Source organism: Triturus cristatus, chromosome 5_1, assembly GCF_964204655.1.
Source record: "Triturus cristatus chromosome 5_1, aTriCri1.1, whole genome shotgun sequence".
NCBI classification, from domain to species: Eukaryota; Metazoa; Chordata; class Amphibia; order Caudata; family Salamandridae; genus Triturus; species Triturus cristatus.
Window position 1 is genome coordinate 624355483 of NC_140587.1, and position 144179 is coordinate 624499661.

Sequence of the window (144179 nt, forward strand, 5' to 3'; positions counted from 1 at the left end):
AAAAAGTGTGAGGAGTTTGTATAAAGTAAAAACCCACTAAAATGTCTACTGTCACTACTATAATCCAGAACACACGAACATGGAACCTGCCTCCCATGCACGGGGCACGCTGAAGATGCTCAATGTGTGAGCTATAGTATATGCATAGTGCAAGGTGAGAGGCAACTAACCAAGGGGCATATCAACAACAACCGGCGATAATTATCTCTGAGCGCACTTAGCGCTCGGATGATTATCGCCGGCTAGCGCCGATTTTTATCGCTGACATAGCGTGCTATTAGCAACGCTTATCTCATCAGCGATAAAAATCCTAGCGCTAACTGGCTAACGTGAGATTATCGCTGGAAACCCAGCGATAATCTCACGTTAGCTAGTTGATAGGGACTCACAAACTTAGCCATGGTATCCAGCCTCCATAGGATATCATGGCTAAGTCAGTCCTGAAGCAGGCGTAAGGAAAGTAGCGATAACAGGGGTTATCGCTACTTTTCCTGACGCTATGCTTCATACCGTGGGGCTTGATGATAGCAGAAATGTCGCTTAGCGACATTTCTCCTGTCATGCCAGGTCAGGACCGCCCACTTTGCATCTCATTAGAGATGCAAAGCTGGGCGTTAGGAATCCTGACGCTAAAGCAAGGTTTCAAGCGTTAGCGTGACCTTGCTGATTAGGCGAGAAAATTATCGTCGCTTTTCGGCCGAAAACGGCCGCAAAAGCGGCAATAATTTTTTATCGCCTGCTTGTTGATATGCCCCCAAGTAGTCTGTCACACATCATGTGCATTACTCAAACCAAAAACTACATTTCATGGAGAACAAACACCGCAAGGCCTTTTGAGTGAGTCTCATATTTGTCCAGCTGTTAGGGAGAATAATGTTGATGCTGCATCTGAACTGAGTAAATTGAGGACTGTAATTTAAGACCCCTAATACATCAAAGCATCATTAACTAAAATCTTTGCTCAGTAAATGGCAAACATCCCTAGTACTATCTAAATACGTCATATGTGGGTAAAATTCGTTGATATAGACTAAAGGAAAACATTTACAACTTGGTGCAAATTGGGACTTTTCTCATCAGTAAACGGGAAGAATTTTTATAATTGTCCATGACTTTGCTCATAAAGTTTCCCCACCTCTAAAAAATACAACAAGGCTGCCTATCAGCCTCAAAATGACCTTTTTTTGCAAGGCAGAATGTCCTGCAGGTTGAAAACAACCAGTAACCGAAGAGTATGGTAGAGTAGATAGCAGGGGAGCTTGAGGTCCAGAGCAGTTTCCAGGGAACTGGAAGGCAAAGTTGGCAGGTGATGATGTGACCTGAGGGACTGGGTATGGGATGTGGTAGGGGATGTATGAAAGCCCGGATGTCAAGTGTCACTGCTCCACCTGCTGTCTTTTGCAGCATTCGTAAAGTTTTCCAGCTGCTGCAATGGCTGCTGAAGGTATTTGCAAGCTTCACACATGTCGAAGCTTGTGAAGTTTAAAAAAAAGCTGTGAATCCTCTACTTTACCGTGTCAGACTGTACAACTCTGTGGCATCAACGTAGGAAGAAAGTGAGGGAAATAATTCATTAAAATGTGAATCTAATAACATCTATATATGTAATATCGTTTGTAAAAATATCGTTGTTAATAATATCGATATTTATATTAGTGTTCTGTATTTTAGTATGTGTGTTAAAGGTATGTGATGTAAATATTTTGTATAAGTATAGCTTTTTTTAATGTATGTGTTAAATTTTTAGCAGTAATTTATCTTATGTTAATTAATTTGTGCGTATTTTAGTGCTGTAGTGGGTTGTGGGTTTATAGGGTAATAGGGTGGGAAGTAATGTAATTATAACAAAGTAATTATTAATCATTATTTATTGGTATTTATAAGTAATTTATAATTCATAATCATTAATTGGTTATTAATTTTTATTAATTAATTAATTGATAATTATATTAATTGTGTTTTCTTTACTAGCAGGTTGTGAGTTTATAGGGAATAGGGTAGGAAGTAATTTAATTATAATAAAGTCATTATTAATGATTATTAGTATTTATAATTAATGTATTGTTATTTAATTATTAATTTGGTTATTAATTTGTATCCATTCATTCATTGATTATTATATTAATTGTGTTCATTTTTTAGGAGCGGGTTGTTTGTTTATAGGGGAATGGGATGGAAGTAATTTAATTATAATGAAGTAATTATCAATATTTATTTTTTAGTATTTATAATTAATTTATTATTAATTAATTAATTGATAATTATATTAATTGTGTTATTTTTTTTAGGGGTGGGTTGTGGGTTATATGGGAATAGGGTTGGAAGTAATTCAATCAAAATAAAATAATTAATATTTTTTATTTATTAGTATTTATATATATTTCAATTTTATAGTGTTGTTTGTGGTCATTTATTTATTGATAATTAATTATTAATTGTTTGTGATTGATAAATAATACATTGGCAAATATATGAATAGTGTCAAATCTGTAGAAGTTGTTTGTGCGTTTATAGGGGAATATAGTGTGAAGTAATTTTTTTTAAATCATTAAAAAATATTGTAATTATAATAAATTTATAGTTATTTGTTCGTAAAATGTTTTTAAACTTTTATAAATGTATGTTTGTAGTTCATTTTTTGTATTTTTTAACATTAAAATATTTTTCTATCTTTTGGAGTGTATTTATATTTTTATTTTTGTTTTATTAACAATTTCTGTATTGTAGTTGTTATTTTGTTTAATTTTTATTTATTTTTTATTTTTTGGAAATATTAATTTTAACGCTCTGCTATCCAACACTTTCCCTACTGTTGCACTCACTGGAGTGGGAATACCAATTGTTACCCCTTTGCTATCCAACACTTTCTCTACTGTTGCACTCTCTGGAGTGGGAATAGTAATTTTTACATTTTTACCCTCTCCGCTATCCAACACTTTCCCTACTGTTGCACTCACTGGAGTGGGAATAGTAATTCTTACCCCTATGCTATCCAACACTTTCCCTACTGTTGCACTCACCGGAGTGGGAATAGTAATTTTAGCCCCTCCGCTATCTAAATGTTTCCCTACTGTTACACTCACTGGAGTGGGAATTGTATTTTTTACCCCTTCGCTATCCAACACTTTCCCTACTGTTGCACTCTCTGGAGTGGGAATAGTAATTTTTACCCCTACGCTATCCAGCGCTTTCCCTAGTGTTGCACTCACTGGAGTGGGAATAGTAATTGTTTACCCTTCGCTATCCAACAGTTTCCCTACTGTTGCACTATCTAGAGTGAGAATAGTAATTTTTTCCCTACGCTATCCAACACTTTCCCTACTGTTGCACTCACTGGAGTGGGAATAGTAATTTTTACCCCCCCCCTCCCGCTATCCAACACTTTCCCTACTGTTGCACTCACTGGAGTGGGAATAGTAATTTTTATCCCTAAGCTATCCAACACTTTCCCTACTCTTGCAATTTCTTGAGTAGGAATAGTCATTTTAACCCCTGCGCTATCCAACACTTTCCCTACTGTTGCACTTGTGGGAGTGGGAATAGTAATTTTATTCCCTCCGCTATCCAACACTTTCCGGAGTGGGAATAGTTATTTTATCCCCTCTGCTATCCAACATTTTCTCTACTGTTTCAGTTAATGTAGTGTAAAATTTATTTTAAAAAGATTACAAATATTTTAATATTTTAATTTATTATATATATTATTTGTATTTTTATGTTATTGGTGTATGTGTATATATGTATGTATGATTTTTAAAATGTTTTTAACAATTGTATACTTTATTAAAATAATTATTTATCAATATTATTAAGTAAATATATATATTATATTTTTGTATATGTATGTTTATTTTATTTTTACATTATATATATTACGTATAAATGTATACATTTTCTGATAATTCTAACTATGTTTTATTTAATTATATGTATTATTTCCTTTATTTTACATTATTTTTTAAACATTAAAATAACGATATATTTAACAACGATATTTTTACCAACGATATTTTATTTTCGATATCTTTGTGCTTACCATTATGTAGATAGGACTTCGATATTCTGGACAACGAAATGTTTGCATCGATATTTTTGTAGCTAGACATTTTTTATGTCGATATTCTGTCAGTGAACCGTGATAACAAGTCTTCCTATTTTCTCATACACCACAGGTAATGCTTTGAATAGAATAGTTGTTCATTTAAAAAACATTATTTATTTTTTGCACTAATTAAATGCATTGCTAAACAATATATTGCAAGCTGATATTTCTTCTTTAAGATAGTTTATTGTGAACACAATGATGTCCAGAACATTAGAAGGTTAGAATGTGATCACTGCCTGTGGGAAAGGAGGTTTATGAATCAAAAAGTGACAAACGTAAAATGTCTGTAACAACCTTCATGATAAAACTTTGCAAGCTTCATGTTATTTCGCGTGAAAGGAAGCAGCTTAAATACCTCCCAGATGAATGCTGCTGACTGATTGGATCCGCAGTGGAGAAGCCTACTACACTTTTGCAACATCCTGTGTTTGCCTTTTCATATTAGTGTGTGTTCCTAGTGTAGGGAACTCTCTCCTTTAACACTTTACTCCCAGACACCCATTCTGTTCTCTTGCCCTTGACCGATAGCTGTGGCCATTGCTACTGCTGCTCATCTCGATATTACTAGTGATATTGGTTTTTAAATAAAGTTTGCTACAGAAACGGTATGCTTATTTCCTACAAGCCGAGATTCTTTTGAGTTTTATGAAGTACTCTTTATGAGATGTTCTTCTGCTCTGATTTGAATTTTGAGCTTTTTGCTGTCTTTATCTCACTCTTTCTTTTCCTTTACATTTGAACTCATCATGAGTTCTGCTGACTCCAATTCTGGTCCTGTTCTTTAGAATAGGGTATTTGTCTTTTATGGAATGCGATTGATGCGCTTGATAAATTTGTCAAACCATACTTTTATGATATTTCTGCAAACTTACACGAGCACAACAACTAATTTGAATAAAAAGAATGAAAATATTTGTATTACTCTCTTAATGGAAAATAAAGCTTTTAAAACTAAACTCTTATCATTGACTGAACTTAGAAAAGTATTTTGTGATTTAAGCTATTATGATCCAATAGCTCCTATGGCAAAGGTCCGTCGCCTGAAGACAGAATATGCCAAACCCAGCACAGAACGGGGCTTAACCCTTCAGAGGACGATAATGAACATGTTGAACCATATTATTTAAATTTTACCCCAACTCCACGCTATCAAAAGCTAAATGGAAATCACTATTTTCAGTTGTCTCTTATCCTAGAGATTAAGTGGAGAAAAATGCAGGCACTGGAAAAGTATTACCTGTAGCTTTTCACGTCTGCACACCATGGTACCTCTATGAAGCACAAGCCAAAATTAATCATCTTATCCTAGCAGGCCAGCTATGAGTGCAGAGCTAAGAGTGGCAAATATATGTATATTTTTTAATTGAGGGAATTTTATATAGCACGAACTTGACCCGAAGGTATCGAGTATCAGGGAACTTTACATGAGTACCAGTTGTGTTACATGAGGACACATTCATTAGGCACGGGGAGATTAAGTGATTTGCCAAGAACAGGATGTTGCGCAAGACTCGAACCCCGTTCCTCAGATTTGAGGTCGACCGCCCTAGCCGTATGGCCAACTCCTCTCACTTTGCGTGAAGCTTTGAATAGTTTAGAGTGGATGAGTGGCATCGTTTTCACACAGACTACAGAATCTGAGACCCTATGAGCCTGTTAGAAACCACAGAGGAGCTCAAAATCTTGAGCATACAATACAGAAAACAATCTAAGAGAACATCATGAGCACAGGAAACTCCTGTCAAGCAAAACTACAGGAGGTATTAGGCACCACTCTTGCATAATGTTGAAGGTCTTCCTTTTATCCCAGTGGAGTGTGCTCAGAATTACTTATAGGGGCATTCCAGCACTCCTTGAATTTCTTCAACGAATCTAGCATGGACCCTCCCATATCTGTCCTAATTCTGTAGTAGCAGAACCAGGGAGTAGCTTCAGAGTAACAAGTCCCTTGCACGTGTAGACTTTGGGTTGCATCCATATTGTTTTGAAAGTGCAACAGTATGTACTGGATGGTACACGTCTCTATTGAAGTGCATAGCACACTTTTTATGACAACTTATTCCTTGTTTTCTAAATATAAAGGTCTGTGCACAGTCTTAATATTGGTCACACCTTAAGCATAATCAGTGGCTGAGACTCAGTACATCATTGTTTAAGTCTATTTTTATGGATCCATCCTAAGTTGTAATGAACCCCTGTATAGGTGACTCTCCGGGGGTCAGTGTCTAGAGCTCATTATGCTCATCTTTTTCTTTTTTTAATGAAGCCTTGACAGCAAACTAATCTCAAAGAACCAATGGGTTTGCATGTATTAGTGCAGAGCCAAAAGTATTTCTTGAACGTAGACTCCGGGGCCTATTAACAAGGGAATTGCGCCACCAGAGTGTCACTTTTTAGGACGTTCTGGTAGCTCAATGCCATGCTCCATATTTAGAAAGTCACGTTAAGGTATCTGCATGAAAGGGGCATGCAATGGGTGTTGTTGTGGGCATTCCACCGTACACCCATTGCTTGTTTATGCTGACCCAGATTTAGAAGGATATGTAAATCTGAGGCAGCACCAAAAACTAATTCCACTGAATAGCAGGTGTAAGATTAGTGCAACGAGAAAAAAACATTTTTTTCTCCTAGTTTTTTGCTCTTTCTATGTGTGCTGCGGAACACATAGAAGGAGCAAATTGCTTTTAAAGTTTGTTTATGTGCAGGAAGGTAATCATCCCTGTTGCACAATGTGCAAGGGCCCCTGTGTTGCAGGGATGATTCCCTGCAACTCAGGCACCCTTGTACCATGGTGCAAGAGTGTCTGTCTTGGCACTAGGCAGCTTTTTTTAGTGACAACACAAGGGAAAACACAGGGGCGTGCCGTATTCTTGTAAATACGGTGCATTCCTTCATTTTTAAATGGCGCAGTGAAGCTAAATTACTCGCAACGCTGCACCGTTTCTTTGTAAATATACCCATCAGTGTGGTGGTCGTCAGGGGAAGACCTGCTATTTACTGCATCCACCATCCGTTTATATCGCTGAAAGCTGCCATTCAACAACTGTACAGTACATCATTGGTGATAAGGGTTACATTTATATGACTGCAAACTAGCAAACATATAATAGGAAAAGTTAAGCCGCAAGACCTACAGAACTAGGAGGCTTTGATTAAAAATTAAATTATTGATAAAAATATTGATTTAGGGCCCATGACGCCATTACTACGCATATGGTCAGGTGATGTGGTACGAGCAGAAGGACATATGCGCCATTTTGGGGTAAACAGTGGGTGTGAGTACAAAAGGAGTGCGTTATCTATTGGCTGGACCAACCAGAGTGACAAAAGAAGCAACAGTTTCAGACTGACAACAAACCGTGGCACACTGGGGATTCATTACTAGCCTGCATTGATTAAACGTTTTTTAAACATACTTTTATGGTTGTTATTGTAAATACATGAAAAACGAATTTGAATAGATAAACATGCGATCTTTTAAATTACATTGGAAGTTAGCAAGAATAGCAGGTTGTTGATTGTACACTGTGAGCGTGTTTGACAAAACCGAATGTAGGGAGAGACATTATCGGAATGGCCCCCCGCTGTCATGTGTCACTCGTAATCACACATTTTGTCAAACTGTGAATGTGTTCCATTCTGAAACAAGGGCCTGCCAAAACAAAAGCAGGGAAATGATTACTGTGGCTCTCAAATTCAATCTTCTTCCAAACATATGCTGCTCCGAGAAACGTAATTAGTGATTATGGCTGGTAGAGAGTTGAAAAAAAACTATTGAGTGCTAATTTGCATAGTAAACAAATACCTTTGTGAATTGTCCATACAAAGGTAATTGCATATTTAAACTGAGCTGAATCTTTAGCTTGATGTGTCTCTAAAAACATATTTATGGACTCATTAAATTCTTGTTCTTACATTTATTATGTTGCTGGAATTTTCTCCATTATGTGTGCATACTGCCCACATTCCTAATTATCTTGTTTTAAAGAGAAAAAAATCTTCAGTCACAATTCAATCATTAAACAAAGCAACAAAGCCTCACTCCATTAACTGCAGTTTGAAATAGAGCATCTCAATTGATTAGAATGTAGCATTTTTTTATAGGTCCTGTTTTATAAATTGTGCCTAGTCAAGTAAACATAACATTTGGTAATAGTCCTCATAGCAACTGTCAAAATGACTTATTGTTTTCTCCACTGCCGCATTCCTTCAGAATTAATAATACCTCTGTGCCCTTTATAACAGTTATTATTAATGCTATAAAAGTTCTCTATATTTAATGAGGGAATGTTTCATTACATTATGTAGTTCTGTTGACAGTCTGAAGAATGTTCTAATCTGCTTCTCTTTGCCTCTTGATTGAAGGATTGTAAATATGCAATTAGCAGCTGGAATGGAAGTAAAAACAGGAAAATGTCAACTGTCAAGGAGCTCAGCTGAAAGACATGCACTTCTTCCTACTAATGCATTCAAAAACATCCGAACCAAAGAGAATGGATGGTGACGCATCTTCTCTGCCAGCCTTTTATTTATTTTGTTTCTGCAACACAACGAGATATCCAGCACTTGCCTTTGGTTCTGCCTAGATATATTTATGTCAGGGTGTGTAAGGTTTTGGCATGTAGCTACTGCGGTAGAGGGATTATTTCAGGCTTGGGTTATTTAGGAATGCAATATATAAAAGGAAAATAAAGAACTCGAGAGAGCTAAAAGGTTCCAGAATAGACGGTGTATAGACCCCGTGAGTGCATGAGTGCTGTATACACTGACACAACAGTGGGGTACTACCTGACACCTCACAATTAATTGGCTGTGTTTATTTCATGACTCCCTCTGTTCGGTACATTATCTAAGGCAGAAGATGTATGAATTTGCAAACAGCGTTGCAATGCAATTCTGGCTTACGGTGCCTTTATTTCGTGTTTTGACATCTATTTTGTGTGGAAGCAAAAACCCCGCAGGCTTGCAGGCGAACTCGAAATGTGTGGCCACCGATATTGCACGCCCTCTGTAGTGCTCAAGGGTCAGTGTTCTCTATTTAGATGCCGACCTCCGTTAAAAATATAGAAGGCACTAGGCCAACCCTCAGCTCCTCAGAACAAGAGGAGCCTAGAACATCCAAGCTGGCTTTAAAGCAGTGGAACTATCCAGGAGAGGAGAGAGGAGTTGGCGTAACGGCTAGGGCGGTCGACCTCGAATCTGGGGAACCGGCCTTGAGTCTCGGCAATGACTCTGAACATCCTGTGATTATGGGCAAATCACTACGGGCCATATTATCAAGGACGGCGTTAAAAATTATCGCCGGTTTAGTGGCAGAAAACTATGGACTTGATAATATGCCCTGGAGAATTCCAATAGAAGCCCATGTTCACTATTGGAATTCTCAAGGGCATATTATCAAGCCCATTATCGCCGCTTTAGCGACAGTTTTCTGCCGCTAAACCGGCGATAATTTTTAACGCCGTCCTTGATAATATGCCCCCAAATCTCCCCGTGCCTAACAAAAATTAATGTGTCCTCATGTAACGCAACTGGTGCTATGTAAAGCGCTCCGGTACTGGGTCGAGTTTGCGCTATATAACACTCTGAAAAAAAAATACAAAGGCATGCCTGGAACGAGGTAAAGGGGTGGGACCTTCGCAGACCCTGTACTTATATTTCTAGTAGCGCATTTTTGGGGTAGACGAAGGCAGTTTTATCCTGGGTATATTAAAAATGCTGCTGAGAGTTTAAGGATAAATGAGGAACAATAGTTGTCCCATGCCTGCTTGCAGTTTATAGTAAACGTGGGGTCCACATTGTTAAGAGAGGTACATTAGAAATATATCTGGCGCCCATCTCTGTCAATGCAAATGTGAATGCTCAGTAGCAATTAGAAGGAATGCAATAAGCGAAGGGAAATGTGAGCAAGGAGGCAAATGTGCAAGAGATCTTGAATTATCCTATTTTTGACTTCTCCAAACATATCCTCAAGAAAGACTGGGTTGATTTTTCATCTAAAGGCTTATTATTATATCCTGGTGTTTTTCAGCGAGAGACACGTTCTCCAACAGAATGAAATATCAGAACTTCTCAAAAAGTCTACATTTGTACCACCAACATAAGAAAGCTCAGTAAAGTCCAAACCTTGAGTAAGTAAGTAAGTAAAATCTTTATTTGCATGATTGCTTAAAACCATTGCACAGCGAAACAGCAGTATTAAATTATCTCCAAATTCATAAAACCATAATTTACATCTAAAAAGAGGCCCTTATGTATATAATAGAGGAATATAAAAATGTTCTATATTGAAACCTTTAGTGTGTGTCAGTGAAAACAATTCATTTTGGCCATTGTGTCTATAAAACACCAATATACAAATAATCCGTATTAAAACCTTTAGCCATGTGCCAGTGTTTGCAGTTCATTTTGGCCAAACTTTTTGTCCAGTAGGTAAGCTAAGTGCTGGTGTTTAGCTTTGTTCCTACAGCGTTTTTGAGTAAGCTGTTCCACCAGCCATCAACCAAGAAACTTACGATACTTTAAAACCAATCCCCTAATCTCACAATAGCTGTTAGACTCACCGGTTTCCGGCTGGCTGAGACGCATTGAAGCCAGTCAGAATCCACCGCTCTGGATAGGATGAGTATGATACATGTGTCCGATAACCTGTGGTAATCCTTGGGAATCTGGGCACGAAGTAGTCAGGTTCATCTTCAGGGCCCAAGTGTAAAGTATTGGCACAACACCTCCCTCACAACACACTGAGTACAGCTCAAAACGACTCCACACTGTATGTATAAAACACTCACATTTGTGCTACACACACATTGAAATCAAAATAGGGTACTCATTGTATATACACTTTACACCTATGTGCAATTGTCGAACTTTCCCATTAGCAGCAGAACGGCGTGAACATATATGCCCTAATCAAAGGTATTCATCCAACATGACATTTCCCCATAAAGCATACAGCCAACATTTGAAATGGTCAAGCAAGCACAGGTCTTTGACTATGCCTCATGACGCAGCCCCTCGATCACTCAACTACACCAGCCAAAGATACATGCTGCCCCTGCTGACACCACGTTGATTAGATTGTCAGAACCACCTAAAACAAAAAGGAACAGTTACTTAGTTTCGTCCATCCATAGTAGACTTCCAGGCACCCAGAGGAACCTGCATGAGGGCAGGATCCCTGCCCTCCTGTGGACAAAAGGTTGTGACCCAGGAAGCTTCGCATTTCCAAGCTTGGAGAAATGTTCCCCCTCAAGCCGAGGTGAGAGCTGCTGTAGCTCCCGACAGCTAGCCGTAGGTGACTACAAGGCACAACAAAACCCCTTGGGACCTGTCACGATGTTCTCCACAAACAAGGTACTTTGTGGCATGGTGTGGGTCCAGGGAGAGGGAGCCAGCAACCTCAGATGGAGGCCGCAATGTCAGGATCTTACGTTCTCCAGATCTGTAAGTTGAAGACAGTCCCAGCTCCCAGCTCAGGTCACTCAACACCCCTCGAACACCACATGCTCCAGAGTGCAAGCTAGCACGGGTCCCCTGGTTGCAAGCACGAGTCCCTCAGACTCTGCAAGCTTCTCCTTCACACCTCAAACTCATCATGTCCCAGCACCTCAGGTGGGCCGCTGATCTTTTACAAGCACACTTCTCTGCACAGTTTGATGACAGTCTACAGCAGGACGGTCCTTGTCCCAACTGACGATCACTTTCACTCTTTTTTGACGCATTCTGTGCAGTCCTTACAATCACAGGGATATCCTTTGTGTCCCTGGGTTCTCATGGACAGAAGGCTAGACAACCCCCCCTTGGAGAAAACTCAGGAACCCGGGCCACAACAGTTGCCACTTATCTGCAGGCTAGCAACATCCAGGCAAAATCCACCAAGTGATAGTCCCCTTCCTGAAGCACGCCAAGCTCCAGGCCAGCACAAGTCTGCTGGTAATCCAGTTGCAGTCCCTCCTGCCTTAATGATTCCTCTTGTCGATGTCCCAGCATTGAACCAGAGCAATATGGTTCCAAATCCAAAAGTGTCTATTACTTCTGAGGCCAAAGTCCCAGTAGTTATACCCTCAATGCCCTTTGAAGATTCGATCAGTTCAAAAGGCCACCTATGAAATGCACAGGCCCTCTCTACATTTTGTCCTGTCTGCCATCCTACCTTGGGAGGTTTGATCACTATCTTTAGTGTGGCCAAGAGCCTGCCCCTTGGAATGCAGGTCCCATTTCCACCCCCATGTATCCGTCCCAGAAAGGCCCCTCAGAGTCAGAGGTCTGCAGTTTCCCTTGAGTCCCTTGTTTATGGCCTTCTATCAGGAATGCACAAATGTAGCTGTCCCCTCAGCACCCAGATGTTAATTAGAGACAAGCCGACAAGCATCACAATGCCCACTTTCCCAAAGTGCCATTTCCATCCAAAGTAATGTTGGATCCACTCGCACTAACGGAGAGGATTCGCCATTACGAACTCATCGGTATCAAACACTATACTGCTACTATTCTGCACATAGGAAATACTGCTCTATAGGCTTTCCCACCTTCCCATGCTAATCCAATGTGAGAAGCAGGTCCAGTCATACCGAACACACCATCCGGTGCCATTCACGACCCCGGCATGTAACTCACACGCGCACGTGCCCTATCTCTTCCCAACACTACACCCTGTCCACAGGGAGAAGTCCGATATAGCAAGAGCCATGCAGAATCTTGGCATGTAGGTTTTTAAATGCCACGCCAAGTAACATTAACCTGCACACACAGGCCCCACCAAGAAAAACCTGTGGTACGATCGATGAGCTCCCTCCATGGATAGCACAACCAGTGGTGCAGGCCCACAGAGGGACTTTCGAGGTACATGATCTTAGTATATGTCTTACCCCTATGCAATGGACTTACAGTTACCTCAAATTAGCCAATTGTGTATTCATCAACCACCAGTATGTATATGACAAGCACAGCGCTTTTGGCACTGAATTGCAGTGTCAAAAGCGCTCAAAGTCCTGAGGCTAGCACCAAGATCAGAGGGAAACTGGGGGGGGGGGAGGGGGAGAAAAGCAATAAGTTGAGGGATAGCACCTTGGAAAGCGCCATTTCCACCAATAGCCATTTCTAAATTGCAAAACCATAAATCACCAAGCTGGCAAATTAGGTCGGACCAACAGTGATCCAGAGAAAAGAAGACTACCTAAATGAGGGAAGCCATCATGTCAACAACCCAGAATATTACCACAAGCTGAGAGAGGACCCTTGCAGCAATTTAAGAAGGACTTAATTGCATTACCCTAGGAGGGCTTTGATGAAGAATGAACTGTACAGAAAAATAAATACTAACAAGTATGCCAGAAAATGCTATAACCTGATACAGCAAGAAGGGTGGTGGTGGCTACAAATTGCATTTGTCTGCTTGCTTAACAATTTGTGTTGTGCCATCCTCAGTAGAGATAACCGCTATTGACTTCACTGAAAAGTAGGAGCAGGTGGTATATCAGAACAAGCAAAAATGACAATAATATTAGCTATGTATGAATTCAAATATGTCCCTACAACATCACGTCCACTTCAACAACATCCCCACATCTGTTGACAATGGGGTACTGTCCATTAGGAATCTGACACACCAGCTGTATATATAAGCCTGAAAGTGAATGATGAGATGAACAGATTGGGGCAGCATGTAAAGAAAATCACTGTAACTATCTATACAAACACTGCACAATTATTTTCCATTTTCATGTACTTAGAGTGCAACATGTATTTTTATGTAACACAAAGAATCATGCCGGTCGACTTATCACAAGTACATAGAGACATGATAGATATCTGAGAAAGAGCATCCATAAAGAGTATGTAATGTAATATCAAACAGTATGAAAATATTTCAAATCATTATGAAGGGACACTGGGTGATTGCATATTAGATGGGCAAGTGTGATGCTGGTGTGAAATAAATCCCAGAGCGAAAGATTTTTCGAAAACCTGTGCCATGGACAAAAGTACAGTCTGCCCTATGAGAACAAACTGCAAGTGACAAAATGCCTCTTATGATTAGGCAGCCATTTTGATTTGTCTGTGACTAGCTGTATCCTGCTTAGTGAGTGGGTGGCACATGGCAGATGCTGAAGGTCCATTCTTTACATATAATAATAGCTAAGTGCTAAGGCTAGTTTCTATATAACCATACCTACACTTGTGCCTAAATAACGGAGATAGACAAGTCTCACCATATGCACTTGTTGCAGGAGTACATGTGACAGCTCAAGAATAGTGGTTAATTCCTGTACGGGATGACCAAATAATGTCAATCAGGATCCATAGAATGTCCACAATCTTTACAAGTTGGGCATCCTGCAGCTCAGTTCATTGCTTGAAAGAACTGTTATGCCCTAGTACTTCCCCTACACTTTGCGACAGGCTGTGGAACAGTGGTAATACAGCCATCTCCAGTTGCCCTGTCAAGTCAAAGGACTGCTGTTGATAGCTTGGATGGCTTTTGGGTCTCTGTCGTGTGTCCACCTTCTGCTCACAAATCATGCATATGGCCATGCTTGTGGCAAGATCCTGGAGCAACCCAGTATGTAGCCATTTCTGTCAGAGTTGGTGTTGGATGGAGTCAAATATCAGCTTCTTCCTGGACAGTGTACACAGTATTATCGGGGACATTGTGGATCACAGTGATATGGAAAGAGTGACAGATGCAAAACAAGACATAGAGGCATGTGGATTCCCACAGCGTAACTAACTGCCTGAGGATGTGTACACGCACATCTCCCATCACTCTGTTTTTATCTTCTTCTGTGGTCTCCTTAGCAGGGTCACTCAAGATTCTCACTGGTGATTTCTGTACAACTCCTATCCACTAAATAAATGTCTGTTTTGCGCTGTAAATTAAGAAAAATTATGGTAACAACGTTGACTACCTCATCATACTCCTCTTATTTTTGCATGATCGACATGGCTGCTTTTGGGGGCAGGATCCCTTTAGAACATCTGTCCTTGCTGTTCCTAATGAGACTAGTGGAGGGGTCCTGCTAACAGTGAAGAGAAATCTTCCAAGAGATATGTGTACATATACAAGTCTGTACATGAAGCGCTGGGATGCCTTAGAGTAGCTATGCGCTCCATAAATATTATGTCATTCATCTATTCATTCAAGTGATGAACCTTCTGGAACAAAATGCATTAAAAAAAAAACACAGCTTGATCATCAATTTAATTACTTGGAAACATTAACAAAATCCTGGGAAATTAATTCTGAAAGTAGAGGGCACAAGGCAACAAGTAATGTCCCACATGGGTAATGTCCCATGACTGGTGGAAGCCCCTGTAGGGTCTGTTGGGACTCCCATGGAGAAGGTGTAGGTTGTGTGTGAACTAGGTCTCTCAGATTATGCACCCTATGGGGGCTTCCACCAGTCATGAGACATTACCCATGTGGGACGTGTGCAGTATGCCCTCTTACTGAAGTAACAAAAGAGATTGATCTGGGGTGACTTGTCCATGGAAAGAGAGGGGTCATACAAATTGTAATACCAAGAACTCTATTTTCTTTATCACCTGCCCCTGCACTATGTAGGGATGACCACCATGATGATAAAAACGAGGACTGCAGAGCATCGTAGCAACCTCCATTGCAAAAGAGCAACCACAAAAAAGTCAGCCCATTTTCTTAAAAATAACCACTTAGCTGAAACCATCAAGTGGAGTATCCTACAGGCCGATGACAGATGGGACTCTGGATCATTGTTCAACAGAAAAACAACGATGGGTCATTCGCCGTAAGTATGTCAAGTCATCCATAACATGTTCCTTCACCTTCTGTTCATAAAAGATTTGGTCCATGACGACTAGAGCCACTCCTTTGTTAGTTGGTAGAAATACAAGAAGATCATTGGTGGTTAGAGAATTCAATACATCTTTTTCACGTCTGGGCATATTACTATGCTTGGTTTTGACACTAGTCATTCTCTGTAAATCCTTTTTTACTATCTTGAAGGTGTCAATAGTCTTGTGTGAGAATGGAGATGTGAAAACGCTTTTGGGTCTAAATTATTGGTATCATGGTTCCTCCTTGGCGGTGATAGTAGATTCCAAATTATCATAAAAGTACAGGAGACGTAATTTCCTCTTGAATTTGAATAAAGCAATTTCCGTATTGAGTGCATTGGTGTGGTGTGCAGGACCGATGCCATGACTTTGTTTAACTCTGTAGTTTGTAGTGGAGTCAGTCGAGAAGATGAAATGTTGATTACTAATGTTTCATCTGGCTCCTGGTGGTCGCCCGCTCTTAACACACTGGAATAAATATCTGGATACTCTTGCATCGAAAGGTCAAAATGACAAACTGGAATTATCCTACTTTCTCTGAACAACCGAGTGAAGTCTCAAACACTTTTACATCTCCACAACAATCAGTCAATTCACAAGCCACCAGTCCACTGTATGGCATACATTTAGACAGAGAAAACTTACAGACACAGTTATATTTAGTCTTCAAACCACATTCAACACTACAATTCACATACAGGGGGCTCATTATCTCTTTAGGGTTTTTATCAAGTTTTTCTACTGCAGGAGTTGAGACCATATCCTCTAGAGTAGCCATCCCAAAAATTAGACTAGGCATCTACATCAGCCAGCACAGACGGTAGTTATATTCAGTCTTCAAACCACATCCAACACCACAACTCACGATCAGGGGGCTCATTATCTCAGTCAGACTTACTAGCAGGTTTTTCCACTACAAGAGATGAGGTCATCAGACCAGGTACCAACATTAGCCAGCACAGGCCTACTAGTCATTTGGTTACAGCCACCTGTTGCTCAGTTTAACCTCATTTATAGAGGCCTACATATAAAGGCACAGCATGTACAGGTTCCTAAGATACATTTTTATCATCATGTGAACTAGTATTGAGCAAAAATCAAGCACATCATAGTCTTTCTTACATTGTGATTACATGGAATCTTTTTTCATATATATGTCTACAGACTCATAACAATCAATTTAGCTTACATATTAAAAAGCATCATGCCAATTAAATAATTAAGTAGATTTTTTTTTATAAAACATGTCTATAGACGAGAGTCAACCAACTTTGTATACAGATATAGCACAACTTGCACAGGCTCTCTAGATGCCTCATGCCATATAATGTGTTCAGATGCAATACATTTGTATACTGAAATTCTTGCTTGACATGCACATACAATCCCTCATATTGTACTATACGGCATGATGGATTATGGTTGTTTCATCCATGTTCAAATTAGGCTTTAAGGGCACATATAAAGTGTACAATAACCAAGCAATTAATGCTTTGTACTTTTCCTTAAGTTTATGTTTGCATCTAGTTTTTAACTTGAGATTCAACTACACTCAGGGCAAATGATATAAAATCAACAATAATTTTTTTCACACACTTATGAAGTCTGTCAAGCATCTTGCCTGCTCTCTTAGAGTCTCTTTTCAGTTTTCACTGTTTTGGACATGTATACAAACACGTCGAGTCAGAACGCACTGACTAACAAGCACCAGCCTCTTCGGCGCCGTTCGGACTTACTTCCACAATTCCCTAACATGATTTTCTGGTTGGAGGGCGACACTACAGTCATGAGCGCACAATGATCACTAAGCTGTGCATCATTCAAGCATACATCTGTTGCACATTCTGTATTCTGTAAATCTTCAGTTTCAAAAACATGTACTTTTATCCTTGTGTTTTTTCCGATATAGTCATGCGGCAGTGTTGCACTAAAGAGGGTGACCCAGTACACGCCAGATTATGGGTATTCCGGTTGAATTATGGGCCCAAGCAGCATGTTCAGAGGTCAGAATCTATTTTAAATGTGACAGCAGCATGCATGACGCACTGTATATTGTTATAGCTAAACAGCACTGGATTACATTTATCTATCTGCTTTATTCGATCGCACTTCATTTCTTATCACTGTCTCATGGAATGGTTTCTTCACCGGCAAACGTTGCATGCTGGGAGAGGTAGTCCACTCTTTCACGCAATGATTTTTCAACCAGGGGATAATGTAGCATGATGGGACAGGCAATTCTAATGGAGCCTCCACCTTTACTACCTCTGACTTTTATCAGCACATAACGTACTTCTTATCACATGATCTGTTCCTGCAGTGGTCAAGTTTCACATTCTAATTTCCCACTATATCACTGAGTCTGATACTAGGGTACTGCACAATGAGTTAAATGACACATTTCCGATAAGTAAATATATTACATTTTCTGATTGTAGTGACCTCTGATGACGGGTTTTTAGATCCGAAATGCAATGGGTATATTTGAACGGACATTGACAAGTGAAAATTGTAACTTTCTTGCCGGACTACACAAATGTGAAGACAACATTTGTGAAAAGAATTTGATATCCACAATCAACTGAATTACACATTTATTTGATTTTCTCCCTGAGTTTCAGTTGAATTATTACATGTGTACTGTTATGCAATTTTGATTCATAGGATTACAAGGTAGCCATAGGGCACATTAGTACACACAGTGTCTAGAACAACAGTTCTAGGTTTTTTTCACATTCATTCACCACTGGGCTTGGGTGGAACCCTTTACACTGTGTGCACACAAAGTTGGTTTTAGGTCATTTTGATTGTTACTTGCAACAGTGGCAAATATCAATTGTTTTGAACTCATATAAAATAGAGTGGATCACAACCACTTTCCTAATTATAGTGATACAACTGTATACCAGAGGCTATATGTTAGATTTCCTGGTGTTTGCCTGAATCTAAATTAGTGAAGTGCAAAACAGTTATGTCTTACAGGAGGTAGTTATCCACCCTCCATCTGTCTTGACTACCAGTCACTGAGTAAGTCAAGGCAGCAATGTGTGTTGCCTTGTGTAATTCCAGATGAGTAATGCAATGCAGAAGCACTCTACCTGGTCTTGCTTAACTTAACTCCTTTCACATATGTTAATGAGCAATTTACTAACCCAGATGCATGATGCAATACCAACATCAAAGTGTCCAGATCTGGACCATGTGTCCTATTCCATATGGACACATCATCGTTCTTCTGAACGGATCAGGAATGATATGATAGTAAGAACATTTGTGACCACATTTCCATATTGTATCCTGACACAGCCAGCACTCAAGTCAGTTCACCTTGTTTGAATAGGAGATGTATTTGTACTGAAAGTATATTGTTCATATCACTTTCTGAATATTTGGTGCTGGGCCTACCTGCCACATATAATTGTAAAACAATGTAAGCCTTTTCTTGTAGACATCATGTACATTTCCAACTTGAACTGATACATCATTCCTTCTCCCTAGACAACATGACAGATGAAGAGGCAAAACAGCACTAAATAAATTTGGAATGCTACCACCACAACTTGGAATGCAGGAAGGTGGCCACTTACAGGACATTCCAATAGCCAGAAACAACAGGAGGGTGCCCAACAGCGGTTGGATGATACTCAGGCCATTCTATTGTCTATCAAGCGCCAGCCACACAGGCCATGGTCCCAACCCCTGCCACAGGATCTTTATTTGAGGCCCAGGCCCTGACAGATCTCCAAGATCTGAAAATGCAGATGCATGGCATAGAGAACTAGCTTGCAATCCTCTGTGCCATTATGCTAACATTACAGGAGTCCATGGAGCGCATCAGTGGCCAAATTTGAACACTCGTTTGTAGAATTCCTTTGTCTTCTTTTACATGTTAGTTTTATGGATCCGGTAATTTAGGCATATTGTTAATTTGTATTTAGTATAGGTATAGTGTAGTTTTTTACATGTTTAGTTAGGTAGTAGTTTTAAGTGCGTTTTTAGACTGCTAGAATTTTTAAATGGTTGGGGGTTGCTGCTTAGTGTGTGTTAATAAAAAATTGAAAAAATAGGAAACCCCCAAAAATGTATATTTGTTTAGAAGTACATGTATAGGTAGTGAATGTTTAGTATGTGGCTGTTTTCTGTATTGTACTGATTTGTATTAAGGGGGATGTTTAACTTGTCATTTGTGTATAGTAGGTAAGATAGTTTAGGATAAGTTAATAGAGTGCAGGCTAGTGTTAAGTATAGTTAGAATAGGCTAGGTAGGTGAATGTAGTTTAAGCTATGTTAGAATAGAATAAGGTAGTTTTAAGGTTAGTGAGTTTAGCATAGATAGGTGTAGGTCGATAGGTGTAGAATTTATAGATTAAAATGTTTTCTACTTTCACTATGCATCATTTCATATTTATGAATTGCTAGCATGGATTATATTGAGTTGAGTACATGATGTAGCTATTGACCTGCAGTCTTTGTAGGTAAATGTTGATTTGTCAGAGGCCTATAGAGAATTGATAGTCTACCTGACTGTTAGACCTGTCAGCCCTTTGGGTGGTCCCTCCTCATCATTATTTATTTTGTCCCACTTTTGCCTCAAACCCAGTTTGAATTTTTCCTTTTTGGGAACCACCAGACTTTTTCGTGTTGCTACAGATTCAGGGAACCATTTTAGCTACCCCTGAAACTTCTGTCTGAGGGCCTGAAGCACAAAATGGTGGCCACCTGTGACATCACCAGCATCCACTGGAACCTACCAGCACCTTCCAGAACATTCCAGGAGCTTCCAGAACCCTGTGACCGTTGGAGGCGGTTTAGAATGTTGGGAGGATAAGAGAGGCAGTTGGCAGTTGGAGCTGGCAGTTGGCACCTGACTGGTGAAGAGAGAGGAGCACAACAGTGAAGGAGGAAGGAGTGAAGCAGCAGGGGTGGAAACTTGTGCCTGGAGTGGGGTCCATAAACCCACCCTTGATACTTGTCCCTACTGATGGATCCCAGCCTATAGCCCTGTGTGGGAAGAAGACAGAAGAAACTTATCCTAAGGACCTGGACAGCAGGAACAGGCCTTAGAACCAAGAAAACAGCAAGATTCTGACCTGAGAACTGGTTTCCCTGGAGTCCGGCGTCGAGTAGCCTGAAGACCTGGAGCCCGAGGTGGAGAAGCGGCGCTGACTGAAGTAGCAGACGTCGTACCCGGAGCCGCCTGAGGTCGTGAGAGGGCGCCGACGGAGGTCGTGAGGAATACCAGAGGTCGAGGAGGAAGTGAACCGAGGTCGAGCGAGCGGCGTCATCGGAGGAGTGAAGTCCGCCCTCCGGAGTCGTCGGAGACCGAGGTAGAGGAGCACTGGAGGTCGGGAGTGAGGATCGCACTCCGGAGTCGCCCGGAACCTGTGTGGAGGAGCACCGGAGGTCGGGGGTGAGGATCGCACCCCGGAGTCGCCGGAAGTCGACATCGAGGCCAGGCCGGCCGACGTCATCGGAGCCGAGAGCGCCATCGGACCGGAGCCGCCCGAAGTCGACATCGTGAGGAGACTGCCCGACGCCGTCGAATCGGAGGTCGAGATCGAACCGAGGCCACCGACATCGGACCGGAACCGCCTACCGGCGTCGTCAAAGAACTGACATTGTGCCGAGGCCGCCGAGACCGAACCGGAACCGCCTCACGGCGTCGACACGACTCCAGCGGCGTCGGAACATCAGAAAAAGGGCAGTAAGTGGAGTAGAGGGCGCCTAAGGCCCTGTGGAGACCTGAGAGACTGCTCTAAGGGGCTAGGGAGGTGCTGAAACCAACCTGACTGTGCAAGGGGTGAACTGGGACTAACCTAGAGAGGTTGTGTGGAGAGAGAAAGCCAGGGCACTGGTATTCCCCCCTTTGATCTACCTCAGCTTAGGCCTCAGCCTTGTCCCAGCCAGGGAGTAGCCCCCCCTCAAGCCTTCCACAACCCTACAAGCTGTGCCTGGGCCAAATCAGCCCTTAAGAAGTGAAGTGTCATCTGATTATATGAGGGGTGCTGTATACTTTTAATTATTTATTGGGGATACTGTATTTATTGAGTTTTTACCTATTTATTGCTGCACTATATTTATAGGTCCACAGGACTTGTTGGTGTACAATATTTATTGGTACAGTATTTATTGCCTCAAAGTATTTAATTGTCTGTATATATTGCACTTGTATTTATGCCCTGTTATTTATGATCACCCCTATTTATTTCATCAAACAGCCAATATTTATTTGACCTGCACTAATTGAAACTTGTATATTGTGATTGACCTATTTATTTTTCCAATCAGCAACTAAGAGAAAAAGATAAAGAAAGAATATTTTCATAATTTTTACGGTGTAGAGTCGTTTTTGGAACGGATGCACGCATGGTTATTGTATGGGTATATTGTATGCTTAGCACTGCGCCTGTTTCCTGACCACTCGAGCCAAGCTACCACAGTGTGTTCGGGGAGTCCACCACCACCCTGCGGAGTGGGAGTGGGCGTTTCCAACATAAATTGGTGTTCAGTGGTGGGATAGAGCTGTGCCTACATATACTCAACAATAACTGTGGGTAGTCCATAGGCCTACACCGGGAGTTTTCTCACAGCGGCCTTCCTAATTGTGGGTTTTTGTTTTTTCCAAATTTACTCTGGTGGTGGGAGGAGGTATTACTAAAGGTACCCCCCTGCATTGTTACTGCACAAAACCTGACCTCTAACCTGAGTGGGCAAGATGGAGTTTGTACTAGAGAATCTAGAAACGTACACTGTGGCCCAACTCAGGGAGTTTTGCCAGCGGGAGGGGGTGTACTGTCCCCCAGGAGCAAAGAAGGGTGCACTCCAAACCAGCTTAAGGGCTTGGGGGGAGGCACGCCGAGAAAGCAAGGCTGAGGAGGAAGACAGGGATGGAGAGCCTGACCCCGAGGGGGCTGAGATGTACCAACCTGAGGTGGGGAACCTGTCAGCAGGGCCCAGGACACTTTCTAGGAAGGGCAGCACTGTCTCTAGCGGGGGCTTATCCAGCGTGGAGTTAGCAGATCGGAGAGAGAAAAGACAGCTCACATGGGATTTAGCAAAGCTGGAGAAGGAGAAGGAGGAACAGAGGTTGGCTCATGAGACGGAGAAAGAGAGGATGGCTCATGAGATAAGACTGAAAGAGATAGAGCTTCAGATCCTAAGAATTGGGGCACCAACTGTTCCTAATGGTGGCAGCAAAGACCAAGAAATCACCAGGGAATCCAAACCTTACCTGCCAAAGGACATAGTAGCTAGCTATGGGGCGGGTGACGACATCGCCAAGTGGCTAGCAGCCTATGAGGTCTCGTTGAGGGCCCATGGGGTTCCAGTGAAGTATTGGGGAGGAGGATTGTATAGGTACATGCCTCCAGCTGGTAGGGATGCTTTATTGGCCCTCGAAGAGGATGAGCAGACCCACTACCCCACCATGAAACTGGCGCTCATCAGAAAGTTTGGACTAACACCTGAAAAGTACAGACAGAAGTTCAGGGGTAGTCACAAACTGGGCACACAGAATTGGGTGGACTTCCTGGACTATGCAAAGAAGGCACTGGAAGGTTGGATTCAGGGCAGTGAAGTAAGGAACTACGAGGAGCTGTTTGACCTAGTACTGAAGGAACACCTACTCGAGAAATGTTTCCCTGAACTGCGGCAACACCTGGTGGATAGCAAGCTGACCAGCCCCCGGAAGCTTGCTGAGGAGGCGGACATTTGGGCTAGTACCCGGGTGTCCACAAGGGGGACTGGAGGGGATACTCAAAAGGCCGGACAGGGCGCCCCCCAGAAGAAAGAAGGAGGGGAAAAGAAAAAGGAGTTCTCCAAAGGCCCCCAAAATAACTTCCAAGGGAAGGGAACAGGATTCACCTCTAAGGCTAACCCACCCAGAAACCCTAATCCTGGCCAGAGCCAGCAGCCAAGGGTTGTCCATTGCTATGAGTGCGGTGGCGTTGGACACTATAAAGGAGATCCAAAGTGTCAGAAACGATCACCCCCTCCCACTGGAGGAAAGCCCCCCGGAGTAGCTAGTGTAGTGCTCGGGGAGGAGATGCCCTTAACTAAGGGAAGGGAGTGGGCGGGTGTCACTTTAGTGTCCCTGGGAGAACGGGAGATGGTTCCCAAGATCCAGGTGCCCGCAAATACCGCAAAGTATGGGCAGTGGATCACCATCAACGGCCAAAGAGGGGAGGCTCTGAGAGACACAGGAGCCAGTATGACTATGGTGCGTAGCCAGCTGGTGTCTCCAGAGCAGGTAATTCCCGATGTACTCCACCCAGCCGCGATGGCTGACGGCAGAACAGGTCACTATCCCGTGGCCGAGGTTCCCTTTGAATGGGGGGGGGTTGCAGGTTCACTTCGAGTTGCCGTAAGCCCTGCCGTGCCAGTCGATTGTCTGCTGGGCAATGACATGGAGCACAACGCTTGGAAGGAGGTGGAATACCGGACTCACACCGAGATGCTGGGTACACCTGACTGGGCCTGTGTTAGCACAAGGTCCGAGACTACCCGAAGAGGGAGTTCATTCCGGCTGGAGCCTGGAACAAAGGCCCAGCCAGCTGCCAGTCAAGGGAAGAACCGAGGACAGGAGGAGCCTGCCTCGGCGTCTCCACCCCGTAGGACGGATAGGCCACCGGAGGTGGTGGGCCAGGAGTCTGCGGAGGGGGACGTTACCAACCTGGAGGACTTACCCATCCCGGCCGAGTGGCACGTGGAGGGAGGCCCGTCCAGGGAGGAATTCTGCCAGGGCCAGAGGGAGTGCCCTACCCTTGAGGGGCTGAGGCGACAGGCCGAAGCCCAGGCAGCAGGGAACGTTGAAGGGAACTACAGTGTTTACTGGGAGGATGGCCTCCTCTACAGTGAACCCAAGGCACCCCTACATGGATCGTCACGAGCCTTGGTAGTTCCTCAACGTTATCGAGCCTTCCTTTTAGAGTTGGCTCACGAGATACCATTGGCAGGACACCTGGGGCAAGACAAGACCTTCGCCCGTCTTGTCCCACACTTTTATTGGCCTCAGATGAAAGTGTCGTCCGATACCTACTGCCGGACATGTGTGTCTTGCCAAGCCAGTGGGAAAACAGGGGTGAAGCTGAAAGCTCCCCTGGAACCACTCCCTGTCGTTAGCACCCCCTTTGAAAGGGTGGGCATCGACATTGTGGGTCCATTAGATCCACCAACTACAGCTGGTCACAGGTTTATCCTGGTTCTGGTGGATCATGCCACACGGTACCCAGAGGCAATACCTCTGAGGACCATAACAGCACCTGTTGTGGCTAGGGCCCTGATGGGAATCTTTACCCGAGTGGGTTTTCCCAAGGAAGTTGTGTCCGACAGGGGGACCAACTTCATGTCAGCATATATGCGGGCAATGTGGAAGGAGTGTGGAGTGACCTACCGGTTCACAACTCCTTACCACCCCCAGACCAATGGTCTGGTGGAAAGGTTTAACAAAACCTTAAAAGGCATGATCAGAAGTCTGCCTGAAAGCCTGCGGAGGAAATGGGACGTCCTCCTACCCTGTTTACTTTTTTCCTACAGGGAAGTGCCACAGAAGGGAGTGGGCTTCAGCCCCTTCGAGCTTCTGTATGGGCACCCTGTACGCGGACCTCTTAACCTGGTGAGAGACGGATGGGAAAGAACTCCCAGAAAGCTCCCCCAGGATGTGGTGAGCTACATGCTGGCCTTCCGGAGCCAAATGGCTAAGTTGTGGAAGCAAGCTTCTGACAACTTGGAAGCCAGCCAAGCAGTAATGAAGGCGTGGTATGACCACAATGCTCACCCGGTGGAGTTGGAGCCTGGCCAGAAGGTGTGGGTGATCGAACCCGGAGAGCTTAGTGCCCTCCAGGATCGCTGGTCAGGACCCTTTGAGGTGTTGGAGAAGAAGGGTAAGGCTACCTACTTGGTGGACCTGAAGACCCCTCGTCAGCCCCTGCGGGTGCTGCATGCCAACCGCCTCAAACCCCACCACGAGAGGCCCGAAGTCATCTTGATGATGGTGACTGACGGAGGAGAGGACGTGGAAAGCGAGCCTCTCCCTGATCTGTTTGCGTCTCAGGAAAAGGATGGGTCGGTGGAGGGAGTGATTCTCTCCCCATCTCTAACTCCTGAACAGCAGGAGGACTGTCGCCAGGTCCTGGGGCAGTACTCTTCGTTGTTCTCCCTTGTCCCGGGTAGGACTCACCTGTGCGTCCATGACGTGGACACAGGAGACAGCCCACCTGTGAAGTCCAAGATCTACCGGATGTCAGACAAGGTGAAGGCCAGCATTCATAGTGAAGTCACTAAGATGCTGGAGCTAGGAGTGATTGAACCTTCTAGCAGCCCCTGGTCCAGTCCGGTGGTGTTAGTACCGAAAGCTGCACCACCGGGTGCCCAACCAGAACTGAGGTTCTGTGTGGACTACCGGGGACTGAATTCAGTGACAAAGACTGATGCCCATCCGATCCCTAGGGCGGATGAATTAATTGACCGGCTGGGAGCTGCCCAATATCTAAGTACCTTTGACCTTACCTCTGGGTACTGGCAGATCTCTTTGACTGATGGAGCAAGGGAAAGGTCAGCCTTCTCCACGCCCAATGGCCACTACCAGTTCTGTGTGATGCCCTTTGGGCTCAAGAACGCACCTGCCACGTTTCAGCGCCTGGTAAACCAGATCCTCACCGGGATGGAGAGTTTCTCTGCTGCTTATCTGGATGACATAGCCGTCTTCAGTAACAGCTGGGAGGATCACTTGCGTCACCTGCAAGCTGTTCTCCAGGCCCTGAGACAAGCTGGATTGACGATCAAGGCCAGCAAGTGCCAGATCGGGCAGGGGTCGGTAGTGTACCTTGGACACTTGGTGGGTAGGGGAACGGTGCAACCCCTCCAGGCGAAGATCGAGGCCATCATGGCCTGGGAACCCCCCAAGACACAGACTGAGGTCCGAGCATTTTTGGGCCTCACGGGATATTACCGCCGCTTCGTGAAGGGGTACGGTACCATCGTAGCCCCCCTCACGGAGCTCACGTCCAAGAAACAACCTCGACGGGTAGTCTGGACGGAGGCTTGTCAGCAAGCCTTTGAGAGATTGAAGAAAGCCATGTGCGAGGCCCCGGTCTTAAGGGCCCCAGACTTTTCCAAGAAGTTCATTGTCCAGACAGATGCATCAGAACATGGCATTGGGGCAGTGTTATCGCAACTCAACGAAGAGGGTCTGGATCAACCCGTGGTCTTCCTATCCAGGAGACAACTTCCCAGGGAACAGAAGTGGAGTGCAATAGAGCGTGAAGCCTTTGCAGTGGTATGGGCTCTGAAGAAGTTGCGGCCATACCTGTTTGGCTCGCACTTCCTAGTTCAGACCGACCACCGACCCCTTCGTTGGCTGATGCAAATGAAGGGGGAGAATCCCAAGTTGTTGAGGTGGTCTATTTCCCTACAGGGGATGGACTTTCAGGTGGAACATCGGCCTGGAGTGGACCACGCCAATGCAGACGGTCTCTCAAGGTATTTCCGCCTTAGTGATGAGAACTCCCAAGGGGTTGGGTAGCTCTCCCCACTTTCAGCTGGGGGGGACGCGTGTTAGACCTGTCAGCCCTTTGGGTGGTCCCTCCTCATCATTATTTATTTTGTCCCACTTTTGCCTCAAACCCAGTTTGAATTTTTCCTTTTTGGGAACCACCAGACTTTTTCGTGTTGCTACAGATTCAGGGAACCATTTTAGCTACCCCTGAAACTTCTGTCTGAGGGCCTGAAGCACAAAATGGTGGCCACCTGTGACATCACCAGCATCCACTGGAACCTACCAGCACCTTCCAGAACATTCCAGGAGCTTCCAGAACCCTGTGACCGTTGGAGGCGGTTTAGAATGTTGGGAGGATAAGAGAGGCAGTTGGCAGTTGGAGCTGGCAGTTGGCACCTGACTGGTGAAGAGAGAGGAGCACAACAGTGAAGGAGGAAGGAGTGAAGCAGCAGGGGTGGAAACTTGTGCCTGGAGTGGGGTCCATAAACCCACCCTTGATACTTGTCCCTACTGATGGATCCCAGCCTATAGCCCTGTGTGGGAAGAAGACAGAAGAAACTTATCCTAAGGACCTGGACAGCAGGAACAGGCCTTAGAACCAAGAAAACAGCAAGATTCTGACCTGAGAACTGGTTTCCCTGGAGTCCGGCGTCGAGTAGCCTGAAGACCTGGAGCCCGAGGTGGAGAAGCGGCGCTGACTGAAGTAGCAGACGTCGTACCCGGAGCCGCCTGAGGTCGTGAGAGGGCGCCGACGGAGGTCGTGAGGAATACCAGAGGTCGAGGAGGAAGTGAACCGAGGTCGAGCGAGCGGCGTCATCGGAGGAGTGAAGTCCGCCCTCCGGAGTCGTCGGAGACCGAGGTAGAGGAGCACCGGAGGTCGGGAGTGAGGATCGCACTCCGGAGTCGCCCGGAACCTGTGTGGAGGAGCACCGGAGGTCGGGGGTGAGGATCGCACCCCGGAGTCGCCGGAAGTCGACATCGAGGCCAGGCCGGCCGACGTCATCGGAGCCGAGAGCGCCATCGGACCGGAGCCGCCCGAAGTCGACATCGTGAGGAGACTGCCCGACGCCGTCGAATCGGAGGTCGAGATCGAACCGAGGCCACCGACATCGGACCGGAACCGCCTACCGGCGTCGTCAAAGAACTGACATTGTGCCGAGGCCGCCGAGACCGAACCGGAACCGCCTCACGGCGTCGACACGACTCCAGCGGCGTCGGAACATCAGAAAAAGGGCAGTAAGTGGAGTAGAGGGCGCCTAAGGCCCTGTGGAGACCTGAGAGACTGCTCTAAGGGGCTAGGGAGGTGCTGAAACCAACCTGACTGTGCAAGGGGTGAACTGGGACTAACCTAGAGAGGTTGTGTGGAGAGAGAAAGCCAGGGCACTGGTATTCCCCCCTTTGATCTACCTCAGCTTAGGCCTCAGCCTTGTCCCAGCCAGGGAGTAGCCCCCCCTCAAGCCTTCCACAACCCTACAAGCTGTGCCTGGGCCAAATCAGCCCTTAAGAAGTGAAGTGTCATCTGATTATATGAGGGGTGCTGTATACTTTTAATTATTTATTGGGGATACTGTATTTATTGAGTTTTTACCTATTTATTGCTGCACTATATTTATAGGTCCACAGGACTTGTTGGTGTACAATATTTATTGGTACAGTATTTATTGCCTCAAAGTATTTAATTGTCTGTATATATTGCACTTGTATTTATGCCCTGTTATTTATGATCACCCCTATTTATTTCATCAAACAGCCAATATTTATTTGACCTGCACTAATTGAAACTTGTATATTGTGATTGACCTATTTATTTTTCCAATCAGCAACTAAGAGAAAAAGATAAAGAAAGAATATTTTCATAATTTTTACGGTGTAGAGTCGTTTTTGGAACGGATGCACGCATGGTTATTGTATGGGTATATTGTATGCTTAGCACTGCGCCTGTTTCCTGACCACTCGAGCCAAGCTACCACAGTGTGTTCGGGGAGTCCACCACCACCCTGCGGAGTGGGAGTGGGCGTTTCCAACACTGACTATTTGATTTCAGATTTAATTTGTTTTAAGAATGTCTAAAGCGCACAAATGCTGTAAGGCATCTTGGTGTTAACATAGTTATACATCCAGTCACAAAGACATCAATAACCAATGAGTGAAGTATGGAGCATTTTCAAATTTGAGCCACTGTAAGTGAGCCTCTTTTGGAAATTGTTCTCACTGCACAACACAGACAGCATACTACTGTTGCACTTTGTGTGAAAGTGATAGGACAAGTAAAGTTTGCATAGTTTTGTCACAACAAATTATAGGTTCCTGGCTGTGGTGAAAAACACTGGTGCATGCCTGTACTACACATGCCCTTCCACCATTTTGCAAGTGGCTCATTGTTGTTTGCTAGTCACAAATCATGAATCTATACACACGTGCCTGAAGAAAGTCCATCATCATAGCAATTGACTACCTGGTAAGTGTATAATAATAATCCGTATTTGTAAAGCATGGGCATATCACCCTTTAAGGTTTCAAGGCGCTGGGGGCTGTAAGGGAGATTAAGGGCCTCATGTAGGTAACATACTATTTACCGATTCATAAATACCGAATTTTACCGATTCGGTATTTATGAATCGGTAAATAGTATGTAGGTAAATAATCGGTAATTATTACCGATTCTGTAAATATCGGTAATTATGAATCGGTATTTACCGAATCGGTAATAATGCATCCTTTCCCATTCATTCCTATGGGCCTGGAGGCCCATAGGAATGAATGGGAAGCCAGTTACTATTACCGATTCGGTAAATACCGAATCGGTAATGGGGGAGGCATTATCATGGGTGGCAGGGTGTCACATTGACACCCTGTTGCACCCCTGATTCGTGCATGTGTGCACATGTGGCGCACATACATGCCCTAAGGGCATGTATGTCTGCCACATGGCACTTTACAAATAGCACAAAAATGCTTTTTGTAAGGTATTCGTCATTTACCATCAACTTGTAGTTGGTGGTAAATAACGAATCCAGACACCAATAATGCACTCACTTGAGTGCCCCCTACATTGCATTTCTGGATTCGGTATTTACCGAATCGGGATTTTACCGATTTCTTAAAATTCCGATTCGGTAAATACCGAATCCAGAAATCAGCCACCTACATCTCAAGTGCCTAAATACCGGTCGGTAACGGGATATTTACCGATTTTCGGCCGTTACCGACCGGTATTGAGGTACCTACATGAGGCCCTAGTGAGCTATTGCCCAGAGTCACATGATTCTGAGCTGAGCTGCTGCCGGGGACCGAACCATGACCCCCATGCTCCAGAACCCGCCACTCTGGCTGCTGCACCACACCTCTCCCTCTACATGCAGATCAATTTGCAGTAACTACTTTCAATGATTCATTTCCATAAGTCTCCCATGTCATCTTCCCTGGGGAGGTCTTGCTTTGTAATTGCTTCTGTGCTCTGTCTCCCATGAAGCACTGTTGCTTGAACATTTAATACCTTGAAAAACAGAGACAAGATGTGTTTGGCAAAACAGGAACAGTTGGTTTAATTAAACAGTGCAGCTGGGAGAACAGTTACAGGCATAGGGCCTGACTACTGTCTCAATTTACATTCGGTCTGACATAGATTTTTATACAGTTCATTGGATATAATAAAGAGGTTTGCCAGTCCTTTTTTGGAAAGGAATGCTGTCTTTCGAACCATAAATTATAATTTTGGATAAAGAATCCAGGTGGGCCTCGACCTTGCATGGACACAATGCAGCCAGTAGATAACGTGTTCAGATGTCTGGCATGGGGAGCGCATGATTACTGCGTGTACTGTGTGTGCTGTGTCCTGATTGACTGAGTGTTCCTAACTTTATGTGACATCCAACTTTATGGTGTTTTGGGAATGCGCTTACCCCTCCAGTGAGATGTGCTTTATTGGGGCCAATCTTCCTGGACCATTGTGGTGTTGCAGCGCCTATCTGTGGGTTTAATGTGGAATTTCCTGTTTGCGCAAATGTCTGCTGGCTACATGCTACCCCACCTATGATCTATCAGTCAGTGACCCCAGGCCTGGGTCCCAGTGCCAGCCTAATTATGTAATAGTGAGTCACGGTTGTCGTTGAGTTCACGATTGGTGAATTCATCAATAATTTATTTCTGTACATGGATGTATCATTATTCACATTAACATTGACTATTTCAATATTAACAGCAATATGTTGGGGAGAGGATGTGGTCTAATGGCTAGAGTGGTCGACCTCGAAGTTGGGGAAACTGGGTTCGAGTCTCGGCAGGGACTCGCAACATCCTGTGATTCTCTGCAAATCACTTAATCTCCCTCTTACACCTGATACCTTCGGGTCGAGTTTGTGCTATATAAAATAAAAAAATAAAAAATCTGCATGTATAATGTACATAGATGTAATGTGTAGTTACACTCGCACTAAAAACTATATGAGGACTCTCAGGGGAAGAAGGACAAATTTACCCTACTTATCCCAGTGAAGCATTATTCACCAACTACCAGTTGACACTGGGCCCCAACAGTAGGCCCTTGTACTTCTTGCATACTCACATTAAAGGAATTGGATTGGCCTTGTGCATCCTTGTGTGGCACAGGTATGATGCTAATTCAGAAGATGTATGGGCATAAATGTCTGTCCATTATTAGTGCTACCATGCTAAGTTGTGTTCTGTTGAATGTCTTCAATGTGAGCATTGAGGCTATCATATTAGGATGATCACGTTGTCATGTTCACTGAGCTAGATATATGTGGATGAGAGAAACAGTGCTATCGTGTCACATGCATCACAGACCTCATGTATAGCAGGTAAGTATTTGTGTGTATAGAATGAGTTTTTCACTGTGTCTCATTCAACTAACTGCAGCTTTTTGTCAAACCCTGACAATCCATTGGGAGACAACACATTCTCCATTATGACATTGCAGTGGATGTACTTGTTGTTAGTGCATTTCCAACAACAGCAGATGCTATTCACTTCAGCTCTCTCTCCTTGACCAGCTAAGAAGTGGGTTATGATAGTACACATCTACCATGGTATACGTCAGGGGTCTCCAACCTTTTTGGTAATGGTATCTATGTTCATTGAGAACCATCATGAGCTACTAATATTATTAGTGTTGTAATAGTAAGCACATCAGAGACGATAATGGTATTGGCCAACATGTGCAAGATTATCAGCAGTGAGTGCCTCCGTGCATCAGGCACAGTTGCCAACAGTAATGTATAAAATGTGTTATCAATATGAAATACTTCCACATAGAAAATTCATGAACAAATTAAATGAAATTTATAGAGCACACAGCTACTCCTGGGAATGTCAAGGCACTATAATGCATAACAGCCATAACTGAAATGCCATAAATATGACACAGCCATGTCGCACAGAAGCAACGCAAAGCGATGCATGTTTTATTGACTCAACACTGCCAAAGTGTAGCATTGTGTCAGTTCTCATAAATATGCCCCCAGATGACTTACACTATAGGTAATTAAAATGCGATCAATTGTAGTGTTTGCACTTCTGCCAGTGAAAGAATGTCAGCTCACATTTCAGCAACAAAAGATTTAATTTGGACATTAACAAAGTTAAGGACTTTCCATAGGTGTTGTGAGGAAAGTGTGAGACACCCAAGCCCGCTGGGTTGGTAATACCAGACACACGTCTCGCTGAAGGGTAACAGTTTTGTATATTAAAATCACCAGCCCATAAAATAGGGCAATTGGAATGAATTACCCACAGAAATGGGTCTAAGTCCACAAAAGGAAACAAAATCCAAGCAGGTGGAATAAAACACATTATTCTAAAAACTGACTATAACTAAACCCGACCTGCCCCTCAAGGACAAAAACACAAATTGATAATGGGGAAGCAATGGCAGACCTTCTAACAATAACAGATAACAAATTTGAAATTAAGATCTGCAGACCACCTTTAGCATGGCCTGATGGTGATGGGACAACAGCAGTAAAGAGTGAAAAAAAACCTTCACCATGAGCAGGTTCCATCACCAGGTTTCCTGGAGGCAGATTATGTGCAACATAGAGGTAATGTTATACCAGTCTGGAGCTGTTAATTTGTTTTGAAACCCAAAGATATTCCATGAAGTAAAATGTCAAATCCCATTATAGCCAGATTTAGCTGGTGTTAAGGCTAGATCAGAGGGGCTTATTTGTGTTGACTGGACCCCATTAGTTGGCAGGGAGGAGTTAAAGGGAGCACAAACAGAGAAATCAGCCGCAGGCACAAAATAAGGCAGGGGGTGAGGGGTATTATCAGTAGGACCATCTATATATGTTAATTCAGGGGTGGCACCAGAATCCCCACGTCAATCAACCACCTGCAAGTCATTCAGGGCCTATATGAAAGGGGAATATTTGAAGGGCAATTAATGGGAATGAGCCAATCAATGGGTGGGCCATCAGGCACATGGGGTTCTTGGGACAGGTGGTGATAAAAAATGCCCGGGAGTGGAGCCTAAAATTGCCAAAGATTGAGCGGTAAGACGAAGACCTAAACAAGGTCTTGCCCACAAACCTAGGATGTTTAAAATTGATAATAGCGCAGTCCTCTCAGACGTTTTTACAGATGAACCAATCCACCGACCCTTCATGTCAACAAGATTTGGTCGGCTTTCGAAACTGTGCAAATAAACTTAGTATGTACCCAGTAAAGGGCTTTATTCCTTAACTGGACTGGTGATTCAGTGTTACCCTAGAGCAGGGGAGGAAAATGTATCATTAACGCAACATAGGGACATCAGCCCACAGGTAAGTTAATTGCAACTTCATTGGAACACCTCCTCTTTGTATTTTACACCCTCTTGCTCCTTGTAAACTGAGATGAATTCCCCAAGAGGGCTTCAGTAGGCAAAAAGCTGCTATGGGTCCTAACCGGGCCATTAGTTCCAACCATTTGAGGCTCGGTGGGTACCAAACCCACCAAGAGATCAATGACCAGCCCAAATTTGAATCCCTCACCAGAGTATCAAGCCCTCTAAAGCTACATGGCCCAGAGGCAACCTGCAACGGACAGTGCTGTGAAAGATAGTGATGCAGGGCAGGAAGAAGGCAACCCAAATTGGAAACCAAAGAGGTAGCGTCATCGCTGGATAGCCTTGGGTCAAAGCCGTTGTGAAACTTTCTATGTTCAGACATACAGCCTTATTTAAATCATGGCACACAGGTGACTCGATCACAACGGTGACAGACATCCAGTCCACCAAAATATAAATCCCATAGGATTACATAGGATTTATATTTCAGTGGATGGGATATGCGTCATCGTTGTGACAGAGTAACCCATCTGCCGAGATCTAAATCAGGCCTTAGTCTCTGAAATGGTAGTCGAAAATTTCCAGCTGAGCAAAGTAGAGGGCTGTAGCCGAAGACAGTTCCTGGATACCCCTTTGGTGAAGGACAGCTGAAACTGATTTGCTGCTGGGGAGAAGAACGTAGTTGGAGAAGCTTTAAAGTCAATCACATAATTGATGCATCTCGGGCAGATAGGTGAGCAGATTGGCCCCGGCAGTAGTGGCCCATCCCCTGCCAAATTGGTGGGAAGTGTGGGGGAGGGGACAAAAATAAAATAAATACATTGTAAAAAACTTATCTTCACGCCGCCGCCGTCTCCACAGCATCGCCGTCTTCCTAGTTCTGGACACAGACTCCCAGAATGGACTGCGGCCTATCCTGATGCTGCAGGAAAGCAGCATCAGTATTGGCCTGAGCGCCAGCAACTTGAGCTTCCAGACAGACTGTGCCTGCTTCACTGCGCAGGAGGTGTTTGGTTGGCTTGAGACGGCCATCAAACACCTAATGCGCAGTGAAGAGATTGCCCATCACTCCCCCACCAGCAGTGTCATCCCCTAGACCTGCCCCAGAGACTCGTCAGAGTCCCGTGGGTGGGTCCAGGGGATTCAAATAATCCCTTGTGGTGGTGGGGGGTGATGCTCCTCTGCTCTAACGGAGCAGCCACCTCTGGGTCCTGGTCTTCGTCTGCTACACAGAGCAGTTGTTAGCCAAATGTCTTCACTTTTACTTTTTGGCTATCGGGGCAGATGTGCACCACTTCCAGTAGTCCAGGAATAGAGGGGTCTCACTTGAAGAGTCAGAACTACCTCAGGTTGGGTCTGGGGTGGCTTCAAGAGAGAGGACGCCTTCTGTGTCCCTCTGGTTCTGAACAGGAGGCCAGCAAACTAGCCCTTACAAATCACTCTGGTGGTACCGGAATAGTTAAAGATCCAGTCCTTGTCCACAGGCAGAAGGTAGCTAAGCAACAGGACAAAAAAGCAGGCAGCCCAGCTGGTCATCAGTCTTGTAAAGCAGCAGTCCGGAAAGGTGGCAGTGCTTTTAGCTGCACAGCAGTCCTTCTTCCTGCAGACTATCCACACGTCCAGAAGTGTACTGAAATATTGGTGTCCGAGCTCCTACTTTTATGCCCTGCTGCCCTGGTTCTGGAAGGTGGGCAAAGCTTCAAAACAGTGGCTTTGAGGTGCATGGACTGTAGTGTGTTCCCTGGTCTGGCTCCAAGCTGTCTACAGTAACAATATGGGGTCATTAGGCCCTTTGTGTGAAGGCAGAGCACAGGCTATTCAGTTTTAAGTGGGACTGGGCTGAGCTCCACCCACATCCTGCCAGCAGATGGCTGATTGAGGCCCACCTAATCCCTCTATTGTGCGACTGCCTGAGAGGAATTTGCAAAGTCTCTCAGTTACACCCAATCATGGGACCCAGGCCAGGCTACATGCATAAAACGGCTAAAGGCAGAAAAATGCCAACCTCCCAAACGTTACATTTTTGAAATTGTGATAAAACATCCGACTTAACCATTAAATAAGTCTCTTCACCACAATTCCAACAATATCAAAAATGATGTAGCTACAAGCTTGCAATTGGAAATGACAGTTTATTAAATGTAATAAGGAATCTCCAATGTTATCCTAAGGGAGGGGTGGGCCTCACAGTAGTGAAACAAATTGTAGGAGTTTCACTAACATGTAAAACTTAAAAGTAATTGTCCAACCTTTTAATTACACAGCACCCTGACCTATGGGCTGCGTAAGGCCTACCTTAGGGGCAAATTATTTGTAATAAAAGGGTAGTTTAAGGGATGGCAAGGGGGTTTAAATTAGGCCTGGGCGGTACATTTTGTTCCGTTCGCGGAATTTGCGATATTTTGACATTTTCGCGTTCCGCGGAGAGGGCGAAAATGTGAAAACTTTCGCAACCTACCGCGAAACGGAAGTATTTTTCTTGTTCGTGCTTTAAAAATGCATTCTCGCGCCCGTGACTTACCGGGTCCCTGCGTTTGCCGACGAGTTTTCATATCCGTTCACGCGCACCACAAGATGTTGGATTGTTGGTAGACAGTCGCGCTATTCCGCGGAAGTTTGCGATTGCGAACACGTCATTGCGATCGCGAACAGGAAATAAGCATCGCAAGTTGGAGATATATTTCCCCGCGAGCACGCAAAAACACATAGCGAACGGGCGGGAAAAGCAATCTCCGCATCTTCGCATGCTAGCAGAGATTTTGAGCAATTTTGCAATAATTTGCGAAAGTCAGTTTCGCAAATTCCGCCCACCCTTAGTTTAAATGCCAAATTGACAAGACAGTTTAAGACTGCATGCAGGCAGCAGTGGCAGACCTGGAACATGTTTTAAGGTTCTACTCAAGTGGGTGGCATAATAAGTGCTGCAGGTCGACTTGTAGCATTTAATTTACGGTTGGTTGGTATATGGTATAGTACCCTGCAAGAGGCTTACAAGTAAATTAAATATGCTAATTGAGTATATGCTAATGTAACCAAGTTTTAGGGGAGGGGCAGTGGTAAAGTGCACATAGTCCTAAGAGCAATACAAATAAGTGCAGCAAAATGAAGGAGGTGAGGTAAAAGGTTTGGGTGAAGACCACCCTAAGACTGACAAGTCTACTATGAGTCAAAGTTACCATATTAAATTATATCATACAGGCAAACAATCCTTAAGGTGACACACTGTATGCTGGCTGCTTACAGATCTTACACAGTGTACTGCATGCTTGTATAAGTCTGTAGCATAGTGTTATACCTTCAGAAATAAAGTTGCTTCAGTGCAGGCAAGTGTGTGCAGCTTCAATGACCAATATTCCGCCAAACAGTCTTAAAGGCTATCCTTCATTGAGATTCATCCCTATGATTGTTAAGACTGGTAAAATAGGATATCTTGTGCGATGGATGTTTCTGTGTATTAAGTTCTGAAATGTATGTGGATGGCAGTAATCTACTTATATTTCTCAATCATGATGTTCAATTAAAATGTTGTCTCTTGCTATGTGAGTGCTACTCAATGTTATACAAAAGTGAATACTCTAAAAAAAAATGGGAAACTGAAATGTCATGTTTTGCTAACATATGGTGAACATGCATTTAATGGATATCTACTACCAATTGACAATTTCTCCTTCTCGAGGCTGCAAGGAACATATTGGTTCATCTACCATTATCCACAGTTAATGAAGACAACTGTGAAGTGAAATCCAGTTTGTTAGTTACTTTGATCTGTACATGTTTTGCATTAGAATGTTGATTATTCCTGAAATTTGACCTATGTACTGAGGTGTATGCATACCTAATATGTGTGTGTCAACATGCCACATTGTTCCACTTACAAATCAACACTGTTGTAGTTTGCAATGAGGGTGTGAAACCATTCCACATGCTTTTAATTGGGACTTTTCCATACATTACAATATGGTCATATTGACATGTTGGTATTTATGCCATTATTATCCCAGTGTAGGAAGAAATGTAAAAAATGAGTGTCATAATCAATGTACAATTAGCTACTTGAAAAATAGCCTCTGAAGAAGGCTAACATATTCCACTTCTCTTTCAGAGGAAAAAACTACCTTCCCTGTACGACAGCCAGTAGATGATCAGCAGCCTATCCTTGACTACTCCCCAGCCCTCCATCTAAAAGGACACGTTAAACCAACTCCTCTACACTGTTGGCACTTCTCTTTTGATCTTGGCAATGGAAAAAGACATTGTTGGGTCTCCAAGTAAACCAAGCATGACTGTTTATCAAACTCATGTTCGCCATATTGCCAACAAGAACCCTAATAACTACCAAGTCCTGTTTCAATGGAGAGAGGTGGGGTCCAGCAGCGTATAGCAGAAGACATCAGGTTGGGGGTGGAGACATTAGTTGGCGCACTTGAAAAAGTCTGACATGTCTTATCCCCAACAAGAGGTTGACAGGGTCAGGAAATATGCACAATCTCGGCTTCAATGTACATCAATGTATTTTTTGATACTCCATTAATACTGGCAACACATGAAGAAAATACAAACACTCATGTATTGGCCATTCAATACAGAGTTTTAACTCAATATTACTGTTCATCATGGTATGTATATATATGCATTCCCTGTTTTACAATGTAATGACCACTTAAATATCACTTAATGGTAATGGTAGACCAGATCTAATTGCAAGGGACATGAAACTTAAAATCTTAAATGACTCAATTGAGGGGCCTACATGACTATACCATTATTGATCATCATCCAGACATATATCTGATCTAAATTTTTACACATGATATGAAGTATGCATGTGTGTGTCCTATGGCCACTCAGGACCTGTGCGATTCTTTGATGGTCAATAAAAGTTTGCTGCATCCACTCCTATTTTCATGCATTTGTGGACTACCCATTGACCCACTAAATAAAATGTACCTTATTGCTAGATAATCACAGCAAACACCTATTGAGCGATTTTTTATCTCCCCAGATACGTTTCGCCGGCCCAAATACGGTTTGAATTTGGGCTACAAAAACAGTCGGTGGAAAGAAGGGGAGCTTTCATAAAATGTTGGCACAAAATCAGAGGAGCCGAGGGAGGATCCTTGAAGTCCCATCTCTGGACTGAGCTGTTTCACCCTGGAACATCGCCAGCCAGAGAATATCTTCTAGAATCCATCGAGCTTCTGGGTCTGAGAGATCTTTGGGAAACTCCAATGGTGCACTTCTCATTTAAATTAGTGTCAAGGGGAACAAGACTGATATCAGCCCTAGGGATAAATAAACACTTGCTAAACGAGTGCATGGCTGGGTAGTGCTCAACAGCTATGAAGACCTCGAACCCCAACCCTACTTCAAAATGGTAATAAAAATGGCCACCAAGGAAAAAATGTTAAGGCTCCGTTTAGGTGTTGCCCCAATCAACCCGTTCCTACCACCTTGGGAAAGGAGAGGTGGCGAGCAGCTCTGACGCTTGTGCGGACATGGCGCTGAGGACCTTATCCATGTCATAAGTATTTGCAACAATTTAAGAAACATAAGGAAAACTTTATTAAGACCAATATTTAGGCAGTATGGCATCAGGACTTGTAGGCAGGCAGTAAAGCTGTGCTTCAATCCAGCTGTAGTGCAGCTAAACTGCTGGCTTACAAAAGTCTTTGACATTGTTGCAAACAGACTCAAAAACTCCTCCCGACTGATCACGAATCAACCCAATACAGTGGAACTTGGCTTTATTTGAGTCCTGTAAAATCTTTTAAGAGCACATCATGGCTGCACAAGCACTTTAAAACAAGCTTCACCGGCAGGCCAGGCATTTTGCATCAAAGTATTGAGCACAGCAAAAAGCACTGTGGAGGGACAATGACAGGCTGGCAGCCCAACCCAACCACCTACTAGCACTCGAACATCAAGCTATTCATGTTACCCAGAGTCTTGAATACTGCAATAATCATGAGTGGATTTTTTTATGAGGACTTTTAAATTGCCTTTTTCACAGTATAAACGTGGGTCTTATCAATGTGTTAATTTACTGAATTACGAACTAGGATCTTCCTTTTTTTATGTATTTAATGTATGCAACGGTTTTAATTAAGCATGCATAATAAAATTTACCTTACCTTACCATACCATATGTGTTTGTCTATAAAAGAGAATGGAATCAAGTGTCATATGTAGAATTAATGTGATCTTGCAGGTCACAAAGTCAGGTTGCTGGTGTTGCATTGTATCAAAGCAATATACCATAAAGGATAACTACTTAGACATGTATGCACCTTTTTATAGCGCTCCTTGCCCATGCTTACTGTGTGAAGCCCTGCTACAATCTAGGCACCCTTGCACTATAGTAAATGGCAGCTGCACCATAGGCATCATTCTTTTTGTGTGCAGGAAGGGATACAACAAAAACATCAGAAGCATATTCTAGTGCCTATGTGTGATGCAAAATGCAGATTCATAGCAAGAGGACGTTATCATGATATTATAACATATTTCACCACCTGGAATGGTGTATGGGTTTTGCCATACTTCCAAACAATGAGGCAACTAACTTGGGTGGATGCGTGGGAACAACAAAGCTCCACGCCTGTAAACCCTTCGAAGTGCAGTGTAATGCAAGGCAGCAACTTGCACAGCCTTGCATTTCTCCACATGTACTATGCCATGCAGAGCTACACAGAGCGCCTCTGTATGCCACAGTAAAGTTGACTCAAGTGCTTTTTTTGCTTTAGTCAACATACATAATGCAACACCAACGCAAGGCCCTGCTACTTCTGGGACACAATTCCACACCAATAACACCTTTACCACTCTCAAATTACAAAGTGGCATAGGTGTATGTGTGCAAATGCCAGTACATCCAACCATGCATTTGAGCCTATCCCTGATGTAATAAGGGTAGTATATTTTTATTTTAGGAAATGTTGTACACCTTCCCAATAGAGGCGTTACAAGGATATATATTTAAAATTATTTTTGAATTTTCATATTTCTACATGTACTACATTCTTCAACACACATTGCAAGAGGGACATGGCTCTAAGGTTAGTTTTTGTGCAGTAAAGTATCCATGTGTCACTGAACTTCTTGTCCATGCTAATTAAGGACACATCCAGCAAAAGATGTATTAAGAATCATCTAGTAGTGTATTACTGACACATACCTTTAGCATCAAGGTCAGAAAAGCTGGAAATTTCTGCCTCATCATATGGCTGGTGTCCACCAGAAAGATATGATACCTCCAATGTGCTAGATCTCAACAAAAGATACATTTATCACAGTGTCTATTATCAGCCTAAAACACTGTGGGACCGATTTAAATTAGGGCTGACGGCTGATGGGTCGGTCATGGCAATGGAGTCTCCCTAATTTACAAATGATCGCCAAGCAGGTGATCATTTATAAAGGCATTGGTAGGAATCTCTGTTACAGTTCCTGCTAATACATTTTACTGTTTGCTACAGGGCTGCAGCAGAATGAAGCAGCCCTGTAGCAAACAGTATCCTTTTTTCTTTTTGAAAAGAAAATTCCGGAATTTTCTTTCTGAAAATAAAATAATTAAAAAAGCTACCCTCAACCTGGGAGTCTTCTCCCATGGTGGGAGGAACATTCTAATGTTTTACTGTTCCTTACTGCCAGGTATATCCTGGCAGTAAGAAACATAAATTAACTGCTACATGTCCGCCAATCTAAATTGGGTGGGCGGACATGTAACCATTACTTTGATGGTCCTTACTCCCCAGGGCCATCGGAGATGTTTGGCCATGGAGTAGACACAGTAGTCTCCACCGTGGCCAAACTAAAGGTTTGCACTCAATTACATTTGGTGGGTGGAAAACTATATTGCCAGAGAGGGAACTCTATTGTCATTGCGACAGGGTACCTTCTGTGCCTTCTCCTTTGTGTTTCATTGTTTACCTGTCAATATGTAATACACATTTCACAGCTATAAAACTTGTGTCTGGCACATATCTTGGTGAAGGGAGATGGCACACATCCATCCATGTGTTTTTGATGCATTCACAGGGTTTAAATGTCTGCAATTGAAAAAGGTGATGACATTGTCAAAACATTTTCCACATATTTCTGCTCCTTCACACAAATATCATGGCGTGCACAACATATATATGCTTTCACTTTATTTTTTAAATGTAAAAATTGTGTTTGCCACTTTTAACATCTGAATGTCCTTTTTTGGCTTTCAAAATTAATTTAAAAAATAATTTGGAAAATAATACATTTGTAATGTATTAGTCATACATCCTTTTTTTTAAATATTGTTTTTGCCTAAAAGAGTGTCAGCGGAGGCGCTACTCTTGCATGTCACAATACTAACACAATACAAATATGTGTCGTTTTTAAACAAACATGACTGTCCTATTATTTTTAAATGTACAAAGAAAGTAGCCTCATTTTTGAGTGGCGGTGACACTCTTAACAGTAACCATACCATTATTTGAAGACATAAAATGGCTTCTGCCTGACCTCACTTTCAGGACATTTGTACGCAAATGTCCGTGGCGGAACTTGACCTACTAGTGGGTATTGTACTCCATGACAGACACATCCATATGCTAAATTGTGTGAAAGCAACCAATGGCTGTGTCCATCGCCGCTGACAATCACATCCATCGTGAACATGTATGAGACAGTTTGAAAACAATTCACTTGCTTACTAATACTGCAGCCATCAAGACCTCCTCTACTTTTGCCCCTGTTTCTGAACTCAGATGGTATGAGTTTCTGGGGAAAGGGAACCTGCCTTCAGTCTTAGGAGCTGGAGAAGCTGGCAGGGGAGGTCCTTTCCCTGTATAGCCAACTCTATGACTCATCATATCTGGGTCGGACTGCACACCTTATATTTGCATCACGTTCGTCCTTGTTAAACCTTTAAATTCATCGTTGCGTGCTCACTGGTGACGTGCTTAGCCCAAACTGCACGTTTAAAACTTCACCACATCTTGTTTGGGTGACTTTTCATTACGCGAAGTAAACGCGTGTATTATGGGAGATGTAGTGTTCCCAGGCAGGTTCGGAAGAGTAACGGGTGGTTGAGGTGGAAATCACGTGGCTACAGTAATAGGTCACGCGGGCTGAAAGCCAGGTTCAAATTTGGGTGGTGGTCTAAGACAGGTAACATTGTTTTGGAGATGGACAGAGAAGGACGGTTGTTAGAAAGCAGGTACGTTCATGAGGAGTGAAGTGAAAGCAGGATGGGGAGGGAATGGTATTCACGCTTGCATGCAGAGGGGAGATAAGGATTTATGAGCAACAGTAAATGAAAGAACTGTGTTGAAGGTGGGGAAGTAATGAGTAGAGAGTCGGGGTAAGGTTGGTGCAGGGAGGATGTGCATGAGTATTAATGAAAGGTGTTTCAACCGGGGAGGAATGCAAACGGGGAGTAGAAAGGGAAGTGCTTGGGGAAAGGGTCGTGGAGAGAGGAGGGGGAGAAAGAGAGATTAGGTGGGGTGTTGCAGTGAAAATGGTTTCACGCATGAGATATCGAACGGGTGGAATCTGGTTACATAAAAAAGTAAACAGACCGAGTGCTGCCAGAGGAAATAGGGGATTATCTCTTAAAATTACATCATTGAATTGCATGTGTTAATTAAGGAGAAATGAAGGACATTTTATAAGATAAAGATTTTTTAATGTGATTTTGCACATAAATTGGAGGATGATTTTTTTAATGTATGTTTTACTGTTACTTTCAGTTTCCCCTGACGAAGGGCCCACAAAGGCCCGAAATGCATTGGGTTCAAATAAACTGCTTCTTATGAATACAGCGCTTGTACGTGTTCTCAATTAGAGGTTCGGATGGCCCATTTTGAACATTAGAAACCTAGGAAATTGCATTCCTTGCATGATGGTTTGAAGAGTTTCAAGAGCGAAAGAGTGGATAACGAATGGAGTAAACAGGAGTAAAATGGCACAAAAAGGAAAGAGAAAAATTGCAAACGCAGCATTGGCAGTGCCATTGGTCCTGGGGTGAAAAGTCACCCCAACAAGATGTGGTCAACTCTATGACTCACCAGAGGAACAGGTACATGTTTGAACTGTGAATGTGAATCTGTCTACCATTAAAAAATTTCCTGAAACACAGGCTACAATGTCCCTTTAAGTTACTGACTGAAGTGTGCTGAATGATGTGATGTGTCATACATTTATTTCCTTATATAAGACCATGCTCTAGGGGATTTGTAAGCACTTTCCCATAAAAATCAAAAGGCCCCATTAATTAGTATGTGTTGTGTGCTCAATCCCAAGATAATGTTTGCTGTATATGTAAAGATATATCCATGTACACTTTTTAAATACCTGTGGAATGCATTAATGTCACATCATCTACCTCTGAAAATACATTCTAATGTATTTACAACTGTATGTGTAAATGTTTTCTGTAGCTACCAAATGAAAGTGATGTTTGCTACGTGTATAGTGCCTCAAGACTCTCAGACTAAATGGGGTTCTTAAAGCAGAAGTTTGGGCACTACCAGTAGCTCTCACACCCCTCAAGAGTGGTTGACAGCCTTGACATCAGTAATTAGATGGGCCCAAGGTCAGTTTTCCATCATGATCAACATGCTGCAGAAATCAGGACCTGACAATGAGCAATACTCAGTGTCAGAGTCATGGGCCAGGTTAGGGTAAAGTCACGAATGCAAAGGAATGAACAGACGCACTGAGGTATTGATGTCATTAAATGTGGTTCAGTGACAACAGAAGTTTGGAGGTGTGCGCACACAAATATCCCTGTATGGTAAGAAATTGAGAACATTTGAAATGGTGAGTTACCTCATTTCTTGAGGAAACACTTCATTTCGGTTTGACTCCCATTCAGAAGTGTTCCAAACTGCAGGCCATTTACTCCCGTTAGCTAGTATTCCCTGTGCCATACGTACTGATGCAAGACACAGTCCAATGTTAGAAGTTATATTTTTGAAGGGCAGAGAAATGTTCTGCCAAACACTTCTTATCATGGTACATTTTTCAGCACTTTTAAACAGGTCACTTCTAAAAAAGAGCTGTGTCTTGCATTAGTACTGCTGGCACTTTGAATACTGGCCACTGGGCGGAAGTGGGCTGCAGTCAGACAGTGAGTCTGTATGGTAAAATCTTGTGGCATAGGACATACTTTTTCTCATATGTGGTAGAGTTATATGATTGGCACAGATAAACAATTGTATGTCCTTATGAATTGGGGACATTTTATGGCGCAGAGACACATTCTAGCAAACCCTTCTTAACATTTACCAATTCTGCACCTTCATGTTCCCCAAAACAAATAGACATACAAATGTATGTTTGTGTCATCCATGTAACAGTAATACAGATGGGAAAAAATGTGTTCTGTGCCACAAGATTTTCATTTTACCACACAGACTGTGTCACTCGTACACATGTTCATACATCCCCCTAGAGTAAACTCTCACTGACACCCATGGCAGACCTTTCATAGTGCCTAGTCATGGTATGTATTTCCAACCAGAGTATCTGGCTCTATGGACTTCACGCATCAAGTCAATAAAGCTGGCCATGAGGGGATCCGCTAACAACATGCAAGTTGCTTGGCTGTGACTAGATCACAATGTTTTGCAGTGATCTGAAGTAGCTCACATCAATCGAAAATGTAGGTGACTCTGGCCTACCTGATGTCACTGTGCTGGAGTTGTGAGTGCAGGGCAAGGGATGAGGGTAGTCAACAGGTCACTAAAAAGTGTGCATTTAGATATTTGTTTTGCTCAGCATGTGAAGATGCACATATGCATTGGTAACTTATGAGTCATGCATGGGATAGTGTAGAGAAACTGTAAGACATCACTTTAGACAAACAAATATCACAAACCAATTTTTCAGTGAATACAAATTTTGGTACAACATTGCAGTATTTGTTGACACACACATTGATACATGAATACCTTTTTTGTGAATGCACTGTTCAAAGGTGGGCGGAATTTGCGAAATTCACTTTCGCAAATTATCGCGAAAATGTAAAAAATCTCCGCAAACACGCGGAAATATCGCGAAGATGCGAAAGTTTTTTTCCCGCCCGTTCGCGGTATGTTCTGCGTGGTCGCGGCTCGCCGACTTACCCATGCGGTTGCTTGCGGGCGCGGCCATCTTGTTTTCACTTGTCTCGCGGTGCATGATCGCGAGAAGAAAGACGTGATCGCGCGACGAATGATGTAACTGCGGGCGCGAACTGTCGCGAGACAGCGCAAATGGCTAACAACAATCCAACATCTCGTGGAGAACGCGACCGGATCGGGAAAACTTGTCGGCGAACGCGGGGATTCAGGTAAGGCGATCGCGCGCACGCAGGAATGTATTATTTTACAGTGCAAGCAAGCAAAAAATTTCCGGTAAAATGCGGATTGCGGAAATATTGACATGTTCGCGCTCTCCGCGGAACACGAAAATGTCAAATTAGCGCAATTTCCGCGAGCGGAACGGATTTTTAGTCCAGGCCTAGTTTTAGGTTGATATCCTTATACTGAACAAAGTTTATTATTCTATTCAACAAAGGAATTCAGAGGTGTTAGACAGTTCCTGTAGAAATGTAATGAATAGGTGAGAGACAAGATCATCTATATTATAGTAGCTTTCATGTGTAATGACCAACCCGTGACCAAATAGACAAGAAATGTTGCATACATGCTGGCGATTATGATAATGTCTAAACAAAGTTGGAGAACCTGAAGCAGGTGTATTGTGAAATCTGGTTAAATATATTTTAATCTATATTAATGAACAGTTCGAATTACACAGATACAATTATCTATCATATAAGTCTTCACAGCATCTCCGGCAGAAAGCAAAGGAGAGCATGGCCAAGAGGACGGGAAAGCAGCTAGTTACTGCAGTTCAGGTGTTGCCAATACCAGCGACAGCGAGGGACACAGTCTCATGGAGGGTCATGGGAGTGCTGTCGAGGTCCCCAGCTTTAGGTCATCTTCTTCGGAATCGTCCGCCAGTAACCATCCCCTAGTGGTGGAGAACCTGCAAGAAAGTGTTACACCTGTACCCTTGTCTATCACCCGAGTCCCATCTGTAACCTCCCTGTTGCTCCCCCATTTGGCTGCTCCTGCACTCCTAAAAAAGTGTGGTCTCCTTTGCCCCAGGAACCTGCCCCATTGGCTGCGTTCAAAGAGGAAGCTATTGGGCTCCTACGCATGATTGTTGTAGGGCAGATTGCCATCCTAAATGTCACCCAGGGGCTTAGCTCCCAGATGCAGCACATATCAGCTTTCCTGGAAGGCCTTCACAGTGGTATGTCTGCCCTACAGGGGTTGTTTCAGGCTCTGGCCTCCTCTCTGACTGCACCCTTGCAACCTGCTCATACTCCTGCCCCACCTCTCACCCCTTCCACATCTTCATTCTTCATGTCCTGCTTTGTCCAAAGCACTTGCAAACATTAGCATGCAGACACTTCAACAGGCCCCTGCAGCACACTCACACAGAGGAGGAAAGAAGAAACAGAGGCACACTGCCAAATATGCATACACCACACCCACCACCTCCAAGACACTCATCAACCCCTCCATTGACACACCCACTGACAGTGCACTCACTACTAGAGAAACAATCACCACCCCCTCCACTGATACACCCACTGACAGCGCACCCACCACTACAGGCACCCACACTACCCCATCCACTGACACACCCACTGACAGAGCACCCACTACCACAGACATACTCACCACCCCTCCACCGACAGTGTACCCACTACCAAAGACACACCCACAACACCCTCCACTGACACACCAACTGACAGTGTACGCACCACCACAGATACAACCACCACCCCTCCACTGACGCACGCACTGACAGCACACCCACCACCCCAGACACATCCTTGACACCCATCACCAACACACTGAGAGACACTGCACCAAATCCCACACACATGCACCAACCTCTCTACATGCACCACACCAACCACCCACGCCTGCACACCACACACATTAGGAAGCACACTTCAGAAAAACAAATGCCAACGCTCACTTTCGCAACACACACCTAGCAAACGACAGACCACAAAACACTCAGCACATACACCAGACCCAGAGGTACATGCACTCTCAACACACACAGCAGACATATCTACTCCCTCTCCCTCCAAACCTCAACCCCTCCCAAACATCCCACCCATTTCCCCGAGAGGATTTCCTGTTTACCCTTACTCTAATGCCATCCACTTTCCAACCCCCCTCCAAAATAAAAAAAATCTCTTCCTCCTCCTCCCAAGACTATTTCTAAAAACAAACCCTCTGTTCAGAAACCCAAACCCAACCCTTTTCCTCCCAAGACCCAAAAGTTGTGGTAAAAAAGGAAAAGGCTCCCCTGCCAAAACCTAACACCGCTTCCCCTCCCAAGCCCAAAAGTACAGATGAAAAAAAGGGAAAAAAATCTTCCCTGCCAAAGCCCAACATTCCCTTCCCCTCCCAAGCCCAAAGGTTCTGATGAAGAAAGAAACAAGGCTCCCCTGCCAAAACCCAACCCCCTTTCCCCTCCCAAGCCCAAAACCTCCCATTCCAACACCACAACACCCCCTACCATGTAAGATCTAGAGGTGCTTGCTCTGCAACACAGATGCCCCTTCCTGAGCATGTCCCTTTGACAGTCCCTTAGGAGGCAAGTTGTTGTGCCAGTGCACAGGAGTGCAAGAGACACGTATTTACTTTGGACTGGCAGTTTGCCTCATTTATTTTTTAGAGTGGTATCTCAGTTTTGCAAATAAATGTTTATTTTCATCAAGTTCGTCATTTAATTCACAATTGTTTAACTCCTAGTAATGTTTCTAAATAAAATGTGTAGACTTCTTTTTCTTTACCACAGTGACATGTACTCTTGCTAGATTAGTTAATGTGTACTTGGTTAAGTACATACATTGGTTAACATAGTATGTGATGGCCATTTGATGTCAGTGCAGGTTTTCATCTGAGTAAGGGCCACTGGAACCAACTAATTGATGTTGAACCTTTGTTTTTCTAAATGTGTTACTGTAGGTGTGTTAGTTTGCCCTTGATTCCTGCTCAGTCTGTGCACATATGCATTACACCATATCAAGTATTGTGACTATTGAATTTGGATAAGGTACAAGACATGCAGTAGACAACGGGTAAAGTTCCACTGAAATTGATTTTAGTGCTAATGAATAAGCTTAAGGGTCCAGATTGTGTAGTGCAATTTGTACATCTTTTTACATTGCACTTCCCCCAATGCGTATATTTTTGATGTTACAGGGAAACAGAAATTCACAGGCCATGGCCTTGGGGAAAGTAGGGTGGAATCCACCAAAATGTTTACATACCTGGGATCTTGATTGATGGCGCCGGTTCTTGGCAAGAGGCTGTTAAAAGCAGGAGTCTTCTTTTTATGAAATCAACTGCTGCGGTGGTCAACATTGGAAATAAACTAGAAAAAAGGCCTCCTGAGATACTCCTAAAGATATATAAAGCCAAATGTGTGAGTATTGCTATTTTTGGGGCAGGTGTGTGGGGTTTTAGTGACGCAGACTGTATACAGTGTGTTGAAAACTTTTTTTAAGGTTTGTTTTAGCTGTACCCAGCAGTATTCCTGTTTATAATTGCCACAGTGAGTTGGGCATTCCATATATCGCGGACACCATCAAAACCCAACCAGTATTACTCTGGCACAGGATTTGGACCTCAACCAGTACGGTTTTAAGTCAAGAAATATTAAAGGACTCTATAAAGCTGGATCATGCGACTAAGATCCTTTGGTTGAAATACATAAAAAATGTTATGTGTGATCTCCGGCATCCAGAGTATTATAATTGCCCTGAGTCAGTTAACTGTATATCCAGGAAAGAGTTAAAAACAAATTGTATGAGCCATCTGGAAGAAAACAGACTTACTCTGGAAATTACCCAGCAAACTGTTGTACAGCATCAATTGATTTTAATCACATATGAAATTCAGTCCAATTTATTATGCTGTCTAAAAGGTTATGATAGACACGTGTTAACACGGTTTAGATTTTGGACTTTCCACCGATTGATCATCTATCCTAACAGAAATGACTGGTCAAGAGAGCTAATGATGATGATTTATCCCCACAATCTTCAATTCATGTGGTGCTTTTTTGTAAATGATATGCAAAAGAAAGAGTGAGATTGATTTTGCCGCTTTTAAAAGGAGGGGGCTGGAGGCAATGCTGACCAGCCTTCCTATACCTGCAATTACTTGATAGCTTTTATAGTGTAAGTGCAATGGCTAGCTTTTTAAAAATTGTACTCAGAGTAAGGAAGATTGTTAGGGGCTAACTGTCAGAATTAACCAAAATTGAGTAAATCATGGGCAGTGGTACCGCAGGTTTGATAAAATGCATAATATTTTCACCTGACCTCTATACAACTGCGACAATTTTACATCCCAGACCCTTTTTATGGTAGATGAATTATTTTTAACAATGAATCATTTTACATATTTTAAAAGTGTTTTAGTATGGTTTTTTTTAACTGTTATATCTGCTTTTATGATTTTATATGACTAAAATAGAATAAAGCTTAATTTGAATTGAATTGAATTTGCTGTTACAGTTTTCTTACATATTTAAACACACCTGTATATATTTTCTTTTTTGGTTTGTTATCCTTTTTTGTGCAACTGTATATTTCTTTGAAGGCAGCTTGCTCCAAATATGTATGTCCAATGTGCTGATTTTGGTGTGTTTCTTTAAATGTCTTCATCTATCAATATTTCAGACATATGAATTGTATATTGGTATTCTATTGCTTGTAACTATGATTTTTTGTAACAAGATTACAGTATTTCAGTTCTGTGGTAATTGAAAAGGTAACAGTTAAAGGTGTTGCTTACCGTTGATTCTGTCCGTGACTGCGTTGATTTTCTTGGACCTCAATCAGCAGAATCCGGGGCACCAACTGGTAGATAGGGTTCATGGCTGTGAGCGAGAGTAAATGTGAGGAAAGGTGTGTTTGTGCCTTATAGACATTCCAAACCACCAACTCATGTGTGGCGGCTTGACCTCTACAGTCATGTCGGCGGAAAGGCACATCGTGATTGGCCGGGCAGTGAACGTGGCAGTCCAACCTCTGACAGCCGCTTTGGCCTCTTGCACCGTCAGTGTGATGAACATCCCAGACGGCAGGACCGTGACGGTATTTACTCCGTCAAACAGCCAACATTGTAATACAGAGGGCGAACCACCAGGTAGGCGGGTGGGAAGCTTGCCAAAAAAGCGCACTCTGTTCAAGACCCGCCAACATCTAAATCTGGACCTTGTTGTTGTGTCATGTATATTTGACACACGCGACATTTAATACTATATGTCTTGTCGGAGTCAAATATACATTGTATTAGGTTAAATACAGGCCTAGACATACATTCACAGAAATGGAAGCAACCACAGGCACCAAGACCACACTCCTCGCCACCACAGATGACATAAGCTCCCTTCTCAACCGGGGTAAAACCACAGCCCTTATTCTACTGGACCTCTCAGCTGCCTTCGACATCGTCTCCCACCGCTCCCTAATCGCAAGACTCCACGACACCGGCATCCGCGAAAAGGCACTGGACTGGATCCATTCCTTACTTACTGCCTGAACATAGCGAGTCAGACTACCCCTGTTCCTCTCAGAACCTACCGAGATCAGCTGTGGAGAGCCCCAGGGCTCCTCCCAGAGCCCCACCCTCTTCAATATCTACATGGCCCCCCTCGCAACCATCATCAGAAGCCATAGACTCAACATTGTCTCCTACGCCGATGACACCCAGCTGATCCTCTCCCTCGCCAACGAACCCTCAACCGCCAGAACCAAATTCCACAGCAGAATGAAGGCTGTCGCCACCTGGATGAAAGACAGCTGCCTCAAGCTCAACTCAGACAAGATCGAAGTAAACATATCCTGACACCGGCCCACGAACGCAACCTCAGCGTCATACTGGACTCCTCGCTCACAACAAACTGCCAAATCAACACAGTATCCTCACCGTGCTTCCACACACTCTGCCTGCTTTGAAAGACAGAATCCAGAAAGACGGTAACCCTCTCACTCATCACCAGGAGACTTGACTAATGCAATGCACGCTACGTTGGCGTAACCCAGAAACAGCTCAGGAAACTACAGAATGTCCAAAATGCTGCAGCCAGACTGGTCCCCGACATTCCCTGCCACAGAGCCACATAACACAACACTGGCTCAGTTTTTTTCCAACTGAAAAACAGGCGCACATACATGCCGTTGGTTACCAAGCCGCAATAATGGAAACGAGTATTGTATAAAACTCTTTTGAACGTTGGACCTATGACAGTCTGCTGAAACAATCATGAGCTTTGAAAACGTACTGTGACTTTAATGAGCCCTGAAGAATTCTCTATGTGAGACGAAATGCGTCTGCTTTGGTCCTTTGAATTTTAATGGGAAATTTAATAAAGAACAACTTTGAACAAAGAAAACAGCTGGAATCTGGAAGTCTTTTTGTGTGCTCACTGCTTCGAAACTGCTTTGATGATACATTATAGAATGCTTAGCCCATTGCTTTAATGTTTGTATAGGAATCTTTTCCTTATTAAGGAGTATAGAGGGAAGTGCTCCTTGGTTCTTTGCACTGTTATTTATTGTCAGGTGCGGATTGCTATAGCCTCTACCCTCAGTTTGTTTATATTTCATATTTTGATATACTTTGGCCACACCTTCTCCTCTGTCACACATAATATATGCCACTGTGCCTCTAATGGAATATTCAGGCCTTTCACCCATGCCATAACCTGTGCCACCTCCCGCCAATACAGTTGAATTTTGGGACAGTCCCCAAAAAATATGAAAGCATTACCCCACTGCTCCACAGCCCCTAGCCAATTGATTTAAGTTGCAGCCTCCCAGCCTATTCATGAGTACTCTAGAGGAATATCTACCTCTGTGGGACTCTGAAACACCTCTACCCAATCGTCATCCTCCAGCATCTCTACGTCTATTTCCCATGCCTCCCGCAATGCCCCCAAGGTGTCCAGTGAATTATTCATGATCTTCCTATAAGTTAAGGAGGTGGTGTTATCCATCACTGGGTCTAGCAATAGCTGATCCTCCAGGGGCATGTAGTCTGGCAGTGTTCCCCCTAAGCACATGTCTAGGCAATGCAAGTCCCAGCTGTAGATATTGGAACCTTTCTGAGTCGGTCATCTGGTGTTCTGCCTTCAGATCATCAAAAGGGAATATTGCTTGGCCCCTACAGACATCCCCAGGATGGTCAATACCTAGTAGTCTCCATTTATGGAATCCCAATAGATTGCCTACTTCCTTCAGCAGGTCGCTATCCCACAGCAGGGTCTTACCCATAAGTTTGTCTTCCCACCCAAGGAATTTAGTGGTCTCCCGCCATGTGCAGACTGCTGCTTTTATGTGCAGTGGCAGTAATTTATGAAGTTCCAATAGTGAGATCATGAGTAAACCAATGTAGCCCATATGCTTTTTCAAAAAGTTATGGTTGATGTGCATGTAGTCGTGTACAGACATTTGCCCATAACGATTTTTACGTGTCTGTGTCTAAATGTTTCTTATTTAAGTAAGAAATGATTTGGCATAAAACACAGGAAAGGTTGTATTGTTACAAGTGTGTGCATTATTATTACAATGCCCCAACTGTGAGGGCACCCTATGTTTAACGGAAGCCTTTGGTTTTTGCTTCTGCCTCTCAAGTTAACAGCAGAAGAAATAAAAATGTTCAGTGTTATTTAGCACATCAGGTAAAACCACTTTTCTGTGGCCTTGAGTGGGTTTGTACATAACTTTCACATAAGGCTGCATCCTTCTTACAAGACATTTCAGGCTGGAAAGCATTCCATGAGCAGATCATGGACATTCGCTTGCATGAACTCAATGTTTTCCACACATTTCCAGATTGAATTCAGCTACTAACTATGTGAATGCATAGAAATAGTGTGGACCATAGACCCAGGCATGACACTGGGACACACGTTTTGCACTCCTTGTTAGTTCCTTTGTCAGTATGTACTACCATCTGCAGCACAAGTGGAAAGAGGACACATAACTTAGGCTTATTATTAATTATGACTTAATGCCTACCTGGCAATAACAATTGCATCCTATAACACAGACACCCTTGCACTATGGTACAAGGGGGCCTGTGTTGTTGGTAGACTGCACACAGTGCCCAAGTGCATGGATAGACTAAGAATGCTCCATATCTTGGCTAGTATGGTGGATGTCTCTTCTCTCCCTTTAATGAAAAACAGCATAGCACAACAACTTTGGTTGCTGAGCTGCATTGCATGGGGGATTAATACATATGACCTCCAATGGTACCCAATTGTCTATCTGTTTAGTTTGTTTGCAATCACTATGTGAACATTGAATACTTTATTAATGGTATATTTGGATATTGCAATTTGACTTACCAATCAGTAGCCCATTTCCATTTTTCCCATTCTGGAACAGCTCATGTATGGTGCTGTGTCTGAATATATAGACATCAAGGGCACTTCGAGTGCACTTGGCCAGGACATTAGTGTGAGTCCATTATGGTCCACAATCAACTGCATATTAATTAAATAGTTATGTTTCCGATTGCTACGAATTTGTTCAGCAATTGCAAGTGGCACCAATTGCACATGGGTGCAAACTAATGCACCAAGAACATGAGGAAATCCCGCAATGTTGTAAAACCCTTGCTTGGTAGCAAGTTGTCGTAGGTTTGTTTTGGAAAAAAGCAGGTATTGTGGAGTGCGCTTGATGCATTCAACACAGATGGCAGGAATGCAGAAAAAGCACCCTACCAGCCAACATGGCAGAGGTCTGCTGGAAAGACGCAGAGCACAACATTTGTAGCACAGCCTTCAATGTCACATGTGGTTGGATGGCATGAGTCCTTCCGGTAGCTGATGAAGAGTTAATGAAATCTTCTCTAACTCCTCCAGGATGTACTCCTTCTTGAGTCTGTATTGAAAGATCGCCTCCTCTTCCCTGAGATCAATGAGAATGATCCTTTGTCTGAACATGTGCGTCTTCCTTCTGTGCTGTCACTGTTGTTATCTCGCACCAACTCCCAATTGCAGAATAACTACCATTAAACTACCATTAAACTGCTGATATTTTAGTATATCCCACTGTGTTAAGGATGCATTGGACTTTGTGTGGGAACACCTATTTCCAATAAATTGATTTCTGCGTCATGAATTCGAATGAAGCGCAGCCCTTGCACCACGCATGTTACTAAAAACTTTGCTTGGTAAATCCAACGTAAGTCCTCGCATAACCCAAGGGCAACGCAAGGCCTTGACAAATCTATGCTCCAACTCCTACTATTCGATTTAAAAAGATAAACCACATAAGTGTTAGAGGTTTTTTTATTAATTTTAAAGCAGACCCCATCCATTGTTCAATACCCGTAGCCACATTGACAACAATAACAGTACAGGAGACATGTACAAATAAAGTCAATGCAGTTTAAGCAGAATTTAAAGAGTGTATCTGTTTTTTTCTATATGCTTAGGTACAACAGGTAGCAGTTGGTCTGAGACACAAAAAAATATGTGAGCTTGTATCAATGCAGTCAATGCAGCCTGGGTACGCCTTGAACAGTAGGAATCTCATTATTAATAGCTGCTTAATTCAGCTGGGGCCATTAATGGCAGTTACCAGCCACATACACATGTTGAGTTTGACAGGAAAACAAGGGAACTGCTCTCGTCTGCAGAGAAACTGAGGCTTTTCCAGGGAATCGGACCCAGCATTATAGATTTTTCTGGTAATTCCTCATTTTACAAGAAAGGTTCTGGGTTCCACCTGTAATAATCATTAATTAGACACCAAGAGTTACCAGCATCCGCAGTATCTGTAACTGTGGGTGAAGTGGGTTCAACAGGCTCAGCACTAAGAAACTCGTAAAAACCTTTATTAAGGCCAAATATGTGTGTCATAGCTGGGAGCCCAACTTGCAAAATTAAACATGTTATTCTATCACAGGTAAATTAAGCCAATTCATGCAAACCGCAGAAAATTCAAGTTGGACCACTAGATACAAATGTGTTTCAGCTTTACATACTATTGTATGACTACCAAAGTGAAATACATCCAATTTGTTTTGAAGATGGTTTGGGGTAATGTTTGCTAAATTCCATGCTAAATGAAATCTGAGCACACCACAGTGAAAGTTTTTTTTTTTATTGAAGTCTAAAAACAGATTACATTTACACATCTGATACATGAAAGAAAAGAAAATATATCAACCCGAAATTCAAAACACATTGCATATACAAGAAGTAAAATACATCCAGATTTAGAAAAGGATTGCTAAAACCAGGGCTCAACTGCCGATAAAATCCGTCAAGAATATGTGTCCATGTACATAAAATTAGACCCAATCCTGCCTCCAAACTCACTGGTTCTTGCTACACCAATTTATATCAGGATGATAATAATGATAATAGACCCCAGGACTTTTTAATCAAAATAAGAAGACCATATTTTCGTGAATTTTTTGAGACCCCCTATTCTCATAGCGTATATGCGTTCGCTTCGCTTAACCGCCCGCATCTTATTGACCCATTCCATTAGTAAGGGGACTAAATCTGTTCGCCATTTCTGTAATAAAAGAGATCTAGCTACTGCCATTGCGATATATACAAGTTTGACCATCTGGTCTGGGAGTAGAAGATCTGGGTCATAACCAATAAGGATCACTTTATCATATCTTAAACATTGCAAATCACATTCAATTGCAAGAAAACCAAAAACATCTTCCCAAAATGTTTGAATTTTTGAGCACTGTAACATAGTATGAGTCCAATTAGCTGCCGGGTGACTGATACATCTAAAACAATGATCTGAGGAATTAGGGTACATTTTCTGCAAAACAGAAGGTGTGCGATATGCTAGCCATTTACTGAAAAAAAGCATCCTACGCCAATTTGCACCTCTAAGTGTGTTAAAATTTAATCTATTAATCGTCATCCAAACATTCATAGAAATTTCAACATCCTCCTGGTCAGACCAGTTTTTAATTGCTTTCTGTGCAAGATCCAAACTCTTAACCGAGGTTAAGCATTGTTTCCACTGACCCGGTTTCCTGTCAGATACTACTAATAGTAGATCATTGATTAACTGGCTTGACCCATTCAATTGGGAAATATCTAAATCTGAGAACAATTTGTATAAAATATTATAAGATCCCAATAGAATAAAATCATTCGGAGCTCGCTGTAAGATTTCATGCTTAGATAGCCATTGACTTTTTTGCAGAAAATCACCTACTTGGCGGAATCCTATCATAGCCCATTTTAACGCAAGTTCGGTAGAGGATACCATCCCGGCTAAGGGGAGTATCCCCGCCAAAAGAGTACCTGAGTTAATGGCCAGGATAGAATATCTCTTAAACAGTGCTTGTTGTTTTTTGAATACCCAATGGAGGCACTTATACCTAACCAGTTTAGGAGATTTAAAAATTGCAAGCGGTGATTGAATCTAATTTTCTTTAAGCATAAGATCCATAAAACTATTAATGAAAAAAATGTACTTGTGACGGAGGCTTAAATCTCGATAAATATTGTGCAAAATATGCATAATAGTAATCCTCAAGATTTGGAAGCGCTAGCCCTCCTTGTTCCTTCTTCTCGTATAAGATGCTTAGTGCAATGCGTGAAGATTTCTTTGCCCATAGAAAAGTGGTAAACATTGACTCTATTTTAGTAAAAAACAAACTTGATAAGGTGCATGGAATAGCTGAAAATAAAAAATTAAAAAGAGGTAAGACTGACATTTTAATAAGTGCAACTCTCCCTAAAATCGAAATGGGAAGAGAGCTCCAGCGCAACAACAAAGCTTGAGTTTTCTGAATTAGTGGCACATAATTCAAATGGTACAGATCGGAGACTAAATTCGAAAAATACACCCCGAGATATCTTTTCGGGTTAGAATTAATACTAAATCGAATATCTATATGTAAATCGCTGGTCACCCCGCCACATTGAATAATTTCAGCTTTATTTTTGTTAATACGATATCCCCCTAATGTCTCAAAAGCCTCAAACAATTGAAAAACTCTAGTTTGAATTTCCATCTCTGGCTTAATCAGGAGCATTATGTCGTCAGCATAAAGCTTCAGTTTTGACATTGATGGAATTGGGGGAGAAATTACTGGACAGTTCCTTATTGCAGCCGCCAATGGCTCAATAAAAAACGCAAAAAGAACTGGCAACAAGGGGCACCCCTGTCGCGTACCACGTTTCACTTTAACCTGACCAGCTATTGAGGTGTTAATAATTATATTGGCTTCCGCATTGCCATATAGTCGCTGGATCAGGGACAAGATTTTTCTGGGGATGCCGAAATGGTCTAAGATCATAAATAGGGTCTCCCATACCACTAAATCAAAAGCCTTTTCGGCGTCAAATAACATCACCAAGGCAGCTGTTTTATGTATCTCAAAATAATCAAGTGCTTCCGCCGGATAATGCGTATTGGTAGCTAATTGTCTCCCTGCGATGAAACCATTTTGGTTGTTATGTATCAAGTTCGCAGCGTGTTTATTAAATCGAAGGGACAGAAGCTTGGTCAAAATCTTGTAGTCCGAATTAAGTAATGTTATTGGTCTATAGGAATTTGGATCTTCAATATTTTTCCCTTTCTTTGGAAAACTCACTATATTCACTTGATGGAAGGATTCTGACACCTCGCCACCTTCTAACATAGAGTTTAATAATTGGAGAAAAAATTCTGCAAATGAGCTTAAAAAATCCTTATAAAATTCGGGTGGAAGTCCATGTGGGCCACAGGCCTTTCCATTTGGCAGATTTTTAATTACGCCTTCTAGCTCTTCCATCGTAAAAGGTCCTTTCATACCGATATATTCAGTCTCAGAAAGTTTTGGTCGATCATTCTCAAGTAGATGTTTTTTTAGAGAGCTCATATCTACATTTGCTCGAAGCTATAAATAGAGCCATAATGTTGGACCATTATTTCAGCTATTTTAGCTGGATCTTCAAAACATGTGCCTGATAAGGGGCATTTTATTCTTTTAATCAGATTGGAAGCGGCTTGTTCCTAAGCCTGTCACGTTAGGAACCTGCCAGTAAAATTACTCTACTCGTAGATTTTTTTATTAGATTTCTGGAACAACACCTCACTTTGAGCATAGTAGTTGGAGCTAAGTTCATGTTTCGCCTGGACCAAGAGATCTTGATTAGTCGGAGAGCGATTATTCGGAACAGAAGCATATAGGGTTTGAACATTATTTTCCAGATCTTTTTTAATCTTTTTAGCTTTTTTAATGTGGTCGGCTTCTTTCCCGATAGCTAAGCCCCGAAAAAAGGCCTTAAGTGTGTCCCATATTACAGCTAATGATGCCGTCTCAACCTTTCGTGTCAGAAAGCATTTAATTTCCAGTGCCACGGAACCTATCCAGTCTTCTTCCAGCAAATATTGCCGGTTCAGGGACCACCTTTTAGGACATTTGACATCTTCAGCTACCCCCATCTGTAAAGTCAGCATAGCATGATCAGAAAGCCATTGGGTAGGAATGCCTGATGGTTAAAACAAAGCCTACTGGAGACCAAAAAAAAATCAATTCGAGATGAGGATTGAAATCTTCCCGACCAGCACGAAAAAGATTTCTTAGAAGGGAAAGCCACCCGCCAAGGATCCTGTAAGTTTAATGTTGCGCTGTATTGCTGTACTATTTTAAAAGATCTAGGTTTCATCTGCCTTTTCCTTGACCCTGAAGAATCAATTAGTGGGTTCATAAGAATATTAAAATCACCCCCCATTATGATGTCACCTGAGACCAGGATCAAGGACTGAAACAATTCTTCATAGACTTGTGACGGATCTTCAATAGGTGCATAAAAATTCACAAATATGATTGGTGTAGAAATTTGTTTGAGGGTGCATGTTATCCAACACCATCGTCCATCTCGATCTGTTTCAAATTTCACTACCTCGGCCTGTAGTTTCTTATTCAAGAATATAGCTGTCCCTCTATGTGAAGCAGTGGATGAGGAAAAACCCCGATAGGAGGCACATGACCTAAACATAGAGAAATCAGACAATCGAGTAGTAGTGATATGTGTCTCTTGTAATAATATAACAGACGGATTTTCAGTTTTGATCCACATTTTGATTGCCCTCATCTTTTTCCCATTATTAAGACCATTTACATTAAATGAAACTACCTTAAATACATCTTTACTTGCCATAATATTTATCCCACCAGGGCATTTGCCAACTACTATAACACCATTTCACACTCAAGTACCACGCCTCAAATGACATATTAAATTGCAAATGATAAACAACAAAAAAGGTCAAATACCACATCTCAAGTATCAGATCTGATTGAATTTGATAAACAAAGGAATTTAACCAAGACTTCATTTTTCCTGTCGCATTCCCTACCCTGCTACCCCTTACCCCTCCCAAAATGTGGACCCCTAACTCAGCACCACACCATCCACATTGCCCCCTCCCTACTAAGTTGGGTGCCATGGAATTACACCCTGGTGACCTAACCTATGACCTCTCCCCCCCGTCCTCTGCTAACAGATATATATAAAAAATGTTCCCCCTTTTTTTTTTCTTTTTAAATTCTTGGGGACCCACCTGGGTTTTTGTCTCTTTTTTCTTTTTTCTTTTCTCTTTCCCTCCTTTTCTTTTTTGTTTAACCCCCCTTTCCGCTTCCCCATTACCTCCCTCTCTTTTTATTCTCCCTTTTCTAAAAAATAAAATAATAATAATAATATGGGGGAGGAGGGATAACAACGAATCCCCTCAAGCTATCAATTGAACATGCTTTTAAAGTCCTAAGGACCAAAATACTTTATTCTTTATTTACTGCCCCCCTCCCTTCCTCCTTTATAAACGTTCATTAGGGCAGACTTTTATATTTTTATATTTTAGAACCTTTTCAAGGCAAACCCTAAGGACCCCAGCTATAATAATAACATAGTTGAAAGGCCGACAGCCTTTAAACTGTGGAGGGACCCTGGGAGATTTCTTTAAGAAGGTTCTGTGCTTCTTCTAAAGTAGAGAACATGAAAAATTTGCCCCTAACCAGAACCTTAAGCTTGGATTGCTGAGCAATTGATGCTTGTGCCCCGTTCGCCTTAAAAAGATGAAGAATTTTTACAAATTCTTTCCTCCTTTTTGCGGCGACAGCTTTCATATCTGAAAAGATTCGACATTTCGCACTGTTATTAACATCAAACTGTCTTTGCTGAATTGCTTTGGTCAAGATCATCTCCTTGACCCGAAAGTCTGCGAAGTTCAGGAGAAACGTCTGTGGATTAGAGGGGTTGGGGAACGGACGGGCAGGGACCCGATAGGCTCTGGTAATTGTTAAATCACCAACAAATTCAGGGACAATTTTTTGCTTCATGAAGGAGTTCATCCACTGGAGGGGCTGTGAGCCTTCCAATCCTTCGGGAATACCCACAATGCGGAGGTTCGATCTCCTAGAATGATTTCCCAATTCTTCTAACTTATTTTCGAGGTTTTGTTTATTTTTGACCGCTAGCTTTGCCTCTTCGGATACGATAACCATTTGGTCCTCAAGAGTTGAAATTCTAACTTCTGCTTCATTTAACCTTACGGGGGAATTCAGCATTACCTCCTCCATTTTATCTAGCCTTTGATGAAGGGAGGTCAATTCCGCTTTTTGATTTTGTTTAAGATCCCGGATTTCTTGTAGGATTAGGTTTAACATATCCTTTATATTCAATTGCAATTCTCTTGTTGGTTCCGTGATGGAGTTAAGATCAGGCAGGAAGTTTGAGGTATCTATTATGGCTACCAGCTGAGTTCCCATCGCCCCCATACTTGAAATTGATTCCACCTCTGATGAAGACTCTTGAGTACAATTTCCAGGGTGTGAAGGAGGTGGGGGAGTTGGCAGCTTATTAGGTAGTTGTGGCGCCAAGCTAGACACGTTATTATTAATTCCACTCTGCTGCTGTTGCGAGAATCCTTTTGCATTTTCTAAGGGCAATTCCACTTCGAAGATGGCATTTAGATTATCTTGTGGCCCCTTTTGACTCATGAAATTCACAGCTTCCACTACGTTGGATGTTAGCCCTGAATTGGCAACATGCACTCCAAATAAATCCTTGGTGGAGGTTAATACCGGGGCCAAAGCTACAGTCGAAGCCGGGGAAGGGGGAAATTGACATACTGGTACCTTCTTAAAAAACACAGAGAATTGTTTTGCTTCTCTAGTTTCTTTGGTTGCTTTCTTTTTTTTCTCTCCCCATTATCTGCATCACATTTCTGCTGCAGGGACAGTGCAGTTTGAGCGATATTTATTTTCTTATGTTTGCCAACTTTATCTGAACTGTCAACCTGGCCCGAGCACGCCTCAATCTCATCATCCGAGCTCTCAAAAGTTGAGCCCAGGTCCGTTAGCTTAGACAAATTTTGGTTATTCGCCAGGCGGGCTAACTCTCTTGTTTCTTTGGCAAGAAGCATGCGGTTTTAGACTTTGGGGCATGTTTGCAGATTTTTCCCTATATCTACGCAGTATAACCCGCAAAACACCCCCCCGCAGGTATCTTACCCCACACAGAAAGGAGCAGTCCAAGGGATAACTAGGAGCTCAGTGTCAAAAATACTTGGTTCCAAGTTTTTTTCACCAACTTCCTCCTTATAGTCCTCCAAAAAAGGGTTAAAGCCTTATCATTCCTTACTCCTTAAGACAGCTTATTTTTCTTCATGCAAAAACAGCCTGCCCCGGTCTACCTCAAAAAATGCAGTCAGAAATTCCCTGCAAGCTATCCAGGACTCCAGCTCCCAGAAGGCACCACTGTACAACCATTTTTTTTTCTTTTTTTACTTTACTTTATAGAATACTCCCGCCGGTGGGCTTCGTACAAGTATAATTCTTACTGTAGCCCTCCAAGGTATGACCGATTGCCCAGCAGCAGGCTGAAGTCCTTCTCCACCATGTTACAGCAGCTGTTGCAGCAACCTCCTCAACTCAGAACTCCACTCCAGCACTCCACGCGTTCCTCTTAACGAGCCTGCACCATTCAAAATCTCCCCGGCTCCTCTGCTCACCCGCAGTCACGGCAATCGGCAAGAGAATTCCTCAAGGCGAAGAAAAAAAACGGAACCGGGCGCGAAGGTCAGCAAGAAATCACCAGATAGCAGCTTCCCTCTACTCCTCTACTCCATTCCCGTGTGTGCCTCCATTGACAGGGGCGTGGCATAGGCAAGGTCAGGTCACCTGTAGTTACGCGGCGTGGTTTACCGCGGCCATTGCACCACAGTGAAAGTTGACTATAAGGGCAGTACCTTTCCTATATGTAGTACCTGCTGCAAACTGTAAATCAACTTTTTTTGCATAACTGGTGGGCCCTTCATGAAATGGTAAAATTCTAAAAAAGATATCACTACCTAGTTAAGAAGATTTGTAGATGCGTCAGCCTGTTTTTTAAAAAGACTGTGTGTTCTTTTTGTAACAAAAGTGAGCAGACCACTAAACAAATAGAAATTATAAGTTATTTTCCTTCATTCTGATCATTTTCCTCACAATATGCCTCCTAGAAATTTCTTACCCATTTTTTCTTGCAGTTGGTGTAGTTGGGTGATGTTGATGTTATGGCAAGACCAAGAGCAGAATTATTCTTCACTTTTTAATTGCTAATCTTCACTGCACTTACAACCCAGTCTGCATTAAGAGACCCTCCTTGAAAGTTTTGCCTCGATCAGATAAGCACCTTTGGTGGGGTTTGGGGAGTTTATAGCATTTTGTCACAGGAGGAGATGTATACGGAGGAAAAGTCAAATGGATGTAGTTTCTGCTTTCAATTCTTGGAAGGAAAACATAGAGGAAAAAGCAGTCTAGATTGGTCAGGAAAAAATTGTTCAGGAAATGTTAGAAACAAAGAAGTATACACAATATGGGCTTACTATATAGTTTCTGTATTGTAGTAAGGAATTTGAAAGAATTGTATTTTTCTATTGCGGGAGGCATATTTGCTTTGGTTACAATGTGAGCAAGGTATTGTAGATGTTTGTTTTTGATGGGTGGCAAAATCTTTTCATGGAGGAAAGTGTTAGTACAACTTCCTGTAAAGCATGCAGGCGGAGAACTTCTGATCTTGCGCAAGAGATCATATGAGGCTGGGGGTCCTCTGAGCTCACGCAGTTGTGAAAACCCCACCTTAAATATTTAAGGAGAGTCGATGGAAAGGAAAGGGAGAATCCTGGACTTTATAGCACAGTTAAGACCATTTAGAAACCTGAACAACAAGGCGTTTCCAGTTCTCAGCATTTGTAGATTTATTCAAATAGTATCATTACACAAACCAAATGGGTAATCAAGGAAATTAGCATAAAACCAACATCAGTCAAAATGCAAAATACCATGTGCCTGAAAGAAAGTAAACAAGCCGCAACACATTTGGCAATCAAGTAAATGAATAATAAGACATTGTAAATACAGAAAGGACCACAGTCATCTAGCCCTCTATAAGCAGGAAAGAATTGCTTCTTCCTCAAAAGGCATGTCTTTTATAGTGTTTTGCACCGAGAAAACACTGTAGTTCATAGACTGAGTTTATGTAAATAGACAGCTCTAGAAATGTTACTTACCAATCACATTTTCTATTTTAAAATAACATGTACTTGTACATTATTTTTATTGGTTGTTAAATACACAATTTGCTGCACAAAATAAATGGTAGTTTCATTAATGCAAAAACAAAAGAGAACAAAACAGCTTCTTCTGCACATATACAATAATGGAGGTTTACCTCATACTATTGCAGTGTTGTAATATAAGTACATCCCTTTCAGAGGAAGCCAAAGATAAGTTACATTTGCACACAAGGACAGAGACCATTGTTTGAGGTAGAATTTTGATCATTTTACAAAAACATTTATGAGCCATGAATGCTTGTAGCTCTTGCACAACAAATAAACATGCTAATTTCTGCAATGAGGGGTGTTATCTGAAAACGGTCCCAGGATGCTTGCTTCCGGTCCAGGGAGGCCCTGGCTTGACAGATCGGGCTGTACTGTTCCCATGAGAAGCAGGGTCAAGACTCATTTGCATATGGCTAGGTCTGAACTGGGGTGGCGATGTGAGTTTAAGAACGATGATGAATTCAACCCAGATATGTGACTGGAGTGAGTGTCTGAAAAGTTTCAGCGCTCTGTCCATCATCTCCTTGTGGTTGCTTCATTTCTGCAATGTGACAAGCACTCTTGTTAAGGTAACCTAGTTATGCTAACTACAAAAAACTTATATTAGGCATTATATTCTAATAAAATATTTTACTTCTATGGGCATCTTAGATTGGGTAGAATGATATGTAAGCATGGTAAATGCTATCGTGATATTTTCACGATGACACAGCTGTGAAGGTCAACTTGTGTAAGGGGGATGGATAGACATATAGATGGAGGCGGTTGTTAAATTGATTAGTCAAAGGAAATGGCAGGTTTTGAGAGAGCGAATGCAGGAATTACATGCAATTTGGTGTAGGCAAATATTATTAAAAGATTGATGCAAAATAATGCAAATAATTCCATAAAGGAGGTGGATCAAAAGAGTTTAGGTAGGGGTGAAAGTTTTTTTATTTTTTAATTATTTTCATTTTTCATGTACGTTACTTCCCTCTCCTCCCTTCCCCCACCCCACTCAGACATTATCTTTCATTATATTACATAACTCAGAAATATTTGAAATATCACATACATTTCATAAATCAGAAATGTTATAGTATCACATATAAGGTTCATTTTGTGCAGTGAGTTTCGCTAAAGCAATGGATTATCTGTATGAACAAGACATTTCCTAGTACATTTTGTTATTTGTACAGTTGGGGCCACCGGGAATCTAATCAGCACTCTCTTGACTTCGCATCCACTGCAGCAGGGGCTCCCACATTTCCAGCTTATTTTTTTGCTTGTTCCGTCCCTTCCTTCTATATATGGCTGCCTCTAGGCTGCATGATGCCAGCAGTCATGCCCGCTATTGTTGGAATAGGGGCGGATTCGGATCCAGCCAAGCGGAAGCCATACATATTCTATATACTGCCATTGACATGAATATCAATCCTTGCATATTATTTGGTCAAATATCTGCATCTATACCCAGCATAATTTCTCCCATTGTAATTTTGATTCTTACATTAAAAATTTCAAATAAAAAGCTAGATATATTTCTTATCAGTTCTAGTAGTGCATCACATGTTGCAAATATATGTACAATGTTGATTTAGTATAAGGCCCACCGCGGACATTCTGTTCCTTTACCAGAGCCCCACTTAGCTATTCTATTTGGTGTATAATACAATTGAAAAAACTTTTTATAGTTTTGGGCTTGTAATCTAGCAGACATTATTATAGACTGAGATAGTTCATACAATCTAAGACATGTTTCTGCCGTTGCCCCTAGTTTATCCTGCCATTTTAATGAGAATTTATTCATATCATCAGGGAGTATGGTGATCAAACTATCATAAATTTCACCAATCTTACTTGATTTATTCTTATTTATAATTTCGATGGTTTGAATTTTCGGAAATTTAGTTCTACCCCCCCCCCCTCCTTTCTTTATTAAAAAATCCCTGATTTGAAAGAATTTAAAGAAATCCCTATGGTCTAGCGTATATTTGTTTCTTAATTCTTCGAATGATTTTAGCCCAGCCATGGTATAAAAACAGCCTAATTGAGTAATCCCTTCATTTAACCATCTATTCATACAGATATCATTGAATATCTCCGGGAGATTGTTGTTTTTAGATAGTACTGTATAGCAAGAAAACCTTCCAATTCCCAGAAATTTGCGCACGTTCTTCCAGGCTGTATGTATACCCGCCAGGGTTTTGAAACGTACTTTTTTGAAGTAACAGTCATATGCATGTCACCATAGATACCCACTAGCTTCACTACCCAAAATAAGTTCTTGTGGTGTTGGTATGTCCCCATTTGACCTATTGTCTCTACTTAGGGTCAATAATACATTACAGTATTTCAAAATCGTAGCCCAACAATACAATTTAAAATTGGGGAAGGCCAAGCCACCTCTATCTTTCGGAAGGGAAATGTATCTAAGCGCCCTACTCGGTCTTTTATATCCCCATATAAATCGAGAAAACATGCTATCTATAGCTTTAAACAATTGTGGTGTAAACTCCAAACATATTGTCCTAAAAAAATACAAACATTTTGGAAACAAAAACAGTTTAATCATGTTACACCTACCTCCGATAGTTAGGTGTAGGTTGTTTAGTCTATTAAGTTATTTTTCAGTTTGTTGTATTAGTGGGTCTAGATTAGCCTCCACCAGGCTATCCTGGTTGGCTGTTATGTTGACTCCCAGCTATATGGCTTTCTCTACTACACGATCATCCCTCATCGTAAGTTTGTTATTAAGCACTATCTGGGTTTTATCTGATTCAGCTTATACCCGAATACTTTTCAAAAGATTTTAGCATCCTCTTCTTTTATTGTTTTTTTTTGCAGCGCCTGGACCACTCGTAACCAGCGCGATATCATCCGCATAGGCCAATGTTTTGGTGTCCCAGGTTTGCGACCATATTGGTGGGATTACCAGAAAATGTTCGAGTCTGCGGATAAAGGGGTCAATAAATATTGCGAATATTAGGGGGGAGCATGGGCATCCCTGTCTTGTCCCTCTGGTTATGTCTATTTTCTCTGAGACTGCCCCATTCACCATCACTACCGCTTCTGGTGTCGCATATAGCATTCGAGTTGCTCTAATAAAAGGCTCCCCTATACCGCTTCTTGACATCGCTGTCCACAGGAATTTTTCAGGAGACCCTGTCGAAGGCTTTCTCCGCATCTAGTAATATGAGTCCCATAGGGTCTCCTGCCATCTCAGTAATGTCAAAAAGTGTGATCACTCTTTGTATATGGTCAGTAATAGATCTCCCCGGGATAAACCCATGCTGACGACCAGATACAACTTTATGAATAATTGACGCCAATTGGCTGGTTAGAAATTTCCCATATATTTTTTAATCACTGTTTATTAGGGTGATAGGACGATATGATCCAAGTTCGGTAGCATCCTTGTTTTAAAAAAAAAAACTACGATTTTGGCTCGAGCCCAAGATCCAGGGGGGTGTCCACCCTGAAAGATATATACAAATAGGGCATTTAAAATCCTCTTTAGTGGTTTGTAGAAGTTAGCATAACATTCTGAGGGTATCCCATCCATCCCAGCTGCATTCCCCTTAGCTAGACTATTTATTGACAATAGAATTTCTTCCCACTGTGGCATTTCATCCAGGCTATCTTGATCCTCTTGTGACAATCTTAATGTTGGAGTCTGATCTAAATACTCCTCAATCTTATCCTGCCGTATACTAGTCTCTTCATATAGCTCTTGATAGTATCTTTGAAATGCAGCTCTTATCACCTTAGGGTCATTCTTATGTCCATATTTTGGATCTTTAATCTCCCTTATTATATTAGCTGTGTTTTGTTGCCTAGTTCGCACTGCCAATTGGTTACCAACTTGCTCACTCAACACGTAGGTATTCTCTCTATTCATTGTTGCCTTGCATATCGCTTTTTCTGTAAAAATATCAATGATGGCATTTTTAGCAATTGCCACCGCTCTAAGTTCCCTTTCGATTTCCTGACCTTCATGTACTGCCCTTTTCAGTCCCTCCTCGGCAAAAGCCAAGTTTTTTTGCAATATCCCCATTTTCTGGTGGGGCTCTTTGTTAAAGTTTAATAAAAATCGTAGCGTCTCCCCTCTTATTCCTGCTTTTAGGGCGTCCCGGACTATCTCTTTTGACGTACTACCCAGATTATCTTCTAAACATTCAGGTATCCATTTGTTCATGTGTTGACAATATTCTTTGTTTAGGAGCAAAGTTCTCTCAAAGGTCCAAATATTCGATTCGTTATTCATTCTTCCATTGTCTATACTCATGATTAGGGGATTGTGATCCAATAGAACCCGTGGTAATTTATCTATAGAGCAACTAAAGATTATATCACTAGACCTAAATATATGATCTAATCTAGAAAAATTTGCATGAGGGTTGGAAAAGAACGTAAATCCTGCATCATTTGGGTGTTTTGTCTGCCAGCAGTCGCTCAGGCCATGTGTTATACATTATTCTTTGAGGGCAAGAAATACCTTTGGCTTCCTCCCCTTACACTTATACCCAGAATCTAATGACGAATCACAGGGGAGATTTAAATTATAGTCGCCACACACAATCAGTGGGAGTGACCAATGGACCAGTTTGTTAGTGATAAATTCCAATACACACGGATCATCAGTGACATTTCCATATATTGAACATACAGTTAATTTCCTATCATTATTATACTGGCATTCCGTAATTGCCCATCGCCCATATTTGTCGGCCGATGATCTTGTAAATTGTATCCCACTTCCCTTTGCCAGAATGGCAACCACTCTTGTCCTCGTACCCTGCGTTGTTGCTATAACCAGTCTATACCCTAAGGTTTTAAGAAGATGTCGTTGCGATCCCTCAAAATGTGTCTCTTGAAGACAGATAATGTTAACTCCTATTGCTTTTAGACCCACCGCCACTCTTTGTCTTTTTTTTAGGTCATTAAGACCACAGATATTAATAGAAAGGATTTTCAGTTTAGCCATTAAATACTATACACATTTTTCCCCCCTCCTCAATCTCACCATCTCTTCACGCCATCCATACCACTCTTGACCTTCAGTCTGCTTTCTGCGCTGTATTTCATCTATCCTGATTGTATACCTTATATCTGTTGAATGCCTGAGGTCTCTCTTCCCCACCCCCCTACAAACCCCCACCTCCCTCCCCCACCCATCTTAAGGCAATCAGGCTCAATCCTGAGCCTGTGTGATAGGGTCTGGATCGTCTACACCCACACTTCTTCCCCTTCCCCGCTACCTTACCCTGTGTTCAACCACAAAAAAAGAAAAAAAATGCATCCTTGTGTGTACAGAGAAAGAAAGTGCATTTGCCACACGCATACATATACTTTCCAGCTCCCTGTTTTCCTGATTATCTTAATGTGGATCAATTGATTGTCTTATTTAGTCTTATTTAGTCTCGACAGTCTTGTTTCCCCCCCCCCTGTTGTAATCTCCTCTAGTAGTTTCTGAGCTTGTATTTCGGAAGAAAAAAATTAGGTCCGTCCTTGATAAATAACTTTTAGTTTAGCCGGATTCTGTTAGAAGGCTGATGCTCCGGTTTTATGAAAAGGAGTTATGAGCTGCCTGAGCCTCCATCTTCTTTCAACAGTGGCAGGTGCAAAATCTGGTTTGGCGAAATAAAAATAGTTCTCCCACTTCCTCTTTATATTGTGTCTAGCCAAATCATAAACGGCCTGTTGGAGCAAAAAGTTCCCAAAGTATTTTAAAATCACACGGGGATACGCTTGTGTATTTGTCGGGCGCTTGGAGATTGACAAAGAAAATCTATGCACCCTCTGTATTTCCTTATCCCACTCCCAGTGTGCTAATTGTGGTAGGGAGTTTTTAAGTAGGGTTATTGTAAACTTTCGGATATCATTGCCTTCGCTATTTTCTGGAATTCCCAGCAGTCTCAGGTTATTACAGCGCTGACAGTTTTATGCCTCCTCTAGTTTCCACATTACGTCCTTCAGCATGTTATCTTGCGAGGATGCCTGTTCCTTCAATGTATCCACTGTATTTTCTAGATCGCTGTGCGTTTTTCCACCATGCACAGCCTCTCTGATATCTCTGTACACGTTTTACCGATTTTGCGCATAGTGCCTTGCAGCTTCTTTGAGGCTAACCGTGATTGACGATTTTCAGTTTTGGTTTCGTCCTGAAATGACCTCAAAGATTGAAAGATCATTGAAAGGGAGGACTCTGCGGTTTCATCATAGGTTTTCTGCACCGTCTAGCCTGTTAGATGTTCTCTGGTCAACTTTCCTGTCTCTTTCAAGCTATTAGAGGGTAGCAGTTGCGTTGCTGAATAATCCAATCCAAGCTCTTCTTCTTCTTCTTCTTCACCAAACGTTTTCTTGTGATTGTTCCTTTTTCCTACCGACCCCCGTTTAGTTCTCTTAAGTATCCTTTTTTCATCTTGCTGGCTGTAGTTACTCGTAGATGAATCCTCGCATTCCACCTCTTCACTACTACTAGAGAGTCCGATATCTGAGTCCGCCAACTCTTCATTCAGGGAGTAGAATTTTTCCATGGAGTCCGGGGAAAGATATCCTGCCTCAGAACTCCTTTTCTGAATAGCCCCTTCATCGTGAGTTTTTAGTTGTGGCCCTTCGGGCACATTTCCCCACTCTCTGGTGTTTGTGGTCTCTCCAGTCTCTCTGGTTGTTCTAGGGATACTGTCCTTTTTCAGAAGTATTCCTTTAATATTATCCTCTCTTTGGGGCCCCCTGTGAGGTTCCTCAGGTGAACCTAATATTGTTTTCTCATTGCAGGACCCCCAGGAGGGCCTTCCCTCTTCCACAGGTCCCGGCGATATGACCAAAGGGGTGTTCTGGGGATTTTCTGTGTTTATTGATTCCTGACTGCCCACATCATCTATTTTATGCTGTACACCCAGCTCTTTCTCTTTTTCACAGTCTATAGGTAGAAACATGCTTGTTATTACGGTTTGTTTTTTCTCACCTTTGCCCCCCAGAAGCGTACCTTTCAGCTCGGTGATTTTAGGAGGGACCTCCACTTTATCTTTATTTTTCTCCTGTTTACCCCCCTTACCGCAGCGGGTTTCTGACTTCTTTGCATCCATTTCCACCTTTGAGTCACTTTCTTTTCGGGTAACAGACAGCGTGTTCAAGCGCGTCTTACCGCGTCCTTCTCATGCTGCCATGGTCTCCGTATGATAGTCCCAGCGGCCTCTTCCGGCGTCCTCGTTGCTGAGCAACCCCAGCCGGCAACCGTCCCAGATTCTCCCTACGGAAGTTGTCAGGAGAAGACGAGCGAGAGATTCCCAGCGTGTAGAGCAAGCTGTCAAACATCGATGTTCCCCCTGTCTCTGGACTCCGTCAGGTCTTCGGGTCCACCGGGTCCAGTGAGCGATTTGAGCTATTCGCATTTCCTTTCCCTTATGGCACCGCCTCGTGTTTTTGCGGTCTTGTGGACCAGTTCAGGTTGCCTTCATCGCTTTACCTGCCGCATAATGGTCATTCATCAACTGTCCTACTCGGTAGTGAGCACAGCAAGGAGCGGAGGTGAGTGTCTGCGATCTCACTCAGACGCCATCTTGCCCCGATCCTCGTGACCGCCAAAGTTTTAAAAAAAAACATATTTAATTCATTTTCTTAACTACAACAAATACCACCTGTAAGAACCTTACATGCACTACTTTAGTGCCTCTTTGTGGTGAACAATTACAACTCATAGATATGCAGTAATAATCATAATAGGAAAAATTATCAAATCAACCATGCTCTAAATAGTCCAAGGCTTTTAGGATTTGTCAATTATCATGCATCAGAAATAAAGCATTATTGTTGCAAACATTTGCCTGTGGAAATCCTGAAAACCAAAAACAAAATTACTGGCAATGCAATGCAGTTATTAATGCACTATAGAGTTCCTGAAAGTAGAGTACATATTTGTTGGGATAATGTATCCCAGCAATACTAGTAAATAGATTTTTCTAAGAGCCTTCCTCAATCCAAATGTACTAAAACAGTTCTTGTCACATACGTTTTGCGTTCATTGTTACCCAACACCATCGCCGTTAGCAGGGTAAAGAATCTGCCCTCTACTCTCCATTGATGGTCATGCCTGTATTATCACCTTCCAAAATTCTCCTAAAATCCCATTTTCTTTCTCCTTACAGCATCACTATTTGAGGAAGCATCACTTCCTCATACTCATACCTATTTGAGTAATTCTTTACTCGACCCCTGTAGACTAGATCCATCTGCGGCTTTTCAGCTCATTGATAATTTTCCATGAGCTAATATTCATGTCAGGTTTATAAATCTGGATGTGACAAGGTCCACCTTAATGTTCTGAAAGAGCTAGAGGAGTCAGGGCACTGGGGTTTTGGTGATGTTCCTGTCTGTGGATTCATTATCAAATTGCATCACTGTTGCACAGTATGCTATCAATGAAAGACAATCCCACACCATGTGCTAAACGCTTTGGCATGCTGCATGCACGTCAGGACACCTTTGATTTATTCTTTTAGCGATGACATACAGTCTATGTTTGTAATAGTACTAAATTAATTTAAACCTAGAATTCCTGGAAATACAAGGGTATATTTTGAAATATTTAGTCAATAGCCATGATTAAGTGGCATTCCCATATTCTCGGCCCTGTGATCACTCAGGCCGTTCAGTTCACACTTGAACTGTGCTATTAGTGCTTTATAAAACAGAGCAATCACTCTGAATTTACCATTATTCATGCATATGTCCTTCAGACAGCATTACAGCGGGGATTCCTATGTGCCTCCCTTCCGTTAACTATGTATTTTAGCTACTTGTGTCCCATGCAACACGAAATGTTGTGCTGAAATCCCATATTTGCTAACTGGTTTCTGAAACTCCATTACTCTATCATCCTCAAACAGCCTCCCACCATGGGCAGTCCCCTCTCCGTTCATTTATCTAAACCCCTCCAATTACCATCTTCGATCAGCATTATTGGAGACATTAGCAGAAGCTCACATGCATAAGGTACTGACGTATAAATGCTCTGGTAATTCCTGGGTCATACATAGCGAAGTGTCCATATCAAGCTCACTGTTGGTGAAACTGCACTTTTCTGAATGAAATAAAAACAATGAAAGGCATACCAATTAAATGCCATGGTCCAGAAGCAATCTTTAGGGGTTGAAGTATGTCAATAGGTCTCTGATGTGAGGCCTTAGCTTGAGCACAGACTGGGCAACTTTGAGCATAACTTCTCACATCATTGGCAATTGAAGCCCAACCAAAGCAGTGGGAAACCAGCTCCAACCTATTCTTAAAGCCTCTATGACCAGTATGCTTAGAGTTTTGACAAAGTTGAACAACTACTTCTTGTAATTTCTTAGTTGGAACATAAAGGGCTGTTCCATGAAAATATGATCCTTTTTTGTTTTTTAGGGAGAATCTAATTACCTCTTCTTGTTTGTCTTTGTTGGTTTGTACGGACATCCTCGAAAAAGGATGTTAACACTAAGCTCACACATTCACGAGGATGGATTGCTTGGAGATTTTGCTACTTCACACCAGAGTATTGGCAAGAATGTGCATCCTCTACCTTAGTTAATGTTTCTGGGAGGAATGGTACTTGAAAATCAAAGTATAGGGAAAATAAGCTGAACAAGCCTGGGGACTGTTCTGACATTGAATGGTCTTAAGTGCATACAAGTTTCGATGATCGATCCTCATCTTGAAAGGATGTCCAACTCTTGTGCAAGGTTAGAAGGTAGCACCACCATCTTGTTAATGTTGTTCTTTGTACTTTTTATCCTAATATTTAGCATAGAATTTATTACAGCTGAATGGCATAAGCAGAGGGTACACACCTTTCGCCAAAATAAGTTCTAATGGATCAATACTAATGTAGTACTTCCTGGATAGGTACGAGTAAACATCCAGTTCCAAAATCGCACAGAATTCGGACCAACTGGAGACGAGGAAAGCAGAGAGGATTCAAGAAAATGAAAATGTAAAGGGATTCAGAAGGAAAGGAGAAATCTCTGCAGGAGAAGAATGGAAAGTAGAATGATGTTAGCGATATCTGTTTTGAAGTAAAAATACATTTGATAAGCAATGAGAATAGATGGAGAATATGAGTCAAGAGAAGTAGGGCAAAGCAAATAGTGATATTCGTCAAACTGACAACAAGATAATGAGAATGCTCAGAGTTCATGACAGTTTTAAGGTATGAAGCATAGCTGTAATAGGCTGAGGAGGTTTAGCAGTAGGTTTAAAATGAGGACCTTGAGTAATGACACAGTTGGAAAACAGTGGAAAAAGAAATTGCTTAATCCAGAGGATGAGATAAAGGATGGGTGAATGGATGAATGCATTGATGAGTAAATGAGGAGCAGTGGCAGGAGTGGGGACAGTCCCCTATTACCAACATAAGTGTGGTCAACCATACACACACTCATTGTCACACCCATTCAAACATTAAATCACTGACTAATCCATTCATCCATCCATATACATCTATTTACCCAGCCATTTGTTTACAAACAATCTAAGTAAGAACTAAAGATGTCTTTAACCAAAAATCTTTCATGCAATAAAAGGCCACAGCATAGTGGTGATTAACATTTTTAATAGTACCTGCTAGATATATAAAGTTTTCAAAATCACTGGAAAACAGATTTTACCCATATCACACTGGTCCTAATTACAAATGAACGGCTGAGTTCTGATTCCTGTGCACAGAAATTTGCAAAGGGATCAGAATTCCAAGTTATGTGATAATTATTACACCCTCACAGTGTTAGCCGGACACATTTCAGAAGGTCAAACCTGCCAAAAGTTATTAGGGGTAAAAGCTGTGCAAAAGGCAAAACATGGATTATTCACTGTAATAAATACTAATTATGCATGTTATGCCTCATTTCCAAGTTGAAAAAGGACGTATTTAGCACACTCAGGAAATACCTCATCCTAGGGTAGTGGAATTTACTAGGTTTGGTAAATATTCCACGCTATTCTGCACAACTTGTAATCTGGGAAGATCCACGTTGGAGATGAGGATCAACGGGTGATTGCCAGAGCTCCTCCTCCCCTCCACGTCAGGACAGGTATGTGAGAAGTGCGGCTCTGATGTCGGATGGAGCTGCGATTGAATACAGGAGGCCGCTGAGAAGCGAGATTGTGGCTCCTTTGCCACTAATCATGTCAGAGCCTCAGTGACTTGCAGGGTGGCCGAGGCTGCACCTACTGTTGTCAGCATGTCTTGCCTTGCCAGCGCAGAGGGTTGGTGTTTGGACTCCCGTCAATAGGAGGAGAAATCCCTGTGGTTGGGGATGGCGTTCTGGAGTGCCAGAGGCAGTACCCTGTTCACTCCAGCGATGATTTGTGAATCCCAGTGAGTCCGGGCCAGGATAGGCTTTAGGAGTCATCACGCCTGCGATTGACGGTGTGACTCTTCGGTGGAAAAGGTCAGTGTTGGCGCCAGATGCAAGGACGAGAATTTAGCAGAGCCCAGTAAAGGCATCGAGCATCAGGCCAAATTCAGCAGCCATAGAGTGTTGTAAACCTCACAAAAAATGTAATACAAAAATACCAGAAAAAATTTATATTAGTGTCTTGCAGACTGGACATTGATCCGCAAGCCTAATTTTTACTGGCCTGTGCTTGTTTGAGGCCAGGTCAAGCTCTCCCACTTAATTTCTTCCGCCCAACCACATTTAAGACATTTCATGTGGTCTTTCCATGGGCCATTATTCATATGGTGGGTGCATTTCACTTAGTCTTTCACAAGTTACTAGGCAAAGTATCTAGGCTGCATAACAAGTTCCTTGAAAGGCCACCTGGTTTCTCACTGGGGGTTTTGGGGCAAAGTACTGCATGTTCATCGAGTGTTGAATGCAGAGCAGGGAGTAAAACACTTGGCTGAGGGTTCCTAGGGGGAGCCGAGACAGATTGAAAGATAAGGAAACACTTAAGTCTCAGAAAATTGGCTTAAGCTTCAAAGGAGATGACTACAGAAAATATGTGAAGTTACTCTAAAGCTCCAGGCACTACAGCCATTCAACGCAAAGGGTTAAGAAGCGCGTGTGGACAGGCCACAGCACAGACTAACTGTATGGCATCCCTCCATAAAGATCTGGTAATGACTCTTAACCCAGAAAATCATGGTCAGGAAAGTGGGACAAACACTGCAGAATATTCCCAGGATGAGGATGTGGAGGAGTTGAATATCAGTCACGCCCACTCCTAAGCAGCTGTCAAATGAAAAGTCTTTGATCATCCTGGGACCTGAGGCCTGTCTTTTAAAAACTAAGGAATATCCTCTGTTTGATAAATCTAAATCTGCCACAAGCTCGGAGGTAGAAGTGTTAGAGAACCTTCATTTTGTCGTCCCACTCCCTTCGTATCCAATGCCAGCTGCTTCTTCTGGTAGCGATCCTGATATATTGAAGTCATCAGTTCCTGTCGCACAGAAGTTGTCAGCTTTGCCTCAATCTTCTGAACAGACTGATTCTGGAGGGGAAAAGGCTCACATTGTGTCACTTCAAGGACCCCTAAATGAAGGCACGCCACAGGGGGACATGCCACTGACTATGCAATGGGATGCAACAGCATACTTAATCTTATTCTTGAAGAGATAAGGGACGTTAAAACCTCCTAAACCCTAGAAACAGCTGCTTTACATGTCAGACTCTCCAAAATTGAGGACACCATGGCCCAGATCCCAGCGAGCCTGAAAGAAATGGAGACCAGGATCTCACAGCTTGAGGACCAGGTTACTCGGATGCAGCAAACAACTGACATGTTTCAAAAGCAAAAATCCATGGTAGAGAATAAACTTGAGGAGTTGGAAAATCATTCTCAACATGCTAATATCCACATTGTGGGTCACAGAAGGACCGGAGGGTCAACATTTGCTTGAAAAGGGTGGACTCATTTATAAAAACACTTTCTTACTGAATTCTCTTGGGCCGGACAATAACTAGAGCCCACCGTGTGCTGGCACACCAGTCCCCCAACTCAAAATTTCCACACACAATGCTTGTAAACTTTGGTGATTACTAGGGGTGGGTGGAAGCTGTGTAGTCGCGCTATGCAAAGCTCCGCAAAACTGTAAAAAATCACCGCGAGCCCGCAGAAATTCCACGAACACGTGGAATTTCTTGTTTGCGATGCTTTTTTCCTGTTCGCGAACGCTGTTTGCGTGCTCAGGGCGAACACGCATTTTGAGAACGCAAACAAGCAAAACATTCCGCGAAGCCGCGGAATGCAGAATTTTGGGCAATTCTGTGTTCTCCACGGAACGTGAAATTACCCAAATTCCGTGAGCGGAACGGAATTTACCGCCCAGGCCTAGTGATTACTGCATTAAAGAGCAAGTTTTACCCAAGGCAATTCTTCCTTTGTGTCGCATATTTCCTGATATGTCAGCCTTGGCAGCCTTGGCAGCCAGGCAGTGGAAAAAATTGTCAAAATGCTTTACTTATTTAAAGCTCAGGGTACTCCGGCAATAATTGTGCAGCAATCCAAATTGATGGTGCTGGTAAAAGGGCAATTAAATCTATTCTGCAATGTTACTGAGGCATTAGAGTTACTTCAACAGATGTCCAATAAGTCTTAAGAAGTTTTTAGTTGCTGCTGTGAGGTTCTATAATTACATGCAATAGCTACTCCTCGCCTGGAGGATTCACAATCTTTTCTTTTTTTTTCTTCTCTCTATTTCTTTTCACTACTTCTGAGTGAATTTTCCTGCACTCTCCTCGCATAGGGGGGAGGGTGGGGACGGGGCTTTTGGTCCAGGCACTATGTCATGGGGCCAGATAGGTTTGGGTGGGAGGAGCCTGTCAGGTGTGAGTGAGAAGGTGACTCACCAGAAGGGAGGCGTCATTGCCAAGCCTATTATGGGGTCCCTCCACTCTAGGTTATTTTAAAGGGTATAGTGGAGGTAAAGACCAGACATACAGTCCCAGTAACTCAGACTGGAAGCGTAGGATGATGATCACTTAAAATATAGAAGTACAAACTACAAAATCTGCAGGACAGATGGTTTTGCAGCAGAATTTTAAAAATCTTTTCTAGATGTTTTATTTGATTACTTTCTACTTTTTGCTGACACAATGTTAAAAGGTGGCCCTATACCTGTATCATTTCCATAGGTGGAATGTTGTGAGCTTTCTAAAAAAGGGGCACGATGGTGAAGAGCCAAACTCATTTTGCCCAATTACAGTGCTAATCATTGATAATGAAATAATTACAAAACTACTAGCTAATAGATGCAACCTAATTGCATCAAAACTGATACATTTAAATCTAAATGGTTTTATTGTGGGACACCAATTGGGTGCGAAAACACATTATTTGGCTGAAGCATTAGACTGTTTCTCTGTCAATAATACACCAGCTATTGTGCTTCTGTTAGATGCAGATAAAGCATTTGACCTCATGGTCTGGGAAACTGTTTTTGTATTCTATCTAGATTCAGGCCTCCCTCCCAGATCACGGGGTTCATACGTAGGATGTATCGTAATGCAGAAGCCAATATCATCGTAAAAGTTACAGAGGTGTGGAAAATACAAGTTGCCCCTTATACCCTATTTTATTTGACTTTTTTATCGAGCCATTGGTAATAGCAATCAATGAGAATGTCTATATCTGCCGCACACTTCCACAGATGGGGAAGATAAAACTATATACCAATGCTATTATGTTACTTCTTGGTAGTAGTACGAGTGACCAGAGAAGGTGTTTGAAATTTTTGCACAGTAGAAATTGGGAGGTTATAGAATCAACAGGAAGAAAACTGAAATAATATTGTGTAGGTGCAACTCTGATATGTTACATCCAGATATAGTTTTGTTTGTTAATTTGCAGCTGAAAAATCCATCTGGGGATTGGGTACTCATCATGGATTGAGGATCTATATGATCTTAATTTTCCCCCATTGCCCTCAAAAATACAAGATCTATTTTCACTTTGGAACCTCTCCCTTTTACAATCCTTGGTAGGGTCTCCTTGATGAAAATGTTGATTCTCCTTTTGTTTAATTTTCTCTTTTTATCTTTTCTGTGCATTTTAACTACATTATTTTTTAAAAAGGTGGAGTCAATGTTTATATCATTTTTTGGGCAAACAATAGCCAGAGCACCACTGAACACATTATACGAAGGGGTGGAAAAAATTGGGTTGGCGCTTCCCAATCTTAAGGATTACTATTTCACCTATTTTGCACAGTATTTGTCAAGGTTTAATGTAAAGTTTTGCAATGGTATTTTTGAGAATTATATTATGCAGCTTACTAGTAAAGAATATGAGATACACACTGGGGCAGATTTATGTTGCACTTGCGCCACTTTTGTACCGCCGTTGCGTCACTTTTGTGACGCAGCACCGGCGCAAATCCTGCGCCATGGTGCGGGGTATTTACAACATGACGCATCTGGGAGATGCGTCACGTTGTAAAGCCCTGCACCACATGTAGGCGTTCCAGGGCAGGTGGGGGCGTTCCGGCGCAGGAACGCCTCCTAAAAGTGGCTGAGTGAAATCTACAAGATTTCACTCAGTCACTTTTGAGCCCATGCTGCGTCAAAACCCTGCGCCTGCTTGAAGCAGGCGTAAGGATTGACGCAGCATTGTGCAGATAGGGCCCCCCAGTGCATTGCTGGAGCTGCGTTGCGCTTGCGACGCAACTCCAGCAATGCGCCACTTTTACGGCACAGATGCGTGACGCATCTGTGCCGTTTTTGCCCCATGGTGCGCCGCATTATAAATGCGGCGCATTCATGATGGCAGAGCTGGGGCGCAAAATAACTGGCGCATCCCTGCTGATATGCAGGGATGCGCCAGTTATTATAAATCTGCCCCACTGTGTTTAAATCAGTTAAGTCACCATAAGTGTGTTAAGTGGTTCTTTCAGAAGAGGATTGATCTTTATGGGCGATACGCCATTTTCCATATCAATGCAGTGACACCTCTGTCAGAACTCAGGACGGTGCCAGGTGTTAATTTGGCATCCAATATTATCCACAGCTGGGCAAAAGCAGGGTTTAAGAAGCTAGTGGATCTTTTTTATCTGAGGAGAGGTGGCTAAGTGTGTCAGACGTTTGCAAGTTAGTCTAGGGGGGTTTTCTCCTCCTTAGTTCCTATTCAAAGCTGAGTAAACTATTCTGTAATTTAGATTCTAGCCAGATAAGTTATTGTCAAACAGTGGTATCTGCACTTCTTGAAGCTTGTGAACATAAAAGCCCCGGGGAATGGAAAGATTGCTAGCCTCTATGAAAGGTCCCGATCTAACCAAAAAAGCAATGAAAATATGGGAAAATTACTAAGGCTTGGAACTAACAACAAAGATGTGGGATGAGGTGAATGCCCTAAATTTCACCATTTTGAGAGGTGCTAACTGGCATAGAATGTTATTTTTTAGTAAAGGGTTTTTATACAGAACACAGCAGTTTCTTGCACAAGTCAACCCCAATTTATCGGGTCACTGCTTTTGATGCACCATCGGGATGGCTGTCAATTAGGTGCACGTAATGGGCCTGTGTCCTCTTATTCAGGAATTTTGGGATTAAATATTTCAGTATTTAGAGACTGAATAACGGGTTAAATCGGTTCCTAGAACCTGGTGGAAAGTCTTGGGGTGTGATCCTGTTCCCGGCCTCCACTATAGAATAATAAAAGTATTATATATTGTAACTGCAGTGGCCAGATCCCTTCAACTGCAAAAGTGGCAGACACAGTTGATCCCCACAATGTGGGACTGGCTCAAAAAAATAAGGTTAGTTATTATATAATATATAATGACCGGCTATACGCAATGCATAATGGGGGATTAAGAAATTCGAAAAGCTGTGGGTGTAATTTCTGATCGAAAATGGGGGTTTAGTCCAGCCGTTTGGTGGATGTTGTAATGCTCTTTTGCACACTAAGCTCTTTACACACTTAATGCACTTTTGATGTCATATTCAGAAAGGAAGCTGGCTGGATTTATTCTTTGTATCAATTCTATGTGGAGTCTTTATGTATTGTCATTTTGTCTTGATCCTGGATGTATTTTGCTCTGAAATATGTTTTATTGGCTTGTTTATTGTTGGTGTTTGATTGTATTTACATTTTTACATTGCAATCCATGGACCTCAATAAAACAATGTTAAAAACTTGTAATCTGGGCAAATGTGCTGAATTTAGGGATGGGTGAAGGTTCATTAGTCACGCGTAAAACAAGGAACATAGCCTGACGTTGCCAAGATGAAGTTTAATCCTCCTACAGGATGTGCACTGTGCCGTTTTCCAGCTAGAGGATACTCCACCCTTTGGCAATGCAAGCATAGGGACTATGTAATGTAGGGGCTCCAGTGCTTAATTTGGATAAAAAATGTGCCAGGGCCCTCGTCAGGGAGCCACTTCTGCTCGCACCACCCGTTGTCATGTCAGCACTGCCAATGACAATATCACTACAACTACGGACAGCCACACTCCAACAAGTGTGATCAATTCTGACTATTCCAGGTGCACAAAACTATAAGAATGGCTTGGGTGGCAGGTATTAGTCTCTTTTAACGTATATTGAATTAATATACTACTGTTGATGTGCGCATATATCAATTAGAAAGACAACGGCACCTGTGTTGACAATTAAGTGAAGGTGCCGAGCACCAGAACCCACTGGTTCAAATAAAGTACTGTGGAGCTCTGGGGGGCGCTCAATCTCCACGAACAATTTCGGCAGGGGCTCAAACATAGAGACTATTACCAATTAAAAAGGGGAAGACTTATGGAGCAGGAAATGGAACAGAGGACTGTGTAGAAGGTGAGACTAAGGTTGTGACTGAGGTTCTGATGAGGGATGTAATGGGGATATGGTTGCTGATAGGGAACAGATGTCAAGCATCAGCAGTCCACCTAAAAATGGTTTCATGCTGACTGCAGATGCTGGCTGATGCTGTTAATTTGTTTTACTTAGCAGCACTGCAATCTGCGAAGTTAAAAAATGCAAAAGTGTCAAAGTGTGAGTTTCCTGAATCTGCAACCTTACCCACCCCTAGTTAAAATGTAAAGGTAACTAAATAACACAGGTGGTCCGCATACTTGCATTCTCAGAGCCTGTAATTTAAAGTATACTTTGCCTATCCCTGCTGCGCAATTTCCTTCTGCATTGCTGCTTAATTCTTGAGGTTCTGCTTTAAATTTTTGATTAGCCTCCTTATAAATATAGGGTCAAATTTATCAAAGAGTTGCATCACCCTTTTCCCATGCAACATGGTGCATGAGCAACGCAACTCTTAAGTTAGATTTATCAAGCCATGCAAGGCCACCTTGCGTGGCCCTGAGTGGCTTGATAAATCAAGAGTAACGCAACAGAGCACAAATTGCTGCATTGAACTACTCTGCCTCAGGAAGGTGTTCCATGGGTAGAGCATGGGTATTCCTGCGCATCCACCTATGGATTTTGGTGCGTTCCCAAATTGACCTACACTGGTAGACCTGGGAATATGTCAAAATCCTGCTCATCCCCAGGAAAGGTGTAACAATGAGAAATACTTTTTTCTGCTCTTTTCTTCCTCTTTCTATGTATGCTGCATTCTGCAGCACACATAGAAAGAGGAAAATTCTCCGGGGATTGTTTCCCCTGCTTACCACACAGCCACGCTTGCACCATGGTGCAAGGGTGCCTGCATTGGCACTATGCAGCTCCATTGTGCACCAGCGATGGTAAAAGTCAGGAATGGGCTGTATAATGTTTAATATGTTTCATTCTTGCCCTTTCTCTATCAGACAGGGTGGCAAGGTGACCTGCTGTGCCGCACTGCAAGTTTTTTCATAAATATGTCCCACAATGTTTTGAGCATTTAACACAGGATCCTTCTTTATTAAATAGCACAAATACAGATATTCAAATAGTGAATACAAATATGAACCAGTGATTTATCTTACATACAGTTAACTGAAACACATATGCTTTTTTGTTTATAAAGGAAAGCTCTATTTTGCTGTAATTAATGTTAAATACTCCAATATGTTGAACTTTTCTAACAATAATTAAACCACAATGGTGGATATGCTCTTAAAACAATCAGCAAATCATCCTCAAATCATGATGAGCAATTCCAACCAGTGAAGTTGTCAGATACTGATCGTCACTTATTCTCAAATCATCAAGAATAGGAAATTACATGAAGTACAAATTAAAATCCTAATTATGGCATTAAGAAAATACCTTCAGGGGGCATGGCTTGCGCGCTGAGGTGACATGGCGGACCCGATGTGAGCTCCGCTCCGTCACGGGACTCCAACGCGTTCTATGAGCCTCATTTCTTCATTGTTTCAGCTGTGGATGATGGTCTTTAATTGGTGACAATGCGGTGAGTCTACATGCCGCTTTTCCCCACTAATATCAGCATTTTTGTGCCAGTTCACCATCACAGCAATTTTCGCCTCACAGAGACGCTAGCGGCCGCCATTTTGAATCGCGGTGCTCGCGTCTTCTTGTTTTGCCGATTTTTTACCGTTTCCAAATACAATGGGGCTTTAATATCTCCTGTCAATATGCCTGCATGTAGAGTCCTCCCATGGGCATGGAGTAACACATAAATATCAATTTTTTTGTTGCTGAAATAATGATGCCTATGGAATAGCTCCTTCTGAAGTGATCCTAGCCTCGATTTTGTGAAGAGCTTGAGTTAAACTGCACCAGTTGCTCTCTCTCATTGAAGGATCTTTTAATTTTTGTCATTTTTTGAGGGACATATTCTTACTACCCCGTCCTCACCATAAGGAATATTTTGTTTCTCACTGCACTTATTGGTTTTTTGACGGGAGCGTCTACCATTTTGGGTTGTGGTGCTCGCATTTCTCCTCTTTTTTGCTGCTTCTGTGCTGTTTTCAGCTACGGTGGGGTCTTACGGCTTCCTGACACAGTGCCTGCCAGTACAATCGCTTCTGGGCATGGAGTAACCCACAAGAACACTGTTTCTTCTACCAAAACATGTTACCAATGGAGTTGTTTTTTCTCAAGTGATCTTAATCCTGAATATGTGAAGTCTTTCAACTTAAAGTGCATTTGTTACTTTTTCTTATTGGAGGAACTTTAATTATCTGTCCTATTCTGACTGAAATATCATTATTTCTTTTTTCTTCACTATAAGGACTATTTTGTTTCAGATAAGAAATTGTTTACTTTTTGCTACAAATCTCAAGGTGATTTCCTTGTAAATCAACAATGGCTAACGGTCCCCACATGGCCAGATCCTCTGTATCTGGTACAAAACCGAAAAGGCATAAAAACGACCCACTTTCTCCAATTCTTTGTTCGCAGAATCCAGTTCTGGATTCTATCTTAGATGAAGTTCGCGGCCTCCAACCCTTTATGTCCACTACAAATGAAAAGCTTTAACAAATTGAGGAGAGATGGATTATTATGGAAAGCAAGGTGCTGGATCTTGAACAACGTGTTAGCGACATACAAGATATCTCTACAAAGATTCCAATACTTGAACAAGAAATTCACAAGTTAAAAATCCACACCGAGGATCTTGAAAATCATAACCGTAGAAATAATCTGTGCCTTTATGGTCTTCCGGAGAACATTGAAGGTCCTGACTTGGTAGCATTTCTACAGAAATTCCTTCCAGAGCTTCTGGACCTTCAGTCATCGTCAAACCCCCTCAACATACAAAGAGCACATCGGCTGGGTCGTCTTCATCCTTCTGCTAACAAACCACGTGGAATCATAATGCTTTTCTTGGAATTCACAGAGCTTATGCATGTTTTGAAAGCTGTAAGACTCAAACGTCGTCTTATCTGGTCAGGCCATAACATCTTCATATCTCAAGATATCTCCAATGCAACAAATGCCAGACGCAAAGAATTTCTTGCTCTTCGCCCTCAGATGAGACAGCTTAATATTCAATATGGAATTCTTCATCCATGCCTTTGTAAAATTACACATGATGGTCGGTCACGCTCCTTTGATGATCCGGAAAAACTCAAACTCTTTCTTCCTAATCTCTCCTCACATGGCATGGATACTAATACTTGACTTCACTTATATTTCAGGATCGTTTCCTTAATTCAAATGTTTTGCTTGTTTGACTTTCTCTGACTATTTGTTCTCTTTGTAGTCATAAGGTTCACATTTTCTCTATTCTTTTATATTTCTTATTGTGGTCCGTGTCCTTCGGTGTCACTATGCTCCTCTTTCTTCGATCTTCCCTCTTTTTACAGATCTGGATGTTAATCCTTGATCTGTTTACTTGCTGCTTCCTCTTGTTTCTTCTCTTTCCTTTCATTTTTCTTCCTTTCTTCTTTTAATATTTCTACACACTTTTAGTTATGTTTTACAATAAATGTCTTACTTCTAACACTACCCTTTCCTCATCCGATATCAAACGTTGTCTTTCTTTCTCTTTTTATTTTTCTGATTTTGCAGCTTCGTGTTCCTGTTTTTTCATGTCCCCCTAACCCAACGTTATGGTTAATGTGGTCTTGTGGAATGTACGTGGTCTTGGTCATCCTGTTAAACGTCAAAAGGTATTGTCTCATTTAGCTAAAATTAACGCCCAAGTTGCTTTTTACAGGAAACCCACTGTAATGATGCAGAATCTCTTAAACTCAAACGTCAATGGGTTAATCAAATAGTTTTTTCTCCTGCTACTGAATGTCATGGTGGTGTTGCCATACTGTTTCATAAATCTACCAATGCCCAAATACTATCATCAGAATGTGACTCTAATGGTCGTTGGGTAATGGCTGATGCTATCATCAACAAAATGCAAATTACCTTTTTCAATATTTATGGTCCTGTTAAACCGTATCCGGAATTTTGGTACTCTATAAAAATGAAACTATTATCTATATATAATTCTAATGTTGTGGTTGATGGTGATTTCAATAATTGGCTAGATCCTTTTTCAGACAGAAAATCTAATTGTAAATTCAAACCAGATAAAACCCATAAATCATTCCAGTCTGCCATTTCCTCTTGTCCTTTATTTGATGCATGGAAAAGATGTAACCAGATGCTTCAGAATTTACTTTTTTTTCTCCTGTACACCATACAAGGTCTCGTATTGACTATATTCTCATTTCTAAGTCACTATTACCTTATCTCCACTCGTCTGAAATTGGTTCAATTTTTATTTCTGACCATGCCCCCGTTTCAATTTCTATTGATGTATCCATCAGTACGTGCAAACAAGGTCGCTAGCGCTTTAATATTCACCTCCTGTGAGATCGTACTTTTATTTCAGAAGCGACCTTTTTTATTAATACATTTTTTGTACTTAATAATTCCTTAGACACTTCAATTCACAATAATTGGGATGCATTTAGAGCATCTTTTAGAGCCTTCACTATTGCTTACTCTTCCAAAAAAAAAAGCTACTAAGTGCTAAATATAAAGAGACCCTAACACTAATCAAAACTTTACAACATAAATATTTCTCGTTCAAATCCTCTTCCTCATTACAAGAGTTAATTAAAGCTAAATCCACCATAAACAAAATTGCTACTGTTGATGCTTGTAACATTCTTCTCAAGGTTAAATCGAAATTTCATGGAGGCCGAAACAAAGCAGGGAAACTGTCAGCGAACTATTTAAAAATTAAATCAGAATGTAAAAATATTGGCCCTATCCACTCAGAAACTAACAATAAACTCCTATCATCCGACTTGGATATTATTAATACATTTCAATCGTATTATAAACTATTATACACAGAAACTACTCATCCCTCTGAAGAAGATTTTGTATCTTTCTTCCAAGATATTCCTAAACCTAAAGCTCTCCCAGACGTCTTCTCATCACTGGAAGTGGATATCTCTCTTCAAAAAATATCCGATGCTCTTAAATCCTTAAAAAAATCTAAGGCTCCTGGACCTGATGGCTTCTCAGTTGAATTATGTTCAGCCTTCTCTTCAATTTTTACCCCTAAATTATTAGAACTTTTTAATTCATTCTTGTACAACTCTAAGGCCTGTGGCTCTAAAAATGTCCGTCCCATTTCACTAATCAATTATGATTGTAAAATGTATGCAAAAATGTTGGCTACCCGTTTGGAGAAAGTTATTCCTCTTCTAGTTAACCCAGATAAGGCTGGTTTTGTTAAAGTACGTTTAGCTTCTGATAATGACAGAATGTTTTCTAATATTCTCACCCTTAGTGGAAAATATCCCTCTCCCTTAGCTGCATTATCCTCGGATGCGGTGAAAGCTTTTGACCTTATTAATTGGCAATTCATGGTTCACACTTTAAAATGGTTCGGATTTGGTCCAAATTCATTTCTTTTGTCAAATTATTATATACAGATCCAAAAGCATGTGTTTTTGTTAATGGTATTTTTTCCCCATATTTTGGTTTACAAAGAGGTACACGTCAGGGATGCTCCCTGTCCCCATTACTTTTTTTATTATGTTTGGAACCATTCCTTGAATGAATCAGAAATAACCCTCTTATTACTGGTTTTACACTGAAATCGCACCAAATTAAACTCTCTGCATATGCAGATGATGTTCTTATCTATATGTCCAACCCTGTTTCTTCTCTTCCCCCTTTTCTACATGAAATTTCATTATTTTCTAATGTTTCTGGCTATAAACTCAACTTCTCCAAGACTGAGATTTTACCTTTCAATTCTCCATGTTATCAACATGTGTTTGATTCTACCAATTTTACATGGTGCCCTCAAAAAATCAAATATTTTAGGAACTTGGTTTTCCTCTAATATCCGAGATACATTATCCCACAGTTTTACTGCTCTAAAACTTAAAATTACCAACTTGTTGTCCTCTTGGTCACCTTTATTTTTATCTTGGTGGGGCAGACTAGATACAATTAAAATGATGATTGTTCCCCAAGTATTATTCACATTATCAATGTTACCATTCAAAATTCCCCAGTATTATTTCACACAGATTAATTCTATATGTACTAAGTTTTTATGGAATAATAAACGAGCACGCATTGCCCTATCCAAATTAATTCATCCAAAATCTGAAGGAGGTGTTCGTTTTCCTGATTTTAAATTATATCATAATGCTTTTTTGATTCGTCAATTTTATGCTATGTCTAAGTATTATCAAAATGTACCTAAGCCTTTTTGGGTCACTGTTGAATGTTCATTGTTAAATGATTTTTAACTATTTATGACCAATTGTACTTTTATCTCTAAATATCCAATTTTGAAACTCTGCAATATCTTTTACATACACTTTTCTTTAAGCATTTTGACATCTATCAATCTTTCCTAGCCTCCTCAATATGATATGACAAATATGTCAACTTTCATCACAAATCATTTTATTTCAAGTATTGGAAAGAAAAGGGCCTTTTTTATGTCAATCAAATGATTGTTAATAATGTGATTTTACCTTTCCATCAATTACAAGAGAAATTTAATCTACCTGATTCATGTATGCAGCAATATAATATTTTGGTTCGGGTACTCCAGAGTTATTTACAGAATTTCATTTCTCAGCCAATCCCAGTTTCATTCACACCAGATACACCTTTATACCAAATTTCTCATGATATTATTCCAAGTGCCTCGTTTATATATAAGTCTCTATCTATAGTTACTTGCACACAAAATAAATCTAATATTGAACTAGACTGGGAACAGGATCTCTCCCTAACTTTGTCTATATCTCATTGGGACAAATTATGGCAAAAACTCTTCAAGACATCCAAAGCTGCAAATATCACACAATCCCTCTTTTTTTTTTTTATCTATAATAGAGTTGTTATCACTCCTCTCCTTCTGCATGAATTCAACCAATCAGTCTCCCCATCTTGTTGGTCATGTCTTACTGCTGAAGGTTTGTTATTACACTTACTTTATTACTGTCCTAAGGTTCATACCTTTTGAAAAACGGTTTGGTCAAAATGTCTATTGATTTTCTCTTATAAAATCCCACTTAATACCCACAATGTATTTTTAGGTACTCTATCTCCTTTTTTGGACCAAATTGCCTCCAAGTCACTTTTATTTGATTTATTTATTGTTGTTGCTTTTAAGGTTATATTAACATGTTGGAAAGACGACTCTAAATTATCTCCTTTACTTTGGTGGAACTTAATATGTGATGAGCATAGAATTGCATCGGTAGCTTATACTTCGATTCATCTACAAATTAAATCTGATCTATTTTGGCTTCCGTTCACTACTTACCTGTCATTAAACTCACCTTCTTCATAATTTTATCTCTCATATTCTTCACCTTCTCTTTCTTTTCCTTTTCTTTTCCCTTTTCTTCTTTTTTTCTCTTCTTTTTCTCTTCTGCTCTCTCTGTTCCTTTCTTTCTCATATTCTTCTCTTTCTTACTTTTGATAATAAAATCTACTAAAATACTTTACTATCCTATATTTTCACACGTACACAATATTTCTTAGTTCACTAGTTCAGTTCTATAATAATTGTGTGCTATTTTATTAGATGTTTTATATAGAAGTGTTTCTACTTATTCATGTAATCTTTATGTTTTATATTTTCAGTTCACTTGTTTTTTACAGATGCTATTATTGTATAAATGTATACTCATATCTTCTTCTGAACAACATATTATATTTGTTTTTCTGTGTTCTCTATCTTCAATAAAAATCATTTAACAAAAAAAAAGAAAATACCTTCAAATAAAAGCCTGTCTCAGCAGCTGAAAAGAGTTCGCAGCACATGATCAGAAGATAATGTTATCTGATCTATTTAAGGGCTGGTAGCAGGCATTACAAAGAAGTCTGGATGTGCTGCAAAATTCGGAAGGCAGTGGGAATAGTTAAAAAATGGTAGCCTACCTTTCAAAATGGTAGGGAAGACAAGTATGTAACTAATCTGTCAATTTGCTCTAGAAATAGTGTTGGTCGTGTATTGATTCATTGTGGACTATATAATTGAGGAATGCCCTAAACGTGTTGTAAGCCTTGGTACGTGTGGCTTGTAAGCCCTATGAAGCTTTTTGTAATATTTCGGAAAGTATTAGGTTTAATCTGACCAGAACAGGAGCACGTCAGAAACCATTCAAATCATTGAATATTATTGCAAATACCATTTACGCCATTTTCCTATCAGATATGTTGGTGTTATTGAAATCATCAGCGCAAGTGCCTGATAATTTGAGGATGGCTTGAAAATTAGTATCTGATTTCTTCATGAGATGAGATCGTTCCTGATGACTTGAGGATGATTTGTAAACGCGTACATCATTTCTTCACAATATGTGACTATTGCTAGCACTTGTAAAAGTGAGGCAGAAAAACCAGCTTTGAAAGATTTTTCTGTTGGACACCTTAAGAATGCAAGGACAGATGTGACAGTGTTGAATTAGCTGATGGATTTTTTAACAAAATGTTAATTATTAGGAAGATTAAGTCTGGGCACTAATGTCCTGCGATTTATTTTTAGTGATATCATCTGGGTCAGAAGCCACATGATCATTCTGTTATTTTGAGCCAATCTCATTTCATGCGATTTTCTGTAATAGCGTAATTGCCACAAATTTTATTGAAATCCATATAACATACATTTTATATACATAAATACATCCATAAAATTCATTAATATGTCAATAATAATACAGACTTGTTAAATAGCACTGACTTACCAAGAGGAAGTAAATCCTAAAAATCCATAGAGTTAAACAATATAAACGTTTAAGCTAGTGTACAAAAGACAACGAGAACAGTATCCACTGCCAATCATAAATACAAACTAAACAATTGATTATACCTTGGGTGCCTAAGCATATACCTACAAATCAGCGAGTATTTGGAAAATATTAAATAATCCTATATTCAATGATGTAACTGAATTAAGGGAGAATATCAAAAGTTGCATATTAAATTGAAATCCTGGTATTACCGGACATAGATGTCAGACATGGTGGGACTAATTCCTGAAAAAAAATAAACTACATTTTGAGATCTTAGTCAAAATACGCTGCCCAGACCCTCTCATACTTCTTAAGTCCTCCAATTCTCAATGCATAGGCTCATTCACTCTTTTGAACTTGCTTCATTTTTCGGAGCCATTCATCTATAGATGGTATGAGATCTGATCGCCATCTCTGAAGCAGAAGTGATCTAGCTACAGCCATTGCAATATATAATAATTTGACAAGCTTGTCAGAAAGAAGAAGGTCTGGGTCGTAGCCGAGTATTATTAGTCAAGTATTAAATTCTATTGAAATACCGCATTCAAATTCAAGATAATAAAAAATATTGTTCCAGAACCTCTGAATCAATGGGCATTGTAGTATAATGTGTTCCCAATTGGCTGAAGGATGGTTAAGGCAACGGAAACACTGCGCTGATTGGTTGGTATAAATCTTAGAGAAGAAAAAGTGGAGTTCTATAAAGTAACCATTTACTAAAGAATAACATCCTTCGCCAATTAGCTTCCCGTAACATACTGAAATTGAGATTGTTAACTGTTGACCACATACTTGCTGTAATTTCCATCTCCTGATGTTTAGCCCATTTCGTGATGGCCTTCCGCTCCAGATCGATACACTTGATAGAGGCTAAATGCTTTTTCCATTCCCCAGGTTTCTTAAATCCCATATCTTCTAATAATTTATATACTAAGCATTTCCGTAGACTGATCTGGGTCAAATCAAGTCTACTCAGGGACATGCTAAAAATATTGTATGACCCGAGAGGAAGGAAATCATTTACGATTAAATGGGACATTTTAGCTATGTTCAGCCATCTATCATTCCTTAAAAATCTGAAAGTTTCCGGAATCCAGCCTTGGCCCATTTTTGTGTAATTACTGATGAATCTCCAATCCCAGATAGTAAGATAGGGTCAGCTAACGGAGTTGAGGAGTTGATTGCGGGAATAGAATATCTTCTATAGAAAGCCTGCTGTTTATGGAAAAAACACTGTACACACTTATACTCTACTAATTTAGGCAATTTAACAATTGTTAATAGGCAGTGGATCTGATTTTCTTTACAAATTAAATTCATAAAATAGTTAATAAAGACTGTAATTCCGGCTTAAATCTGGATATATATTGCGCTAAATATGCAAATTAATAATCCCTCAAATTCGGGTGAGCTAATCCTCCATTCTCCAATTCTTCATATAAAGTGCTAAGTGCAATTCGGCGGACCTTCTTGGCCCAGAGAAAGGCTGTAAACATAGACTCCATTTTGGTAAAAAAAAGGAGCACATTAAAATACAGGGAATCGCCGAGAAGAGGAAATTGAATAGCGGAAGGACAGACATTTTAATCACTGCAACCCTACCCAAGATGGTTAATGGAAGAGAGCTCCATCCAAGGAATAAATCCTAAACTTTTCGGAGAAGTGGGGCGAACTTCAAATCGTATAAATCAATAATTTGTGCCAAGCAATAAACACCAGGATACCTCTTCGGTTTTGTATTTAAACAAGAAAGAATATTGGGTTGTAAATCCATACTTGTGCCGCCACACTTTGTAATTTCTGTCTTTTTTTAATAAATTTTATATCCACCTAGTGCCTCAAATTTTTGCTTGGACTTCCTTCTCAGGCTTTATAATTAGCATGATATCATTGGCATATAGTTTCAATTTTACCATTGTTGGAAGTGGAGGGAGGATATCAATGCTGTTCCTAATTGCAATTGCTAATGGCTCAATAAAATCTCAAAATAGTCTAATGCTTCCGTTAAATAGTGTGTATTTGTGCCGAGCTGCCTACCAGCAATAAAACCATGTTGGTCAGGGTGAATCAAATGCGAAGCATTTTGATTAAAACGATTGGCTAAAAGTTTAATGATTATTTTATAGTCAGAATTTAATGGGGCGGTAGGAATTAGGATCTTCACTATCCTTACCCTTTTTTAAAAAACGGACTATATTCCCATTTCTGAATGACAATGATATCGCCCCACCTTCTAAGATTGAGTTGGCTAACAATCAAAAATAATCTGAGATTGTCAGGCCCAGCTCCGCAGGATTCAGTCGTCGTAGAATAAATGGTCCACCTCCTGATATTACCAAATCCCTGGTATAGTAATATCTACAGGACTTTCAAATTATCAGGTGAGGGAAAGAAGGGGGAGGGACAGCATGGGTATAGAACCTGAAACAACAAAGATAACAGGTTAGCACAAGATGTCTGTCTACTCTCATACCCTTCTCGCTAATACTGCAACGTGGATATACCTGGAGAATAACTCAGCAGATGGCATTGTACATGGGCCTCAGCGTGCCTCGCAAGCGTTTACCTGTAATGACAAACGTTCACAAGCGTTACACCTATCCCTGTACACCCTCTGTGTTAGAAATACTTCCACTCATACAACATACCCACAACAGTGTGACAGCAGTCTCATAAGATGGCCTTAGAACAACAACGGGCAAAGAAGTGCCCACAGCCGTAAAGCAATACTGGGTTGACGTCACCTAAGTACTGGGACCAAGTATCCAGAGAAGAATTTACTGCAGCCTATATCATGCACCAGGTTCCTCAAAAGTGAATAGTTCGTATTTCCAGGCAAGTCTGTAAAATCATAAGCTGTGCAGATGTATAGAAAGAATTGCCATCCAACCTACAACGGTAATACGCGGTTGGGACCACCGCCGTATTCCGCTGTAGTACAAGTGAGAAAAACCAAAAGGATAAACGAGAGCGCGCTCGGTAATACGCAGTTGTGACCCCCGCCGTATTCCGCCACCTCCCAAATGAACTCAAATTGTTGCAGAACACCTGGACGGTGAAGCGCGGTTCTAATGTTCCGCGGGATTAAACTGTTCGCATGACTGCGAGGGTTCTCAGAGAGAAGGGAACGGTGATACGCGGTTGAGTCCACCGCTGTAGCCCTCTCCTTTGCCAATTCCACAAAGTACTCACAGTCTTCTATGGCCGAGCGAGCAGATCCCCGATGGCTCGGTAGTGGCACAAGATTTCCCACAACGCCTTCCTGATCCTTCTCTCTCACTATTGTGAGAGACTTCCAAATGGAACAGATTACGCGCAACAACCTGCACAACTCTGGCGCCTAAATCCCCCCTCCTGAGCTTGCCTTCTGGGAAATGTAGTTTGTTGAGTGTTAGGTAGGCGCTACTTGTTCGAATCCTGACAGAGATGGCTCAAAGGAAGATTTTAAAAAATTCTGCCGGGAGGCCATCCGGGCCACAGGCTTTGACGCTCGGATGATATTTAATGACACCCTGCAGCTCATCTTTTGTAAAAGGCTTCGCCATGCTCATTTTCTCCGTATCCGTTAGTACCGGGAATTCATTTCTCTGGAGGAAACCTCTAAGAGATGTGCTATCAATAATCTGTTGCTGGCCATATTTGGACCTATAATGTTGTAGCATTATATCCCCTATTTTAACTGGATCATCAGCACGGGAAGCAGTTAAAGGACATTTTAATGCAGTTATCTGGTTAGTAGTAGCCTGCTCCCTTGCCTGACAAGCAAGGAACCTACCAGTATAATTACTTTCTTCGTAATTTTTTTTGTCTATGGTGTTGATTAAAAGGATTCACTCTTAAGATAATATCTTTCGCTGAGATCCTGTTAAGCCTGATCAAGCTGCCGTTGGTTAAAAACTGAGGGGTTGCTAAGAAATGCGTTGAGAGACCTTTCTACTATCTGCTCTAGAGATCACTTTTCTTCCTTAGCTTTCCTACGATTATCAGCATCTTTTCCGATGGCCAGCCCCCTAATGAAAGCATTGAATGAGTCCCAAACCATATGTAGAGGTGCAGAGCCATGGTTTAGCGTGAAAAATTATTTAATCTCAGTTTTAATGATGAGCCAATTCTCTTCTGAGAGATATTGCCTATTTAGCATCCATCTTTTAGGGGTCCTAATATAATCCCCTGTCTCTAACCCAAGAATCAACATTGCATGATGCGAGAATCAATTCTGGAGGATTCTCTGCTGGCTGAAACTCAGTCTCCTAGAAATAAGAAAAAAATTGATGCGTGATGAAGTATGAAATCTACCTGACAAACAAGTATAGGCTATCTTAATTGGAAATACCACCCTCCAAGGATCCAAAATGTCTAAAGTCGAGCCATAGTTTTGTATAACTCTTAAAGTTTTAGGTTTCAGCAGTTTTTTGGATAGAACCGTCTTTGGATCCAGCCGAGCCGGGCAATTATCGCCCCATCTCGCAGCTCCCTTTTCTGTCGAAAATGTTGGAATTACACGTTCATACTACTCTGACGGAGTTCATCGAACAGAATGTAATCTTGGACCCGTCCCAGAATGGCTTTAGAGCCCGTCATGGCACGGAATCTGCCTTGCTGGCAGTAACGGAGGAAATTAGAGGGATCCTGGATGTTGGGGATTCGGCGGCCTTAGTTCTTCTCGATCTAAGTGCCGCCTTCGATACGGTCTCCCATGAAATCCTGCTGAAACGTCTGCATGACATCGGGGTGAGGGATCTTGCGTTAGATTGGTGCCGAGCTTTTCTTACAGGAAGAACCTTCCAGATCTGGATGCCACCTTTTCAATCCCAGAGGTATGCTTTACAACAGGGAGTACCCCAGGGTTCTATTTTGAGCCCCCTCCTGTTCAATATATATATGCAACCTCTGGCTCAGGTGGCGCGTAGCAGGGGATTGTCAATGGTGTCATACGCTGATGACACCCAATTGGTGATCGCCTACTCTAAGAAGAACAATGCCAATCTAGGCAGGTTCAAGAATGATCTGCTAGAGGTAGCAGACTGGATGGCCAAAAACTACCTGCAATTAAACTCCAGTAAGTCGGAGGTGTTGCTGCAGGGAAAAGACCGGGACATGTGGGACAACCAATGCTGGCCAGACAATCTCAAGCCTGCCCCGGTACCCAAAGAGGCAGTTAAAAATCTGGGGTTCTGGATTGATAGTAGGCTGACGTTTGATACCCAAGCTAAAGTTGTGGCCGGGACCTGTTTTGGTTTATTGCGCGGCCTGAAGCCGATATTAGGCTTCTTTCCCCCCAAAGTTCGTCAGACCATCATCCAAGCAACAATACTATCCAGATTAGACTATGGAAACTCTTTGTATCTTGGGGCGAATAAATCTTGCATCCGGCGCCTGCAGCGGACTCAGAATGCCGCAGCTCGGCTCCTGGTTGCACTCCCGAGATCGGCATCAGTTGCCCATATTCTACCAAAACTACATTGGTTGCCGGTTGAGCGACGAATTCAATTTAAAACCCTCTGTGTCGCTCATAAAATTCTTACCCAACAGGCCCCTCTGGGCTTGGCCAAGCTGCTGCAACCGTATCTGCCTCAGCGACTTCTTAGATCGGCCAATCAGATGCTGGCAATTGTCCCTCGGGTTGCAAGAGCAAAAGCCGGGGGGCGATCATTCCGCTGCCTTGCGGCGACCCTCTGGAACCAACTCCCGCTGTCAATTCGAGAAATCCAGACTCATCTGACCTTTCGTAAAGCAATTAAGACCTGGCTCTACCCCCAAATGGCATAATGCCTACCTGCCTAGCTTCTCTCTTGCGTCTCTGATCGCGCTGGGACGCCCCATTGCTGGGGCAGCTATGCGCGTTATAAGACTACTAAATAAATAAATAAATAAACAGAGGAGTCGGTTTTAGGATTCATCAAAAAATTAAAATCTCCTCCTAAGATCAATTCACCAGGTACTTGAATTAGAAATTGAAAACATTCCTCATACAGCGTTGGATTCTCCTCAACTGGGGCATATATAAAAGTCTGCAACCTAAGTTACAGGTAGCCCAACACCACCTTCCACTCTGATCTTTTACAAAGTTAACAATTTCCTCCTGAAGTCTTTTACTAAAAAGAATTGCCGTGCCCTGATGGGATGCCGAAGATGAGGAAAATCCCCTATAGGCTGCCCAGGACCTAAACATAGAGAAGTCTGGTAGCTTCCCTGCTGGTATATGGGTTTCTTGTATCAAAATACCCGCTGGATTTTCTGTCTTAATCCACGCCTCAATGGCCCTCATTTTCTTCTTGTTATTAAGACCATTAACATTAAAAGAAGCTACTTTCAAAATGTCCTTTTTAGCCATTGGCAGCAGAGAAGATAATTAGCAGCTTTAGCAGCATCGATAAAAGTATACTGAAAAACTATGACGATGGTAAATGGCCCGACCTGGCAGAATGTGAATCTACTAGCAAAATAAGAGTCTAATAGTACAGAATGGATGTATATATATATATATATATATATATATATGAATTTAAAAAAGGGATTTTGTTTTTTCCCCATGCTCCCTTTTCCACCCCTGTGACCCCACCCAACCCCTTCAGCCACCATGAGCATACCGCGGTCCCTGCTCACATCTGACAAGCTCACCCCCGCTTGACTGGCACCATGACTCGGTGCCTAGTGCAGCCAGCCTCACTACCCCTCCTCCCCCTTCTTTCAAGAAAAGAAAAATAAAGAACAGGAAAAGAGAAAGGGAAAAAAAAAAAGAAAAACAGAAGAAACACAGGACAGGCCCAAAAAGGGTAGTCGAAAAGAGGCTGTCTAAAATTATCTACAAATATGTTCTGGCTGCTGGGATGAGCAGCAAAAAGAAAGGTCGATAATACATAATTAATGACCTTGGTTCGCTCATTACATCGATACTTTAACATTAAATTGACATGTTAGAGTTTGCAGGTCATCGAAGTTTACTGACGAAATTTGTTGCAATCATTCCTGCGCTTCCAGAACGTTGCAAACCGAGCTACCTGCCCCACCATCCTCCTTTAGGAGAAGAAGACCGCCAGCATGAGCAGGGAAAGCAACAAAGAAATAAGAGAAAAGAAGAAAAACGTGGATAACAGATGACCAACTGCCTACAGAAAATATATTAGAAAAAAAACAAGTACCAAGATAAAAGACCCAAACCAGTAATAGAAAACATTTTAGAAACATATTAAGGACATTTTGAAAACATGTATAAACTCATAACGTTAGAATAATGTCATATATTGATACTGAGGAGTCTAAAGGCCTTTAGGATTTCCCCATTGAGATTTGTTGCAATAATTCCTGTGCCTCCAGAACATTACAAAATACATGAAATCCGCCTTTAACTAGGACTTTTAATTTGCTCTGCTGGGCAATCGTTGCTTGTGCCCCCTGTTCCTTGAATAACTGTAGCATTTTTACTAACTCTTTCCACCATTTAGCTGCAGAAGCAGACATGTCCGAAAAAATGCGGCAAAGTGGAACCTCTGTCTAAGTAAACTGTGTCTGTTTAAAAGCCTTAGATAGAATTTGATCCATAACCCTATAATCCCCAAAGTTGACCAACAGAGTCTGTGGGAACTTAGCATTGGGAGGGAGATGGGCTGGTACCCGATGTGCTCGCATAAGGGTAAGATCACCATTTAACTCTGGTAGGACGTTCTTTATAATAAACAAATCTACCCACTGTAGAGGCTGCTGTCCCTCAGGGCCCTACGGGATGCCCAGAATGTGGCGGTTGAAGCGCCAAGAGTGGTTCCCTAATTCCTCAAGTTTATACACCAGTGCTGCTCTCTGACTCTGAAAGGCAGCTACTTTATTATTCATAGTTGAAACTTGGTCCTCTAGCTGCGAGATCCTGGTTTCTGCTTCGAGAAGCCGTGTCGGCACCTGAGCCATGCTTTCTTCGATTTTAGTTAGAAGAGCATGGATTACTGCGAGCTCAGCAGATTAAGAGGTTTTCAGTTCTCTTATCTCGTCCCGAATCAGATTGAGGAGGCTGTTGGCACCCCATTGCATGGAAAAACATCAGTTTTCCTGGGAGGGGTTGTCTTGAGCTGCTACTAGCTTGCCTTCAGACTGCAAAGTCTGCAGCTCGGAGGACCTAGATTCTGCTGCGGTAGACAGAGCGGCATCCACAAGAGTAGGACGAGCTGATGAAGAAGCACCCACGCCCAGAATAAGGCGCTCGCAGAGAAGGGGATAGAGTGGAAGAGTGACCGTCATCTAAAGGATCTCTAGGACTCCCATTTTTACCCTGATCCATGATATTGTCCATGGGGTTATCAATTGGTGGGGACTCATTCCCTACCTCATTCCCAGCCACCTCCTGTTCCGTAGATGATAGTCCAGGCTTGGCTTTGAAGAATAAAGGATACTTTTTGAGGGCCTTGGCCATTCCGGTTGAATTGGGCAGTGTTGGTGTCTTTAGTTTGATCAAATCTGATGAACTGATGGTAGCTGCCCTATGAGAGGTAATAGAGCAAGAGCTAGCGCTTGAACCAAAGTCCACCGAGGCACCACTAGAATGCTCTTGATTAGAAGCCTCAGAGATTGCCATTTTGATGGTCTCAGTATTCAAATCAAGATCTTTCCTGAGCACCGCTACACGGTTTGCCCGGGCAGCCACCTGACCAACTCGTTTTTTCCCCTCTGACCCAGGCTGGGAGAGTCAGAGTGGGCTGTTACTGTAGCTTTCGCTCCTTTAGTAAGATTTTGCATAATGTATTTGTAACGTTGATCCCTTAACAAGACAGCCAAGACATTAAATGTCACTACCGGCCCCCCAGCGACCCTCAACCAAGTGGCGTAGGAGACTTCCATACACCGGTGGCTAAGGAAGATGCGCGCACTTACCCCCTCTTTGAGAGAAACCTGGTGGTCCCAGTGGCGAATAGTCCGAGAGTAGAAAACTCCAACCCTCAGAAGCACCAGCATCTCTCTCAGGGAAAAACCTGGTGATCCCACGAAACGTAACAAGGAGAGTAGAAAGTAAAAAGAAGGCTACAAATCCATAGAGCGCAGGCACCTGCACAGTACCGTTCTGCAGAGAGTACCCAGGCTTGTCATGCTCCAAAATTAGCCAGAAAACCACTCAGGAAATGTAGAGCCAAACGGATGTCAGCTTAACTAAAGTCCATTCTGATCCGTTGTAATCCATTATAGCTGTGTTAACAAGAGTGAGCAGAATGGTCACTTTAAAGTTAATGCAGACAGGGCTGCTCAGGGCTGCTCAGGTGAATAAGCAGGCGCGCCAGTGCTCGTACTGCCTGGGTCCCATGTAGTTCCAGTCCCCTGTTTCCAGTTTCAATTTCCCGGTCTTTCTCTGGCGTGCATCGAGTATTCGCGGAGCTCGGCGTCAGCAGAGCGGCACAGCTGCAAACTCGCGTCTGACGTCGGAAGGGACATGGGGGCGTGGTTACGGCGTGCTAGCTGGTTGCCTGCATCCCGCCCCAGATCACAATCCTTTGATGCCACAATGGTCTTGTGATGTAATTTCCAGTTATGTCATTACTATGCTAATTAGCTATTTTGACACCTGAAAATCCTCACTCTTGTCAGTAACAGAATGTTGGCAAATATGCAGTAACTGCTCTAAGATAGTTACTTGCAAAGGCCTTGGAAACAGACAGAGAGGCATTTCCTATAGCAGGGTTTCAAATGCCACTAAATGTACGCAGGTTGCCCTGGTACACAGCACACACAAATTACAAATTGCTATATGTCAAAATATTTTACCTTTTGAATTTCTGAAATCTATATGCACACAACATCATGTTCACATTTCAAAAGACCAAATGTAATAATTAGCCTTATCAGCGTTTCTTACTTGCCACTCTGTGTTTATCTGTAGTATCCTTCACAACTTTTTCTTGCTTTGTCCCTTTTCAAAGCTGGGCCACTTGCATTTCCACATACTGTGGTTACCAAGAAAATATGGGGACTTTCAGCCTGCCTATTGTTTAGCATTGGTTGGTTGTACCATCATTCTCATTTCATTTGCTTGCTTCTTATTCACTAGTTTCCCGTGTCCAGGCACTCCACAAAAATGCAGCTGACTCACTAGTGTGCTCCTCTTCCCCTCTTGTGGTCCATGTTGCTCTCTCACCCGTGTACTTCTACCTTACTACCGGCATGATTTGCTTGTCCTTGTGTGTTTTTCCTTCCAACGTTGCTTTTTTGTCCATGTGCATCTCTTACAGCTCCAAATTGTTTTCTCTCTCGTCCATTTGCTTTTCGACCCCGTGCTCCACATTGCTCTCCTTCTCACCCTTCTACTTTTCTCTGGCCTTGTGCCCTCCATGCAGCTTCCCTCCACCTGCTCCCTCTTTTCCTTCCGCCTCCCGGTTCCCTGTGATGCTTTCACCCCCATATTGCTTTCGCTCCCCATGTTGTTCCCCAGCTGCTTTTTTAAAAAAAAGCTCTCATGCATTTCTTTTTTATTTTTATTTATTAATCGTTTTGTAAGCATGTGCACCCATGGTGCGCGTAGACATGGGCTGCTACTGCATCATAGGCTTTTAATATATTCTTCTTTAGCCGTGCTGCACAGCATCAGGAATGCTGCTCACAATCACTAAAAACCATTGGCAAATTCAATAGGTTCCAAAGGAGTGATCGTAACCGTTGCCAATGCTTGTTCTTCATAGTTAGCTTCACATTGGCCCGGAACCGGAAAAGCATACAGTGACTTACTTCCATAACCTTTTATTTTCGACTTCCAGAAGCTGCTTTTTTCATTATAGGTCTTTCAGTAGTTCTGGTTTTTCTCCTTGCTGCTTTCTATTTTTGTAGCAACAGCTGTCAATGATCCAACTTTCTTTCTAAAGAGCAGCTGCAGGATTTGTTTTTCTGCTTTCTATTTTGGGAGCAAGTGTGCTTATGTGCTCAACTGTAATTGTCGTGGACAGCAAACTTTTCATGCAGTTCAATGAGTGTCAACTTAAGCGTTCAAACTGTTTTGAGATGTCTGGTGTCCAACTTAAGCATTTGAGGTCTATTGTTTGTGAAGAGAATGAAAACATTTACATGTTGCACAAAACTTCAGATATTTGCAAAATTAGCTGGAAATGTGCTCTGAAGTACTTCCAAACAAGCAGATAAATGTAACTCTCTCTCTCTCTCCAGCCCATCATCTCTTCTCCAAAGAGTTCCTCACTGCTCCATTCTTTCTCTGACACTTTTCACTTCATAATGGAACCCTTAAGCTCTCTCGCTTGAGACAGTCGAACATCTATTGTTATCTTTACACTGATGACATTCAGTTAAATATGAAAGTTATGTCACCAGAGTATGTAGTTGATCTCGCAAAGACCCTATAAGACCTTTGTAGGAGAGTAGGATCTGCTTCACATGGGTACCCCCACTTTTTGCTGGTGTTTCACTGTTTTTCGACCTTAGTCTGCTAATTAGGACCATAGCCTAGCTGCTTCCTCTCTAAAATGGTTTCCATGTACATTAGGTACATATCTAATTGGATTCTGGAGTGCCTTATAAGCCCCTAGTATATGGTATAATATGTACCTCGGGCATAGGTACCTCAGAGGCCTACCAGGTGCTGCAGCATGTATTATGCCACCCCTGGGAAGCACTCCAAAATGACACCACAAGTCTGCTACTGCAGCCTGGGTAGGGGTGTGCTTGCACCCCTTACTGTGGTATAGGCTACCTATATCACTACCCTACACAGACACTTATAAAACCTATAAGCCACTCCTATGGCAGGCCTTGACAATCCTGAAGGCAGAGTGCTTGGTTTTGCGTGAGAGGGTGCCCAAGCATGAGCTGAGCCCCTCTGCAGCTTTCGGAAATACTTCCTTATGGCTGTTCTGTGATACAGCCATACCATATACTCTTAAGTGCATTATAACCTTGCGATAAATGCTAACTTTGGGATGGCTGCATCAAAATATGTCGTGTTTGGTGTCAAACGCTTTGGAATACTACACCCCCCGCCAATTCTGGCGGCGGGGTAGCATTCCACCCTGCTAGAGAGTGAGACATGTTCACACTGGCTAAACCCGGTAGGACTTTCCTGAGCCCTGGCATCACAAAATGGGTCTGGCCTCCTGCTGCTAACTGAAACTCCGGCAGGGGAGGCCTGGCCAATAGGTTTCCTGTCAAGGAGAGGTGTTTCCACCTCCCCAGACAGGCTGATGTGTATTGGGGCTGGGCGGGAGCACTCTCTGGTGCTTTGAAGTCCTGCACTGGGGGCACACTTGGTGTCTCTGTGCATACTCCAGTTCAAACCGGTTGCAGGGGCTACCTGCCCCTGCTCTGGTGCAAAACTGGACAAAGGAAATGGGTGTAACCACCCCTCTTTCCTGGCCCACCCATAGGTGGGGCCTTAGAGTTAGTCCATCCCCTAAACTTACTATAAGTATAGCAATCCAGTCCCGAGGACTTTAGATTACCCTGGACGAAACTCTGCAATGTACATCCTGGACCTTTGACATTCTATCCTGACTAGAAGACTGAAGAAATCTCCCTTGGGGTCAAGAAGTGACTCCCCTGCTTGGCAGGCACCAAAGAAGCAACTGACCGGTCTGCAATTCTGAAGCTCCTGCCGGACACCAAAGCCTCTGCATCCCCAGAGGTAGATTTCCAGACTTACCCGAGGCTACCCTGAGTCCACAGCAAAGCTGAGGCCCATGGCTATAGTGGGTGATGTGGAACCGTGACCCCTGGACACAGTGAACTTTTGCAGCAACACTATCTTCCTGGTCTTCCTTGAAGTTGTGCTTTGGGCTCTGAGTAGCTCCAGCCTTGAGCACCTCTTGCACCAAAGATTGTTGGCCTCCACTCCACGAGTGACCCGTGGGCCAGTCTCAAGTGCGACCACTTGAGGCTCCTTTGCGATCACTAGCCCGTTTGCTAGCAGGTCCCCATGAAGGCGACTCCTTTTCTGATTGGGCGTTCCTGGTTGCTCCAGATGTGCCCTTACTTACCCGTGCTGGGTGAGTCCCTCAGACCTTGCTGGTCTGCACAGCAGTCCTTTCTCTGAATTCCAGTGACTTGCCGTTGCCAAGTCTTGTTGGGTCCATTCTGTTTGCCGACACCGCAGCACTCGACAGACTTTGTGGGACAGCTCGAATCCGGCTCATGGACTTCGTCGATGCCTCCTGGACCTCGTGGCTGAAGAGTCAAGACACCCATCAACTCACCTGAAGCACCCGACATCTGTGGGCATTGGTCCATCCTGCCCTCGGTCACTGGCTAGTGACCCAGACTCTGTCCCCTCTGCTTTCAGGTTCCTTACATGCTAGATCCAGGTTTGGATCTCTTCAGACACTTCTCCTCTTCCCGGCAGCAGCAGTTCTTTGCAGGCTTCCATTGAAATCGAAGACGCGACCCGACACCAAAAGACACCTATGCACCCGGCTTCCCTGGGTGAGATAACTCGAGTATTTCAGTGCTTCGTGGGTGCTAGCCCTAGAACTTCTTAAGTCCAAAAGGGTTTGGTCCAGACTTGATTAGAAATGTCCCTAATCTTTAAATTTCCAACCGCGACATTGCCCATAGAAGATAATAGGAACCCGCGGTTGTGTTTTCACACTGCATACAGCTCCCGTGGGTCCCCTGTGTCACTACCTTGGGTGGTTCCTTGGGGTCCCAGCGATTCTAGAGGCAATAGGCCTAGTGCCTGTTCCAGGCGTGGTTCTTATACCATTATTTTGGTATATGGTTTGGTACGCCCCTAGGGCCCAAACGTGTATTTGTACTTTTACTGATGCTTGCTCACTTGCAACTTAAGTACTTCGAACTCCAGTCTCATTAAGAGACTAGAGGGATGTGTGTTAATCTAAATACACATATTTTAAATATATACCTGATGTGGTTGTCCTTTCATTTGATCCTTCAAAAGATTATAGACTGGTAAAACAAGCTGCTTTACATTCCTTCAAGACTTAGCCTGAAGGCTGCTCTCCATAGCTACCACTAGGATAGCTTTCAATAAAGGTTGTCTTTAACCATTCACCATAAGGGGTTGTTTGGACTGATACAAGGTGCCCAATAGAACTAGTGGACAGCATATATCGGGCCACCTTCTCACAACCTTTAGTCATGGATGTCACTCCATTATCTCAATCTGAAAACCCAGAAACATTAGTTAGCTGTACTCTTCTTACATCACTGTGCAAAACTAGTGCTAACCTTGCATGCTACTGTAAATCTGTTTGCCTGTAACTAAATAATGCTGCTAAGGAATATTGCACATTATGCTGTCTATTTCACAGTTTCTTGCTGCACAATCTACTCAATCTGCCACTCAATTTAACCCTCCATTGGCATAATAGCCAACGACGTTCATAATTAATATGTAATATGTTCCCAATTGCAGTGTTATCCAAACGTTGGGATGTTATCTTATTTATTGTTAGAAGCTATTATGTGTACACTCTGTAGATATATGAGATTGACTTTATTTCACCCTTCATAATTTTTGTCTGAATCCCATTGTAGCTCCTGTGAACTGCCATGTGTGGTATATAACTTACAACAAGGATGGGTGGCAGCAAGCTCATAATGAAGAGATCATAGCGAAGGAACTTCAGAAAATTCACTCAGAGAGAGGCTGTAAGTTCAATATTAAAGAATGGCAATGATAGAGCGCTTATAGCACTCTAAATTGCATGAGTGCACTATACTCATGGTTGAAATGCACTCACATGTAGTTTGTCGTTTGCAGTACTTCATAATTATTAAGATGCATGTATTAACGTTATAGTAGCACTAAAATTGGAGTGTGCACATTCTATTAGGGACACTTTTAATTTCTGTATATGTATATGTGCAGGATGAAATAATATTCGTGCAGTGTATACTGTGTTTAGTTTAAGCTGCCTGAATTTTAGGCCCAAACTGGAAGTTGTTTTTAGTTTCGTTCATCTTTGATTGCTCAAGAATTGTAATTAAATGAATCCTTTTTGTGCTTGAAGACAGTATTTTCTCGTCCTACTGCAGGTGCAGGAATTCGGCCTCGTTATCCTTAGATTTAAGGAGTCACCCAGAATGTCTTTGAAGAAGTCTGGAAGGTGAGAAGGGAGGACTCCTTTTGTGCCTGGCCTATCTGAAACCCAAGGCCACTGGAAGACAAAGAAAAGTTAATGAAAGCTCCTGTGGAAAACTACTGGAAACGTTGCAATAGAGAAAGTTCATCATGTGACATATTGTGGGTTGAACATTGTCTTTTTCTATGATGTGCAGGGACAGATTCGAGAGACTTCTGCTTACTTTCAGAGGAGAAGGAGCATCTTAGAGTGAGCTCCATAGCTTTAAGCTATCAAACCCATTTGACGTGAGTACTTCTTAGGAAGTCAACACGTGCTGACACCTTTGGGATAGGACAAAAGAGAGATTGGTAGGACCCTCACTTAGAGCAGTGTAGGGAAAGAGATTTTGTCTTTGTTTTCCTCCCAGATGAAAAGAAAATTGGACTCAGCTTCTATTCTATGTTGCATTCTGATTTTGGAGTTCATCATTTTATGCCTTTTTATGCCAAATAAACTATATTTGTAGACTCGGCTCTGCATTGATTTTCATGTAACTATATACTCTGATACTGAGGTCTGTTTATATTCAATCATTTTTGGCCTTATAATAAACCCACAACATTGAAATTCAGAGTCTGTGGTCCTTTAGAATATGACTAAATTGAAAGTATAACCTTGAATTGTTTTACTCCCCTCTACCACTTTTAGCAAGCAAATAAAAAACCATCAATCCTAAATTTAGTAGAGAAAACAGGGAATTCAAATTGGCGTAATCAAATGGTAGCAGAGGATGGTTTGTTTCTAAAAGTGAGGGGAGAAAAGCGGAATTAGAGTAGGATCGGAAGAATAATAGAGCTTTGGATGGAGTAGAAGACAGCGAAGTGGATGTTGACGGTGCGGCGGAAACAGTGGTAGCGTGAGTATGAGTCTGTGTGGTGTGTTAGATTGCGGTGATTAATTAATTGTGTGTTGTCTTGCAAAGTAGGGATGCAAGCTGAGTGATTGTGGGTTTATCGGTTTACTGGTCCGGACACGTGCGGATCAGGAAGTTTGGTTAGCGGACTCAAGAAAAGTCCAAGATCCTGGGATAGCTTTGTAGTTGTATTGCTGATCCATATTGTGGGTGTCGTGAAGCGCTATCGATGATTCACTTGTGATAGGGAACTTTGCGTGAATGCAGGAGTACGTCGCGGTAGAAAGCCTCAGGTACCGGGGGTGGACTATGGCAATTGAGTGATCAACGCAGGTCGGGGGTCACAGAGGACGAATGTTCTCGTAAGAGTGTTCTATCGATCTTTTAGTTGACAGACAATTCCTTGTGTTAAATAACTGTAAGTTATTTTGACTGTATTAGGAGCAATACTTGGTTTAATAACTTTTGGATACACAGTTATTTGTGGTGCGAATGTGTGAGCGAGAGTACGAGGTGAGATTGTAAAGGCGGGTGAGCCGCTGCAAGAAGTGAGCAGTGACGTCAGTGCACGCCGCGCTGTGATAGGTCGGTTAGTGTAACGCCGCGCTGGAATTGGTGGAAGTTCGTCCGAAGTCGAATATTGAAAGTTGGGTTGCAATTAATTGATTTTCACGATGAGATGTTTTAAGGTGTTGTGAGATTTGTGTAGAGGCAACACAGGGGTGGTGACTCGGGTAGGAGAAGAAGTTCCGCCAGAGGATACCCCGGCACACTATATGGCAACAAATGTAGGACTTCATACTATACTGCGGCTTCAAAATTGGCATAAAATTACCGGGAAGGAGGGAGAATTGGCTTTCCCTCATTATGGGTCATTTCCTATGGAGGTGTTGTTTCAGTTGAGGGGAGTGATGGCTTCTCTGAAACCTCCGCCTAGGCCAACACAATTTGAGGTGTTAGATGCATGGATGAGAGCAGCAATAGCGAAGAGAAGAGAAGCTTCACAGGGAAGAATGAAGGAAACAATGAAGGCATATCAGGATGCCAGATGGGATGCATAGTTGAAGAGATGGAGAGTAGACACCATAGAGGGAGAACAATTGCATCCATTCATGCAGTTAGAAGGAGGGTCTGGAGGCAAAAGTAAGACAGAAGAGGAAAGTGACACAGATGACAGTTTTCTTGATAGACTGCTAGAAGAACGTCCTCCACCTTGTGACTCTAGGTTGGAACCGGAGCAGATACAGCGAACAGAGGAAACATCAGGAGTGGGACGAATGGGTTCAGAGGATCTGACCACCAGGGTAAGAGGGAGGATTTCAGTGGGAACACTAATTTCAGGAGGGTCCAGAGGGATAGGATACGCAGATAATGAGCCAAATGAAACCGCGTGCAACATGCGGTTACCAGAAGCTCTTTCAGTACCTGTTACTATTGGAGTGTTGGTTTCAATATATAACCCCAGAGAGAGAACAGGTGAAAGTCAACAACAAATAGGAGAAGGGGAAGAGACTATATCTGGAGATAGCCTTACAATGAGTGGAACGGGCATGGCTCAGATACCAGTGGTAGCTAGTACTCCACTGCCAGCTACAGCTGATCCATCGAGAATGGACAGTGGGTGAGAATGAAGGCGAACAGGAGCTTTGGCAAACTCTAGGTCAGACATCAGAATGTGGATTCCACCGGTGAGGGAGTCAATGATACAAAGAGATTAAATAGAGATGAAAGGTGAAGCAGTTAGGGTACTGTTTGGGCCACAAATTGTGTGTGAAGGTAATCATTGGAGAAGTCGAAGTGTTGAGAGAGAAAATCACCCAGTTGGGAGAATGGAGGAAAGTAGGGGTCCAAGGAGAACATAAAGTTGTGATACGGAGGAATTGGGAAGTAAAAGGGATCGGAAGTTGTTACAGGGTGCATTAATGGCACCATTGTTAGATGTGGTGCGATTAAAAGCAGAAAAAGATGAGGTGATCGAAGGGAATTTGCCATTGGACAGAATCGAAACATATGACCAAAGTGAACTGTTATTTGTAGCTAAGGATGTTACTAGAAAAGCAAAGCGAGCTCATGATGCCTTGTCACAGTGGGCTCAAAGTTATGAGGTGGACCTGACAAAAACCAAAATGATGCAGGCACTCTGCAGATTGAACTACACAGATAAGGAATTGGAAGAGAAGTGAACAACAGGATTAAAAGCACAAATTAGAGAATTGGTGATAGAGGATGTGAGCGTGGAAAGAATTAGACAGATGGGAAGAAAGGTGGGCTAAAAAGAAAAGCGCCAAGAAGGGGCTAAGAGATACTCCACCTCCAGGTGGAGGGATGGGAACAACAGGAAATTTCCCTCTGACAGAAGTACACAATGGGGGGTATGTAAATGTGAAATAAAGAGAAGGGAGTGCACTCACTTATAAAATCCATGAACAGATGATTGAATATCTTGATGTCACTATCACTAAACACCATGATGGCAAAACACTAGAGACACAAGTTTACACAAAACCGACGGATCGCAACAATGTGTTTGAATATTCCAGCTTCCACCCTGGAAGTCTCATCAGAAATCTCCCATACTCTCAATTTATCAGAATAAAACGCATTTGTTCCAACACTCAGGTATGTTCTGAAAAAACAGTAGAACACCAGAAGAAATATGCACGGAGAGGATATCCTGAGAAAATATTACAAGATTGTTTACTAAGAGCATCCAACAAAAACCGTCAGGATCTGTTAACTAGTGTCCCAAAGATCAAAACTAACAGCATAGTATTTGTATCCAAATACACGACAAGCTCACCATCCATTAAAAGAATAATCAACAAAAGATGGGAATTACTAGCTGATGAGCCAAACTTCAACGGGATATTTCGAGCACCACCGTTACATGCCTACACAAGGGGGAAAAATCTACGGGAATTAATGGACAGCCATGATATACTTTTATCACCTAAAGGAACTCGCAGATGTCTCAACTGCTCACATTGCAATAATGTAATAGAGGGGCCACTAAGACACTCAAGTGATTGCAACACTGACAATGTCATATACGGCATAAAATGCCCCTGTGGCAAACTCTATGTTGGAAAAACTGAGCGTAAAATTAAAATTCGAATAACAGAACATAAGAGCCGAATAAGAACTAAAAATCTCAATTCCGCATTGGCAGCTCATTGGGTTGAAGCTAATCACTCAATCTCCCAACTTCGATTTCAAATCATAGAGCATGTTTAAAACAACCAGGAACAGACAACAACACTAAATTACTTCAAAGGGAAGTATACTGGATTAAACTCTTGGATACCATGACCCCTAAAGGGATGAATGACAGAATAGACATGTCATGTTTCATATAAATCTTGACCCAAGCTAGGGAGAGCACGAGTATATCAGTTAGAGCGTATTACCAACTAGACATAAAGTGATAGTCTTAGGAACAAGTTACACACTTTCTGATTATTGAGGTTTACTTCTTATTGTTATATACACATGGTATGCTTCACAGTACATGTTGATCATAGCAGAATGGACTGGATATTGTAAACTTATTTTCGTACACCATACCAGTTTAATTTATTGGTTTACTTTCAAATCACACACCACGCACATTTTAGCATCCAATGAGATTTTATACACCTTAGGGTGCCTCCACGACATCCTGTTCAAAATTCATTTTTTTATTTTTTACATTCCTCATTACACTCTTTATTATTGAACTGTACAAACTATCATATGCTCTTATAACCACCAGTGTTCTTTGAGCTCAGCTTTAAGCTTGTTAGCATAAATGAATGGTAGCACTACGGGCTTCGTTCTGGATTTCATTATAGTTCACCTCATAGTGAACCTTAACCCAGGATCTTTTCGTTATCACATATTTGTCCACTCTTTTCTCTTCATACGCATAAGTTATCTCTGTTTCGTGAACCTTAGACATATATTTTTTGAATGCTCGCAATTTTTTTTCCTGCTAACCCTTAAACTTGCATCACCATATCAATATGGCGCATCAGTATTGCGTTGTGAGATTCAGTACGAGTGGATTGAGTCCTTCGTTTATGTTCATGCTCTACACCACTTCCGATTGTTTTAAAAGGAAAACGATCATTGCCGCTGTTTACTACACGACTCCTCGTAGCAAACTTTATTGACGGAACAGAGTGACACTCAGGTATGAATCTCAAACGCAAAGCTAGTTGCTCTAGCGTTATATATTTTTTGCGCATTCCGTGATTGGATTACCGATATATTTTTTTCGCATGTTTTTACAGTCTGTTGAAATCTTCAGCGCCCTAAAAGTAAGGACGCGTTGATCTGTTACATAAATAATGTGAGACATCTTTTAGTTTTGCTCTATATACTCTTCAACTTTGTTATTAGCACAGACTAACATAACCACATTGATATTTTCTTCGTAGATCGTGTGTTTACGCTAAATAGGTAAGCCTCAGTAACGCGTACTTTCGCTAATTATTAATCTTTGGTCTGTTTTTAAAACGCTCACTTCCTAGTATAATTACTGGCTGATACACTCCGCCTTTCATTAATAGGTCGGTTAGCTATTCATGAATGTCACGTCCACTGAAGGTATGTTTTCTCTTCATATATTCATTATAAACACAAACAGAACACACCACAGCACACAGTGATTTTTTAGCCTCCTCTTGTATAATTAACAATATGTTGTATTATTCATGTTTTTCAGAATTTCCCCTGAGGAAGGAACAATGTAGTTCCGAAATGCATTGGGCTTAGGGCTTATTATAAAGTGTCAAATTTATCTGTACTTTTTTTGTGTGGATAAGAGCATCTATAATGCATAGATGCCTGTTGCAATAGCAAGAGTTTTTGTGTTAACTAAAATGTTCTAAAGCAATAAATGTGTTGTATCAAATTCATGCAGCAAAAAGACACACATGGATTAAAAGTGTTATTATGAGAACACAGTTGTATTAATGTTTGAATTCATGTTTACAATAGTTAAGGTGCTCACACACCAGGTGAACAGTGCGCAGCACATATAAGTCCTTTGACTTGTTATTAACTGGGGTATGTACATGTGCCATGGAGCAGGGGTGATTTGGCAACATTCACTAATGATTTTCCTCGGCTGAGGGAAAAACCTGCCGACTGGTATAAACAATTAGACCGATTTGATAAAATTTCAAAGGTGTTATGGATTGATTTGAATACCTTGTTTGGCATAGAGGATCCAGGTGATTTGTGGGCTGCATGTAAAGTCGCCATTGATTGGCCCGCTGCAGAACCAGCTAGAGATCCGTTTAATCATGGTCCTTCACCTGAGGTAATGAAGAAATATGAGCAAGTGATTACCTGGTTCCAATCCAAGGTAGCTCCTCAAACTGTCGATTGACTTAAAATTGATTGTACTAATCAAGATCCTAAAGAGTCGGTACATGACTACTATAAGCGATTGTTAGTGGCTTTTAAACAGCATAGTGGATTGGACACAATTGACCAGAAAGATATGGGACAGTTTGTATCAAAGTTTGTGCTGGGACTAAAATCTGATATTAGCTTGATGATACAGACACACTTGATATGTTGGCAGAATAAATCAGTTGACGAAATTCTGCGTTATGCAAAATACTGTAGTAATCAGGTGGAATCGGCACAAAAAGAAAGTGAAAGATAAGCTGATGTTGATGCAGTTGAGGAATGCCGAAAGACCCGATGTGATGCAAGGGGTTGGAGGAACATTTTTGTCATAAAATTGGGCATTGGAAGCGTGAGTGTCGATCGAATCCAGCAAATAAAATACAGTAAGAGGGAGAGGGACAGATGCCCGAGACTTCGAACACTGTGACTAGACCTAGGTCCATGTATGTGGGAGGATATAAGCCACAAATGCAGATACCTCAGCCTCCAAGAATACCTACAAATAATCAGGTGTATCATCAAATGTCATCAAATGCCATATTTTGAGATTCAAGACAGATTTGACCGAACTCAAGATCCTCATGAGTGTCAGAGGGGGTGCAGGAAGAATGCACTTTGGTGCAGCTTTAGAAGTAGATCAGAGTGGACCGTTTGTATATGTAGAGGTGAATGGATATCCTGTTACCTTTTTATTAGACACTGGAGCTGCACGCTCCACAGTCAGAACGGAAGTGGTTCCAAATTTATCTCTTTCAGGGAATCGATCCAAGTGGTGGGAGTTACCAATCAGAGAATGACTAACCCATTGACAAATGAGTTACCTGTGAGAATAGGACCATTCCAAGACAGACACTAATTCGTAGTGTGAAATTCAAGCCCGGTCTGTCAATTGGGGCGAGACCTTTTGTGTAAGCTAAATTGTACCATCTCTTGCACTCCGAGGGGTGTGGAGTTGCAAACCTGTGATGATGATGCAGATTTTAAAATGGCCACTATGCACTTGTGTGCAGAAATATTCGTGGTTCTCACAACAGAGGAGTTACCACATGACTTGAGAGATTCAGTTTCTCCGAAAGTGTGGGATTTCACGGGTGAGGAGATAGGATTGATTTGAGGGTTAGAACCTGTTAGGATACAGATCAAACCAAATGCTGAATTTCCACAAACTCCGCAGTATAAATTAACTCCAGAATCTGTGGCTGGAATAAGACCTGTGATCGAGTCTATGATTTCACAAGGCATTCTCAAAGAGATCAGAGGAAGTCCTTGTAACTCACCTATAATGGGACTGCAGAAGCCTAATGGCAAGTACAGAATAGTGCAGGATTTAAGAAGGGTCAATGAAATCGTGATCCCATGTTGTCCTGTGGTACCGAATCCAGCTGTTATACTATTTCAGATACCATGTAAGGCAGAATGTTTTACAGTCATAGATTGATGTCAGGCATTTTTCTCCATACCGTTGCACGAGGATAGTCAGATGTTATTTGCCTTTAGGATGGACGATCGTGTGCTAACGTGGTGTCATATCCCTCAAGGGTATACAGAGAGCCCCTCTATCTTTAGTCAGAGTGTGCAAACTAATCTTGAAAGGCTGGTGATGCCTCAGAGGTCAGTCCTAGTTCAGTACATTCATGACCTTTTGGTCGCATCAGAGACTGAAGATGCTCGTAGAATTGATGCTGTGGCTTTGTTGAATCATTTGGCAGAGAATGGACACAAAGTATCTCCAAACAAACTTCGATATTGTCTGACTGATCAGTATCTAGGTCACCGGATTGAGAAGGGAAAACAAAGAGTGTCACCAGATTGCATAGAGGCGATTCTGCAAATGGGAACTCCGAAAACACAAAAAGAAGTCCGCAAGTTTTTGGGAATGGTGGGCTATTGTCGACAATGGATCCCAAATTTTTCATTGCAAGCAAAGCCACTATTGAGATTGACACGAAAGTACATTAGTGATCTGGTATCATGGGATAACAATCGCTTGAGAGCCTTCCACGAGCTGAGAGAGAGCCTATGTAGCGCTCCAGCTCTGGGAATGCCAGACTATAACAAAGCGTTTTCGCTCTTTTGCTGTGAGAAGGAAGGGTATGCGTTAGTGATCCTTGTACAGACACATTGAGGTGCCCGTAGATCAGTGGCCTACTTTTCAGCTACACTAGATGCAGTAGCTTCTGCGTTGCTCGGATGTCTCAAATCCGTTGCTGCAACAGGTGTCAGAATTGAGAGATGTGAAAGCATAATGATGGGTCATCCACTTATCGTTTATGTACCACATTCAGTAGAATTGTTAATGACAAGAAGCAAAACACAGTATCTAACGAATAACAGACTTACAAAGGATGAGCAGGTTATATTGGCGTCTGAAAATGTTACACTGAGATGCTGTACAACCTTGAATCCTGCCACATTGTTGCCACTTCCGCAGGAGAAAGAAGAGGATTTTGAAGAGCATGACTGCTTAGATGTTACTGAGTTATCTCCCAACCCCAGACCTGACATTGTTGATGAACTTATGCCCGAATCTGATTTGATCATTTTTGTTGATGGTTAATGCTTAAGAGACAATGAAGGGTGTTTGAGAGCAGCGTTTGCTGTGTGCACCATCTTAGGGGTGGTGGAAGCTGCCTGTTTGAAAAGAGTATACTCAGCTCTGGTGTTCGAAATTATTGCTCTGACACTTGCTTGTACCATCTCAAATGGAGTCAGAGTGACTATCGACACGGACAGCCAATATGGGTTTGGAGTGGTTCATGATTCCGGGCAATTATGATCACAGAGGGGATTTTTGACGTTCTCAGGATCACCAATCAGAAATGGAGAATATGTGCGCAAATTGTTAGAAGCTTTGCAGAAACCTAAAGAGATAGCAGTTGTAAAATGTGCAGCACATGGGAGGGGAGAGGATTTTGTCACAAAAGGAAATAACTATGCTGATGAGGTAGCTTGTTTTTGTGCTATACATGTTTGTGTTTTCAATGGAGAATATGTAGGCGAGAGCACAGAAGAGACCGAGCTCAGCATGATGTTATCTGTAGCCGATACTTGGGATGAAGTGAAGCGGCTGCAGGATGAGGTCTCAGAGGAGGAAGCTGCTTCATGGGTTAGAGCAGGCTGTGAAAAGAGAGAGGATGGCATTTGGGTGTCAACAGATGACAGAGCAGTACTACCCAATTGTTTATTGAGCCCAATGGCAAGGCAGATTCACTGAGCTGTTCATCTTGGGAGAGATGCCATGTTGCGAGTGTTTCGGCAAACTTGGTTTAACCCACGATTTCGTGTGAGTGCTGAAGCAGTGTGTCACAGGTGTGTTACGTGTCAACAAATGAATGTTGGAAAGAGAACTGTGGTTGCGATGAGTCACATTGGAAGATCAGGAGGTCCTTTCAATAGGATACAGTTGAACTTTATCGAGATGCCAAGGTGCAATAGGTTAAGATATGTTTTGGTGGTGGTGTGTATCTTTTCACATTGGGTTGAGGCATATCCAACTAGACAATGTGCCCGTCTCACAGCGGCAAACCGAACTGATACCGCATTTTGGATTTCCGATCTCAATGGAGACAGATAGGGGAACACACTTCCATTATGAAATCATGAAATTGTTGTGTACAGCTTTGAATATTGATCAGAGATTGCATTGTAGTTACAGGTCCGAGGCTTCTGGTCTTGTAGAGCAGATAAATGGCACAATCAAGATGAGGGTGTCAAAAGTTTGTTTGTCAACTTTATTGAAATGGCCAGATGCGCTGCCATTGGTGTTGATGAGTCTGCGTAGTACTCCTGATAGAAGGACAGGGCTTTCCCCAATGAGATATTGATGGGAAGAGCTATGCGATTGCCTACGGTGCCAGCCACAGCATTGATAAACATCACAGATGATTTGGTATTGGATTATTGTAGGGGACTGGCTGATGTGGTTAATTCTGTGTCTCACCAGGTTGAGGCTGCGACTGCATCCCCCTCGAGAGACCTGCTGCATGATCTTAACCCTGGTGACTGGGTGCTGGTCCGAAAGCATGTGAGGAAGAGCTGCTATGATGCTCGCTGGTGAGGACCATACCCGGTGATTTTGGTCACAAGTACAGCTGTGAAGTGTGGAGGATAACCAAGCTGGATTCACGCTTTACATACTCATCGAGTTCCAGAGCCTGTGGAGGAAACAATTCCCCTTGTTCTGAAAAAAGCAACTGAGAATGCAATAGACAACAAAGGAACAGGCCAGATTGTGAGCATTTGTGATGAGGCTGAACAATCAACAGAGCAAGAAAGAAGAGATCAAGCTGTTCCGGAGTTGAGTTCAGAACCTGAAATAGATGAAATAGCAGAAGTGAACTTTGAACCAGAACAGAGTGAGCGCTCTGCTGCAGAAGGATTAGATCAAAAGGAAAATCTCACTCCAATTCCTGAAACGTCTGAATTAGATCAAAGTGAAACCGAAGAGAGACCGGATGGTCTAAGACAATCTAGAAGAGAGAGGGTACCGTCTCAAAAGTACTCATCTCCTGAGTGGACCTACCTGGCCGCAGATGCAGAGACCGAGGAATTCCGGGAGGTTGGGGACTAGCACAGTGAGTTACGGAGGGGACACCCTTGTGATTGATATTCAGTTACTGGTACCTGGAGTTGAAGCTTTTGGAGTCCTAACACTGACAGTCCCTGATCCACTAAGGCTGAGTAGTTTGAGATTTTTGATCCTTAATCAGGTTGCTTTCCCTACTTTTGGTTGACAGCCCACTGCACAGGAACTGGGAGAAATTCATGCAGAGATTCTGCAGCTTGTTCTTACCATACTGGGATCTAATATCATTAATGATGAAGCTTAAACTGTGAGAGAAAACTTGTTAGGCTTTAGAAAGAAGATAACCTAGACCCAAGTGGAAGAAGATTTTAAATGAGGGACTTTCAGTAGAAGAAGAACTGAGGGTTAGGGCTGACTACTTCTCTACAATTGGGTTTGGCACTATTGGATTGAATATTGCAACGATTGAACGGACAAGAGAAAGAAAATAACATTGTAAATAGCAGGCTAGATCAAAGAAAAGAAGAGAAGAGACTTTTGTTGATTTCGTTTGCGCCTCAAGAACAATCAGTGTTTCAAAAATGGAATCTGGAAACTCAGGACGCAAACAGAAATACATAATTGGTACCCTTATTGCTGTGGTGCTTATTGTCATAACTGTGATGATTGTTACGTCTTTGGTTGCGTCTCAAAATTCTGAAGGGAAGGGGGAACAGGCAACACTTACACCACCTATCTCAGATTTAGAAGAAGGTGCATCCGCAAAAGATAGGGAGATGACCAGGGAAACAAGTCGGATGTTACATGTAGATTTGTCAAAACGTGATTTCACGCTGAATGCATACGCTTGTTTGTTGTATGAGTACGTTGATACAATGGAAGCGAAAGACTGTTACGTGTGTATGCAACTACCAGCATCAGTAGAAGAAGGCATTCAATATCATCATTTACCTTTGATGTATGGCATCACATGTAGTGTATTGTTGAGCATGTTTTATAGTAAGGCACATTTTGAGTATTACTTCTCAAATTATGATGTCGTACTCTCAGAAGTTCCCGTTCTTAAATACATGAATAAATACGATTACTATAAGGGGGTAGAGAGGATGTCTACTTACTTTGTGCCTACTATTACGTTAGATACATCTTATGCCCATGGACACAATTTGACCTGCACGTTAACTGACATCGAAAAGAATGGATCAGATAGAAGATCGACATAGGCAGACCTTAGGTAGACCAGATCCGAAACATAAGGTTATTCCATGGACACAGGAAGAATTAGATCATAAGGCAAAGGGAAGTTCTGGTCCAATAGCTTTGGACTTCAAGCAAAAAGGGAAACTGTGCATTAGACACCGATCAACATATTATGACAAGATATTCGTGGGTGAGAGTGAATGTGAACACATTTTCTTGATTGAGGAGTCGATTAGAAAGGCGCTATTGGATAAATTAACGATAGTGTCAAATCTGTATTTTGTGTGTGGAAAAAATGCTTATGTGAAACTGCCTAAGAATTGGTATGTACATGTTATTTGGCTGTGGTATTTCCCAAAATCTTCCATGTAGATGATTTATGGCCTTTGGAAGGAAAAAGATCTCACAGAGAAAAACGTGGTGTAAGTGCTGGAAAAATTGTTGGAGATGTATTTGGAGCTATGATACCTAGTGTGGGTGTGATTTTGAACGATGTGAAAATTAGAAAGTTGGCAACACTGGTTGATAAGCTCTCTGTGAATACAACCCAAATTCTATTACTTGTTGACGGGGAGATGGTTTCGATAAGGGCTATGGTTCTTCAAAATCATCTTGCTTTAGATGTGTTATTATCAAAAGCCGGAGGAGTCTGTAAATTATTGAAAGTTCAGCAATGCTGTACGTATATTCCTGACAATAGTCGGGATATAAAAAAGTTCATTAGGAACATTTCAGAGATACATCAAGATTTTCAGGATCTGGCTGCTGATGGACTCTGGGAACAAATTGGCAAGGGATTTGGAAAGGTTGGAAGCTGGTTTGAAAGTCTGGGACAAGGAATAATGGGATACATCTTGAAACCTATCATAATAGCTGTCATCTGTATAATTGTACTATTGGGAGCCATCAAGGCTTACAAATGGCAAAGGGCACGACATAATGAAAATTTCCTGAAGCATGAGCAGCAGTTAGAATGACTGCAGGACAGTCATTATCTACACCTTAAATGGTTAAAAAGATTTAGGCAGGGACGGCAAGCTACAACTCCTGTTTAGGTCGGTCTTTTGTACAAGGAGAAAACTGTGAGAGCATAGAATGTTGGTGTTATGACACTAGTCATATGAGGGGGGAACTGATAGAGCGCTTACAGCACTCTAAACGGTATGAGTGCACTATACTCATGGTTAAAACACACTCACATGTAGTTTGTCGTTTGCAGTGCTTCATAATTATTAAGATGCATTTATTCACGTTATAGTGGCACTAAAATTGTAGTGTGCACATTCAAGTAGGATTTTACATGTATTAAGGACACTTATAATTCCTATGTATGTAATGTGCAGGATGAAATAATATTTGCGCTGTGTATATTGTGTTTAGTTGCCTGAATTTTAGGCCCAAACTGGAAGTTGTTTTTAGTTTTGTTCATCTTTGATTGCTCAAGAATTGTAATTAAATGAATCCTTTTTGTGCTCGAAGACAGTATGTTCTCATCCTACTGCAGGTGCAGGAATTCAGCCTCGTTATTCTTAGATTTAAGTAGTTACCCGGAATGTCTTTGAAGAAGTCTGGAAGGCGAGAAGGGAGGACTCCTTTCGTGCCTGGCCCATCTGAAACCCAAGGCCACTGGAAGACGAAGAAAACATAATTTAAGCTCCTGTGGAAAACTACTGGAAACGTTGCAATAGAGAAAGTTCATCATGTGACATATTGTGGGTTGAACATTGTCTTTTTGTATGATGCGCAGGGACATATTCAAGAGACTTCTGCTTACTTTCGGAGGAGAAAGAGCATCTTAGAGCGAGCTCTATAGCTTTGAGCTATCAGACCCATTTGACATGAGTACTTCTTAGGAAGTCAACACATGCTGACACCTTTGGGATAGGACAAAAGAGAGATTGGTAGGACCCTCACTTAGAGCTGTGTAGGGAAAGAGATGTTGTCTTTGTTTTCCTCCCAGATGAAAAGAGAATTGGACTCAGCTTCTATTCTATGATGCATTCTGATTTTAGAGTTCATCATTTTATGCCTTTTATGCCGAATGAACTATATTCGTAGACTCGGCTCTGTATTGATTTTCAAGTATCTATATACTCTGATAATGAGGTGTGTTTATATTCAAATATTTTTGGCCTTATAATAAACCCACAAAATTAGAATTCGGAGTCTGTGGTCCTTTAGAGTATGACTATATTAAAAGTATAACCGTGAATTGTTTTACTCCCCTCTACCACTTTTAGCAAGCAAATAAAAGACCATCAGTCCTAACTTTAGTAAAAACAACAGGGAATACAAATTGGCGTAATCTGCAACAATTAAACGAATTCTCGAATAAAGCATTGCGAGGAGCAAATTATAACAGAAGGAATTTTCTATCAAGATGTCTAGCATATTATACTCTGCAGAGACTGCATAAAATGTTTTGGAAGGATGTTTTTGTTACGATTTCTCAGTTTTTGTCATCAACTATTGATCCATCACCAAGGTTGGTTTTATTTGGTTCCTCGCCAGAGATGCAATGCTTTACGAAATATCAACAGTATTTTGTAATAATTTCTTATAAGTGTTGCTAGGTCATTGGTGCTGCAAAACTGGAAAACCGGTATACAACTCAGGATTAATCAATGGGTCATTAAAATGTGTAGGAACTATAGATTCGAGGAGACCTACGCAAAACGCATTGGAGCTACAATAAGATTTAGAGCTGTTTTTTTTTTTCTTTGCCACTTGTAAGTACAATAAGAACAAAAGCATACATAGCACAGGAAAGAAAAGGTACTAAAGATAAGAACATAACATAACATACTAAGCATCGAAAAGAGCATGTACAAACAGCGGTCATAGAAGTATTGACCAAGCCCAATCGAGAAGAATTACAAATATATACAAACACTCAATACCAATAACAATTAAATAATTAATTAATCCCACTGAAGACTTGACCAGACCCTCCCAAATTTAACCCTTGACCGTAGACCCCTAGGTTTAGCTAATGCCAATTCCATTTCATAGACCCCCTCAATAATAACCAAAAGTCAGTAATCTTGGGACTAAGTATGTCAATCCATACCCTGGCAATACACAACCGAGCACAAACAATAATAATTGAAAGTAAAGATTTTGATAGATTGCCCGAATCCGCTACTGTCCCCAATAGAATTTCTTTCTCGGTTAGTTGAATCTCCTTACCAGCTAACCTACTCAACACACAGGCAACCTCATACCAAAATATGGTTAGCCATGGACACATAACAAACATATGTCGGAGATCCGTGGTGTATTCATTACATTTAGGGCAGTATGACTTCGAAGAATCATGGGAAATGGCCCATTTAGAAATAACCTTAGGGGTATAGTACAGCATAAACATAATACGATGTTGTTGCAACTTTAAATTGATTGAGGTGACAACAGAGTTGATTGAGACCATTGAATCAAAGACCTCTTCCATAGTAATATCAATTGCAAAAATACGATTCAATTTAGCTGTAATCTGTATTCCGTCATCTTACAATTCAGATATGAAACTCTGGTTAGGCTTTCCCTATAAAACCCCGCCCTGAGGTCTTAAAAATAACCCGTAATACCTCAGATGTATGAGGGAGGGCTAACAGGCCCTTCCCTTGGATAAAGAAGTCCCTAACTTGCAGGTATTTGAAAAAAGAATTATGGGATAACCCAAATTCATCTTTTAATGAGGAAAATGACCTAAAACCGTATTCATCATAAAGCTGCCCTAGCCGTGTTATACCACACTGTAGCCACATTCTCCCCACTGAGTCCGAAAAAATACCAGGAAACCTCGGATTGCCCCACAAAAATATAAATTTGTGGAAATCTGGCACTGCAAAAGCTTTGCAGATATCTTGCCATACGTGGGAGATATGTCTGATTATCTTGAAGCGAACTCTCTTGTAGTAGTTCGGATCAGACAAATGATGTAGTAGAAACCCCGTGTTTAAGCCATAAGCCAGTTGATACGCGTACCACGTTTTGCCCACATTGGGTCCCAAAAGTAAGCTCTGAATACGGTTGAGAAAGGCTGCCCAAAAGTAAATCCTAAAATAAGGAAGTTTAGACCCGCCCTGCTCATATGTCAACTTAATATATCTGAGAGCTCTCCTCGCTCTACGATAGCCCCAAATAAAGCTTCCAATAACACTATCAAGCCTCTTAAAAAAGGACATCGGAACTCTTAAAGGAATAGTGTGAAACAAGTAAAGAAATTTAAGTAAGACGTTCATTTTTATTATTTTACACCTCCCAATAATAGTCAATGGCAGCTTATGCGACCTACGCAAATCAGCAGCAATTTTTTTAAGCAATGGTTCGTAATTCAAGGCCATAAAGTCCGCAGTGCGACAGATGAGATACACACCAAGGTAGGTAGCAGAAGTAGTGATACCTAACAGAGGTGAAGCTGATACTGGTACGTAATTTATAATTGACTGCGTCTTGTTTAAATTGAGTTTGTAGCCAGAAAAGGATCCGAAATGTTGTGCCTCATGCGTTAACACTGCTATAGCTTCCTCTTGCCCTGTAGTGAATACAGCGATGTCGTCTGCATAAGCAGTAACTTTTAAAATGATGCCACTGAAGGACACTGGCGTCATAGAGACATTATGGAGCAGGTGCCTAATGAACGGCTCAATGTGAAGAGTGAATAATTAAGGGGAAAGCGGACACCCCTGCCGCGTACCTCGCTGAATAGTAACAGAGCTGGATGCAAGACCGTTAAGTTTAATAACAGCGGTTGGATTATGATACAGTCTCTGTACCGCCGAGACAAACCTCCGACCGAGACCCAAAGAGAGCATAGTACACCATAGGAACCCCCAAGCTACTCGGTCGAAGGCCTTCTCGGCGTCCAGCATCAACATCCCGATCCGCTGATCCAAGTGGCTAGCAACATCAAATGCTGCGAAAGCTGTATTTATGTGTGCTGCCGTGTCCCTACCTGGAACAAAACTGTGCTTTTCTCCTAAAACCACTAGATGAATTAATGGGGCTAAGCGGGAAGTGAGAAGCTTTGAAAAGATTTTCGTATCCGCATTAATTAGAGATATTGGTCTATATGAGCCCATATCCTCCATTGATTTGCCCTTTTTGGGAAAAACAACGATATTAGTTCTGTTCCACGATAGGGGTGCATCCCCTCCCTGCAGTATCCCATTGACCAACTCAAGAAGTACTGGAGTTAATACATCCCTGAATATTTTATAAAACTCAAGCAGGATGGTGTCCTCGCCAACCGCTTTGCCAGAGGGCAAAGCCCCAATTGCTAAATTCAGTTCCTCAAGGTCAGCATTACTTTCCAACCCCAAAGTTTGAGACACATCCAAAACAGGTAGTACGCTCTCTTGTAAATAATCTGTAGCCTTTTGTTGATTGAAACTTACTGACTCCTTATACAGAGTGGCATAGAAAATCCTAAATTGCTCTGCTATGTCTTGGGGTTTCGTATAAGTTACACCATCCACACCATTAATTTTCTTAATATGCGACTTAGCCATCTGTTCAGCAAGTTGGTGGACCAATACCCGTCCCACCCGCTCACCATACTCATACTGTTTTGTTCTAGACTTAAGAAAATTATTAGCAACCTTGTCCTTCAACCTTCTGCTAAGCTTCGCTCTTACGTCGATAATTTGTGAATATATATGCTGTTCACCAGTGTCCTTCAAGGCGATTGCTCGAGCATGCTGCTGTTCTAACTCAATATATAGCCTATGTTAATTTCCATGCTGGCTAATATTAAGTCGATTTTGCTTAACTATATACTGAAAAGTAGCCCCTCTCACACATGCTTTTAGATAATCCCAGACCATTGCAAGGGATGTAGTATGGAAATTGTTTACTATATATTGCTCCAGAACCTCTTGCATATAAATTACAAAATCAGAATTGCTTAGAAGGTGCCTAGGAAAAGAAAATTCCCTAGCTTGCTCTCCCCTAGACGACCCAAGGTGTACAGTAAGCATAATGGGATTGTGATCCGAAGTTACCTTGGGACATACCACCATAGAGGCATTGGCCAACAAAGCATAGTTAGTAAAAATCATGTCAATTCTGGAGTACTGTTTGTGGGGATGGGAAAAAAAAGTAAACCCCGGCGTTGTAGGAAACAGTATCCTCCAAGCATCCCCCAGCTGATGAATATGCAGCAGCTCACGTATAGCTACCCTCACCTGAACCATTCTAGATCTAACAGACGTACTTGTAGTGTCGATTTTTTTTATCTAAAATTCAATTGAAATCTCCCATTACTATGAGATCCCCAGCCCATTCCAACAATTCATAGTTTAGGTAAGAAATAACCTCAGGGCAGTCAACATTAGAACCATAGATCATACATACTGTCACCTTACATCCAAGAATTGACAGCTGAGTAATTGCCCATCTTTTCCTGGAGTCGGCATGTGTACGTAGAACCGTGATTTTAGAATATTTATCCTTCAGTGAGGCGATCCCACGTATAGATGCCGTCGGCGACGTGCACACAATCAAATCGTAGCCAAGCTGTTTAAAATAAGTTCTGTCTTTATAGGCCAGGTGGATTTCAGCAGGCCCAACTATTTGAGGCTTAAATCCTTTAAGCTCTTCAGCAACCAATCGCCTTTTACTAACCAGATTCAGCCCACAAACGTTCCAACTCATAAATGTAACACTCGAGATTAAACACATTTTGAACTACCGAATCGTACTCTACCCATAGCAATAAAAATAATCTGCCCTCAAGCCTATGCTCAATACTATTTTTGTACCTTTTCTGCGATACTTTAATTACAACGTGACTATATAACCCCCCCTTCCCACCATAACCCCCCACCCTGTTTCTTGGAAAAGGAATCACCCCCCTGTTAAGCTGTCCTGAACTGACAGCAAACAAAGGACGCCAAAGCCCCCCCAGAAACCCCCACCAAGCCCCCACACCGAACCACCTCCATCCATACCCGCCCGACAAACAGAGAAAAATCCCCTCTAGGGAAAAAAATGCTCACTACAAAAATCCCCCCCAAAAACAAACAAAAAAAATAATAATTTTTTGAAAGGTCAGAACTTTCAATAAAAAACAGAAAAAGAACCATTTTCATTTTCATTAAATCCTGTATAGCATTTTCTGTCAACTCCCCCCAAAACATTAAACCAAGATAATGTACCAATCAAACATTGGGGGTGGATTGCCATTTAACCAGTGCCTTTTTTGCCTCCTGCTCATTAACAAAGAAATATGTACGGCCATCCTTGATAATTTTTAAATGAGCAGGCTCCTGTAGAAAAACCTGTGAGCAAACAGTCTTAAATGGATCCATAAGTTGGCGGAGCTGCCATCGCTTGTCCATAGTTGACTTACACAGATCAGACCTCACAAAAATTGACATAGTATCTACTTTAACAGGAGCCGTCGGCTGGGCATTAAAAAAGATAGCCACACGAAGCAAAAAGTTACCCAAAAATACCAGAATAGGCCTAGCAAAATTTATTTTAGATTGGGTGCTTGGAGGAAGAAATAGTGGCAGACGATGCGCTCTTTGAACTTGTGTGTCCATGTTCCAGTCTTCTAAATCAGGGAAGGCCTTCTGAAAACGATCAACGACAAATGCTCGAGGGTCGGAGCCTTCCCTCCTTTCCGGGACCCCAAAAATCCTCAGATTATGGCGCTGCTGCCAATTTTCAAGATCACCAATTTTGTGCTGCATCAAGACCATCTGTGACTCATGTGAAGTGACTAACTTAACAGTGTGAGTGTTAACCTCCTCCACAGCTGCCACCCGATGTTGAAGATCGGAGACCTCAGCTGTTAAGTGAGAAACCTTGGCAGTGACCTCAGACAATGCTTGTTTGATTTCAGTACTATCCACCCTTGCCTTTTGATAGTCAACTTGTGCTTCAGCTCTCTGGACATTAAGTGCCTGCATAATTCTGAAGAGTTATGGCTCATCGCCCTCTCCATCCCTTTCCACCAACTGGTTCAGCTCGGCATTACGCATTGATCCAACTTCTTCAGTAACCAGTGTTGCAGTAGGGGAAGGCAGGGGCCTGAGCACTGCAGATTGATTACTAACTACAGCTGGTGATGACCCCTTAGTATGAGAGAGCTCTGCACAAGATGACTTTTGACCAGAACCAGTACCAGTACCTAGACCAGGAGCCCTGAATTGTAAGCTATCCACGCTGTACAAACTAGCCACCGCCATCCCAGAATTTCTAGTTTATTGCGGGACCATGGGGGTATTAGCGGAAGTAGTAGCCATAGAGTGTAGATGACCATCCAGCGAAATGGAAACAGCCGTAGCCCCCTGTAGACCTGAATTCGATAGTCGAGAGACAATTGATCTCACTTCACCCTTTGATGACACCCATTTCCATAGCGGGCTCACCCCGAGCTCACCTTAGTAGAGCTTGATGAACCCTTCAGTCGTCCGAGTGCCTCTGAAATCTGAGCCTTCGTGCCCACACCCCCACGGCCTCTGCCACCCTTAACATTCCGACCTAGTTTAGAGCCTTTTCCCTTCGGGGTTCCCCCCGACTCGGGGTATTATCCCTAAGGCTGCACACAGCCTCACTATTGTTGCTGATGCTAATATTCACAATGTCCTGACCTGTCGTAGAGTGGTTAAAAGAGGAGTCCAAACCATTCTCTGACCCCATAACTGCGTTCATCACCCCCCTGCAACTGCCGCTTTCATCACGTATTAGGCTACTGCTATTCTCGCCCAGGCCAATCTCCTGCAAATTAATATTTGAATGAACTGGAGAGCCTTCATTGTTCACCCCCTTGGATTGAGGAGTGCAGTCTGAAATACTAAATAAGAGGGGCAGCAGTTCATCAGGAACAGGATTCACCAGGCTCACCACAGCAGAAGAAGCACCCAATATAGAACCACTGGCTGAATCTTCCGTGCCCCCCCAACCCTCATTAATGGCAGCATTCAGAACTTTAGCCATTTGGGCACAGGGGATAGCTGATTCTGAAACACAGGAGTGAAGCAGCACTGTAGCCTTCCCTTAATGCAACAATTTTAAGATAGGATTCCCCACCTGAGGTTCCATTAGACAGTCAGACCATTATTACCAGCTGCATCAATTTCCGAAGCACTCTGACAGTCCGCCGATTCCGCTGATTTCATGAGACCCCCACCTTCTACCTGGACCTCAGCCCGCCCCCGGCCAGATGATCATGGAGGATCCATCACCTTCAGCTTTACCTGAAGCGCACTTTCCTGCACCCGGTTACCGCTGACTTCAACCACACCAGCAGCGCCGCTGCTAAAGCCCCCAGAAGAGCGTTGTTTTGCCAACGAGAACCGCGGCGGCATTTGCAGAGGGGCTCTGACTGTGAACCACCTCGCTATGCGGCCGCCATGAACCGCACAGCTGACTCGAGTAATCCGGCACATCCGACGCTTCCGAGGATAGGAGAGGAGGCTGGTGCAGGCGAGTGCAGACGCGCAAAAACACAGCTGAAGGTACTTTCTCCGTTCGCCACTTCTTACTCCCTCCAATAATAAATTCACGCTGCCATCAGGGATTTCTCTTTCATTTGACGGCGCTTTTTCCCCTAACTAATGCAGGGGAGGCATTTGCGGCAGGACCGGTGGAGACCGGTGGAGGCCTCGGGAGCGGGCGGTGAGACATCCTTCAGAAGCAGAGTCAATCCGCCATCATCCTTTCCCGCTCAAGCCATAGGACCTGTAAGATTTAGAGCTGTCTAGCAGAAATTTTGTATAGCGGAGTTAGAGTAGGTTTGAAAAACTCGCTCTAGTTGGCAACGAATTACAGGATAATACTTAGTAAAATTGATGCTGACTGTCGCACTTGCACTTTATAGAGTTCCTGGACATTTGTATTGACTCCTATTTTTGTATTTATGTAACATATAATCCTAGCTGCACATGCACTTTGAAAAATGCTGGATGTCTATATTGTCTTTCTTTTTCCTAGTTACACAGGCACTTTAAAAAATTCGGCCAATAGGGCCGTGTTATTTCCTACTTAGATCTAGGTGGATGTATAATGCAGAAATAAGGTTCCAAGGATTATAAGCTGCTACAGAATTCAGTTTTTATGTATCCTTCTAAAATGTTTTTTTTGTTTCGCCTCTCGATGTTAATTCCGAATATTATTGCTATTATATGCATTATGGTGTAATGAACAGTGTTTTTCTTACTGCTCTTAATAAAAATATAACAAAAAAAAAGAATAAAAAAAAAGGATGGGTGGTGTAACATTGAGCCTGGTTGGAGCTTCATGGGAACTGAAAGATTTCGAAAAACATCTCTTGACTCTCTAACCAAAGATGTCTACCATCACCGTATATGGTTTATTTGTCTTTTTATCTATGTGGAGATCACAAATTTTATGTACATATTATTGTTAAAAATCACCATTTTATGTGTCAAAATATATAAAAACACATTTTCATATTTATGATGAATAAATTACAAACCAAACGGGTCTGACATATGGTACCTTCATATCATAAACGTACTGTTTCTATTTTTAGATTTTGGAGAAGTTTATGTTGATCTCCGTTACTTGTATGGATCCCTGGATCCTTCTCCAAACTTATTTAGTTAATCAGGGACCCTCTCTATGTACTTGAATACCATCATAGTAGCACCTAGCCGGTTAGAAGATGAATACCTGCTATCACATTCAGCACTGAGAGCTACCCTCCTTGAAGGCTTTCTACATCAGAGTGCTAGGTAATGCTGTACAAAACCCCAAATGCAAAAATAATATTTTAAATAAAATTAAATAAGATACTACAGTACATGGCATGGTCCAGTGTTCATGATTTCTTTATTAACCCAGCTTCTTTAAAAGGTAGCAGTTAGCAGGATTACCTCAATCTCCCATATACTGCAGAACATAGATAAGCGAACTGTTTCCATTTCCACATTTCTCTTTCTAACAATCGTTTGGTCGTTTTCAGGATGGATTTAATGGTACTTGCACTCTGTACTATTCCAGTCAAGTGATAGAATGTCCAAAAACCAGAAAGAAAGTGATCAGCTTTTCCCCGGCAGCTGATTTCTTCCGAGTTACCTGTGGTGCGTCACTGCCTCGATACAAGGGTAAAGGTCGGCGTTCCTCGCGTGTGTCCAGCGGTACGCGTTGTAGAGTTTTGTTTGCCCAAATAAGGGTGTGTTAGGATTGACACAGTGAAGGGTTTATAGAGGGTATACAGTCATGAGGGGACTATGGGGAAGACAAGAGACTGAGCATTCTGAATGTTATCAGCAATGGCATCTGCATCTTAGTATAGAACACTGCAGACTCAACTTTCCAAACAGAACATTCTAAAAAGCTTCCAGATAAATAGAACTAAAGGACATTGATATAAAGGACAGATTTATAAGGACGTTCTCTGCAACATTTACAAACAAACGCTTTACTACCATATATGATAACGTTAAGAAAAGTAAATTGGAAACATTTCCCTTGAATTTGAATAAAACTTTAAACCCATTTTAGTATACACTTAAAGTGTAAACATTTTCAGCACACATCTACATAGACAAATAACTATAAATCAAACAAAGCTACCACCAGTAACAAAAATAGGAATGAGACTGACTGCAGCACCAATATTCGAGGAAGTCGTAATCTTGATTCCATTTTTTTTCGAACTGTCAAAAATGCACCGGGACTCTTTAAAAAGATTTAGCAGTGCTCTACTATTGTAATTTTTCCAGATTCCAGGACTAAGCCAAGGCCTTCTTGTCTTACTCTTGAAAGTTATGAGTGGGCCAGAAGCACAATAGGAGTAGGTCATGCTTACTCAGACACCAATCTTTGTGCATGGGGCCCACCAAAGGTTGTTCAGCATTGGCATGAAGATCCTTCTCATGGCTGCATTTGGGGACCGGAGCCCGGCCTGGTACAACCAGCTGCAAGCAAGGGGTGAGAGCAGAAAGCAAGACTTGGATGTATCAGCGATCACCAGTTCCGCTTACATGCAACCATGGATGGAAGTCCACTGGTGAACTGCCCTCCACATCAAGGAATCCACTTTACGTCATGGGACTTTCCGTTAGAATGCAATCCCCGGCTATACCCTATTTCTGCATGTCTGTCTTATTATCTATCCTTGGACTGTCTTTAGAGAGCCATAAATACAGAGGAGCAGATCTACAAGAAAGTGCCGCTGCTGCACTTTCAGAGCATAGAAATGCGACATATATACAATGATATGTCGCATTCCTAAGCTCTCCCCTGTGCTGGCGCACAAACAGCTGCCATGCGCCCACCATGGTGCAAGGATGCCTGCGCCATGGGGAGATTGTTTTTGTGCAGGAAGGGCCACCTTCCTGCAGAAAAACAATCACTGCAGGCATTTTCCGCGTGCTGTAGAATGCAGCAGACATTGAAAGAGGATAAAACAAGGAGAAATGAAAACATTTCTCCTCGTTGCGCCTGGCTACCGTAGCAAACTGACGCATTTCCAGGTTTGTAATTTCTCGTAAATCTGGAAATGTGTCTTGTTCAATGGGTGTTGCTTGGGAACACCCACAGCAACATCCACGGAACACCCCTTTCATGCAAAGTGCTGCTTGCAAAGGGGCCATATTTACAAGGACAGGAAAAGCCACGCAGGGTGGCTTTTCCTGTCCTTGTAGATGTGGGGCAAAGAAATGCGCTGCCAGTGCGTCACAAAAAGTGACGTACTGGCAGCGCAAGGGGCTTGTAAACCTCCCCAGATTCTCTGTGAAGCTATGTTGATCCCCAGCGCTTTCCCTTTTTTTCCTACCTCTAGACCATGCACACTGATTAATCGCGGGTCTCCCTTCATTCTCTTAACATGGTTACGGTACAGAACTTGAGACAGATAAATATATATTGATGACAAATACGGACATCCAGTTTCATCAAATGTGCTCATTGTCATACCCTCTGCAACACCAACAGCCTTCTTCATTTCCAGGTCTCTCTTTTCTTTTACATCGTGCTACCATTTCATATCCAGAGGCACAGATATACGGTAATGTTGAATAATTATGACACTCAGAGCAAGTGCATTCTCATCATGTCACAAACAAGAATTCATGAAACATACATCAGCCTTCAATTTCGTTCCTAGATATAAGCGTTCTTTCACTAAATCAGATTGCATGCAATTTCTCTGAATCAGGCGCTTGCAATTTGTTTGATTTTCTCACACTTATTATGCAGCATAATTCGTGTGTGAAAAACAATTTCTTCAGCAATTGCTAAAGCACAAACTATAGCCTAATTTATGTTTCAGCTTTCGCTGTAGCAAGTCTAGAATTGCTGCAGTAAAAATCCGAGGGAGCCAATTATTAAGTAAAATGCATCACAATTTGCTAAATGCCAAGGGGGGAAGTCAGCAGGTCCTCTGGGACGTAATAGTCTCTCAGATATTTAAAAGGATTCCTTCGGTGCAGAAGGTCGGAGTGGCATGTGCCAAGACTGCAAACAGGCTGGACGTAAGCAAGGGCATAGGGGTTAGTTGTCCCTTTCACAAAACTAAAGCTGTTGAAAGGGAGGTTTGCCCCTGCGCTTTTTTGGTGAGTGGTACAGCCCGGTAGATAACAAAGGCAGTAATTGACCAAGCGCCGCTTTGGGGTGAGGTTTTAGGGGTTTAGTGGGATGTCCACCACTGTGCTGCCACCTTCATCAAGGACTGATTTGATGGCAGTGATTTTTTTTTTTAGCAACTTGGAGTCAGTTATTATCGTTTTGGTGAAGAATGACAGCTTAGTGGATAGACTGCTGGGAATCAACAATTTAGAGGAAGCGTTGTGACTTATCATGGAGGCTGGCAGAGATGATCTATAGGTGCCTGGGATGTGGGAGGAGAAGAGACCAGGCCGGAGTGTCCTTTGCGCAGACTGGGTTTCGGGGTTGCGGTGGTGGCCCTGGAGTACTCGCTGCCACAAGAGAAAGTAAATAAAGTTATGCATGGGTAAAAGGCACAGGGATGCACTCCTGTCTAAGGTCCCCATAGCGCATTTGCTGGTACAATCAGCAGAGCATGCTGTCAGAACAAGGAACTCACTTGTAGTTCTGCAGGCAGCACTCGGCCTGCTGGAGCAGGACAAGCTGTTTTGACCAAAATTGGATAAGAAAATTGGGAACGGTAGGTTGGCAGGGCCAGTCAGGTAATGGATACATTAATTGTGTAACCTATTGATGTTGTACCCAAGAAGGAGGAGGACAGTTTTACTTAACACAACACTTGTTGATGGAGAGTTGCTCTGTGAATGATCTCAACTCAGAAGAATTGACATGTGTGAAGTACTCGTCAGATGACGTGACAATTAAGATGGTCAGGGAGGCTGGGGCAGGAGCTTGTGTCGGAAAGAGTGACATTAAGGTGGATGCCGGATTGTTGCAAGTGCGCCTGGATGATTTGGAGTTCCTGGAAATGCAACTAAAAGGCCAGTAGTTTGCAGATAAAGCACTGCCAATGGGATGTTCGGTATCCTGCACCTTGTTTGAAAAATGCAGCTGTTTATTTTTTTTTTTAATTGGGTGTTTACGTTTGCAACATAGATTAAGGCCGTTAGCTACTTATTTGAACAATTTTTTCTTTGATGGTGCTGCCAGTTCAATTGACTGTCAACGAATACTGGTAGATTTTTAAGGAGCTTATGGCAGACCGTAGGAGCTCACGTTTGAACCTAACTTGGTGTTATCATTTTTGGGTATTGACATTGACGTGGTTAGTGATGTGCAGGTTCTGTAAGGCTACTGATGTAGCACTTCTACATCATACTTGGGAGTTATCAGCAGGGATATGGGCAGACTCGAAGATGTGGAGAACATTTTTGCAGTAATTTAATGGACTATCCCCGTGGGGATTCAGTGAAGAAACAGAGTTGAACATTCTCATTTATTCTGATAAGGCAAGGGGAGCAGTTTTTGCACTTTGTTGCCAAGGCAAGTGCTGCATTGTGAAATGGTGAGAAGCTTGGATGAAAGGTCACAGAATTATCACATTCTTAGATTTTTTCAGTTAGTGGTGGCATTGGTATTGTAGGGCGCAAAGTTTACAAGTTTCCAAACAAGAAGTTGCTATTCAATGTAAACAGTATGCCAGTAGTCAATGTTGTTAATGGACAGTCTGCAAAAGATCTGAAGGTGTTCCAGTTTTTGAAGGAGCTTAAAACATAATGTCATTTTTAAATCCAGACATGTCCAAGGAATTTACAATGAAATTGCAGTTACATTATCTTATCCACAGTGGGGAGGTTCCATTGGCTGGCATTGGGAGCAGATGAATAGAAAACGCAGATGCCCAGAGTATTTGGCAACTAAGCAAGTGAGAATAATGGAGTTGGTGCTAGACTCATTGATGATGTCAATAGGAAAGTGCACGGGCAGGCATGGAAGATGGAGGATGTGGTACATTTCAATAAGTCCATGATTGAAAATGATTTGGCCTTGTTTAACCGAAGCAGATACGTTAGATGACATTGCATTCTATGGTAGGTTTTTGTGGTTTTACACGCTATCAGTGAGGCAGGTAGGGGCCAGGTATTTGGAGGGTTGAAGTAGGCCGAACGGAAATAGTGGAGTACTTCAGAGTCCGTTGGAAGGTGATGGCCGTGGAACCCAAAGATTGTTTGGATGAGGGCGCTGTTTCACTAACAATGATGCAGATGTTTTTTAGGGTCTTTTAGTGTCAGAGCTGTTGAGAGTTAAATATCAGGGAGAAGTGAGTAGGGCAGAGGTAGAGTGAACGGTGGAAAAGGTGATGATAACTTTGCAAAACATCAGATAGTGAAGAGGAAATAGTATAGTGAAAGCCTTTCCAGTACATTGGTGCAAGTGTTTCATAGAGGTGGGTATACGACAGTGAAGACACGTCTTTAGACATAAGGATGGATCCAGAGAAACAGCATTACAGCTGCTTGGGATGCGGAGGAAAGCATTGTAGAAATTGGGTTGACCAGGTGAGGACTATTGTACAGGACTGAGACAGCAATGGAGGCAGGTAGAAGAGGTTGATCAGGTGACAACATGAAGAAGTTGGACTGGTGGTTTTCAGACTGCTATAGGCAATGAGATTGCAAGGAACAGAGAATTTTTGGTTGGTAGCATACAGTTGTTCTGTTTGTGTTACAGGTTCTGTGTCCAGCCCTTCTAAGGGATTTATAACCATTTGAATATGCAAACATTCCTTTGTGAAGTGAGTAAAGAAACCAGCGATCGCGCTAGTCACCGGCACTGAGGCAACCTTGTGATCGACAAGCTGCCGACCTACAACGCGGACGCCCAGATCCCTCTCATCTGCGCCGTCTCTCCTTAACCAACTCTGCCCCAAGTTCCGCAGTCTGGTTATTATCTTGCTCTGATCGAAGCCCATGAAACCGGGGACCTCCGTGTTTTCAACGACCCAATATTCTTCAAGTACCGCAGTTTGGTTACCATATCGAACTCATCGAAGCCAGCCCACCCGGGATCCTCCGGGTCTTCCACACCCAACCCTCCTTTGCAACGCGTGGCAGTGCGCTCTCAGGCTTGTCATTTAATTAGTCCTGATGATGATCTATATATCCCTTAATAGATCGAAACGTCGTCGACCTGTTGAACAGCATGCATGTTAAACACATTAGTTAAAAATTGTGCATGACTGTTTACCGTCTAAAAAGCTTGCCCCTTTATTCTCTATCGGCGTTAAGCTTGTTTGTTTAGCCTGAAAAATGTCTTTAAATTGTGATTGTCTTTAATTGTTTTGGTTGTTGAAGGACACAGGACTGTGTCCCACTCTAAATTGTGGCTGTATATTCTATTCATTACGCATATTATTAAATCTATATGTCCGGCTGGACATTTCAAATTAATATAGAGCCGATTCTGGTCTATATTTATTGTTCATACACTGAATTGATTTTAAAGGACCATTTGTTTTTCGAAATAGTGAGTAAAGAAACAGGGAGAAATTGAAAGTCACAGGTGGAAACTAGATTTCTATGAAACAAGGATACAAGTGAAAGGGAGGAAGCAGGATAGGGGGTTGTAATGCCACAAGTTATTACCCACATGAACAGCATGTTGGGCAGTGATGACTGTCCAGATGTTTCAGTGATTTACCTTATGGGTTTGTTGAAGGGCAGTTTATATTCTGAATAATTAACTTTGGGCATTACTAAAGAATTTAAAAATGGAGTTTCATCCTGTATTGAAACAAGCAAAATGTTTGTGTCATGTAGAGTTCATTGACTGATCCCTTCTGTCAAATGCATTGGGCTCATTCAAGAAGCAAGAAAGGTAAGAAAATGTGAGTCTTTCAGGAATTTAATGGAGCCCAGGAAGCCTGGCTGCAAGTAATTACTTCTGAAAGATGCCCCCTCAGGAATCCCTGAACTCTTTAAACCCTTGACCTGTCCTATCTTTCCATTTTTTGTGTTTTCCAACCTAACTGGAGTCTCCACAATTGAGAATCTTACTATTAACTCGTAGTTTGTGAATACCAAACATTTTTTACATTACACAAGTGTAATGTAATATTTATTGTTCAGTTAATTTAAAAAAACGTACAATATGTCACATTTGCAGTATTCTTATAGTTAATATCTCTAATAAACGAATTATTAAAACACCAATAAAATGCAAAGCCATTACATAATAAAACCACAATTCATCAAATTAAAAAGAAGAAGAAGCCCGCTAAGAGTCATCCTAGTAAAGTGCCTTCCCAAACAAAATCGTTCCAACACAATATTCCTGGTAATATTAGCAACTAGTTTAAAGTAAGACGAGCTTCCCACTTAAGTTTTAAAATGCCATATTCTGTTAGGAACACATTTCGGGGCTTGACCTTGTCTCAAGTGCCTTAATTGTTTCACGCTCTTCCTAGTGGCATTAGCCACTGTTATGAAATAAGTCGAGCTTCTCACTATAAGTTTTGAGGTGCCATGTTTCTGTTAAAACAGATTTCAAGGCTTGATGTTGCTGAATCTTAAGTATTTCAAGACTATCCTGCTATTAGTAGAGTTACTTAGCCCCTAAGTGAATTAAGCTTGCCCTAGGTATACATTTAAAATACATTATATCTTTTGAAAAATCTCTATACTTAACAGAACTGAGCATTCAATTTTTTGCATATTCCGAATATACTTATGATAAGAACACATCATAACTTCGATTGAATAATAAGAAAGATTAACACAAGAGAGTAAGTTCACCTTTGTTAACCAGGCTTTCTGATTTCATTACATTTCTAGTCCGAAAGTAACCATGGTTAATGTTTTCCAGATTTGAGATCAACCTAATGTATGTGTTGGGGAATGCTATATCCAAAGCCCTACATCCCAGTTATATATAAAGTGACTCCAAAAGTGTAAGCTCTCTCATAGGCTTGATCTATTTAGCTTTTCAATTCTACCAATGAAAAATCATAGAATTTCAATGTTCATGTTCGTCTTGTTTTAGGAAACAAGAGACGTTTCAGCATGTTTAACATGCATATCATTTAGCTTTAACTTGGTTAGAGTACTTTACCAAGACTTTAATGTGTTTCAGTGGCAAGATATTCTCTTTAATAATTCTTAATAACATTTTCTACTTCCACTTGATTTAATGATTTTTTGATCTTCCATTTTCTTTTGCTGACCACAGCAATGTATCTCTAATAAATGAGTTTCCGCCAGCCATCGTATCCCATCTATAAAACAAAGATTTTAACTGGTCATCATTTTTGGTAAATGCTCCATGCACAAAAAATTACTGTCTATTCTTTATATGTAGGAGGGAAATATGGAAAGTTCTCCATGGATAGATGAACTGTTCTTTGGCACATACTTCATTATGTCTCAATCATTGCAATCAGTTTACACAAGTCAAATCAAGTAAAGGGTCAAGAGTTGATATCCAGTCACACCCAATAGTTTCAGGAGTTCATGAAAGTCCTGGTATCAGTCTATTAAAAATGGTATATTAGCAGAAATAATATCATTGGAGCTTAACTAAAAGTAAGCATTACCTTCCTATCACCAATATGTAAATGTTGATATTAACTCTTCTTTAAACATTTTGAATTTTATGTTTGAAAATGGCTACCATACACATTTTCCCTTTTCTCATGCTGCCATGAAATATCTCCATCTGCTAAAGAATGGATTTCATGCTACTCTAGAAAACAATGACTATGTTCATATACTTTAAAAAAACTAAAGGGATATATCTTACAATTTAATTACTCACAAAGTGCAGAGCCCCAGTCCAACAGCCCTGCTGTAATTCTGCTTGTCATGCACTTAAAACTATTTGGTATGAAAAAGGAAAACAGTTCTTTTCCTTTTCCACTTTTCTTCCTTTCTTTTATCTTATCTTCTGATTTATATAAAAACATTTTACAGTAAAAGAGAAAGAATTAATTTTATTTTTATTTTCCATTCCTTTTTTACTTCTCTCTTTTCTTTGTTAATCTTATATCAGAATTGTTTTCTTTTAGGATTAATAAACAAAAATATCAGAACAAATAATGGCATACGGAGAAATGATAATAAATGGTCAAAAACCAAGACTTACTGTATCTCCAAATTCTCATTATTTCATTATATGGGAAATTATGGGTTTGGCTCTTATCCTTCCTTAAAAATTATCAACGCACTTCACTTCTCACTTTTCATGCATAAACAACTATTTACCTGTTGACAGTGAACAGTGGATCTAGATAGGAATCCTTAATAGGAGTCTTTTGTCTCATAGGTTAGAGTCTACTGTTTTCTGAAGTTCAAAGGTTCATCCCAAAAACTAGTTTTCTGAGAAATTCTCTAAGTTCATCCAGATCTGCAGCATAATCTAGTTTTACGATCTTGGTAGTGACACATACTTTACATATATAAAGCAAAAAAACAATTAGCACCTTTTTGTGAATCTATGATCATCACTCTCAAAACTACATCCTTTCACTCATCATTGCTGCGGAAAAATCTGTACAACTACTCATTATATTATCTGTTTGTGTCAGGCCAGTTTTTTATGGTTCGGCATTTTATGGCAAAACAAACAAATGTTGAATGGGCAAGAATCAAGTGATCATTGTTTTTTTAATGAAGGTTGGAAAATAGACTATGAAGGGTTTAAGTCTTCAGTTTTTTAAACATTAATGGGCCATCTCCTTCCATTGTGCCTAGGATATCACCCAAAAACATTATTTTTTATTTCTGTCTTCTAAATATACATACCGTGGGCCTCATTTACAAGAAAGTGACGCAGCTGCATCAGTTTCCTTGTGCCGCCATGAAATGCCCTTGCGACACCATGGGTGCACTGCGTTTATAATAGAGGGCTCCATGGCACAAGAATTAACACATGCGTCAGAAATGTTGATGCATATGTTGGCACAAAATGACACATTGCTGGAGTTCGTAAAACAGAAGAAACTCCAGCAATGCATCAAAAAAATTAGGTGAGTCCCATTGTAAAAACCCTCCATTAATCCTTATGACTGGTCTGAGCAGGCATAAGGATTTTGATGCAGTCAAGTCATAGAGTGACACAGTGAAAAGTAAATTTCACTGCGCCACTTCTACATGCCATTTTGCGCGGGAATGCCTACCCTGCATACATTATACCTGCCAGGTATAATGTGACGCAGGGGTCTAAAAACTGACACAATGGATACAGTGCATCAGTTTGTAGAAAAGGAGCAGTGTTAAGCATGCCCATTAGATGCTATTTCAAATAAATGAGAGTGCATTGTGAGACACATCTAAAATCATTCCTTTTGATTCTTGCTGAAAAGCAGTTATTTTGTATTTTTGGTGAAGTAGAAGGAATGATAGGGTTTATTTTATAAGAAATACCAAACCTACATTACTAGGTGTACACCTAACCTTGGGGGTGACTTATTTTTTGAATTCACAACGTTTTCTAAGAGTACTCCAGAGTACCACAGAAGTACTTCTTGAAAACTCCTGTGAATTCCATTTACATTCATGCAAAGGCATTTCTGCATACCTACTTGTGAAAGAGTGCCTCTTTTTGCATGGTCACCAACATTGTTCATGGGCTGATGCTGCTGGTTTTTTAACTAAGAGCAATGGGGTGCTACTGTTTAGTGCCAAGGTTATGTGCTCTGATGAGTAAAACATGTCAACATTGGCTAATCCCCAATTGGCATATTTAACTTTTCACTAAGGCAATAGATCATGTTTCAGGAACATACACCAATGTTATAGAAAGTTAAATGTCTCCTATGGACTGTAACAGCCATTGTGCCATTCCATAGGCTGATTAGGAAATCATGGCATAAGGCCAACATGTGGAGCCTGGCTGCTATAGCTTTTACCTCTGCATCCAAACCTGTCAAAAGAACTGTTTCTGGCATGACGAACCCCTACTTTTAAATATTAAGTAAGTCTCACTAAATTGGCAATGCAGCCTACAAGATAATTAAGAACATGGCAGCATTTAGTTTATGTGCTAATTCTGTATCTTTGCTTTGGAATATGCTATGGAGAATTTTCCACCACTGTTTTTAATGTTTACTAAAAATCCAGTTCAATGTTGAAGTTGTATTTTTGATAAATATTAAGGGAAACTAACTTTTTAAAAGTTATACTTTCCCTGCCTGAAGCCCCATCAGACTAATTAACATTAGCCTGCCTTCAGCTTTCCTCTCAGTGCTGTGTTGATAAGGTGTGTTGTGGTCCTCTACTCAATCTAAGTGGGAATTCCAAGATTGCAGTCAAAGGCTACCTGTAGAATGTTATGGGTAGCGTACAAGCACGCCCGTCACACGTGACGAGAACATTGCCAGATGGGCCTATGAAGGCAGTAGGGGAAGACACAGAAGAAAACACTGAGGCCAAGAAAAAAGAAGAGGAGAACACAACAGAATGGAAGCCTTCCAGACCAAGGAGAGGAGACAGCGAGACAACTTGTGACGGTAACGTCAAGACAGAAAGGAGGAGACTGAGAAGTGGAGGACGGGAGAAGAGGTCCTTACAGTGAATAGGCTACCTGAGATCAGCCCGGGAATGCCAGTGGCCAACACGGCTGCCCCGAGGAGGAGAGAATGCCAAGATACCCCCTGCTATGACCCAGCTGCGCTGAGGCCTAAGCCAAGTGCCTATTTCTTCGTTGTGGTCGTTGAGTAGGTGGTGGGTAGGAAAGGGAACGTCTACACCTAATCACTGACCACCTATACAAAGACAAGTGTGACCACTAAATACAGGTGTGGTGGTGGTGCACTTAAAAAATCAAATTTGAGAAAACTGAAACAAGGTTCCTGAACCGATATTTTGTTTTCTATTATTTTGAGGGACGAGCCTATGCTTTTTAATACCCCCGAAGGAGAACCTATCAAGGAAGGAAGACGGTAGCTATTAAAACACCTAGAAAAAGACAAGAAGAAAAGGTGAAACGTAATCAGTCTATGTTACTTTATCCCTGATTCTAAAAAGGACAGAGAAAAGTCTGGAATATAAATAAAAGGCTTTCTGGCACCATATTATTCGTTTGGGCATTGGCCTTTGTCTCAATCCTTCCGCTCTCCCTGGATTACAGTGTGAAATACTCTCTTTAGTGCAGACACAATGGCTTGGATGTGGCAGGATGCTTCAAGTAGAATGTGACAAAGTCAAAGTCAAATAATCTTTATTCGGATAAAAATATCCATAAAAGCACAGTTCATCACTTCCAATAGCAAATACAATACAAGTTTTAAAACGTATAAATATACAGTATCATCCAATACAAATACAAAGTTACGGTAGTAAAATCACAGTAAAAAGGTTGGATGAACCTGCAAAATCTAGCAGCATTAATAACAAAGTATGAGGTTTAGACCAATGTGCAAAGTCAGCAGTATGTTACAAATAAAGTGCGATAACGTGCAATCAATCAGACAATGATAGGCATCAAGGTACAGATATAATTTAACAAAAACCCCGTTTTCAATTCTACCAATACGAGCAGCATTTCCAAAATATTTAGTTACGGGCAATATTGATGACTATTATAAGGGCAAAGATAAAAGGTAAATTTCACTAGGCAGTGTAAAAAACACCAAATTAAACATAATAATTTGTGGCACATTAGGGTTTGTTCATAGAAGCATGTGAGCGTACCGCAGCTTGTAAGAACGTGCTTACTCGGAAATGTGACAAAGCAATTCAAGAAGAGCAGTTAAGGATCATCTAGGAACTTCACTAATTGCAAATGGACCAGTGGAAGAAATGTGCAGCTATAGTTTAGTCATAGGGAAGCCTGGATAAAAGGGTATTGCAATCTAAAAATACACTTTAGCTTCCTGGCTTTAGTCCCAGTGGAAGAGCTGGACCCAGAACCAGTTTGGACTGGCTGAGTGGTAGAGAACTGCTAGTAATCTCAGGCACACACCTAGGTGTACCACCTGCTACTCCAGGGTCAGACATTTTCTGCCATGATGGATTTTACTGAGAATGGTGCACTTTGGGATAATTAGAAGTGAGGCAAACAGGAGGTTCTGCAAAAGGGGGACAGTCTATTCTTGGGAATTGTTAGCCCATTTGTGAGGAAATGTTTAAGAGTCAGCCCCACCCACTTACTAGTGAATAAAATAAAAGTGGCATGTCACTCGCAGCTCCTCAGAATACTGGACCTGTGGCAGAACAGAAGACTTGATCTGTGGTGTGTGACCTCTGTAGGGACATGAAAAACTGGACTTGCTTCCACTTGTACCTAGAATTAAAAAGTGGACTCCAAGGGCCAGTTGGAGGGGACAACAAAAGCTGCAAAAGGCCTTTTTTCTGGAGACCCAGTAGAGCTGTCCCTGAACTTTAGAAGTGACTTAGGGGTTTCTTCAGGAAGTCTAAAAGTTGGGGCTATCAAGTCTCTGAAGTGTCAGGAAGACGTTGTGGCAAGGATGTCTAATTTTGAGAGTACTTCATCAGATACAACTTCAGGCTTGCCCCACTGGATCATTTTGAAATTCAAAAAAGAGACCATGGGCCTGATTCATAGAAGCAATCTGAGACAAAACTCTAACTTTACGACTTTTGGCATTTGCAAAGGGCATTTACGAGTACTAAAGTTAGACTTTTGGTCTAAGTTTAGACCAAAATTCTAACTTAGACCAAAAGTCTAACTTTAGTAGTAGTAAAGTTAGACTTTTGGTCTAAGTTGGACTTTTGGTTGAAACTTAGACCAAAAGTATAACTTTACTACCCGCAAATGCCCTTTGTGAATACCGAAAGTCATAAAGTTACACTTTCGCCACAGATTACTTCTGTGAATCGGGCCCTAAGTCTGTAGTTAGAGATCTTCATTGGACTCAAGCTCAGAAAGTTTTCACCTGACGAGAAAACGTATGTGGCTGCAAAATATAAATTATCCTACTTTGAGCTTTTCCCACCAAAACCAATCGCTACTTTAGTATCTCGTCTAGTGGCTATTTCACTCTGACAGACTTTCGTCTGACACAGCCTTTAACCCTTTCCTCTGGAGGATTTTGATTTCCATAAAAAATTGTAAGTCAGTAAGTAAAAACTTTGACCTGGATGACCAACTTGGTGTATCTGTCCTCTGCTTTATCATGGTGAGCCAAAAAGTATGCTTCTGTGGTCAACCGTTAACAGTGGGCTTTACTTTCTTAGAAAAATCTCATTTTCAGCCCTCCTTTATTCATCTAGTCATTTGATGTCTTTATTCTTATGTAATTTTCTTGATATTTAGAAATTGCTTGTCGGATTGCCCTTTTGACTTTTTAGACAGTTTTAGTATTGCTAAATAATTTACACATTTTCCTAGGTTAAGCCTGTCTACTGTGTGCAATAGCTACCAATGGTTGAGCCCAGATTTAAATTACTGAAAGTGTGTGTTGAACGTGACAGGATATTGGGGCTTCGTACTTGGGTAAGACTCCTGTCCTTCCCAACTAATAACCCATTTTCATACCCTAAATGTGAAAATGCCTCGTATAAATTCAATTATCCCAGGTAACATATTTTTTTCTGCAAGGGGAACAGATTTTTCATCATACAAAAACACTTTCCCATCCAACCTCACCAACTGTGGAGGTTTTTCTTACCATTGCCTCCCTAGAAAGAGATCTATTTACACCTTTTGCAAGAGTGAATCACCACCGTTTTAGAGGGAAATGGGCTGAGATAAAACGTGTGACTACAAACAAACAAGAAAGCTCTAAAATGTTGTCAGCATTCACGCTCTTTAGCACCTACTCCCATCTTTTGCCGAGTAAATGCTTAGTGAAAAAAGATATTTTGTGAATGGCAAACACAGCTTTACATTAAGAAATAAAGTCTATTTGTATAAGTAGCTGAGCTAGAATTAGCAAATGTGAATCAGGATCAGTGGGTCACTTTAAATAAGTGTGAGAATACTACAGTTGGTGTTGTTTTATAGTTTGGTGACCTACTAAATGCCAGTCAACGGACTTTCAGAATCGTACCACGATTAACATAAGTCCAGCCTAAACATATTAATGGCAATTCATCTTCAAACATCAATGTGCAACTTGAGAAATTATTTTATTCATAAAATGTGTTTTTTTAAAGAAAGTGTAAGCTCTTCAAATTGAGCTGCATACAACACCATATACAACATGCAACCTTTACATCAGGTGAGATCCTCCTAAATTAGGGAAAGCCTTCGCTTCCATATGGAGTATTTTTTTAGTTTAATTTTTCTTTAATTTAAGCATGAGCTCCTCCCTTCTCACTTTTATGTCCTTTATGACCCTCCTAGAGATTGTGATCTAGGCACACAGGATAAATCAAA

The 144179-nt window shown here is 41.8% G+C and overlaps 1 long non-coding RNA gene across 2 annotated transcripts; it reads left to right on the forward strand.

The window, feature by feature from the left end:
* The first annotated feature begins 43263 nt into the window (after positions 1-43263).
* LOC146831289 (uncharacterized) lies at positions 43264-106939 on the forward strand. 2 transcript variants are annotated; one of them, XR_014961260.1, is made up of 6 exons: positions 43264-43396; positions 43929-44257; positions 49464-49686; positions 86229-86329; positions 105908-106021; positions 106409-106939. It is a non-coding gene; the product is annotated as an uncharacterized LOC146831289 (long non-coding RNA). The 2 variants fall into 2 exon arrangements; XR_014961261.1 differs by lacking the exon at positions 86229-86329.
* The last annotated feature ends 37240 nt before the right edge of the window (positions 106940-144179 follow it).